The 144,179-nt window shown below is 35.1% G+C and overlaps 5 protein-coding genes and 1 pseudogene across 6 annotated transcripts in view; 3 read left to right on the top strand and 3 right to left on the bottom strand.

Moving 5' to 3' along the window:
* Positions 1-2,923: 2,923 nt before the first annotated feature.
* Positions 2,924-44,735, bottom strand: LOC148953884 (transcription factor YY2-like). Its single transcript, XM_089085678.1, has 6 exons — positions 44,233-44,735; positions 36,439-36,586; positions 34,420-34,477; positions 26,633-26,791; positions 17,226-17,395; positions 2,924-3,187 (listed from the first exon to the last, which is right to left on the bottom strand). The coding sequence occupies exons 1-6, from the start codon at positions 44,720-44,722 to the stop codon at positions 3,016-3,018; spliced, it is 1,197 nt and encodes a 398-aa protein (XP_088941804.1). The 5' UTR covers positions 44,723-44,735; the 3' UTR covers positions 2,924-3,015.
* Dcps (Decapping enzyme, scavenger) lies at positions 43,574-67,010 on the top strand. 2 transcript variants are annotated; one of them, XM_089085680.1, is made up of 7 exons: positions 43,574-43,712; positions 53,607-53,896; positions 55,437-55,582; positions 57,227-57,451; positions 60,490-60,607; positions 63,580-63,717; positions 66,872-67,010. In XM_089085680.1, exons 2-7 carry the CDS (start codon positions 53,635-53,637, stop codon positions 66,922-66,924), a joined length of 942 nt encoding a protein of 313 aa, XP_088941806.1. In that variant the 5' UTR covers positions 43,574-43,712; positions 53,607-53,634; the 3' UTR covers positions 66,925-67,010. The 2 variants fall into 2 exon arrangements, with proteins under 2 accessions (XP_088941806.1, XP_088941807.1); XM_089085681.1 differs by lacking the exon at positions 43,574-43,712 and adding an exon at positions 44,891-45,051.
* Positions 61,166-81,259, bottom strand: LOC148953886 (bifunctional glutamate/proline--tRNA ligase-like). The gene is made up of 4 exons (XM_089085682.1): positions 80,953-81,259; positions 78,432-78,750; positions 73,422-73,684; positions 61,166-62,291 (listed from the first exon to the last, which is right to left on the bottom strand). Exons 3-4 carry the CDS (start codon positions 73,574-73,576, stop codon positions 62,237-62,239), a joined length of 210 nt encoding a protein of 69 aa, XP_088941808.1. The 5' UTR covers positions 73,577-73,684; positions 78,432-78,750; positions 80,953-81,259; the 3' UTR covers positions 61,166-62,236.
* On the top strand, positions 66,893-67,986 carry LOC148953887 (E3 ubiquitin-protein ligase E3D-like). The gene has a single exon (XM_089085679.1). The coding sequence runs from the start codon at positions 66,893-66,895 to the stop codon at positions 67,970-67,972; it is 1,080 nt and encodes a 359-aa protein (XP_088941805.1). The 3' UTR covers positions 67,973-67,986.
* A 1,786-nt stretch (positions 81,260-83,045) lies between the features above and the next one.
* Positions 83,046-83,828, bottom strand: LOC148953888 (uncharacterized; annotated as a pseudogene).
* A 31,550-nt stretch (positions 83,829-115,378) lies between these two features.
* Cul3 (cullin 3) overlaps positions 115,379-144,179 on the top strand; it is a 200,815-nt gene continuing 172,014 nt past the window's right edge. Inside the window, exon 1 of the mRNA XM_089086847.1 lies at positions 115,379-115,523. The gene's annotated coding sequence lies outside the window, so the exon portion shown is untranslated. The remainder of the gene's footprint in view (positions 115,524-144,179) is intronic.

Below are 144,179 nucleotides of genomic sequence, written 5' to 3' on the forward strand. Positions count from 1 at the left end.
TATATATATATATATATATATATATATATATATATATATATATATATATATATATATATATATATATATATATATATATATAAAATTACTGCTCCGTGATCCAACACAGCCTAGATGCACAATTCGATTAACTCTCATGAACTCACAAAAGCAGATGAAGGCACAAGTACTATCGCCATTTATAGTAGTAATAATAGTAATTTATTAACACACACAAGGACAATACATTTTACTCACTACCGACCCAAGAACCTGGGGTCAGGTTGTCCTAAGGGTAGGCATATATCAAAATTTCATATTCACAACAGAAATATACAACCTAGGCCTAAAAAAATAAAATAAAAGAAAAATCATTCCCCTTCGCACGCAGTTCCTACCACCAATCACAAAATCACCATACTTGTCCTCCAGGTACATAAAAAATAAAATTAAAAAAAAAATTAAAAAAAAAAAAAAAAAAAAAAAAAAAAAAAAAAAAAAAAAAAAAAATTAAAAATCATATGGATATATGGATTATTTTGTCAGACTTTGTCCCAAAGAGCACTGCAAAGGCTATGGGAGGGCCTGGAATCAATTGGGAAGGTAATAATTCTTCAAGATTTTGATCATTAAGATGGTCTGAGTGTCCTAGCTAAAAATGTTAAGAAAATGAATGCATTTTTGTAGGTTTTGAGAGTTTAGGGTGCAAGGATTGGTCTGAAAATCAATGTTTAGAAGATTAAGTCGTTTTAGAGTAGGAATATATGAAAGTTGAGATTTGTTTTAAGGTAACGAGAAGATATATCAACTGGATAGCTTCACTTACCTGGGTAGTATTATTAGTAAAGATGGTAGATGCAGTGAAGATGTTACAAGCAAAATAGCCAAGAGCCCTGGGTGTTTTTTTTACTGTTGATAAAAGTTTGGAAGGATAGGATGATAATTGTGTGAACAAAGACTAGAATATTGAAAGCTATAATGACAACAGTGGTCAAGGTTGGTCCTGAATCTTGGGCGTTTCGGAAGACGGATGAGGGTTTGTTAGATCTTTTCTAAAGGAACTGTCTACCGGTAGATGTTGGTGCCTTTTTGACTGAATATATATCAAACAAGTTGTGCGAAAAATGTGGTTCTATCCCACTTTCCAGTGTTATAATAAAAGGTTGACATGGCTGGGACACGTTTTGCAAACGGAGGATGCCAGATCATTCTTTTCGGCCATTCATCTAGGATCCAATGAAAAGCAGTTCCTGCTCGAATGATTGGCAAGAGGTCGTAAAAAAAAATTGAAGGAAAGTGGAACTTTTGTTGGAGGGGTAAAGAGTAATGCTTTAAATAGATAGGGGGGGGGGAGAGAGGGCGCAGCTGTGTTGCCTTTATATGGCTTTGTGCTACAGTGAGCTGTTAGTAATAGTAGTTGTACATAACCAGAATATACAAATTTCGGATAAAAATCCACTTTGTAATTGACCTCGCTCATGATCCTGTCTTTAAAAGAATTAGATTAAACTCTGGATTTACTCATGATACCTAACACCATCTACTTTTTTTCTGGATGTAAATTGTAGTACTGACCAAAGACGGACTGAAAAGTTCGTAAACTATGGCCAAAAGTACGTATATTTTGCTTTATCTTTCTCACGAAACTGTTACAAGGAGAACTGAATAAGGCTCGAGATTTACTCATATATCAGTGTTAAATTTTGTATCTAGAGATGCTCTCTTAAGAAGTAAAGCTCTCTCTCTTTATTTCTGAGCCAGCGTAAAATAAGCTGGCTTTGTCCAATGTAGTTGAGTAGATTACAAAGCAAGCAAAACAGCGGTTGCGCTGCAACTCTTGTTGGCAGATACGAGGATTCAATTCTGGTAGGCGTTGACCATTTTGTGCAAGACCTGAAATGGCTTCATATTTCACACCTATTTTGTCGTAAAAGAAGTTTAGTCAGCGCAGTGTTAAACTTCAGAATCACTTGCTTTACGTTCTATTTTTCGATGTCAGTTTTGCTGAACCTTATTATAGTCCCATCTCCTATTGCTACTTTCAGTAATGTTCCAGCCTTGGCGCGTTCATCTGCCAGTTCATTACCCGTGACCCTAAAAACCCATGGAGTCTAGATTCGATTTGCACTGGATCCCAGTCAATTTATTGCTACATAGTATCCTGACTCACTGTCCTGCCATCTCTTTATATTCTCAAGAGTCTTGAAGCATGCTTGGTCATGAGTTAGGATGAATGTATTGCCATTTGTTTCATTTTAGTAGTTGACCTTTTTTGTATGTATTTCTTGTATATACTTTAGTTGTTTTGTTTTACGAAAGTAATCTTTCTATCGCGTAATTTTTAAATTAGATGATGATTTACTTTTAAATTTTTGATAATGGGAGGAGATTTCGTCCAAACATGTCTACAACTAGGGCTGATCTCGTCTAGGGTACTGCAGCTAATCTGCACAACCTCCTCATTTATCAAAAGAAGATCTTCATGATAACAAAGGATTTTTTTATTACTAAAAGCCATGAAAACGAAGGTGACTGCCAAATTATTAAAAATACTATTATATCTTTAACTGTCAAAAAGCTCAAAGGAATTTGCTTTTTTTTTCGTCTTCCGTAAAATTTCCATTATATACCTTAAGATGTTTCGAATTACCGCAGACGATTTTACAAGTCGATAAACAACCTCCTCATTTACCCGAAGAAAAGCTTTTGTGATAACCAAGGATTTTATTTTTATGAATAAAAAACCATTAAAATGAAGCTAACTAGTTTTTTTTTACAAATTTTAATCACATCTTAAAATTGCGACATTTGAAAAGCTCGAAAGCATTATTCTCCTTTCATCTTCTGTAAACCTTCCACCATATATATTAAGATCTTTTGAAAAACTGCAGTCGATATCTATTCTTGTTGTCTAAATACCTAAATGAAAACCTCAAAATAACTAAGGATTTGAATTTTATGAATAAAAAGACATAAAAATGAAGTTAATGGGGCAATATTATTACAAAATACGAATTTTCAATTTAGAACCCTTTTCTATGTAAGGTTCATTGAATTAATATCACTATAGACAATATACTGTTGTTCTTCAGGCGAAACCTCCACTTGAACAAAATTACTATCTTCTATCTCCTCACCAAGAGGATCAAAATCAACCAGTTCTTCAACCAAAGATGGTGTTATTCGAGTGACTGAGGCTGCAGGGGTCCTAAATAAAATGTGAATACGTTAGATCAAATTTAAAGGTATTTAATGAGTTAGGTCAAATATCGTATCTAAATAACAAAATTTTGCTTCTGCGCAGCCTTCTGCCCTTCTACAGAATTGCCAACTGGACGCATTCTTATGTACCGGGACACAATGACATAAAAAGGCAAAATAGTGACATGTTTTAGAAATTTTGGTCACATAGGGGCAAAAGAGGTACATATTTTATAAATTTATGAGAAAAAATTTCCCGATTGGATATTTATTTTGATAAAAAAAATGTCAGTGTTTTTTCTCTGTAAAATTTTTAGGCTCCCGGTTTTTCCAGAGATGTTGTAAAGTAGAGGATTTTCTCCAAAGTAAGGGATCTAAATGCTTAATGAGTTTCGTACTTTCACACTAAGTCATTTTGTATAAATGTTTTATGCGGATTCTTTTCGGTTTCATTATAAATGATGTTGACTGGCCACTTTGAAAGTGATTGACAAAGCGCCTAACTGGTAAAAAAAGCCTCGTTTTTGATATTTCAAGATGGACACATTTTAGCTAAAAAATTTCGGATGCTCAGGGGTTCACATATAATTGGTAGTAATCAATATATAACTGACAGAGCTTTTACTGTCTCCAAAGTTTTAAGAAACAGTAAATTTTTCCTATCTAAGGCGTCTCCTATTGACCATTAATGGAAATACAAGGCAGGTTTTGTGACAAATTATTTTGCATTCAAAATTAATTTCTGTAAATTATAGCTTCCTGGAACTCACATATAATTGGTAATAACCAATATATAACTGACAGAGCTTTTACTGTCTCCAAAGTTTTAAGAAACAGTAAATTTTGCCTATCTAATGCGTCTCCTATTGACCATTACTGGAAATACAAGGCAGGTTTTGTGACAAATTATTTTGCATTCAAAATTAATTTCTGTAAATTATAGCTTCCTGGAACTCACATATAATTGGTAATAACCAATATATAACTGACAGAGCTTTTACTGTCTCCAAAGTTTTAAGAAACAGTAAATTTTGCCTATCTAAGGCGTCTCCTATTGACCATTACTGGAAATACAAGGCAGGTTTTGTGACAAATTATTTTGCATTCAAAATTAATTTCTGTAAATTATAGCTTCCTGGAACTCACATATAATTGGTAGTAATCAATATATAACTGACAGAGCTTTTACTGTCTCCAAAGTTTTAAGAAACAGTAAATTTTTCCTATCTAAGGCGTCTCCTATTGACCATTACTGGAAATACAAGGCAGGTTTTGTGACAAATTATTTTGCATTCAAAATTAATTTCTGTAAATTATAGCTTCCTGGAACTCACATATAATTGGTAATAACCAATATATAACTGACAGAGCTTTTACTGTCTCCAAAGTTTTAAGAAACAGTAAATTTTGCCTATCTAAGGCGTCTCCTATTGACCATTACTGGAAATACAAGGCAGGTTTTGTGACAAATTATTTTGCATTCAAAATTAATTTCTGTAAATTATAGCTTCCTGGAACTCACATATAATTGGTAATAACCAATATATAACTGACAGAGCTTTTACTGTCTCCAAAGTTTTAAGAAACAGTAAATTTTGCCTATCTAAGGCGTCTCCTATTGACCATTACTGGAAATACAAGGCAGGTTTTGTGACAAATTATTTTGCATTCAAAATTAATTTCTGTAAATTATTGCTTCCTGAAACTCACATATAATTGGTAATAACCAATATATAACTGACAGAGCTTTTACTGTCTCCAAAGTTTTAAGAAACAGTAAATTTTTCCTATTTAAGGCGTTCCTTATTGACCATTAATGGAAATGCAAGGCAGGTTTTGTGACAAAGTAATTTTGCATTCAAAATTAATTTCTGTAAATTATTGCTTCCTGAAACTCACATATAATTGGTAATAACCAATATATAACTGACAGAGCTTTTACTGTCTCCAAAGTTTTAAGAAACAGTAAATTTTGCCTATCTAAGGCGTCTCCTATTGACCATTACTGGAAATACAAGGCAGGTTTTGTGACAAATTATTTTGCATTCAAAATTAATTTCTGTAAATTATAGCTTCCTGGAACTCACATATAATTGGTAATAACCAATATATAACTGACAGAGCTTTTACTGTCTCCAAAGTTTTAAGAAACAGTAAATTTTGCCTATCTAAAGCGTCTCCTATTGACCATTACTGGAAATACAAGGCAGGTTTTGTGACAAATTATTTTGCATTCAAAATTAATTTCTGTAAATTATAGCTTCCTGGAACTCACATATAATTGGTAATAACCAATATATAACTGACAGAGCTTTTACTGTCTCCAAAGTTTTAAGAAACAGTAAATTTTGCCTATCTAAGGCGTCTCCTATTGACCATTACTGGAAATACAAGGCAGGTTTTGTGACAAATTATTTTGAATTCAAAATTAATTTCTGTAAATTATAGCTTCCTTGAACTCACATATAATTGGTAATAACCAATATATAACTGACAGAGCTTTTACTGTCTCCAAAGTTTTAAGAAACAGTAAATTTTGCCTATCTAAGGCGTCTCCTATTGACCATTACTGGAAATACAAGGCAGGTTTTGTGACAAATTATTTTGCATTCAAAATTAATTTCTGTAAATTATAGCTTCCTGGAACTCACATATAATTGGTAATAACCAATATATAACTGACAGAGCTTTTACTGTCTCCAAAGTTTTAAGAAACAGTAAATTTTGCCTATCTAAGGCGTCTCCTATTGACCATTACTGGAAATACAAGGCAGGTTTTGTGACAAATTATTTTGCATTCAAAATTAATTTCTGTAAATTATTGCTTCCTGAAACTCACATATAATTGGTAATAACCAATATATAACTGACAGAGCTTTTACTGTCTCCAAAGTTTTAAGAAACAGTAAATTTTGCCTATCTAAGGCGTCTCCTATTGACCATTACTGGAAATACAAGGCAGGTTTTGTGACAAATTATTTTGCATTCAAAATTAATTTCTGTAAATTATAGCTTCCTGGAACTCACATATAATTGGTAATAACCAATATATAACTGACAGAGCTTTTACTGTCTCCAAAGTTTTAAGAAACAGTAAATTTTGCCTATCTAAGGCGTCTCCTATTGACCATTACTTGAAATACAAGGCAGGTTTTGTGACAAATTATTTTGCATTCAAAATTAATTTCTGTAAATTATAGCTTCCTGGAACTCACATATAATTGGTAATAACCAATATATAACTGACAGAGCTTTTACTGTCTCCAAAGTTTTAAGAAACAGTAAATTTTGCCTATCTAAGGCGTCTCCTATTGACCATTACTGGAAATACAAGGCAGGTTTTGTGACAAATTATTTTGCATTCAAAATTAATTTCTGTAAATTATTGCTTCCTGAAACTCACATATAATTGGTAATAACCAATATATAACTGACAGAGCTTTTACTGTCTCCAAAGTTTTAAGAAACAGTAAATTTTGCCTATCTAAGGCGTCTCCTATTGACCATTACTGGAAATACAAGGCAGGTTTTGTGACAAATTATTTTGCATTCAAAATTAATTTCTGTAAATTATATCTTCCTGCAACTCACATATAATTGGTAATAACCAATATATAACTGACAGAGCTTTTACTGTCTCCAAAGTTTTAAGAAACAGTAAATTTTGCCTATCTAAGGCGTCTCCTATTGACCATTACTGGAAATACAAGGCAGGTTTTGTGACAAATTATTTTGCATTCAATATTAATTTCTGTAAATTATTGCTTCCTGAAACTCACATATAATTGGTAATAACCAATATATAACTGACAGAGCTTTTACTGTCTCCAAAGTTTTAAGAAACAGTAAATTTTGCCTATCTAAGGCGTCTCCTATTGACCATTACTGGAAATACAAGGCAGGTTTTGTGACAAATTATTTTGCATTCAAAATTAATTTCTGTAAATTATTGCTTCCTGAAACTCACATATAATTGGTAATAACCAATATATAACTGACAGAGCTTTTACTGTCTCCAAAGTTTTAAGAAACAGTAAATTTTGCCTATCTAAGGCGTCTCCTATTGACCATTACTGGAAATACAAGGCAGGTTTTGTGACAAATTATTTTGCATTCAAAATTAATTTCTGTAAATTATAGCTTCCTGAAACTCACATATAATTGGTAATAACCAATATATAACTGACAGAGCTTTTACTGTCTCCAAAGTTTTAAGAAACAGTAAATTTTGCCTATCTAAGGCGTCTCCTATTGACCATTACTGGAAATACAAGGCAGGTTTTGTGACAAATTATTTTGCATTCAAAATTAATTTCTGTAAATTATTGCTTCCTGAAACTCACATATAATTGGTAATAACCAATATATAACTGACAGAGCTTTTACTGTCTCCAAAGTTTTAAGAAACAGTAAATTTTGCCTATCTAAGGCGTCTCCTATTGACCATTACTGGAAATACAAGGCAGGTTTTGTGACAAATTATTTTGCATTCAAAATTAATTTCTGTAAATTATTGCTTCCTGGAACTCACATATAATTGGTAATAACCAATATATAACTGACAGAGCTTTTACTGTCTCCAAAGTTTTAAGAAACAGTAAATTTTGCCTATCTAAGGCGTCTCCTATTGACCATTACTGGAAATACAAGGCAGGTTTTGTGACAAATTATTTTGCATTCAAAATTAATTTCTGTAAATTATAGCTTCCTGGAACTCACATATAATTGGTAATAACCAATATATAACTGACAGAGCTTTTACTGTCTCCAAAGTTTTAAGAAACAGTAAATTTTGCCTATCTAAGGCGTCTCCTATTGACCATTACTGGAAATACAAGGCAGGTTTTGTGACAAATTATTTTGCATTCAAAATTAATTTCTGTAAATTATTGCTTCCTGAAACTCACATATAATTGGTAATAACCAATATATAACTGACAGAGCTTTTACTGTCTCCAAAGTTTTAAGAAACAGTAAATTTTGCCTATCTAAGGCGTCTCCTATTGACCATTACTGGAAATACAAGGCAGGTTTTGTGACAAATTATTTTGCATTCAAAATTAATTTCTGTAAATTATTGCTTCCTGAAACTCACATATAATTGGTAATAACCAATATATAACTGACAGAGCTTTTACTGTCTCCAAAGTTTTAAGAAACAGTAAATTTTGCCTATCTAAGGCGTCTCCTATTGACCATTACTGGAAATACAAGGCAGGTTTTGTGACAAATTATTTTGCATTCAAAATTAATTTCTGTAAATTATTGCTTCCTGTAACTCACATATAATTGGTAATAACCAATATATAACTGACAGAGCTTTTACTGTCTCCAAAGTTTTAAGAAACAGTAAATTTTGCCTATCTAAGGCGTCTCCTATTTACCATTACTGGAAATACAAGGCAGGTTTTGTGACAAATTATTTTGCATTCAAAATTAATTTGTGTAAATTATAGCTTCCTGGAACTCACATATAATTGGTAATAACCAATATATAACTGACAGAGCTTTTACTGTCTCCAAAGTTTTAAGAAACAGTAAATTTTGCCTATCTAAGGCGTCTCCTATTGACCATTACTGGAAATACAAGGCAGGTTTTGTGACAAATTATTTTGCATTCAAAATTAATTTCTGTAAATTATAGCTTCCTGGAACTCACATATAATTGGTAATAACCAATATATAACTGACAGAGCTTTTACTGTCTCCAAAGTTTTAAGAAACAGTAAATTTTGCCTATCTAAGGCGTCTCCTATTGACCATTACTGGAAATACAAGGCAGGTTTTGTGACAAATTATTTTGCATTCAAAATTAATTTCTGTAAATTATAGATTCCTGGAACTCACATATAATTGGTAATAAACAATATATAACTGACAGAGCTTTTACTGTCTCCAAAGTTTTAAGAAACAGTAAATTTTGCCTATCTAAGGCGTCTCCTATTGACCATTACTGGAAATACAAGGCAGGTTTTGTGACAAATTATTTTGCATTCAAAATTAATTTCTGTAAATTATATCTTCCTGGAACTCACATATAATTGGTAATAACCAATATATAACTGACAGAGCTTTTACTGTCTCCAAAGTTTTAAGAAACAGTAAATTTTGCCTATCTAAGGCGTCTCCTATTGACCATTACTGGAAATACAAGGCAGGTTTTGTGACAAATTATTTTGCATTCAAAATTAATTTCTGTAAATTATAGCTTCCTGGAACTCACATATAATTGGTAATAACCAATATATAACTGACAGAGCTTTTACTGTCTCCAAAGTTTTAAGAAACAGTAAATTTTGCCTATCTAAGGCGTCTCCTATTGACCATTACTGGAAATACAAGGCAGGTTTTGTGACAAATTATTTTGCATTCAAAATTAATTTCTGTAAATTATTGCTTCCTGAAACTCACATATAATTGGTAATAACCAATATATAACTGACAGAGCTTTTACTGTCTCCAAAGTTTTAAGAAACAGTAAATTTTGCCTATCTTAGGCGTCTCCTATTGACCATTACTGGAAATACAAGGCAGGGTTTGTGACAAATTATTTTGCATTCAAAATTAATTTCTGTAAATTATAGCTTCCTGGAACTCACATATAATTGGTAATAACCAATATATAACTGACAGAGCTTTTACTGTCTCCAAAGTTTTAAGAAACAGTAAATTTTGCCTATCTAAGGCGTCTCCTATTGACCATTACTGGAAATACAAGGCAGGTTTTGTGACAAATTATTTTGCATTCAAAATTAATTTCTGTAAATTATAGCTTCCTGGAACTCACATATAATTGGTAATAACACATATATAACTGACAGAGCTTTTACTGTCTCCAAAGTTTTAAGAAACAGTAAATTTTGCCTATCTAAGGCGTCTCCTATTGACCATTACTGGAAATACAAGGCAGGTTTTGTGACAAATTATTTTGCATTCAAAATTAATTTCTGTAAATTATAGCTTCCTGGAACTCACATATAATTGGTAATAACCAATATATAACTGACAGAGCTTTTACTGTCTCCAAAGTTTTAAGAAACAGTAAATTTTGCCTATCTAAGGCGTCTCCAATTGACCATTACTGGAAATACAAGGCAGGTTTTGTGACAAATTATTTTGCATTCAAAATTAATTTCTGTAAATTATAGCTTCCTGGAACTCACATATAATTGGTAATAAACAATATATAACTGACAGAGCTTTTACTGTCTCCAAAGTTTTAAGAAACAGTAAATTTTGCCTATCTAAGGCGTCTCCTATTGACCATTACTGGAAATACAAGGCAGGTTTTGTGACAAATTATTTTGCATTCAAAATTAATTTCTGTAAATTATTGCTTCCTGAAACTCACATATAATTGGTAATAACCAATATATAACTGACAGAGCTTTTACTGTCTCCAAAGTTTTAAGAAACAGTAAATTTTGCCTATCTAAGGCGTCTCCTATTGACCATTACTGGAAATACAAGGCAGGTTTTGTGACAAATTATTTTGCATTCAAAATTAATTTCTGTAAATTATTGCTTCCTGAAACTCACATATAATTGGTAATAACCAATATATAACTGACAGAGCTTTTACTGTCTCCAAAGTTTTAAGAAACAGTAAATTTTGCCTATCTAAGGCGTCTCCTATTGACCATTACTGGAAATACAAGGCAGGTTTTGTGACAAATTATTTTGCATTCAAAATTAATTTCTGTAAATTATAGCTTCCTGGAACTCACATATAATTGGTAATAACCAATATATAACTGACAGAGCTTTTACTGTCTCCAAAGTTTTAAGAAACAGTAAATTTTGCCTATCTAAGGCGTCTCCTATTGACAATTACTGGAAATACAAGGCAGGTTTTGTGACAAATTATTTTGCATTCAAAATTAATTTCTGTAAATTATAGCTTCCTGGAACTCACATATAATTGGTAATAACCAATATATAACTGACAGAGCTTTTACTGTCTCCAAAGTTTTAAGAAACAGTAAATTTTGCCTATCTAAGGCGTCTCCTATTGACCATTACTGGACATACAAGGCAGGTTTTGTGACAAATTATTTTGCATTCAAAATTAATTTCTGTAAATTATTGCTTCCTGAAACTCACATATAATTGGTAATAACCAATATATAACTGACAGAGCTTTTACTGTCTCCAAAGTTTTAAGAAACAGTAAATTTTGCCTATCTAAGGCGTCTCCTATTGACCATTACTGGAAATACAAGGCAGGTTTTGTGACAAATTATTTTGCATTCAAAATTAATTTCTGTAAATTATAGCTTCCTGGAACTCACATATAATTGGTAATAACCAATATATAACTGACAGAGCTTTTACTGTCTCCAAAGTTTTAAGAAACAGTAAATTTTGCCTATCTAAGGCGTCTCCTATTGACCATTACTGGAAATACAAGGCAGGTTTTGTGACAAATTATTTTGCATTCAAAATTAATTTCTTTAAATTATAGCTTCCTGTAACTCACATATAATTGGTAATAACCAATATATAACTGACAGAGATTTTACTGTCTCCAAAGTTTTAAGAAACAGTAAATTTTGCCTATCTAAGGCGTCTCCTATTGACCATTACTGGAAATACAAGTCAGGTTTTGTGACAAATTATTTTGCATTCAAAATTAATTTCTGTAAATTATTGCTTCCTGAAACTCACATATAATTGGTAATAACCAATATATAACTGACAGAGCTTTTACTGTCTCCAAAGTTTTAAGAAACAGTAAATTTTGCCTATCTAAGGCGTCTCCTATTGACCATTACTGGAAATACAAGGCAGGTTTTGTGACAAATTATTTTGCATTCAAAATTAATTTCTGTAAATTATAGCTTCCTGGAACTCACATATAATTGGTAATAACCAATATATAACTGACAGAGCTTTTACTGTCTCCAAAGTTTTAAGAAACAGTAAATTTTTCCTATCTAAGGCGTCTCCTATTGACCATTACTGGAAATACAAGGCAGGTTTTGTGACAAATTATTTTGCATTCAAAATTAATTTCTGTAAATTATTGCTTCCTGAAACTCACATATAATTGGTAATAACCAATATATAACTGACAGAGCTTTTACTGTCTCCAAAGTTTTAAGAAACAGTAAATTTTGCCTATCTAAGGCGTCTCCTATTGACCATTACTGGAAATACAAGGCAGGTTTTGTGACAAATTATTTTGCATTCAAAATTAATTTCTGTAAATTATTGCTTCCTGAAACTCACATATAATTGGTAATAACCAATATATAACTGACAGAGCTTTTACTGTCTCCAAAGTTTTAAGAAACAGTAAATTTTGCCTATCTAAGGCGTCTCCTATTGACCATTACTGGAAATACAAGGCAGGTTTTGTGACAAATTATTTTGCATTCAAAATTAATTTCTGTAAATTATTGCTTCCTTAAACTCACATATAATTGTTAATAACCAATATATAACTGACAGAGCTTTTACTGTCTCCAAAGTTTTAAGAAACAGTAAATTTTGCCTATCTAAGGCGTCTCCTATTGACCATTACTGGAAATACAAGGCAGGTTTTGTGACAAATTATTTTGCATTCAAAATTAATTTCTGTAAATTATTGCTTCCTGAAACTCACATATAATTGGTAATAACCAATATATAACTGACAGAGCTTTTACTGTCTCCAAAGTTTTAAGAAACAGTAAATTTTGACTATCTAAGGCGTCTCCTATTGACCATTACTGGAAATACAAGGCAGGTTTTGTGACAAATTATTTTGCATTCAAAATTAATTTCTGTAAATTATTGCTTCCTGAAACTCACATATAATTGGTAATAACCAATATATAACTGACAGAGCTTTTACTGTCTCCAAAGTTTTAAGAAACAGTAAATTTTGCCTATCTAAGGCGTCTCCTATTGACCATTACTGGAAATACAAGGCAGGTTTTGTGACAAATTATTTTGCATTCAAAATTAATTTCTGTAAATTATAGCTTCCTGGAACTCACATATAATTGGTAATAACCAATATATAACTGACAGAGCTTTTACTGTCTCCAAAGTTTTAAGAAACAGTAAATTTTTCCTATTTAAGGCGTCTCTTATTGACCATTAATGGAAATACAAGGCAGGTTTTGTGACAAATTATTTTGCATTCAAAATTAATTTCTGTAAATTATAGCTTCCTGGAACTCACATATAATTGGTAATAACCAATATATAACTGACAGAGCTTTTACTGTCTCCAAAGTTTTAAGAAACAGTAAATTTTTCCTATCTAAGGCGTCTCCTATTGACCATTACTGGAAATACAAGGCAGGGTTTGTGACAAATTATTTTGCATTCAAAATTAATTTCTGTAAATTATTGCTTCCTGAAACTCACATATAATTGGTAATAACCAATATATAACTGACAGAGCTTTTACTGTCTCCAAAGTTTTAAGAAACAGTAAATTTTGCCTATCTAAGGCGTCTCCTATTGACCATTACTGGAAATACAAGGCAGGTTTTGTGACAAATTATTTTGCATTCAAAATTAATTTCTGTAAATTATAGCTTACTGTAACTCACATATAATTGGTAATAACCAATATATAACTGACAGAGCTTTTACTGTCTCCAAAGTTTTAAGAAACAGTAAATTTTTCCTATCTAAGGCGTCTCCTATTGACCATTACTGGAAATACAAGGCAGGTTTTGTGACAAATTATTTTGCATTCAAAATTAATTTCTGTAAATTATAGCTTCCTGGAACTCACATATAATTGGTAATAACTAATATATTACTGAAAATAATTAGTAATAAAATATAATAGGTCAGTAACATCCTGGGTTAAATATAAAAGTTAGTTTACCATAAATCACTTCCAGAAAGTGGTATACTTATAACTGAGCAATTTAAGATTTATCAAAACCTATTGCTAAGAATCTACTTTTAATACCTGGATCAAACATATATTACCTGTAACATATAGATAGACAAGATAAAATCTATTAAAAGCCCATGTACACCAAAACGTTGTACACGACAAGGGCTAAGGCTATTAAGCTGAAACTTTATTGCAATGTTTAGGGGAATGTTAAACTAACTTAAAAGACACAACCTGCATTCAGGTTGTTAAAAAGGGATAATTTCCTACCTTTGTGTACCGCAAAAAAGATATTAGCCCTAAGGCTGCCAAAAATACAGCGAGTAAAAATTCCGTGAGCTGATGGATTAAGCAGCGCAGGCAGAAGAGGCGGTGGAGAGAGGTGATTCAAGAGCCGTCTATAAAATCACTAATGAGATTATTGGGAAGAAATCCTCTATTCAACATGGACCAGTAACAGAACCCTCGGGCATCCTGATAACACAGCAGTCTGAGGTAAACGAAGCTTGGCCCAGTCACTTCGAGAAGCTGTTGAATAGACCTCTACCAGAGGATCCCCCAGAGATCCTAGCAACAACACTGTTTTCCTTAGATATCAGCACGAATCTGCCGTCATCCACTGAAATTATAGCAGCAGCAAAGAAGCTGACAAATGGGAAGTCGCCTGGCGAAGACAGGATATCCGCGGAAATGATCAAAGCGACTGTTATGACGTTCCTCAAGTTCTGGACAGCGTTGTTCGCAGCAATCTGGACGACCGCCAAAATACCTTCGGATTGGAAACGCAGCAGCCTTGTGAGGATCTTTAAGAAAGGCGATGCGTCCTTCCAGGCAACTGGGGAGGAATCTGAATGCTTTCCATCCCTAGCAAATTGCTGACGCACATTTTACTGCAGAGAATCAGCTCGCAGCTCGACAGACACCTTCGCGACGAGCAACATGAATTCAGACCGAACTGTTCATCTGCAGACTTGATATTTACCCTACGGCTACAGACGGAAGAAAGCAGAGAATGGCGCTCCAAAATCTATATGATATTCATCGATTTTGAGAAGGCATTTGACTCAGTAGACTGCCAAAGTCTGTGGAAGATCCTACTACATTACGGAATCCCTGAAAAGACAGTTTCACTGATTGTTGCGTTTTATGAAGATAGCGAGTGCTGTGTAAAGACACCAGATGGCCATACTCGTTTCTTCCGCATTCTGTCAGGAGTTAGCAAGGTTGCGTATTGTCACCGCTACTTTTCGTAATCGTCATTGATTGCATACTGCGAAGTACAAGCACAGACGGAATCCAGCTGAATCCAGAAACACGCCTCAGTGATGTAGACTTCGCTGACGACATCACCGTCCTAGAATCATGCAAGCAAAGACTCCAAGAACTCCTTGACAAAGTGAGGGAGAGAGGTGGCCATGTCGACCTAAAAATAAATGATGAGAAAACAAAATGCATGGCTATCACAGATTCACCCCTGAGCAGCACTTGCGGAGACCAACACATAGAGCAAGTCGTCCATTTCAAATACTTGGGAAGCATAATAGAAAGTACCGGATCGACCTCAAAAGAAGTGCTCACAAGAATCAGCCAAGCCAATGGGGCCTTCAATAGATTATGGAAAGTATGGCAGTCCCAAAGCTTCTCTATACTGCTAAAGCTACAACTCTTCAATAGCAATGTTTTGCCAGTGCTGCTTTATACAGCCGAAAATTGACACCAGAACCCGGAAAAGAAAGAAAAATACTTGCTTTTAAAGACACACGTCTTACAAAAACTCTCAACATCCTTTGGCAGCAGAGAATAGCAAACCAATTCATCCGTAACAAGACCGGTGAGCATCTAGTGAAATAGATCATAAGAATTCACCGATGGATATATCTCGGCCACGTGACACGGATAGAAAATGTCTAAAAACCCAACGAAGTACTCCATTGCTATCTAACGAGTCCATGTCACAGTGGCAGATCCAGAAACGCCCTACGTTTGACGTATCAGACAGATCTCCGTAATCTGCACGCATCAATCCAACCTCAGTGGGAGGACATACTTGCAGCAGCAAACCTGCGGGAAGATTGGCAGCTCCTTCTTGATGTCCTGGGTGCCTCTGGAGGGACAGGCGGATCTAAGGTAAGGATGGATTAAAATTTATCAAAAAACTATACATTGAACTTTCCAATTTCAAAGACAGTAATACCTCACCCTGGTGCGTGTGTTTTTTTTCTTCGCCTTTTTTTTATGAGGTCGTCCTATGCATATAATAATGCATTAGGGCATGTTAGTGCCATTTTTTCTTAAATTTCGTCGCTAGTATTTTATGCGAAAATAATAGCTTTACATTAAGGAAAAAAAAATTCCTGCGGAAACTCACTATTTTTTTTCAAGGAACACACCCTTTCTTTTCGGACAGGGTAATATAGTCTATTCAGGACCGTAGGCGAGTAGTGCATGTGACGAACTTAGGCTATTCACTGAGGAAAGGGGGAGGGGTCTTTTCTGTTCCAAAATTATCTGAAATAACCATTTCCAAAGTTAGAAGCGAGCTGTTTTTAAGCATATTATAAAACGTCTTTGAAACATTTCATATTACTTCAAGCAGCTTAAGATGATTTCACAACCACTTGCAATATTTTTTGGCAAAAATTTTCCATCAGTAAGACCCGAATTCAAATTTCTGACATCCAGAAACCTGGCATAATGTCTTGATCCCTGGATCCAACGATGCATAGAACTTCTATACCTGCTAATAGGCTAGGACTATAAAAATTAAAAAACAAGGATTTCAAGATAGAGTTACATAAATGTGCGTAATTTAAGCTAATGACAGTGACAGGAACTTTTTCAAATGTTTTTTAGCCAAAAGACGCGCCTTATTTTTCCAGTAGCCTACCAATTAGAATGCCACTCTGAAAATTATAACAGGAAAAGGCTTCACAACACTTCAATGAACTTGCATTGTTTTAGCATGGGTTAAAATATTGGATTTAAGCTAGTTGATTGTTCGAATTTTTTACTCCACCCATGAAAAGAACTAACATAAGGACGACTGACTACAAGGTTCATTCTTTACTAGTTTCTCTTGCTAAGAAAGCATTACTACACTAGGGTCAAGTAAATTAGCCAGAAATGATGCTTACCTCAGACAGTTTTAGTCATTTTACTCTCAAAATTTAAACGAAAAACAAAAATTCAATGAACTTACTTTGTTTTAGCATGAGTTAAGATATGGGATTTCAAGTTGGTTGATTGTGCAAATTTTTTGCTACATCCATCAAAAGGACAAACATAAGGGCGATCACCAGTGTGAATCCTAACATGAGTTCTAAGGTTGAAGTCCAATGAAAATCTTTTTCCACATCCTTCAAATCGACACTAAAACAAACAAAAATGTCACATATCAGATAGTCATAAGCCAAATGTCAATAATAAAATGTCATAAGTCAAAACAAATAAATTGTCAGATATAAGATTATCATTATATTAGCTAGTCACAAGTCAAACTCATTAGCTCTGCTTTGAAAATACATTCTTTTTATTTCAAATTTTAATGTAAAGTCCATTGCGCGTGCACAACGAAACCCCTTTTAACAAGGATTAAAACCTAAAAATTACCAAAAAATGTAATATTAGTTTTTTACCATCAGATTTGACTAAACTCGTGAAAATATACATTTAATCACGCTATAGGTATTGACACATGAAGACAATTCTAAAAAAAGAAACAAACAATTCATAAAACTGAAAACTTCGGACAGGTCTAAGGTCAATCAACAAAAATATAAAAGGAAGAACCACCTATTTGAGGTACTATGTTATAATAATAATAATAAAAAAACGAATAGGAATTGTTCATCGTTACAATTAAAAAGATAGGACAGCCATGGGCGTAATTTCAGCATTCCGACTGTGGGACAGCAAGAGGAGTTCCAAACTCAGGGGGTATGGAATACCCTTTAGGAGAAAGGGATATTTTTGGGACCCTCACCCTGAAAATTTGTGAAAAATAAAAGCCTAGGCGGGTTTTTAAGCTGCTTTAAAACTTACTTGGGGAAATTCTTTTATGATGGATACTGAACACTAAACGGTAAAAAAAAGTAAAGTAGGCACAGGCCTGCCCTAAGTCTTCAATAGGACACTGTTCTTCAAGCGGTATACTATTTAGCAAAGACGCTACATGATTAATTTCAAAAACATTACACAGCACATAATAAACAACGCGCATACATCAAACAAAGATAACATTAAGTCGGAAGTCCTTCTTCCGCGACCAATGGTTGCTCACCAGCGGATTCTCAGGACCGACGCGAACGGCCCGTATCTATTTTTGCACACTTACTTTACCCTATCCAACTTGAAACAAAACTAGCGGTATCATAATTCTTGATATGCCGGCGCTAATTCCATGTAAAATTTATTAAAACTATATCTCTTAACCTAGTCTAATTTTATTTTATGAAAAAAATTAACCTGGCAACATATAAACCAGTTTAATTTTTAAGTTTACTTAATAAATTATAATATTTTCCAAATTATTGGGGGGCCAACTGAGTCAATTCGTCTAAAACAAGTATGTCGGACGATAGGCAAAAAAAAAACCAAGCGTGTGCTGATTTGTCAGAACGAAAAAAAAAATATATTGCTCACTTGCCACAAAATTCCTCCCCCCCCCCCCGTCGTAGGTTCCCCTTACACCTGCCCAACTAAAAAAAAAACTTATCCTGAAAGTTCCAATTCTATCAATGAATCGTGAGATAAAAAAAATAAGCTACCCAAACTATACCAAAAAGTTTTCAAATTTTAAGGAAATTTTTGATTAAAAGCAATATCATGAGATATAGTTGTCTTTAGGCAAAAAAACCGAAGTAAGCACACTCTCTTGTGAGGATCCAAAAACCAACTAACTCATCTGATCTCCGCTCTCAGGAGAAACTGTTACAGCCCACTCTAAAACATCTATAGTGTCACATAATTTTCACATAAGAATTAGCCGGAAACTTTTCACCATATCCCAATTCTATATAATAGACATCAATCGACCCAATTACAATATGACAAGCTATTACCATTGAGGTCTCTAAACATGGTATAAATAGGAGGGAGGTTTTATATTTCAAAGCTATTAAAAAAAGTAGAGATACTTGAGCCCAAGTAAAATTAAAGCCACTCCATACTTTTATCCAATATAGGATAGGGAAGGCGGAGGTCAAAGGTGAATATACTTTCGTTTTGTAGGTATTACAAATAAAGTAAATGATTTGATGGTGAGGGGTTTGTCTTGGGACAGTGAATGATCGATAAAATAGAAAGTAAAAACTTCATCATAGTTGAAGAAGAAGAAGATTGTATAAACTTAGTCACTATTTGCGCTTATATTTTCTTTTTTTAATACCACAGGAAAACAGAGAGACGACCAGTCAAAAATCTTGCGACTAAAACAATTTGTGTTTGTCTTACTGGCATAAATTTCACACAGGGGCAGGAAGAACCAATCAGGTTTTAAAACGAAGGGGTTGATTGCCTTTCCTTTCTGACATATTCTTAAAAAGTAATGCTTACACGTAAGCCAATGAAATTAAAGTACGCTTTTTACACAGAAAAATAAGAAAGTAGTCTCTCTTTTTTAATGCTCTACTTATTTTGGAAGTTGGTATTAAATAAACTGTTATTTCTATGGCGAAGATTTAAGCTTTGTCTTCCTATTTATTTTTCAATAAGACTAGGTGCATACAAAAATGCTAGATACAGCGTTAGTTCTTTACCTTAAGTCATCTCGAAACTTTAAGAATGACTGAACCTTCCTCTGACTGAATTATTACAGTAATAATACGGAAAAAAAAGCCCGAACCAGGAACAAATTGATAAAGTAATGCTTTCTTCACCATCCAGATCAGAAAAAAAGCGCTGAACAGCGTATCCAAAATCTCCATCTCTAACCCGTTGCAAAATTTGTTTTTTTTTTTCGCTATTTTTGTTATATTAATTTTTATTTTTCATTAACAAAAAATTAAACAAGAAAAACAGGTTTTTATTTTCTATAAAGCAGTTCATACAAACACTTAATTAAACAAAAATACTCCGAATGTTTTGGCCCCACATCCAGGAGCCTTTCTCAACGAAAAAAAAAATGAAACAAAAAAAGTTCTTTTTTAAAAAACCTTAACTTACATCAACATAAAAACATACTAAACAAACAAAATAAAAATTAAAAATAAATAGGAAAACAAAGCTGACATAATAAATAAATACTTCCATTTACTGGCGTATAAGCAAAATCAAATGTTTATATTGTTTTAAACATGCCTTCTTACAGTATATAAATGGGAATCTATAAAAAAATGGAAATATATTTATACTTAAGCTAAAACAGAAAATGTCAGCTAACACCTGACCCATAACCCCTAAATATATCTCACAAGTTCATCACCCAATGTTTGAATTATAAATTGAACGGATTCGTTTGCTTGCAAGCTTAGCTGCAGTTCGTTTACCTTTCCCAGCATTTAGCCCAGTCTGACCTTTGTCCGCAAGGTCATCTTTCGTATCAGAACTATTATTAAAATCAGTACTGGATGAAAATTTTACCTGCTTTTTAATTAAACTATTATAAATCGAATTGATCCTAAAATCCCCTTCATCTCTATTGATACTAATACCCCCATTTATTATCTTTTTTATTTCTATAATTTCCCCGAAACTTTGTAAAGGTCCTACAGACGTATCTACTATTTTTGTTTGATTCAATAAAATACTGTGATGAGGAAAATTATAAACATGTTCTGCAACAGCTGACTCAAACGTTTCGGTGTTTTATTTTGTTTTAAAGAGCAATCTATGGCGTTTCTGTGTTGCTGTAGCCTATTTTCTAAAATCTGTTGTGTTCATCCCACATTAAATTTACCACAAGAGCATGGAATTTTTTATACTCCCTTTTGCAAATTTCTCGGTACCTTGTCTTTCCCTTTATTTAACAAAGAGCTTATGGTTCGTCCTCATTTAAATGCTGCATTTATTTTATGTTTTTTTAATTCTCTTCCTAATTTTTGTGACAATATTGGGACAAAAGGTAAAGTTATGTAATTTGTTTCTTGATTTGACCCATCTTCTTCTAATATTTTTGGTTCCGTCAACTTTTTTCAATTATTTGAGAAATCATATTTTCCGGATAGCCATTACCTACTAGAATATCCTTAATAAAAATTAGTTCATTGCTTATGTATTCTGGTGATGCTAATTTTAATACCCTATCAACTAAAGAAATAACCACACCCCTTATTACCTGGATCGGATGATTTGGTGCAAAAGACCAGTAACTGTTGTTATTAGTCGGTTACTGCTAAATTGAAAACGCTAGTTCGTTATTATTTCTATGGATCAAAATATCTAGGAACGGTAACTTACTCTCGCTTTCCTTTTCAATTGTAAAAATTATTTCTCCTCCCAGAATCTAATCTGGGAGGAGAATTCTGATTTCTGTTTCCGTTTCTGACATTAGTTTTTCTTATAAACGTCAAATAAAATGAAAAAATCCATTTTTAGTAAAAAAAATAGCAAAATTTCACTATTTTTGGCAAGAAAACTAAGTGATAATAACCATGATATCTTTTTTTTGTGCTTTTTTGTCCGTTAATGCAGATCACGATATGTGCACGATTGACGGAAAGGGCAGTTTCCACGGTATGGCAATTCTAGCATCTGTCACTCCCCCTCTGAAAAACAGAGTGGCACCAATCCCAAGAGGGAGTGTTTCTCTAGAAGCCGTGACGCTCAAAGGTCGAGTCTCTATTTACTCTTTTCGGATAAGTGAAGCGGTGCTTCCTCAGATTCGGTACGAGAAAATATCACAGACCATTGTGGACGATCCAGTCGCATTCCTTGACCAGCTCTGGGTGTCATCGTGGTTTTTCCAGAGCCCAAGACCTAACTGGAATGGTTTTATGCAATCGGCTTTCTCGCACTCGCTGGACGAAGATGCACAAACCCCTGGCGATAAGGCAAGCATTATTTTTTTGCCCATTATCGATCTGCCTTCTAGCAATGAGTCATGCCTATACTTAACCCTATGCTTCATTGCTTGTCAGGGGAGGAAATACGGATTTACGCCAGTCGTCACATTCGATCAGCCACTTTGGTGGAAGGCAATGAAGATTATCAAGTCCGATGTGTCAAATGAGCTGGACAACGTTATCATCAAACTCGGAGGTTTTCACTTGATGATGAGCTTCGTTGGATGCATAGGGCACCTAATGCAAGACAGGGGACTCAAAGAAATCTTGGAAATAGTATACACACCGGTAACAGTACCACATATACTCTCTGGGAAAGTGATTTCTAGAGCTATTAGAGCTCACATTCTCGTGAGCTCGGCTCTCTATGCTCATCTCTTAGGACAAGATGCGGGAACTTTGGATACTTTCGGCCTTGAGAAACTCTTCAACGACACCCTTGAGGGAAAAACGTCTCCCAGAGACCTTGACAAAGTACCAAAGCTGGGACTACTGGAAAGTATTATCAAACAGAAGATTGAAGACCTACGAGATCACCGAACAGCAAAGTTCTGGCTGCAGTACCTTGGCATGGTTGCAAAGCTTCTCAAGTTTATACGTGCCGAGAGACTGGGCCTATGGGCCCTGCATTTGCAGGTTGCAGCAGAAATGCTTCCCTACCTAGCCACATCTGGGCACAACCTTTACGTGAAATCTGTCTGGTTGTACATCCAAGAGATGACTAATCTTCCCACTCGTTACTCAAAAATGTTTTAGATGTTCTGTGAGCAAGGACACACGATTAGAAGGTCAGATCGGCACTGGGCCGGCCTCTCAGCAGACTTACTTATTGAACAAGAGTACATGCGAAGCCTAAAGACATCGGGAGGACTTACTGGTGGTGGTGACATAACTGAAGAACAGAGAGCGATTTGGGTCCTATCGAGGCCGGCGTGTCTTGAGGTTAACCTGTTGATGCAGAACCTGACGAATATCGGCTACTCTACAAGCGAGCAGCATCGTGACTTGAGCCTGAACAGACAAAACCATGACTGTGAAGATATCGCGAAGTTGGTCATCCCCATTCAAAGGCAATGTACAACTGAGAAACGTTGTAAATGGAGTAACTTCATCTCCAGGCGTGAATGTTGACGAATTCGAATCAGCTGGGAAGAAAATCTTAGACAAGATGTCAGAAAAGACCATGAAGGAACACGTCTTTAAAAAGAAAGACCAAGTGACTCTGATGACCACAAAAAAGTCGGGCTCTTCTAAGGTGGCGCACATCGACCCGGCGCTACTTTTTTAGAGGTTCATTATCGTTGCCCAGAGGTCTAGTCTCAAGGAAGATTATTTCAAGTTTGAGCTCTGTACCATTCGTCCTGCTCTTTTCAAAAGAAGCGGATTCATGCGGAAGGCCAACAAGCCCGAGCTAGCAAAAGCAGTCTATCGTTCATGTGGGTTTGATGCTCAGTCCCCAAGACCAGTGGGAATTACCAGCTTCGTCTTAGACGGGGGTACCCTTCTTCTTCGGATCCCGTGGAAGGTCGCTTCCACATACAAGGCTATCATGTCTTCGTACATTCATTACGTCAAAAAAAGTATCCCCGTGCAGTTGTAGTCTTCGACGGATAAGACGGCGGTCCGTCAATCAAAGATGCAACCTATTTGTGTCGAGCTAAATCTGTCGACCACGAAGTTCTATTTACCGAATATATGAATCATTACATAAAGAAAGAATATTTTCTTTCTTGCAAGGAGAACAAATCGCGTTTTCTGAAGATTCTTGGAAACGCTCTGGTAGCCATTGGTTGCGATGTATACCACTCTGAAGGAGATCATTGTGGAGGAGATCACTCTGAAGGAGATCATTCGACACCATTGTGGTTGCTGATGACACGGATGTTCTTGTCCTCCTCATCTGTCATGTAGACACGGGTTCAAATCGAGTTTACTTCTCGCCGGAAACGAAATTCGGAAGTGAATGCTCAGCTTGGGATATTTGTCAGATAAAAGACAAGATAGGATCAGAAATTTGCCAGCTGATGCTGTTCTGTCACGCCTTACTGGGTTGCGACACAACATCGCAACTTTATGGCATCGGAAAAGGAAAAGCTCTGAAGCTATTGTTATCCAGCTTCAGTTTCAGAGACGCCGGTACCCTGTTAACCAAAAAATCGGCATTTCATGAAGAGATAGCTACAACTGGAGAGTAAGCTTTGTTGATACTCTACAACTGCCAGGATCTGCCAAGTCTTGATACTGCCAGGAACCAAGTCTTCCAGAGGAAAGTCAATACTGCCACCTCATTCGTATACCCAAAAGAGCTGCCTCTGACTATGATGGGAGCGAAGTATCATTCGTTCCGAGTCTACAGCCAGGTTCCGATTTGGCTAGGGAACACGGTTGACCCCCAAAGATTGGGAAAGAATCGTCAATGCAAACAAATCTTTGAGCTAAAAATGACAAACATCCTCGCTGCTCCTCTACATCTTCTAAAGAAAGTGAAATGTTCATGCCGAGCTGATGGTTGTGACGGTGAATTATGGTCCTTCAAGAAAAATGGCTAGGAATGCACCATAGCTTGTCAAGTATATAGAAGAGTTTCGTGCAACAACGCAAAGTGTCATGAATTTTTTGAGGATTAGCTTTAAGCCTGTGATTTAATTTTCCCTGTGATTTTTGTTCCTTTGATCAATCAGATGTGCAATTTTCTTACGTTTTATTACAAATAATTTTTACCACGTCGTTTTTTATTTTGTTGAAGGTGAATGGATTTTTATCTCAAATGCCTGTGAAGAGCAAGGTTTTCAGGGAAGGATGTAGAGGATGGGTATTAAAAATATCTTGAAGTATCCCAGAAAACCTAGTTTGTCAACGCAAAACTGATCTAGAAACTTCTATCGAACGCTTGTTTTTTTACCTAAAACGTTCAAATTTATTAATTTTTGTTCAAAAACAGAGCATTTCTGATTTAGTTTTTGAAATTTCAGAGAAACTAACATCAGATATCGTTTCAGCTTTTAAATCTGATAGAGAAAGACATATCAAACACCAGTTTCGTGATATTTCATTTTTTTTCATAAAAAATAAAAATTAATAAACAAAAACGGCGAAAAAAAGAAATTTCGCAACAAGTTTGAGATAGGGATTTTGGATATGTTGCTCAGCGATTTTTTCTGGTCTGGATAGTGAAGAAAGCATTACTTTATCAATTTGTTCCTGGTCAAACCTTATTATTCCTGTACTAAATGAGCATATTCTTGACTTGACTTACTTGACTTAACGCTCTTGCTCAGCAGGGTCGCCACCGTAGAGGGAACTGGTTGACAGTACTGTCAATCTTCTTCAAGCAGCCCTATCCAGGGCTAAGGATGGGGCCTCATTTGGGTCGATATTGCGGTTGAAGAGGCGTTGATTTATAACATCAGCCCATCTGGTGCGTGGCCTCCCTCGAGGACGTTTAAAGACAATCGAAGTTGGCAGGAGGCGGAGTAAGTTGCCGTACCATTTTAGAGAACGAGCTTCTACTTGGGTGGAGAGGTTCGCTAACTGAAGGTCTTCAGGATCTCAGTATTGCGGATAATGAGCATATTCAGTAACAATGAATGTGTTCATTCACTCTTACTTAATCCCTTAATGGTTAAAATTCAAATAGCTGTTATTACAAATAAAGTAAAACTGCTTTTCAAGGCGCCGTTCCTATGCGTTTCCTCCTTCAGGCAATGAGAGCGAGCTGTATGTCTACGTATGTCTTGTCACATTGACAAAAGGTCGCTAAAACGGAGATGGCTCCTCAGAAGGAGGTGAGAGAACGTACTTGGCAGAAGATAGCAATTGAACCCATGGGCTACGTATGGCCCACCAAAGGATATTAAGCGGCCCGCAAACAAATATCCCTTACAAGTTGTGACTTTAAGTCAATCTTATTTTTCCAGTTGGATTATATTGCTTGCTATATTTCTGGTAATTTTTCCTATCATTTCCTTTGGTCATAATCAGTCATTTTTTTTTTTACATTTATCAATATAATTGACAATAATTATGCATTCAGAAATGTTATTACTAGGAAACTGCTTTATTTTGAATCTTAAAATATATTTTGATTTTGTAATGCAATATGTATGTTAAACAAATAAAACATTTTATATAACGTCAGTAATTCATGTCCTGTTGTAAATTGTAACTAAAGCAGTGAATTAGAAATAAACGAAAACAGAAAAGAGTTTTTGTACGTTCCGGTAAGATATATTAAAAGAAAAAAATCGAGGAAAAAAATATCTTGTGTACGATATTTAGGAAACCACTTGCAAAAAATAAAACAAAAAAGAAGATTATAAGAACATAAAAAGGCTAAGTAAACTCTTGTAATCGTGCAATATGATCTTTTTTCTTGTATTAGTTTTTACTGTGGCACAAATATTTTTATTATGGCCTTTAAAACTTTCATTGTTGTGAAAGATTATAAAATTATAGTGATAACACTAAAATAAGTTACGATTTTTGACACAAGATGCAATTTTTGGTAGCACAACCATTATAGACAACGAAGTTCATTCTTTACTACGTTCTTGTCAAGGAAAGTTGCTGGACTAGGGTGAAGGGAGTTAGCGAAAATGAGGTTTACCTGAAAGGGTTTTTCTCCAGTATGCACAAGCTGGTGCCTCTTTAATTTTGAGCTTTCAACAAAAGCCTTTCCACACTCCGCACAGACGTGGACCCGCGGGCCATGGGTGTGTAAGTGCTTTCTCATGGCTGATGTATCACGAAACATCTTTGTACACCCCTAAAAATTATAAGTCTCGTTCATTCAGTTCTCTTGCTAGGGAAGTAGGAACAATAACAGTAAAAAGAAAATAAAAACAATAAACATAAAAGTAACAGGAAACAGAAGGAGTAAACAGTAACAGAAGATACAACTTTCGCGAAAAAATAAACGCACAAAGAACACAATTTATTTCTTCCAAGCGTTTTTCATTTTGTTTAATATTATAGGGTTAGCCTACTGCATTTATTTAGAGCCGACATTTGTTTTTTCTAACAAACAAACTATGGGATTCGATTCTGTCTTTCCGAATAATTCTCATCAATCGATGATTAACATTCATTAAAAAAGACTATTATCAACTGATTCAATCTTTTGTGGTTAGGAAAGACGAAATAAGTAATAATAAAACCTTGTCCAGCTGGCCTTTTATCGCTTATTACTTTCATGCTTGCATAAACGAACAACATAAAAATGACTTTTGCTTTTTACCAATGGCAGCAGCGGAACAGTCAATATATCATAGGATCCAATTATGTGGTCACTTACCTCAAGCTCTATTGGACCCACAATACAAAAGTGCATAGCCACAGCCGCTTCTCTGGGGAGTCGGGCTCTAAGAGGGACAAAGGGAGGCGGGAGGAAGTTCTTGTAGATGGAGAAGATAATAGCCAAATTTCAGGCGCAGTTACTCACGACGGACAAAAAGGGGGTCAAGTTCAGATGCTTTTTAGATTTCTTGGGGAAGAGTCATCAACGTAGCGCTAGAGGGATTTCATTATATTCCTTTTCTGTATATGCATGTATTCTTAAATATTTGAATGCAAAAAAAAAAAAAAAAAAAAGATCTAACCAGCCTCGTATATTAGACTAATCTATAAAGAGCTGTAATCATGGTTATTAACACATGAACAGTATTTAATTGTTATCATTATAAAAACAAGAAAAAAATCATATAGATCATGCATTCTTTAAAGTTCAGATACCTCTAATCCGAATAAGGTACTAGGTTACCAGCATCTTCTAATTTTCAGAACAACACGCACTTGAATTGTTTGAATTTTTTTTCAGAGTTAAAAAAGGCTTTTTCGGAAGTACAATAGATTTTTTCTTGAATTTTCTACGAAAGTTTTGAGCAATCATAACTCAGAATCCTTGCCCATGTGCTCGGGGGATTGTATCCACCTTAAAGACATTGTTATATGATTTTTGGACTATTGGTAACAAAATGGCTATTTTACAATTCCCATTGAATGCGTTTTGGGAAAACAGGATGTCAGGGAGTTGGGCTAGTTGCTCCATCATGTTTGACTCTTAGAATGGAACTAGAACTATACATTTCAAATCAAATGAGCCTCTTCTAAAGTTCACACGACCACCCCTTCAATGAAAACCTTATCATGTCCCTGCGGCATAACTTACAACCCTCAGACTCTGGGGGATTCTGTCGACCCCAAAGACCTTATTTTATGATCTTTGGACTATTTTTGAACAAATGGCCATCTCAAAATTTTTATCGGATGTATTTGTGTACAACATGACGCAGGGGAGGGGGGAGGGTTGTGGCTGCCCCCAATCACTTTGACTCTTAAAAAGGGAACTAGGGCATCTGATTTTCAATCCAATGAGCCTCCTCTGGAGTTTATACAACCACCCTTTCCACAAAAACCTTATATGCCCTCGGGGCGTAACTTACAATCCTTACGCTGAGGACTGTGTGGGGAGGGGGGGGGTTGTCATCCTTAAAGACGTAATTTCCAGACCTTTCAACTACGCTGAACAGAATGGCTATATTAAAATTTTGATCATATTTGTTTTGAGAATTGATGGGCGTGGGGGGAGGGGGCTTGTTGCCCTCCAATCACTTTCGACTATTAGAAAAGGCCCTTTGAATTTCCAATCGAATGAGCCTTTTTTGAAGTTTCTACGACGACAATTCTATCAGATGCATTTCGGGAAAATATGAGGTGTGGGGGGGGATATCTGCCCTCCAATCACTTTGAACCTTAAAAAGGTTACTAGAGCTTCTGATTACCAATCCAATGAGCCCCTTCAAAAATTTATACGACCACCCTTTCTATAAAAACCTTATATGTCCCCATGGTATAACTTACAACCCTTGCCCTGAGGGCTGTGGGGGGAGGGGGGGGGGTCGTCATCCTCAAAGACATAGTTACCGGACCTTTTAACTACGCTGAACACAATGGCTATCTCAAAATTTTGATTAGATGCGTTTGGGGAAATGGTGAGCGTGGGAGGCGGGTTAGATTCCCTCTAACCACTTTTTACTATTAAAAAGGACACTGACTCTTTCAATTTCCAATCGAATGAGTCCTTTTCTAAGTTTCTACGACAACTCCTTCGATATGAAGTGCCCTGGTCTAAAAAAACATTGCGCCCACATCGTTCTTTACTTAGGCAGCGCTGTTGCGCTGCCAATGATACGTAACCACCCATTTTAAAAAAAGAAGATAAATAAAGAAACAACAAATCGAGGTTATAAAAAACAAGTAAAAAGTTGTCAGATTTGTAAAAAGGCACACATAAATAATTATTTATAAACTCAAAATAGTTTGAACTAACTACTAAAATTTTTGCTTGAGAAAAATTCCGCTTACTCTGTTCAATACCGGCCATTTTAGAGATTTGAACCATTTACCTACAATTCAGCCTCTAGATTTTACAATTCTTGATTTACTGCTTTACTAAGATTACTAACAGTCATTTTTTTAGTTGCTTTTCAATTGGCGTTCATCCTAAGAGAATCTCAGCTTCTTTGTTAATTGTGTATATCAAGAGTTATAACAAGAGTTATATCAAGAGTAAGAATTTGAGAGAAACTTTCCAGGAACAGTTGAATACTAAGCTTGAGAGCTTAAAATTTGATAATGTGGAAGATGGTTGGAATAATGTTAGAAAAATAATTTGTGAAGTTGCTGAAGGTGTATTAGGGAAGAAAGCTAGAAATGCAGCTAAGAATATTAGTGAGAAAGCTTTATGTTTAATAGAAAGGAGAAAGGACTTGTACAAGAATTATATATTAGCTTGAGAGTTTAAAATTTGATAATGTGGAAGATGGTTGGAATAATTTTAGAAAAATAATTTGTGAAGTTGCTGAAGGTGTATTAGGGAAGAAAGCTATAACTGCAGCTAAGAATATTAGTGAAAAAGCTTTATGTTTAATAGAAAGGAGAAAGGACTAGTACAAGAATTATCTGAGTGATAGATCGTATGAAAACAAAAGAAATGTAAAGAAAGTGAAGAAAGCATTAAAATATGAACTAAAGAGGTGTGAAATGGAGGCCATGGATAAAATTGCCGAGGATCTGGAAGATGCAGCTAGACGGCATAATAGTGAAATATTGTACTGGCACGTTAACAAATTGAGAGGGAGTAGTCAATCCGGACTTGTCCCAGTTAAAGATAGAAATAGGGTCGCAATTAGCGATAAGGAAAACACTAAAGCGAGATGGGCCGAACATTTTGAGAACTTGCTTAACCGAGATAGAGTTGCAGGAAAAAATATAGAGGAAAATGAAAAAGTTTGTGATACCTTGGATGTGCAGGAAGATTTGTTTTGTAACGAGGAATTAGCGACAGTACTAAAAGGATTGAAAAATAATAAGGCTCCAGATGCTGATAGGGTGGTAAATGAGTTTCTTAAATATGGTTGCTCTGAGGTTAAAAACAAGTTATTGAAGATTATGAAAATGAGATTTGAAAAAAGAGAAGCACCTATCAATTTTAAGAGAACCTTAATTACACCGCTTTATAAGAACGAGGAAAAAAGTGGATGTGGTAATTATCGTGTGATTAGTCTGGTCTCTGTATGTAGCAAATTACTTAGTAATTTGATACTTTTTAGACTGAGAGATGCCGTAGACAAAGTTTTAAAAGAAGAGCAGTGCGGTTTTAGAAAAGGTAGAGGATGTGTTGACCAAATTTTCACTCTTAGGCTAATAATTGAGAAATGCCTGAGTTTTCAAACACCTTTGGTCCTCAAGTTTTATAGATTATGAGCAAGCGTTCAATTCTGTTGATAGAAGAGCTTTAGTAAAGGTTTTATCCTTTTATGGTATACCAGAGAAATACATTAAAGTGATTAGTGCTATGTGCGAGTATAACACTGCTGCGGGTAAGGTAGGAAATGAGGTTAGTAGCTGGTTTCGTATTAAATCGGGAGTTAAGCAGGGTTGTGTTCTATCCCCATTTATATGGATCATTTTCATGGACTTTGTCTTAAGGATCGCAAGAAAGGCAATGGGAGAACACGGAATCGAATGGGGAGGAAAAAGTCTCCTGGACTTGGATTATGCCGATGATTTAAGCATCCTAGATGGAAGTGTGAGCAAAATAAATGAAGTTTTAGAGGTTTTGCGAGTTCAGGGTACTAGAATTGGTTTGAAAATTAATGTTAGGAAGACTAAGTCACTAAGGCTAGGAATAAGTGAAGATGAAAAGGTGAAGTTGGGTAATGAAAAGATTGATCAGGTGGGAAGCTTCACTTAACTTGGTAGTATTATTAGTAAATATGGTGGGATCAGGGAAGATGTTATATAACGGATAGCGAAGGCTTATGGTGTTTTTTCATAGTTAAAAAAAGTATGGAAGAATAGGAAGATAAGTCAACAAACCATGATAAGAATCTTAGAAGCTACAGTGATGACAATGATCAAATATGGCTCTGAATCATGGATGTTCCGAAAAGCGGATTAAAATTTGCTAGATGTTTTCCAGAGAAATTGCTTAAGGATTGTTCTGGGTACCCGGTTGACTGACCGTATTTCAAACAAAAGGCTATACGGAAAATGTGGTTCAATACCGCTCTCTAGGGCTATAATGAAAGAAAGGTTGAGGTGGGTAGGGCACGTTGTGCGGATGAAGGATGACAGATTACCGAAGATTGTTCTTTTCGACCAACCATCTAGGGCTAAACGGAAAGCAGGTCGTCCCTGTCTGGGGTGGGAGGACGTCATAAGGAAAGATTTAAAGGAAATGGGAACCAACCTCGTGGGAGGGTGTAAAAAGGGAGGCTTTGAATAGATTGGGGTGGAGGAGGAGCGTGCGTAGCTGTGTTGGCCTCATGCGGCTTGGTTCTGCAGTGAGTTGTTAGTAATAGTAGTAGTATATCAAGAGCAGTATCACTCAAGAGCAGTATATCAAGAGCAGTGTCACTCCTTGGGGATACGGAGACATTTTTGAATTTCCTGACTGGATAAGTTTTATTTTGAGACACATAGGCATAGACATTACTTTCTTTTTCTTTGGGACAAGAGCAAGGAATTTTATAGAGGTCCGAAACTACTGAAAAGTATGTTTTTTTACACCATTTGAAAGAGACTTATCCATTTAAGAAACGTTTATAACTATTTCAGTTTTAGGTATTAAGGGTTTGCCCCAAAATTCTCCTCCAGTACATTAAGAAGGGTTAGCCTCCTCCTATACTAACAAACGAACGACACTACTCCAATCACTAACAAACAAATAAATAAAATGATATTTATCCCAAGAGAGAACGTTATTACTCAGCAACTGTTTTGGCTCTCACCAGTTCTCCGTCTTCTTGGGAAGGACCAATTAAATTTTTTGGCGAGAATTTAAAAAAATGTCTTGTTGCTGAAGGGTCGACAATTCACTTATATTGATTTGAGGTTTATGCCCCCCCCCCTGTGGAACTTTTGGCATGATATTTTTCCACTCCCCTTGGACTTTAATATAACAACAAAAGACGAAAATTTTACTATCACTCCATAGCTGAGATTCAGTTCTATCCATCTCCGGGATTATATTTTCAAATTGAGTGTACAGGGTTTCTTTTAGACTAAAAATACGTCAAAAATTGGTTGAAGATCGTTGTAAAAAGAACGATTTTCCTACTTTTAACTTGCAACCATATAAATACTGTGTCCTTTTAGTGCAAGTTAAGACTGAAGACTTGTCGCAAAATCGCTTGTTTTAGAGGGAATATGTACCTTAAGACCAAAGTTTTTCTTCGGTATTCATCAATATAATTCACCTTTCCATACAAGTTGGAGATTGTGTGGTTTTTCGGAAGCTACTTTCCGGGCCGTGTTCAAGATTTTTGCTTGGGGGGGGGGGGGAGGTACAAAAAAAAAATTTATATTTATTTTGGTTACATTTTTAAGAGCCAGACAAATAATTCAAGGGGGCTCAAACCCACTACCCCCCCCCACTGGATACGGCCTTGCCTACCCCACTACTTGAAACAAGATCCTGAGTACATGCTAGAATTCCTTGTTATATAGTTTTTAGTCCTTTGTTGGAAATGTCAAATGACTGCCGGGTGGTCATTTAGTCAAGCAGCGAGGACACATCATCTCAGAACATTCATCTGTCAAATGGGACTATTAGTAGAGATAAAGATCGGCACGTTCGATTTTTGTGTATTGTTGTTGATGAAGACGGTCTTTCAAACGTCACATTGATACGATTAAAACGAAGATATGCAGGACTCTCGGTCTTTTTCACAGCTTGATCCAGTCTTATGTTTCATACTATCCAACACTATGGATGTTAACTTTTTCTTCTCTTTTAAAAGCGCTTTCTAATGTTTACAATGAAGCTAAAAACATCCCTCAGGAAACTAATCTCAGGAGTTATTCCTTTACTTAATCTTGGATGATTATATCTTCTTTCGTGAGCACGTTTTACTTTTTCTTAGCTTCATGGTGACTTCTCCCAGCCACTTAATGTCCGGTCGTCTTTTCTTCTGATTGAATTAAAAATCAGCTCCGTAATAAAAATCATAATCAAATTCCTTGTATTAAATCCGTAAGATCAGACTTCAGTCCAGTAACAGCGAGCCACATTGCACGGAAGCTCGAAGTTCCAGCTTTTTTAGCTTGTCCAAAAATAAAAATAAATTTTTTAAATTCTTAAATGTTTGTTTTCCTCATTTTTTTTCGTTTAGGAATGATAAGGGTCTCTTTAATCTTCTTTTTCATCTATTCAATATTTTTTTTATTCTCTGAATTATTGATTAAATGACCCGTAGGCCTTCCCCAGGGGCGAATCTTCCGCATTTTTATTGGGGGAGGGCAAGAGGGGTTCATATTTGGATAGTCAAGGGACATGGGCTGTATAATATTTTTGCCTTGCCACCAATTGACGCCCCAGGCCTTCCCCCTCCTTTACACACCAAAGAAGTCTTTGTGGGATTAGCATCGCGTATTCATTATATGTTGATTTTATTATGAGTAAATCTTATCTTATTTTAACAAATTTTGGAACAGCGGAAAAAAGGTTACTTTTTCATAAAAGGACACTTTTACATTTTTTTTTTCAAATTAAAATCTCATTCATTTTTATTTTGTTTTTATATCACGAAAAGCTGTGCTGGTGCTTTTTAATGGTCATTTCCTTATGACCAAGAATTTGTTTTGTTTCGATGGCGTGCTTGTCTTCTTAGCTTTATGTGAAAGTGCAACTCCGTCCAAAAATTTTTGCTTGAACAAACACTTTTTTACATTCCGGTCACAAAAAGGTTTGGTAGCCTTTTCAATACTGCGTACAATAAAGGTTAGCATAACAGTGAAATTTTCTTTTTAAAAAGTGTTGAGCGATTCGTAAATTAAAAAGCTTACAATTTTACAAAAGTACAAATTGTTAAACTGGCAAACTTGGCTTACCTTATGAGGGCAGGCTATTGTTCGTAAAACCTCTTCAGATTTTACTGGCTTTTTGATCCTAGAAAAAAAAATTACAAATTAGAAATCACGAAAGAAGAAGTAACTAAAATCTACTTTCTGAATACAACTCAAAGTTGAAATGTCTCAGGAATGGTGCTTGGACAACTGCAAGGAAAGCGGGAGAGCGGAATATAACTTCTCTTGGAAAAACAACTTTTCATAACTTTAACTTCTTCCATAATAAAGACTCTTTTTAATTTGTCCCCCCTTCCCAGAAATATTTTTGAGGGCTCGCATGTTACAGGATAATTTAATAATTTAAATGACATATGGTGTACTTTGGGAAGGAGATGGAGGTACATTTAATTGTAAAAGAATTTTATTTCTCACGTGAAACCGAGTGTATCTTATATATTGTCAATCTTTCCACCAGCCCCGTGGAAAATGTTTCAAAAGGTGTCTAGCATCAATTTCCATCCTCAGCGAACATTTGACAGCTTTAAAGTACGAACTGGTTTAAACTTTGCTGGTATGACATTCGAACAAGTTTGAGAACGATCCACTAGACCTTGCTTTGGTAGTATATTTACCCTTTTACATATTATGATATGTTGCAAAACTTTGGATTAGAAAACGGTTGGATTACATAACTTTGGATTACAAAACCGTTGGATTACAAAACTTTAGTTTACATACAATAATACTTTTTATAGCACTAATATGAACTAGTCTACCCGTATAGTTGCTAGATATTTTAGATTATTTTCTATATGCCTCACCAAGCCATTCGAGGACAACCTGTTTTATTTGCCCAAGCTGGAATGCGAGAACAAAGGATTTTTGGCAACCTACCATCCTCCATCTGTAAAAGTTAGTCTACCTATTTTAACATTTCTTTCACATCACAGCTCAAGACTAATTCTACTACGTACTCAACAATGGTTATTCCCAAAAATCCAATACATACTGATCAGATTGGCTTTTATACATAAAAATTAATAAAATAATTAAATTAATATACTTAAATCTATTCGATTGTCCCCATTACTACTTCAATTTAAAATAAGAAAAAAGGGCCCTCTCCATCACTGAAAAAACTAATAAAACACCCAAATAGTTTCCCTCGTCTTGTTATCCATACCAGTTCCCTCAACCCCCTCCCTGTTTCTGGTCTGGTTCTATCTCTTTTTAATCTTTCTTTTACTACCTATTTATTATTATTATTATAATAATTTCGTTTTTATTAATTATTACGTATATGAAGGGGGTCCCTCCCCTCCTCAACACCTCACTCTTTGCGCTAAAGTTTGAATTTTCTCCTAATTCTTTAAGAATGACAGCTGAAACACAAGGGTCGTTCAATTAGAACCATAAAAAGCTTTTTTAAAAGTACTAAAAAACTTAAGCGTAAGGAGGGAGGTATTGAGGAGGGGACAACCCCCTTCATATACGTAATAATTTCTGTTAGTTTTAAGTTTTAATGTTGCTCCCTACTTTCAGTTGAAAATACTTGTTTTTTCACGGGGCGACAGCCCCCTGATATTTAAGATATTCCTGAAATACTAAACATGAACAGGGATCAAATTATCGTTTATTTTTTCAAAAGTAAGTAAAGAGCGACGTTAAAGCTAAAATAAGCATCAATTATCTTATAAACAGGGCTGCTAACATTTTGAAACTTTAAGGTAAAGAGTGTGGTACTTAAAAGCGTGAAGAGCGAGGCGTTTATGTACATATGGACTTCAAAAATCCTGTTGGCGGTCCTGGACGGAAGTGTCTGTATCGTCGCAAAATTGTCAAATGATACATCCATTCTTTCATATTATTCCCCCCTCCCCATCTTCCTAAAAAATATTTCAAGTCAGTAATACGTGTCTGTGTTCAATACTATGCGATTTGTCATATTGACGGATGAGAGTTATTCATAGCCTTTTTGGGAGATATATTTTTTCCTCGGTCCCTCCTCCTGTAAGCAGCAAATATGAAACATAGAAACGTCGCAATGAAAATATGTCTTACCGACCGAGCTCAGACAACTGTTTCGGGTCAGTTAAGTTAATAGCCACATTAGAAGATGTAGTGGTTTTTCCAGACATGTATTCATTATAATCAGCATCTAATTCTGGATTGCTGCTGATTTCTTCAGCAGGCAGTAAGTCTGAATGCTCTGAAAAAAAGAAAGAAAAAAGATTAATGATCAAATATAAAATTCTTACAAGACATCACAAACAAAAATAGAAAATTAATTAAATTTAGAAATAAAATTGGAGCAGTGTTACAGCAAAAGTGCAATATTTTCTTTCAATGTCGATACATATGGGAGAGCAAATAGAACATGTTGAATCACTGCATTAAGTATGCAAATAGAAACGAGAGGGGTTGTAGTATGTAAAAATAACCTATTTTACCCATAGTTTTTTATATTTTATTATAATTCGGCTTAAATTTTCGTTCGATTACGGTTAATAAGTCAGTTAGAACCTTCTTATATATATATATATATACCTTTCGTTTAATACTATTCTTTTTAATATTGTTAATTAGGCTGAAAGCTCATGTGTGTATATACACTTTACTTTTGAAGGGCCGATCAGGTCACACGATTTGTACAGCAAAACATCACAGCACACGGAATACATCTAGTAAGACAAGTATAAATACAAGACAACTTTCCGGAAGACAGGTAAAAAAAGTATAAGCATTGAGCAAAATCTTTTACAAGGACCATACCAACTCTAAATCCGAATGTCCCCCCCCCCTAAATAAGTATAGTAAGACAAGTATAAATACAAGACAACTTTCCGGAAGACAGGTAAAAAAAGTATAAGCATTGAGCAAAATCTTTTACAAGGACCATACCAACTCTAAATCCGAATGCCCCCCCCCCTAAAAAAGTATAGTGAGAAATATTTACTTGACTTCAGGTACCCTAGATTATAACGCAGGCGTGTATAGTCTAGACCGACAGCAGTCTGTCAGAGTGGTTCCAAGTCGAGTCCGGTGTTCGTCTATTAGGATGTTTACTATCTCCCACAGTGTTAACAATTCTTATAGACTTTGTGATTCGAGTCTGCCACTTGGGAAAAGGCATTCAACTAACCCATGAGATTATTAAAATATCTTGGTAGTAAAGAGAAGTTACGCCGTTCGGTTTTTTTTAGAGCTGAAGATTACTGATTGGCTGGGAGTTACCGACATAAGCAATTAGATTCACAATATGTCGTACCACGTTCAATGAGAAAATAACAATCAGAGTCTTTTAGAACTGGAACTCGGGCAACATTTTTTCTCTACAATTTCCTTAAAGGGGCCTCATATTTTCGGTTAGAGTTCAAAAGAGGAGGTCAAAAAGGTGGAGTCAAGACAGGTGCGAAGATCGAATGAAATTTCCTTAACCAAGAATTCCTCTATTGAAAAAATTAGAGAGAGAGGGAGAGAAAGAGGGAGAAAGAGAGGGAGAGAGAGAGAGAGAGAGAGAGAGAGAGAGAGGGAGCGAGAGAGAGAGGGAGGGAGAGATAGAGAAAGAGAGGGAGGGAGAGAGAGAGAGAGAGAGATCACGCGAGGGGGGGGGCAGAATAGAGGAATATATTATAGTGAGAAATAGAAAGAGAGAGAGGGGGGAGAGACGGATGTTTGATAGTATTTAAATAATTTTAATTATTTCGGAAATTCAGGGACACTATTTGGGGATATACCATGGTCCTAACTTTGAATTAAAAATGAAAAAGAAGGCCAGTAGAGCGAGCTTTAATATTTTTTTTTTTCATCATCTTGCCTCTTTTGACACCATAGGGATAGGGCAATCTATACTGTCCGTTGTTTGAAATAATCACTCCAATTAGGTTTAAAACGAAGTTGTTGTGTAATTTATTTTATCTAAAATATATTATTTATTTAATTAGACATTTATTTTATTTAAAACCATCATGGATGACAGTGACAGTCCACCGAAAATTCCTTCTGCCAAATTACTATTTGATATTATTTGATGAACTAAGGGCCAAATATAAGGCAAAATCCCTTACTTCATGGTACATATAAAAATTTCGGACTCCCCTCAACGTGTTTTTGAACTTACGTGTCTACTACGGACTTTTGATTATCTGTCCCCTGTTTATGTGCTCTTCACTACAGTCATTAGTTTTTCAAACACTGAATATTCACTAATATTTAAAAGTAGCTATTTCTCAGCCATTCACAGCATCAAATATTGGCCAATAAACCTTGTAGAATTTCCAATGAATTTGTCAAGAGAAAGTGTGTGTCTAGACTCTCGTCTTAATTTGCGTTTCACCTTGTAGATCCAGTGCACCATCAGAGAGGGTGCCATAATACGAAAAACAAGACAAAAAAATAACTTGGCTATAACAATTGATTTGCATTCAAAATAAGAATTAAAACCTTAAGTAGAGTCTTAGGATTGAAGTAGTCACTTGCTACGAAACTGTTGATATAAAAATTTTCAAGCATGTAATTAAGGACATTTTTGCAGCTCAGACTACTGAAATCAAAATTCAAATGCCTTAAGAATTTTATGCTGGTTGAGAATAACAGGTAAAGGTGCAGAGGTCCTGTCCAATAAAATCAACATACAAAGAAAGAAACATTATTTTTTCCTGCTTCTACTGGACAGCACCTCTGCATCTTCTTTATGGTCCACAGACGAGAAGGGTTTATCGTCAAAATGGTCAAGATGCTAGTGTTAGAGACTGATTTAAGGCCCTTTATCACGCCGCCTATGAACCAAATTTGTCGAGTCAACGCTCCAGGTCCCTCCGCTTTAACTTTAGACAAACAAGCTAATTTTGAAGGAATTCTTTCGTACGAAGAGTAAAGGGCTCATGAAGACGATGAAGAGAAGGCAAAATCTCTGGTGCTGTCAGCGGATCAGCTACCGAAACTAGTCGTGCTAATATGGATAGTGCGTTTTCTTACAAGAGCAGCAACTCTAAAGCTCCTCGTGATCACGCATTGAAGGAAAGGAAGCTGCTTGACCAGGCGATATATCAAGGCATTGATGATGCAGAACGGTATGAGAATGATGATGTGATTTGGCGTCAATTAGCTTTATGTCTGAGTTTTGGCAGCCCGTGCGATGAGACCAAAAGATCTCGTCCTGGTTGATATAATCAATCCAGTCATTGACTTCTGAAAAGGGCATTCGAATCAGCTACCATGAGATACAATTTTGGCAAGGAAAGTTCTGTCGCTGTCAGCAACAAATAAGGCAGCAAAAAGAGTTTTCCATGGCGCAAGACTAATAGTTCTAGGTAAGCGTCCAATGCTGGCTCCACAACGGTGTAAATTAACTTATTTTTACACACGACGACTACAAACCAGTCAAAGCTTGTAAGGAAATTGTTCTATTTAAGTGTGTTGAAATTTTAATCCTGGCTAAATAAAACAGCAATAACAGTAAATAAGAAAAGAGCCACTATGAAAGGTCTCAAAAGTTAAAGGAGAGAGGTTTTAGGTCAAATTGTAAAATATGACAACTAGTTTTCATTACGATACCATTGAAGGAAAACAAAAGTAAAGCGTACATAAATATGGTTTTTCTTAATATTGGAATGAAGGAAAGAGACCTGAGGACCCTGTCATATAGGTAAAGAGTAGTCGAAGAAGTGGAATGCAGGTTAGAAGAACAGGAAATCTAGACAAGGAATAAAATACAGTTAGCGAATTCAGGTATCGAAGATACAGTCATTGAGATACGGTGCACGGAAATATATTTTAACTCCCTTTTTTGTCAGATCGATCAATTCCATTCTCAGACACTTTAGGATCTCAATGTCGATCATTTGGAGTAAAAAAATGATTGGGAGATCTAGTCTCTCTCCAACAAAAAAAAACCTGAACTTCCTCTTTATCTCCCCTATACAACCTCAAAGTTTCAACACGGCCCGTAAGCCATTCCCAAAATATTGCATATATGGTGTGCTGATTGTCTGGATCCACGTAGTGTATTTTGGTTTCGCTCCACCCCTTTTCCGCCAAATCTTCGTTCAAATTCCACTTATCTCGCCCTACCTTAAATACTTCCCCCAGATGTGTAAACACGATAACCCAAACCGTTCGCGAGATATTACAGATACGTATTTTGGACCAATTTTCAATAGGCCTAAATGGTGTTTTTTCTTCTTTCTTTTTTTAACTCGCTACTTCACTATGCATTGATCATAAGTCTCCTCAAAGCTTATAGTGCAAAAGAGCTTCAGTGGATCACGGATTGTCTGGCCAAACTCTCCTCTTCCTCACAAAAAATTGAAGCCTCCTTGTCCTACAATTTCTCAGGCGTACCTGACATTTTTAACTTTATCCCCCAAGACATTACAGATACTATTTTGATGAACTTTGCACATATAGAGTCTTTCTATTTAACTATCGATTTTTCCCCCGACTTTTCAATTTATACCAAGTTAAACTTGAGGTCAAGGAACACCCCCCCCCCTACACACGCATACACTTCATGTATGGACTCGATACAACAGGCCATCCCCAGCATATTGTAGATATTTTGAAAACTCAGGTAAATATAACGTCTTTTGATTTGCTTAGGTACGTTTGTCATTTCCGGAGTATACCCTTGCAAGACTTATGGAATCTTGGCCAAGCGAACGACCGCTAAGAACTCTTAGCTGATTGCAGAACAAAGACCCAGGACGGCCACCTTTTATCCTAAAAACTATCTGGGAACCAAGGGTAACTTATATAATTGAAAATCTCTGCCCTGGAGCTGTGCGGGCAATGTTAACCCCCTGAGGCATACTAACTAGACTTTTTGACACTTCTGAAAAAAAAATGACAATATCAAAATTTCAAACCGACACCACGGCTGTTGTGGGGTTCGTAGCATTCGTAGTCACAATATATTTCAAGCCCATCAGGAAAAGTTTCTATCCCATATTTTGTGGAGTAGGGGGACTGTGTCCCAGAATAATTTTTGTGTACAATAGGCTCTTCTTGACCCAAGTACTTACGGGAGTAAGTTTCTAACCAATCCAGGACAAACATTTATTCGGCGTATTTCTGGGCCACTTACCTCGCCCCCCTCCCAAAACAAAATTGTTGATCCTTTTGACCCAAAGAAGAATCAATGAAATTTTGTGGGAGCCAACTGTACACCCAACATCAAACAATTGGCGATTTGCATTATTCATGATCCTTGTCCCAGGGGCTATGGACGTTTCGTCATCCCCAGGTGCGTATTTATCAGATCTTCCGAGTATTTTTGACAAAATGCCTCCTTTATTTGATCAGAACTCTTAGAAGGTCCCAGGGACTGGGTAGCAAAAAATGACACGGGTGGTGGGCTGGCTCTCTTCTAGTTACTTTTGACTCATTAGAGGGGCACTAGAACTCTGAATTTTTAATCCAATAATTCCCTTCGGAAGTCGATAAGCAGTACCAATTCCATATAAAATAGACGAGATGAAAAAAAAAACATTGTAGGTTTCATTTCTTCAGTCCTAGTAAATTTTATTCGTTTTGAGTTTAATGCGATCCTTTTAAATTTGCTCTGTACTTTTCCTAGAAAACTGACTTTCAAGATTTATCCCACGGAAAATCTTAGTGATGGCGAATACAGAGAAATGAATTGAAATGGAATTAATAAAACAGGCCCTAAGTCTTAACAGCCTCAGAACTAAAGTCTTAAATTAGTTTTATCGACTGCCGAAATCAAGGAGAGACGAAAGTCAGAAACCTATCCCCCTTTCCAGACCCCACTCAATTGTTTCTACAGTCTTGGTCCCAAGTCCGCCGAAGTGGCCGAAGCAATAGAAAGCCTCACTCAAGCTCCACTAAAAACAACAGATCTTACAATGGGCACCCTTTCGTGAGCTAAAATTGCTGATAAGGGGAGAGCAGCCCAATGCATGAGGAGTTTAAAATCCTGGGGCGAATACTATGTACCTTCTAATTCTACCCAGTTTGCCAAATATAGGCCCACATGACGAAATTCGTCTCTAAAGAGGGGGGGGGGGCAAGTCCGCCGAAACTACAGAAAAATAGACAAATTACGGAGAAATAGGGATGTTATGAGGGTGGACTCTCAAAGGACACTTTACCCCTGTGTGCATGCCAAGTTAAGGACAGTTAAAAATTTCACTTCATACCAAGGGTAATCATAGGGCCTTACAGGGAAAAGGGACAAATATTTAAAAACTATTCTATTCCAGAAAAAACCTAATATTCTGGTGAATATTACTAAACTTAGCGTTTTTTTGTAATATTTTGGTCTTCTGGAGTACCTGGAGGGAGAGCTGTTCCTAGGGGTAATGGTGCACAGGGCAAAAAAGACCCCCTCCCCTCCCGGCTCAAATGTAATCAAAAAAGCCAAATCAAAGTGAAAAATTCGACCGAAGTGGATAATTGGCACTGGTGCATTATATGGGCCTTTACAAGGAAACCAGTGACGAATTACCCGCTACAGACGGGTTAATTCCAGAGACCGCTATAGAATAATGCAATGCAAGGCGTGGTTTTCATTGTGTTTATGATATTTAAACTGTTGTTTTTTGGGGTTTAAGGGGGGGGGAGGTACTTAGGTTAGGTTACATATTTAATATATGCTATGTTTTACCCCCATCCCCCCTAATCTGCAGATATATAGCCCAAATTTATTTCTAAGCTATTATATATTCATCCTATTTTATTTTATTTAATTAGCATTAACCAGACTTGACTTTTTAGAAAGGCCCATATAATGCACCAGTACCGGATAATTCTCCTAGCTGCGGCCCCCTAGCCATGGCACCCGTGGCAACTTCCCCAGGTGGCCCCCCCCCCCCCAGGAACGGCTCTGCCTGGAGGTGTCCTTGCTTTTTACTCTTATTCCTCAAGAGATACCAGCATGGGCACCTGTGATGTGTTTCTCCCCTCAAGGAAGATTTGGCTAACATAAACTATATTTCTAAACTAATAAAAAGTGAATAAATTCGAAATAGCGATCCAATTAACAACAAGCGTTGTAGTTAACGGCATGACCTTGACTAATCTTATTACAAATTCAATATATGAATAATAAGACTATTTATTGTACAAGTCTCTTTTTTTCTTATACAATATATCTATTATAACAAATAACGAAATTATCAAACATTAGAAATAAAAACAGTTCCGATGTGAATTATGCGAAGATAACTAAACACGTCATCCAGTAATGGTGGATGGCGGCCATATAAAAATGGCAGCGAAAACAAATGGCTGCCATTCTAGAAAATGTGAACCACACAAGCAAGTGAAATCTGGATACAATATATAGAAAAAAGGATACAATAGTCATAAAAAGTGTAAGTACTATATAATTAATACATCTCTTCGCTAATTATGCGGTAATTAGGCTATCATCACCAGCATCACTAATTTTTTTTTTATTAATTAGGTCTATCCCTTTTAATTCTTCATTCAAACATAAAAACTTGTGAAATTAAAAGAATTGGTATTTTTAGAACTTTTTAAATGGACCTAGATGAAAAATTAGCCTACACAAGCCATATTCCACTAAAAGAACAGTAGCCTAGCTCATGGGCTTCTATGAACAAATTGTTTAGAAGGCTGTACAAATGCCTTAGAAATTAATATAAATCAAAATAAGAGCTGTTGATGTATTAACTAAACTTAGGCTACTTAAGCTGGACCATATTGAGACTAGCCTAGATTGTCAAATAGGCTAAAGGCTAGCCTATACCTATTCTCAGTGATAGCCAAGGATAATTGAGATTGTTTGGTTTAGGAATCAACTATGGAATCTTTGTAAATTAGGCTGTAAGCTTAAATTGAGTTAGCTAATCCTAAGATAGCCTAGCGTACCTTCTTCATCTGTTCCAGCAGCCCACATTGTAACTGAAAATTCTCCTTCTAAAGTCTTGATTTGAACTTGCTTTTGTTCCCATTTTTTTCTAGACTTGTTATTCATCTGAAGGTGACATGCAGTGCTACCCACTCCACCAACTTCATAAGGTGAAAGTGCCAAAAACCTTGTTGCTTTTGGGAGAACTTTTCCACAGGTTTTTTGTGAAGAGGTAGGCTCTGTATATATTTCATCAACTGTAGATAATGGGATTTGTTCACCACCATAGAGGTATCTATCCTCTTGGCCTACAACTACCTCATGGTGAGCTTGCAAAGCAATTTCTTCACCCTCATCAAGACCAGCATAACCAAGAATTGCTGGGTTATCTTTGACAATGTTTTGATCATCTAGACTTTCATCTTTAATTTCCTCTGAATAAGAGTCTACTTGAACTTCTTCTACATCAGTTTTAATCTCAACTTCTGAAAATAATTCTGAGGAAGCCATTTTTTCTCACATGTATTTGTTTACTATTTTAAAATTCTAGAGCTCTGATTGGGCAAATTTGACGTCAAGCTTCATTACTATTGGCTATAATTGAAAAGCCTTTTTCAGTAGTCTGGTATATTTTGCTAAAATTATTTGTAAAGGCATCTGTTTTATTTGCATTTAGAGCAGGCTGTAACATATCAAAGATTACCTTGGACACTGTTGATCTTGTATTATTTGATATTCCACTGGTCTTATTTTTAACCTAGGCTAGGCTTTCACTGATTCTAGCCTAGGCTATAGCCTAACAGGCTCAAGTGATTTTAAGGCTACAAATTTTGATAAAGGTGAGGGCCTTTTGGCTATCTTGGAATATATTCAAGTTAAGAGAATAAAACTTGGGAATAAATTCCTGGTTTATGATTCCTAGTTTTGGGAATGAGTCCCTAAATTATGCTCAGGGAATGTGTTTTCAAACTCCTAGCCTTGGCCCTGTGTCTACTCCTTTACTGTAGACCTTCTTATCAAATGAACTACAAGAAAACTGGGTAAAATTATACTTTAGCTACTTTTGGCTATCTTGGAAAGGAGTTTGGCTAGGAAACTGAAACTTTCAGGGATAGATCTACAGGCTAAAGTATGTCCTGGGAAGGTATTTTGAAGTACCTACCATCACACTTCTCTTTAGAGGGTCCTGACCTTTGATGACCTTTAAAAATCTGTGTGTTATAAAAGTGAAACCTTGTAAAATAGATCTTCTGCTTAAAATGAAGTACAAAACCTCATTTATAAGGTTTTAAAGACATGCAAATACATTTCCTTAATTTTGAAAAAAACAGCAACATTGATATGGCTTAAAATTCTACTCAAATATCAAGAATTGCAATTTCAGAACTAAAGCCATAGAAAAAGAAACTGATTACTGAAAATTAAGGTAAAATGTTGTTTTTTCAAAATTTTAATAGGTATAGACCTGTCGTGTAGGCAAATATCAGGACCCTCAAGAAGAAGTGGATGTAGGTACTTCAAAATACCTCCCTGGGATGTATTTTAGCCTGTAGACCCATCCCTGAAATTTTCATTTTCCAAACCTCACCCCTTTCCAAGATAGCCAAAAGTAGCTAAAGTAGAATTTTATGTATGGCTTAAAATTCTACTCAAACAACAGGGATTATATTTTCAGAACTAACACCAGAAAAAAGAAAACTGATAACTGAAAATTAAGGTAAAATATTGTTTTGTTGTAATTTCAATAGGAAGAAGTAGGCAAATTTCTAAGATTTAGAAGGGTGGTTAACATGGAAGCTTTGCAGTACCTTCCTAGAGTATTTTTTTTTTTGCCCTAGATTCATTACTGAAAGTCTCATTTTCCTAATTTATCCCCTTTCTAATATAGGAAAAAGTTGCTAAACTAGAATGTTTACCATTTCTTAGGCTTAGTAAATTGCTGAAAAGGCTTATATCTGTCTTAACTTTGGAAAAAAATTCCTTAATTTGGTTTTGGTCAACTTTCTTTTGATTCTAGACCAAGCCTAGCTTTTGAGAACTCAATTCAACCAAGATTGTGTGCTGATTGGGTTTAAAAAAAGAAATATGCTATCCATCCATCAATATATTCTTCCCAACTATTGTTGTTGACAACCAATGTAAATTCCACTCAAACTTCAAGAAAATTATGTCTCATGAATACTCTGTCCTTGGCCTCTTGAATAGAAGTATTTCTAGTAGATCACCCTATGTTTATGCGTGGTTCTACAAGGTTCTTTTTAGGACCATGCTTGACTGTAATGTGTATAGAATCACCAAAAAAAGACCTGATGTTCTTATGACCTATAAGCTAACTTCACAGGCCCCTCTCCCCCAATTCACTGGTCAACTACCCAAACGATTGGCACTGATAAGAGACTAAGTCTATATTTAAAGAAGGCATTTAAGCCTCTGGAAGGGGTTGTTTCCTAGAAGTAGGCTACTAGTAGGTTGCATCTGATGTGTGATCAACCCTGTCATTAACTGTAGAGCAATTCACAGATCCAAAAAGATCTTAATTTGCTATGAAGAGTGCAAATTAAGGTAGTAATGATCACTGCTGTTGCAATGGGCTTCAAGCCCTCCTCTCTTGAATCCTAGGCTACCCCAGGCTATATACAGAAGTTTGCTGATTATCCTTTTTTTAATAAATGGCAATATTTTACCTTATTATCTTAAATTTCCAGTGATGGGATGGTCTCATCAATGTTATCAATCCTGATTTTAAGAAATAAACAAAAGGACAAGTAAAACACTTTTGCATACAGCGTAGGGCCATGTCTGGGTCATTGGGAGGCAAAGCTGTAACACAGTTATGATTTCAGTAATTATTCTGTGAAACTACATTTCCCAGTGACTAAGTTAGATCCTGTAATGGCACTAGTGAGCAATGACAATTACTCAAATTGGCTGAATCCCAATCTTGTCTTCTATAAATTAATGATGCTTAAGGTTTCTTAATCTTGCAGAATTTTAAAGAATTGCAACCCTTTATGCATGCTGTGGCCTTTCTCTGAATGGATTAAAGGGCAGCTACATCATGCTTATTAATAGGAGTGGTAACAGCCATCCCATACTAGTTTGACTGGCCAAACTAGGGCTCTTTGCAGCTTTAGCAAAGTCCATCAAACTCTTATTATATTTAAAAAGAGGATTGGACACATAATTAAATATAATAGGCTATAATGGACAATCAAATTGTACATGTTTTTTTTTTCAATCTTGTTTCTGTCATATTTGTAACCTTAACCCATGATTCCAATGATAGGCCTATGACTAGGATTTTATATATTTTCAGTATTAATCAAGATATCCTGAAATCTAACCAAAATTTTGCCATTTTGTTAGTTTGCATATTCTTTGCACTTCTTTTTCATCAAAAGTTGGTTCATAATACCAATTTGAAAAGAAAAATGGTGATCTTTGCTAAGTTTCTTTTCCTGGAGAGAAAACTTTACAAAAGAGCAATACTACTCAATTCCTCATTCCATACTCTCTACAAATGTAATGGGACACAATATAGGCCTTGGCTGTATACAAAATTTTACCTTTTTTCAAATAAGTATTATTTTACATTTTAAGTACAACAAAAAAATAATACAAACCAACAGAATCCCCAAACTCTTGTATATAACCTAAGGTTGTATTAACTTTGTTAGTGGGAGGGGGTGGCATTTAGTTGTCACACTAGCTACCATTACGCCTAGAAAGAGTGTAGAAATGGGATCAGAATAGTATTCACCTTAATACATTTGAGAGCTTTAAGGTCCTCTGGACCTGTAGTGCTCTTGAGTCAACAATTCCCAATTGAATCTCCACTGCCTCTTTTCCCATTCCTTGTCAAGGTATAGTGAATCCATGATTATAAAAGTACCAAGGATAGTGAAATGAAACCTGATGTTTATTAGAAGCTTGTGTGTCTTTAAAAATTAAGAAAAATCAGGGATTCAACATATGAAAAAGACAACTGTATGCAGTTGTGCAGTTTTTGGTACAAGTGGGTGCCAAGGAAAAAAAAAAAATATGGATTAAAAATAAGCTAAAAAACATATGGCACCAAACAGGTTAAGAAGGTGTAACTGACTTTGAGATTAAACATATTACTAATGTATTTTTTTTTAGATGAAAAGCATTGTTGAATTTAAGTAATTAGTTTGGCTTATTTATTTCTATAATTCAATGTGGCAACACTGTCATTAATGTGATCCTGCCCCTTAAGACCTTGGTGTCAATTGAGGGAGAGGCATTTGTGCCCCTGTTTTTTTCCTTTCTCATATTTTGTAAATATCTTTTTGAGGCATATCCATTGAAAAATGTCTTGGCTTTTTAATATAAAAAAATTGCCCCCTAACTAGATATCAGAAAATGCATTTTCCCCCTCCCCTTCTAAATTTCTGTGAATTGACATCACAGAATAACCAAAAGATAATCAGGAATTGTAGCTCTAAGCTCTAAATTGTCCAAAAAAAAAATCCAGAAGAATCAGCTAAATATTTTATATAGCTTGAGACTATATCTAGACATTGGGGAGGGGATTGACCTGGGACTCAGTTGTCACGGTAGTAAATATCATATTTGCCAAGATGGTTAAAAGGGGAGTGAAATGGCATTACCTACTAAACTTGAAGCATTTGTACTGCTATTCCTAGCTGTATTTCTAACTTTCTGAAAAAAAATGACTACTGCTAATGTATATTAATGGTCATCTGCAATGCTTGCATGGGATTACTGTTCCCACAATTCTATTTGTAGAATTGCCATGTCTTTTAAAGCATAAGACTAACCTGCATTGGCCATGATAGTAGGAATCATTTAAAAATATTGATGATCTAGAACATGGGTTGGCAACCTTTTGTTGTAAAAGGGCCAAAAGTTTACATTGGGATCTTATGCAGGTTGCACTCAGGTCACTGGTCATTACACTGTAGTCTAGTATTGTATGTATACTATAATAAGTAGAGTACAACTACAATATTTATATACAAATATTTTAGGCTTAAAAATAAAATGTTTAATATATATTTTTACTACATTTATTGTAGTTAATACTATCAATGAGATTTTAGTTGTTGCTTTTGACTTGCAAGTTTTTTTTACATTAGCTTGTATTTTTGTAGTTGACACCTGAAATATTGCACCTAAATGTATGTCTGATAACCCAGAACAGTGTGTGTGTGTTTTTTTTTTTTTTTTTTTTTTTTTTTAATAATTCAGAATTGAAACAGTTTGCTCACAAATATATGTACTACCAAACATAATAATTAATTGCTCAGCAAACCTTGTTAATTCCTTGTAGTTTTCAGAAGGCAGACTTCCATAGGAATCCACCAAATTGTTTTTTTTTTTTTTTTTTTATTAAAACCAATTTTAAGTGTGGTATCACTTTGCAAATATGTCACCTTGATTTGCAAATCACTTGGTACATTACTTATATCCATAGCATAAGGGGTTTTCAAAATATCCATCTTACGTGAGATCTTTGTGAACTCAGGAACATGGTTTTCAAACTCAGCTTGAACTTGTATTAATGTACTTTTCATTTTAGTGTTTTGCCAAACAAAATTTATACCAGCTTCTTCTACTGCTTTCTTGTAATTTGGAAAATGATCAATGTGAATATATCCTTGAGGTGATGAATATATTTCAAAGAGAGAACTTGACTGTGGTCACAGAATTTTCACCACAGTTGTATATGTCAATTGCATTAAAAGGAAGCTTTTCTAGAACTGACTTTGGGTTTGAGAAGAAATGTACAGTGCTGACTCTGTTAAAGCTTGTTGGATGACCCAAGCTTGTGGATTCAGGCTTGAGTAGCAACAGTTGGGGATTTTAAGCTTGGAAACCTGCCAACCAGTCTATCCCTGTCTTTTTGGGATAGCTCCAGTTTTGAGGGATTGTCTAGTTGTTTGCTATAGCAAAGCAGTTCATGCAGTTAAGTCATCTGCACTGGCAATTGTAGTTACAATTAGTTGGGGGTTGCAGTGACAATCAGTCACATTCACAAATATTTACAGTTGCAAGTAGCCACAAATTCAAACAGTTAAAAGCAGTCACAGTTTGAAAAAGTCACAATAGCAGTAGTACTAATTGCATAATTAGTAGTTGTAGCAGCCCTCAAAGGTTCAATTTAATGCTTTCAGCTGTTTTTCAGATAATTGTTCATATGCCCTTTTGACAACCTGCATTTATAGAGTACATATTGATTTTGTTCAATATTCTTGGCAATATCTCTTTATAGTTTCGTCTTTATGTCCTTAGCCGTCCCATATATATTACAGATAGACCATTTCAACATCCATATTTAGTTATGAATCCCCCTCAAGAGGTCCCTAAGTTTCAACTCAATACCTTTATTCATTCCTTAGATGCTGTAATATGCCCTTATGACAAACATGGATGGACATAGTCTTTTGATTTGGTTCAGCATCCCCAATAATATCCTCTGAAAGTTCCAATGTACCCCTTTTTTTCCTGTGATATTGCACATACAGGCTTTTGATAATCTGGATGGTTCTAGGCAAATACCCCCCCCCCCCCCGGCGAATACCCCCCGCGGAAAATACCCCCCCCCCTGGAAAATAAGGCTTTTCAAGTTTGAGAATTTTATTTGAGACTTATTTTTTTAATTTCCGTAGGGGGAAGGAATTTTGGTACTTGTGGATTATGTGCCACTCACTCAAGTTTACACTGTGTAAAATTCGAGAACACACCAGTTTTTTTGTTAGTTTCTTCGTTACTTTAAAAATAAATTTCTGCTATAGAGTTTTATACGGACATGTAAAATAACATGAATGAAAGGCATAAACTTTGATCAGCAATTAAACAATTTGTGGTAAACTGTAAGTAAGGAGCGACCCGGCTCAATAGTAACCGAAACTCTAAAAAACGGAATTTTGATACCAGTAGATACATCAAAAGAATCTGATCTTTATGCTGATTTCAAATATATAAGTTTCATCAAGTTTAGTCTTACCCATCAAAAGTTACGAGCCTGAAAAATTTGCCTTATTTTCAAAAAAAGGGGGGAAACACCCCTTAAAAGTGATATAATCTTAATGAAAATCAAACCACAAGATTAAGCACGACAGAAAACCCTACTGTAGATGTTTCAAGCTCCTATCTGCAAAAATGTGGAATTTTGTATTTTTTGCCAGAAGAAAGATCACGGATGCATGTTTATTTTTTTTTTTTTTTTTTTTTGCTCCAACCAAATCATACAGAAATTTTTTTTTGGAAAACTTGTTAGGGGTCACTCAGTCACAAATTAGAAATTAAATTTTTACTTATTATGGGTCAAAATCTATTGGCAGGCAGCCAACAATGGGGCAACAAACATTTTTTCCATGGTTTCCCCCTCTTCTACTTTTTTCCTTTGGTTTCTTTATAATTACTATATAGTCCCAAATTTCCAGGTGGGGCTCATGGCCCCCCTCCTACCCCCTTTCAAAGGATAGCCAAACCTTCTTAAACTTTTTGGTGCCATTTGTTTTAGCTTAATTTTGATGATTGTTTGCCTAAATTTTGTTTGCCAAAAATTGCAGAAGTTCATAGGGAAGCCTTTTCAACACTAATTTATTTGTGTTGTTTTCCAATTTTTTAAGACACTTCTGGTGAGTAAATTCCTCTTTTTCCCATTCCTTAGCTTTTCAACAAAACTAAAAAAAACTCAAATAAAACTTTCAAATTTAGAAATCTTATTTTCCACAGGGGGGAGGGTATTTTCCAAGGAGGGGTTATTTTCCGTGGGGGCTACTCTCCGTGGGGGGGATTAAACACTCCACTCCCATTCACTATATTCATTTATGTTATTTTACTGTGTTTATGGCTGTATATTTGGCTTTAAAATATACTTACTTATCTATCTATGTAATATGCAGAGTAATTGTACCAAACACATTTTGCATGCAGACCCGCTATGCTTACCCCCCCCCCCCCCCTCCCTAATGTACAAATCTATAGCGCAATTTCTTTCTAAAGTAAGGAAGAAACTAACAAAAAAAAAACTGGTGTGTTCTCGATTTTTACAAAGTGTAAACTTGAGTTAGTGGCGCATAATTTACAAGTACCAAAATTCGTTTCCCCTACAGAAATTAAAAAAATAAATCTCAAAGAGAGTTCTCCAACATGGAAAGCCTTATTTTCCATGAGGAGGGGGGGGTAAACGCCGGCCACCAATCTGGTTATGTATTGTACCTTTTGATTTAGTTTTACTCCCCCTCTAGTTTCCCTGAAAGTGGAAACTTAATACCTATTCTGTTCCTGAGGTATTGTATTTATGCTCCTTTGACAACCTTGATGTACTTAAACCCTTTTGAAAAAATTACCCTTGATTTTGTAGATGGGCTTTATCTGATACATGCTGGGAAATGTCCCAGTGTTTACCATGTTTTCCCATCCCACTATATACCAGATGACACCCATCTGCAAAATCAAGCATTGTTTTTTCTTCTGAAACTTTTGCCACAAGATGACCACCTAACATGACCAGATAATTTGGCTTTCATTTGTTGCCCCAAGCGCTAGATTTTACTGAACTAAAAAGAATAAAAAGAGAAAATCCAAAGACAAAGTATTTTTTTGGGGAGTATTTCCCAAACTTTGAGAAGGTTTTGCTGAAAAACAAGAAAGTGTAACATACCAAAACAATTGGTCGGGATTGAATAGTTGAAAATCAAACTAACTGAGCTAGATGAGGCTTACAGATTTTTTCGAGAATGCTAGATGGCAGTGCCATCTAGAAGTGAAAGGGGGTGCCATCATGGCACCCCCTTTCACTTCATTTTGTATCATTATGGTGATTAATATGGTCTGTCTGGTGCGTTGCAGCAAGTGTCTTGCAGGCTGCACCAGTACGCCTTGTGGGCTGCATGCAGGCTGCAAGTTGATGACCCATGATCTAGAAAACAGAACAGTGGCTGAGAGTGGTTTCAAAATAGCTTTGTGATTACTATCTCCTGTAAAATCTAATTCTTTGGATATTTTGTGTGAAATTAAGCAGATTTTTTTCTTTTGTTGGAATATGCTCTAGTTAAAACCTACAAGATCACAGTCATTCAAGTCATTCATTTTTTGCAATAGTTTACTGGATTAAACATAGAACATTTTCCAATTAAAATCCAAATAGTGAGTGTTTTAATGGATCACAGGTTAAAATTTGAAGCTACTGCAGTCTCCCTTTGGGCCATAACTAATGCAAAGCTTTTAATTGTTTAGAAGTCCAAATTTTAAAATTGTTGTCAATGTTTCTATTTTTCATTGTTTTTTATCCATTTCTCAAGAGCAAATGGATGCCTATGTCAGTCATGGTTCACAAATACTCTTTAAAACTTGTGAATTTAGAGTGGAAATCTTTGCTAAAGATAAGTTTTGTTTTTAGGTGGTTCTGCATCATCAAAGCTGTTCAAATGAACATAGACAACATCAGCAGCCTAAAAGGGTTTAGAATTGTTGAAGTTCTCAATGAACAACCCGAAAACAAAACAATATTCTTGCATGGAAAGTTTGACAACAGTGATGAAAGCTTGGTTCTAATAATTGAAAGACTACATTTTCCTAATGATATTAAACATCTTGAAGATGGTATATGTAGTTTGACTTCCATTGTTAAAAAAGAAGCAAATGATATATATGGATTTTATGAGGCTACATTACCAGAAAGCTTAAATGGTATGCATATATTCCCAAGTTTGAAAAATAGTGCTTTTTGTTGGTTTCCAGAATTTTATGTTTCCAGGCATTCTAGTAAGATTTATGGAATTTTTCCTGAGGAAGTGGAAGGGCTCAAGATTGGGAATCTTCCTCTAATGTCCCTTGTGCTCAAATATTTTCTGCATAATTATAAGTGTACAAAGTAAAAAGGCAGACAAATCCTGGGGATAAGAAAAATGAACAGTCCTAGGTTTGAATTGGGATTCCCTTGTAGAAGTAAAAAGTGTCAAAAAAGCTTTTGGTATTTAATGTGTCAACTTAATGTGTGTTTGGTATTTGGCTTTGCAAAACAGGTTTATAATTCACATGTCAGAATCCTTAGACATTTTTTAAGATATACCATATTCATGCTTCAAAGAATGCTCTTGTATCCCATTTTTAAGCTGTGTACATATATGGGAACTGTGTATTCCTTCAAATTACAATTTTATTTAAGTTGCATATCATGGACATCTTTGTGAGTTGAAGTTTTTGTGTGATCTATTGTTATTCATTCAAATCTTATCGTTAATTGCTTAGTAGCTCATGTTTAAAGAAGAGTTATTTTTGCTTAAAATTTCTATCTTTAATTGTCAATCAACACAAACTAAATTTGAAACCTTCATAAGACATATAAGCTGTCTTCCATATTTTTTAAATGGCCTGTTGAAAATTCAAGTCATTTTCATAATTTATTTTTGTTAATATTGAAGCTTTTAAAATATTTGGATGAATATCTTTTGCAAACCTTTTCAAAGTTTCATGGATTGGAATTAGAAAATGGCTTATGGAATGGCTTTTCTCATGGTAAAAGAGTTTGGCTACTATTCCCTTTTCTTTAAGTACAGTCTCATTGACGGCCATAAACCCATTTGAGTCCGAACAGACAAAAGTAAGCCCCAAACGTCATTACTGAGAAAAAGTCAGTGTTGAGGCAGTATGTAAGTTTGATATCTATGATAAGCAAGTGCTTGGGAATTATTGTCCTTTTTTCTCAGCCAACATCTTTTTACCAGGTTAGATAAGATTTTAAACCAAAATGGTAAAGTCCAACTTTCAGTATCAAATTCTTTAACCCTACTAAGCAATCTAGCTAGTTAAAGACAAGTTAGAAACAATACTAGTTAGTTATTAATTGAAAAGAATTACCTGTAAGTAGGGGCAAAATGCTAATGTTCATTTTTTAGTGTAATTTTTTGTCATTTTTAACCCCAATTTTGGTTGCTTTACATTCTTTTGTCCAAATATGTTGTGATGAAAATGAGCAGCAAAGTGATTTATCAGATAATTATTTCCTTGAGATTCTGATGACCAGCAAATTACTGCCATGGTTTTGGTTTCATGACATGTGTATACTAAATTGGTCAGTAATTCATGTTTTTGTCTGTAACTAATTTGTTTTTTTTTCCTTTTGTGCATTCAATTTTGAATTTTAGTTTAAAATTTTGAAAATATTACTGTCTTTATGAAAAATGGAAAAGAAAAAAATAATTATGATCTGATCCTCTTTTATTTTCAGGTCTCAAAGTTACTTTTATTTACCCAGCCACTGAAAAGCATCTCCAAAAATATAGAAAGAAAAAGTACCATCTGATATTAGAATCACCAGAGTACTATCACAAAGTGACCTTGCCGCATATCGAGGAGAGCAATTTTAGTATTCAGGTATATAAATTAAAAAGTAGTTTATTTTCCCCTAATTGATAAGAAAAGAAAGAAACCATTGATGGACCAACCCAATCCACTGGTCAAATCAATATAAACTAGACTTTTAAGTACCAATGCCCTGGAAATTCCCTCTGCAAGATATCCTAAGAGCTGAGAATTCAGAGGCACCCCTCCCTCCTGCCCCAAAGCTCGGATCCCCTAAAGGATAAACAAGATATTCGTCCTGGAGAGCTTGTATTTGTTGTTTTTTATGTTTTTGGGAGAGCAAGTCAACAAAAAGCAATATATAGTTAAAGTATCTTTTTAATAATTTGAATCTCACTAGAGTTGCATTTTTTAGCGTTGTGCATACTGTATTCTCTTTTGTCGATGCACAATTTGATTTACCTTAATAACAGTGAATTAAAAACAGATCCCAGCAAAAGGCTTATGTTTGCTTGCGTCTGGTTCCTTTTTTGGTTTTCATTGCTCCTCTAATTTGTTACTACTGATTTTAGGATCATTTTATTAAATAACTTGCTAGAGGAGAGGAGAAAAGTAAGATAACCTTGGACTGATAAGGATAAGGTTATAAAATGGATCCGAAATCTTGCCTAAACCAAATACTTGCTTGTTATGCATGTCTGTATCTACAAGAGTTCTTTTTTGATTACCTATGTGACATTCTTGGACAATTTCCTGCAGGTATTGACTGTTAATGGCTGATTTGCAGTTATGGAAAGACACATTTTCTTGACGTGTAATTAAAACTTGACTGCTCATACAATATTGGTCCTAGTAGGAAGTATTTTATACAAGGACATGCCAGAAGATTATCTCAATGGAAACAAATCTGCAAAGTTTTTGCTCTCGGAGAAAGAAGGGCTCAGGTTTGAACAGAAGTTTCCTTTGTTAGAAAAAACATTCTATTTTTCTAACATGTAATTGAAACTTAGTGCTTACACAGTTTTGATCCTAATATAAATATTCTATACAAAGACATCCCAGAAGGCTTTCCAAATAGATAGAAAATCTCGAAAGTTTTCTTTTTTGGGGAAAGGAGGGTTCGGGTTTGAAAGTTTTTTTGTTTTTTGTTAAACAAAACTGTATTTTTCTAACATGTTATCAAAACCTAAGCACTTTTAGGATTTTGGTCCTAGTAGAAAGTATTTTATACAAGGACATCCCAGAAGGTTTTCACAATGGGAAACAAATCTAATTTTTTTAGGGGGGGGGGGGAGAGAAGGGTGTTGGTTTGGATGAAAGTTTTTTTTGCAAAAAAAAACGTTCAATTTTTCTAACGTGTATTCAAAACTTAAATGCTTACACAGTTTTTGTCCTATTGGGAAGCGTTCTCTACAAGGACCTACAAGAAATTTTTCTCAATGACAGCACATCTCCAAACCTTCTTTCAGGGAAAGGAGGGCTCGGGTTTGAGCGAAAGTTTTTTTGGAGGAAGAAGGGCCAAGGTTTGAAAGAAAATTTTTTGTTAGAAAAATCTTCTGTTTTTTTTCTAAGATTGGTTAAGTTCTTCCAAAAGGGCCCAGACTAGTAAAACCAAGGTGGAGCAAAAGTAAACCAGACCTGCAAAGCCAGAAGGAGTGGGACTTTGAAGTTTTTTTACTCTTTATTCTTAAAATTCTATTGAATATTGTTTTTCAGTGGGTGTATAATATCCTTAACCACACAAAGGAAGCAGATAGAATAATATTCGAGGATCCAAATCCAGACACAGGATTTGTTTTACTACCTGATGCTAAGTGGGACGGAAAAACTGTCAGCAGTCTATACCTAATTGCCATTGTTCATAGAAAAGGATTGAAGTCAATCAGAAGATTGAATCCAGATCATCTGCCTCTTTTAGAGAATATTCGAGGCAAATCTAAGGTATGGTCTTACTTTGTAGTCTACAATCAATAAAAAAGCTTCATAATTTTGGCTTATTTTTCACAAAGGCCTATAAAAAAAGAGGCCTTTTGTTGGACAAAAAAGGTTCCGTGTTGAAGATGGAAATGGCTGAAAATGGTACAAGTGAAACTAAAATATCTCGTTATTCAGTTTTACCCATGTCTGAAGGAGGCAGGGCTTCGAAGATAGGAAAAAGCACTGTTGAATTTCGGAATTTTAATTTTTCTTAATCCTTGTCCTCCTTTGTATGGGATTATTCACTGCCAAGTTTTTCCAGTTCTATACATCTTGCCTAATTTTTAGCAGAAATCTCATAATAAAATTAGAAATTTACCTAGCACATACTGTGGCGGAATTTGAGTTGGTATCTTGGTCATGGTAGTTGGCCTGGAAGGGATATGAAAATGACGAGAGGGAAAACCAAATTGCCATTATGAAAACAAAGAGTAAAATACAATTGAAAATTGGAGGAAGAGCAGCCTTGAAAGCGAAGAATTATTGTTTCAATCTTTGCTTTTAAATTATTGTATTTAACCGTCCAAATCTTTTATTGTTATTTTAGATAAACTGTGAAATAAAGAGATCAAAAGAAAAATGAAGCAAACTAGGGATTATCTTATAAGGAACTTGAGTGGTAAATGACCGAACTTACTCTAAGCTCCAGAATGCAGATGTACGATTTTGTGCTCCATCAAAATTATCTGACAACTAAGCCCTCTCAATACAAATCTCTATCCTTTTCTCTTTTTGAAAAAGGGAAAATGCTGTCATCAATGTAGGGTGTCTATAAATAGTTAGATTGATGATCACATATTCCATATCAAATACTCCAATAGGCTTCAGTACACAACCTCTTATTCTTCTGTTCCAGTTATGGCCTCTAGTCACTATTTATTGCTCTTCTTTTGGCCCCAAAACTACCATATTAGAATCTATGATTGTTATTTAAGTGCACTTGGCTCAGTAAGAATCCATGCACATTGCTCCGGATTGTTTCCAATAAAGATGATGCTAGTAATATCTAGAATTTTTTTCATCAGACTATGAATTGTGGTTTTAAAATCATGTGAAAGGAAATAGTTGACGAGAACATCAAATGATATAGGGATTTGTAATCGATGGCAGAAATTTCTTAGTAATTTAGAATCCTGATCCATTGGATTGTATTTAAAGTTTTCGAAGGTAGTGCTATCAAAGAATTATAGTTGAAATCATGCAATGTGAATTTACAAACAGAGGTTTTTTCCAACTTCTGTGATGTGAGAAATAATACTTTTGCGATCGAACAGCTTTGATAAGCCAATGATTAACCTTCTAAAATGGTGTATAATTATACACTGCTAAACCAGAAGAGTAAGGGACAAATAGCTCAAACTATTTCTTGCAAAGTTCAGACTTACTAGGATGTAATGCTTTCTAATTATAAAATTGAAGTTTCTATACATTAATGCGTACAATAATAAAATATTTTCTTAATCTCTTACAATAGGCTTTTCTGTAATTTTATTTTTTCGTCTGTTATAAAATCTGGCTCTTTCGTCTTGTGTTTCCATCTATTCGTCTTAAGCGTTCATCCTGTTGCCTTCCTAGGGTCAACTAGAGCCGTTCCTAGGGTTGGTACTGCTTGGAGAAGAATTATTTCCATCCCCCTCCTCCCTCCTGAGTCAAATATAAGCAAAAATGCCGAATCAAAGCGAACAATTCGATCAAAGTGGGCATCCGCCTTCCAACCACGGCACCCGAGGCACCCTCCCCTCCCTCCTTCCCTCTTTTTGAACGGCTCTGTTTTCTTTTGTATTTCTTGCTGAACAGAGAACTCAGAAGAACATGAGTCAATGCACTTGCTTGAGACAGTCATTAATGCCATAAGCCTATAAAGCAGTTAGGTTTTAGTTATGCTATAGTTTAGTTTTAGTTTGGTCATTAGGTTTTACAATTATGTCGTACTGTACCTACCTTGGATCCTCTGAAATATTGTCAAGGGAGATTTGAGAGCCTTGGCATAAAGCGAGTTTCCCTATTCTGCAACAGATCTCATACAAGACGAGTATAAAGGGCTGATAAAATTAGATTAAGGAACACTTTTAAAGTCAAGGGTTAGAGGCCCAAAAAAATAAATCAGGAGCGTCCTGAGAAAGGATGCTCCAAAAGATATCAGCTGAGAAATGAATCACCAGGATACGAAGTTCATCATTTCATTTAAAGGCTTTTTTTTAAGATGACGTTGTGGGCCCTTCCACCGGAAGATAAAAAACTCTTCCAGGTATGAAACTGTTGCTAATCTTTTGTGTATGCAAGGAAAAGGTGGGACTGAGGATGCGTCGTTTTAACATCGGACAAAGGCTTTACTTAGACCTGTGTTAAAGGCTTTACTTAGAACAAAGAGGATGCATGATAGTATTGCAACAACGTAATGCATTGTATAAAAAGCGTTTTATACAGACAGTAATTTTCATTGACATAAAAAATGCCTAAAGGACAACCTGCAAAAACAAACAAGCTGATGGTTTTTTAAGCTTTCTTCAAGCGAATACACGTAAAAGTTTCAACAATGATATTCAAATATCGTGATAAGGGAGGGGGGGGGGGTGCATCAGAATGTTTGAAATGCCTTGGTGAGGCATGACCCGAAAACTGTTGGAAACCACTGACCTAGACCCTCAACATTTATCTTTAAAACATATTTCCATTAACTTGGCAGTAATCTTTATGTATCTCTTATTTCTTCTTGTGGATGAATTGGTGCGATTTTACTGGGGGGGGGGGAGGCAAAACTTGTATTCTTTCTTCTTTCGTGGTTAGTAGGATATGATTCTTCAGATACACACATTTCTTAGAGCCAATTATATTATCAGATCCTTGTGTATTTTGTGTTTTGAAGTTAATTTGGACAGCTTTCTTGAGAGAGGGTAGTATAGTTTGGTTCGGGGAGGAAGCCTATTCAGCTTGCAGCTTCATAATAGTGAATAATCATCGTTTGACGAATTATACCCATTTGTTGTTGTTTTTTTTTTAAGGAAATATTAAAGAAGAAATTCAACATATCTCCAAGCCAAATAAGAATATATTTTCATTATCAGCCATCATATTATCATCTGCATGCTCACGTTACCTTTCTGCAGTACAGCCCCCCAGGTAATATATAAGCAACATTTAATATGAGTCTATTTATAGTCAGTGTTTCAAAGTCGTTTTGTTGGCGGAAAAGAAAGGAGCTCTTATTTATTGAACCTCTTTCTCAGTAAACATCTCTAGGGTAAGGATGGAGAATCTCACCAAATTTTATCTTGCTAATGAAGTTGCACACAATATAATTCAAGAGGGACTGTGCTACCCAGTGTAAGTCTTATAGCGCCACGCTTCTATAAGGTCTTCAACAATTGTAGAGAGGGTTCAATTGACCGCAGTTCTTGAGACATTAGTGAGTTCCGTCGTTCCTGACTGCAAGAACTGTAGTCAAGACCACAGTTCTTGAGATATTTCCAAGCGACAAAATGGGCCAGAAAGGACTATATCATTCCTTTTGCTTTGAACACAAGTAAGAAATTATAAATGCATCAAATAATTTTTTTTTTAGGGGGGGGGGGTTGCCTGACGAGTGTAGCTCCAGTGGCATGGGAACAAAATTTTGCAAAGGTCGCTAATCCTATTTGGATCAGAACCAAAGAATAATTTATAGTTTGAACAGTTGAAGTAGTCATGTTACGGCCTTGTCTTATGCACATCCATGATTATGCAGGAAACATTTCTGGGATTGGTCCCTAGTAATTTAAGCAAAAATCATATAAGTTTTTCCCAATTAATCCGTGATACAATTTGAAATTCGAGGAATTGAAGCCATATAGTACATAAAAACTGAAATTTCTAATTAAAGGGGTTTTGTTTTAAATTACATCTGGATTATGAAATGTACCTATTAAGGAGTTTTGGCGTTGAAGAAGGCGCTCGAGCCACGAAAATAATGAGATAAAAGGCAGTAATCAAAATTCCGTTCTGCGAGGTGGGTATGCTACCATTGCTGAAATGAGAAGGATGGAACGGTTATATATATATAAAATGGTAGGGGATAGGACCTTGTGGATCCTTACTCCCTACAGCCTCAGTAGATGTATACTAGTTGCATTATTTTGACGCAGTACTATTTAGGGAATGGTCTAAAATGATTAAATTTTAATCATTAAATAAGGTCATTTATAGCCCAGGGATTCTGCTCGGAATTGGACCTAAATTACCAGTACATTAAGAACATAAAATCGAGCTTGTATTAACGTTTCATAATTAATTTATTTTTAATTATACAAGTTACTTGGGGAATTTAGAGTGAGTTAACCTTTGATGGTCCAAGCTGTAATGATGCATGTTCCATGTGCAAGTTTTCTGCTTGTGGTTTTCGGAAATCCTACGATTTTATTGATTCTACGTGGGGCAACAGTTTATTGTTTTATTGACGACATTTATAATGTATTGCCGACAATTACTTACGATAGTGTTGTTGTATTGACGACAGTGACAATATCATCGTTCGAGACCTGAGATGCAGCTCAAGGCATCCGACAAGTTAAATTGTTTAAATGTGCTTTGCATTTTTTTTTCTCTGAATTGAAAAATGATTGGAAATTTCAGAAAAAGCAAAATTTCCCTATTTTTAAGCAAGTTTGGATCATTTTCCTAGAACAAGTTGACATAAAATCCTAATTTGTGCTTGGTGAATGGATAGATGACGTATATAATGGAACAATGACATATGTATCTTGCCCCTTTGCTTCAAGCTACTGCTGTAGACCATCGCAAAATCGTTCGTTTCAGAGGAAGCATGAACCTTAAAGATAAAAATACAAACTATAGCAATATTCTTATAATTAATAATTTTAGGGATCAAGAAATTGAAGCTTATCTTAGGATGTATTGTAATAACGCTTATATTCGCTATTTAGAAAAAATGCCAAATATTATCCATCGTAATATTCCAGTTACAACTGTCATTAACCAGTGTTTAGTGTAACGGTGTAACGCTACAGATAGATATGAACGAACTAGCAAATGTCATTGCTCAAAGAATCAATAAAGGATGGTTTTCTTGGGACTTTTTGGAATCCACCTTCTTTGGCTCCATTCCTTGCAAGTGATATGTAGAGCTGGGCAAATATCCCATGGGGTCTTAATAACCTTCAAAGTAGTTGCTATTCACCCTTGCATTGTTTGGAAATTGCTTTGGAACAGAAGCAGCTAACAAAGTAAGTAACCTGACCCAAAGAGTAAGGATATCTTACAAGTGTGGAAACTAGTGCTAGTGTCGACAGAATAAACTATTAACGTCATCTAATATGTGTCGGGGCTTCTAATGGGACCTCTAATATGTGGTACTACCCTAATTTTACCAAGTTTACTAATTAAACTAACTATTCTTATTAATAAACCTGAAAAAATAACAAGTGTCGTCAGATGCTAGATGACGTTCATAGGTTTTTTTGTTGTTGACACTAGCTCCAGTTTCCACTCTTATAAGTTATCAATGCTCTTTGGCCCGACCTACAGTGGTATGCAGCAGTGTGTCAATACAGTTCATAGAAACTATTTCAGTACACAATAAAGTTTCTATATTGTTGTGGGGTGGCAGTGCGGTTCATTTAAAATCTTATTTGAACGAAAAACACTTCATACTAACCTCAGGAAGAAGTGTTTTCAAAACTATTAGATACTATTGCCTGCATCCAATGCCTGACACAATCTCTGATTCTCCGTATGGTATTGCTTATGTGCAACGTGTTTGTCCAAAATCAAAGCAAGTTAGAGCTATAATTGATGTGAAAACTAGATGATGGACACCATATTATGTTTTACATTTATATTTGAAACGCTTGAAGCTCTAAAAGAGTTAATCCTTTCTATTGAAAAACTATAACTAGACGTAGATTTACTGAAGCGAACTTGAAAAATAACATTTTCCTCAAATTCTTACTCGTCGAAATGAAAAGTTAGACCAGAATTGAGGGCTTTCTGATTTTGGGAAGAAGCTCTGGGGTGTTTCCTGTGTATAGGTGTGCATGATTCTCGCTAAAATGGTTGGTTGAAGCCCTTATGTATTCCCTTATGTTCTTTCGTTTCAGGTATAAATACAGAGAAGTCACACATGATTGACACAGCAATTAATAATATAAAGTTGATTCCCGATTATTATAGCAAAGCAACTCTTCCTTTTGTTGTTGCCGAAGAAGATCAGCTGTTCCAAAAATACAAAGATTCCGGTATATATTGTTTCCTGTTAATTTTTTTTTATAATTTAATATATAGTAATTTCCTAGGCATTGGGTAAAAATAAAAACGCTGCACAAAGAATATGTTTCTGAAAAAAAAAGGATAGAAAAAAGTATTGAAATGATAGCAGAAAGGATGTGGAATAACATTTTCTGTTTTTTTCTAAATATTTTCTTCAATAGCTTTAAATAATGATAGTGATGCAAATTAATGTGCAAACTTAATGTTTGGGGTGTTCCGAAACCACGAATCATACTTAAGAAATTGTTTTAATCAAGTACTTACTTTTATGATTTTCGTTGCTGCTGTTGCCCTATTTCAGAAATGAACTAGACTTCAGATACTTTTTGAAATTTCATTTTTATCACGCTATTACAAGGTCATGCTAATAACACTCCCAGCCTGCGCTGTTTAACAAACTATTTTATTATTATAGCTATTTGGCAAGATGTAAGCAACGTTTAGAAAAGGCAGATAATCTTGCTCTCTTGGTTTTTTCTCACTATCTTTATCTATTCTCCCTCCTTTCTGTCTCTCTTCGTTTTTCCTTCTTTTCTCTTCGTTTTTTCCTTCATTTTTTCTTTTCCCTTCTTTTTAAAAAATTTCCTATAGTTAGATTGGTTGAAAGGAATAAGCCCTATTTAGACTATATGCAAATTTTATCATGGGACAGCTGACTGATTGTAATTATTTGTCAATAATATTCCTTATTTAGAAAATAATGGCTAATGGCTGAAAAAAGTTTGTTTTCTCTAATTATTTCCTAAGGGTCTCTCTAAGGAGAGTATTCCCTCTATTTCTGAAAATTTTTCCTCTTTGTGCAGATCATGCCTTAGTTTTTGGTCTCTAGAGAGAGTTTTCCCTCTAAATCTGAAAAATTGTCCTCTTTATGGAGACCATGCTTAAGTTTTTGGTCTCTAAGGAGAGTTTTCTCTAAATCTGAAAAATTTTCCTCTTTATGCAGACCATGCTTTAGTTCTTGGTGTTTAAGGAGAGTGTTCTCTCTAATTTTGAAAATTTTTTGTCTCTACGTAGACCGTCCGCTTTATTTTGTTTTTTAGTTAGTCTAATGATTCTTTGCCTTGGCTAAATTTTTATAAACAAAAAGGTGGCTTATCTTTCTTAGTGGTTACAGATGTGCCGTAGTAGGGCAGGGAGGGGGTATCACTAGGAAAATGAGTTATTTCAGAGTTTTTTAATATTGCTGAGACAAAATATCAATGGAGACTTATCTCTGTCATTTGCACAAAGCCAGATTGTCCTTAAGGAAAAGAATTGTCACTAAAATACACCAAATATTTAATGTTCAGATCTAAGAACAGATCAGTGTTAATACTTCCGCGACTGATAAAGACGAACATAGTTTCATATAAAAACATTTCACTTGCATTATTCCATGAATAGTTTAATTTGTCGTCCTCGTACGACGTCCGTGCGCAGAAGCTGTGGCATTGGCATTATGCTAGGATTTTATTGGGATGTACTCGATGTTTTTCCTTGTTTTCGTGCTACTGATAATATTCTCGTGCAAAACACTAAATTGGCATTTTAATCACAAGATTTAGTTTCTTTAAAGATGAAACAATATTTTTTAGATAAAAAGACCTAAGCGCCTTTTCAGAATCGTTTTTGAATTAATTTTGAAAGAATTTAATATGAACAAAACCAAATTTTCAAAAATGAATTTTAGTAATTACGTCTCAGTCTCAAGGAATTTGAATGACCTGACCGTTTCCTGACCTCTCGAAGACGATAAATATTGTTTAAAGAAAAAAAAAAAAGTGAGAGGTTCTAGCCTGGAAGGTATAGTTAGAAATTAGGGCAGGGCCACATTTCATGGTTTTAAGGAGTGGGGGGGGGTGAATATGTGGCATTAGTAAAGTAGGTGAATTATTTAGTGATTATTTGAAGGCTGAATTTTCTATCTGTAAGTCATAAATTTTGGTTTGCTAGGTCTAGACTCTCCTGTTTTGGGTTATATGCGTGGTAAATTTTTACAAAATATTACCAAGATATGTTTGTGCTATAGTTTATCTTTCGTGCGAAAAAACTGATTTTGAATAGTAGAGCTCCAATAACAATAAACTATTTAACTGCCCAACAAAGTTCAGATAGGATCAGCTTTGGTGTCTTCTAGAAGCTATTAAAGCTTTGAATAATGCGGAAACTTTGAAGCTGTCTGGAATTTCCTCCAAAATGCCTAAATATAGGCTTGTCTTTTGCATTGATTAAAAAGTTCTTTTTTTTTAGAGAGAATGCAGATTGGAAGACCAATAATTAGTTGTATCGCTACATTGGCTTAAAATGTACAGTTTTATCAGAAATTTTGCTCAATTCATTGCTAGTAATGGAGGCAGAAATAGATTTCGTAATTTCAGTGGGTTCTTTTTTTACAGAGTGAATTAATTAAAATGAAATTCTAATTTCATATTGCCATGGATCTAGGGCTTTTATAGCAATAAGAATTACTTTTATGCGTTTTAATGTCAAAATCGTTGATGGACGCACTCATTTTGCCAAAAAAGCTGCGCCACAAATTACTGCTAACTTTTATGTAGCCGATTCTGCCACAAACATTCCTGCAGCAGGAATTACTGCCAACACATATGCATCAAAATTTGCTGCGCACATGTGCTGTCAATGTTCTATTGACGAGTTCTGACTGTGATTTTAGCAGGACTACACCACTAGATTGGTGCAGAGGTCGAATCGGAACGCCGCTGATAAGTAGCCTTTTGGAACCAGCAGTCCAGGAAGTAATCATTATATCCTGTGATAAAGTATTGCTTTTTTATGTGATAACTTAGTTTGTTTATTTTCCTTTGTTTTAGGTTATCAAGATTTTAGCTAAAATGTCAACTAGTACTTTAGAAATATTCGTTGAATCCCAAGATCGCTTGAGGACCTCGAATATCCCATGATGAAGTATTGTTTTCTTATTTGATAACTAAATTTATTTATTTTTATTAAAATATTTTATTTTAGGCTATTAAGATCTTAACGAAAATGTCAACTAGTCCTTCAGAAATATTTTTTGAATCACAAGATCACTTGAGGACCTCGAATATCCCATGATGAAGCATTGTTTTCTTATCTGATAACTAAATTTATTTATTTTCATTAAACATTTTTATTTTATTTTAGGCTATCAAGATCTTAGCGAAAATGTCAACGAGTCCGTTAGAAATGTTTGTTGAATCACAAGATCGCTTAAGGACCTTGAATATATATGTCACATTAAATTCTGAGCTTGACCAAATTCCAGTTATAAAGAATTCTGAAAACGTCATCAAATTACAGTTTGGACACAATAATTTCGATTGTCGTTTTGAAGGGTTAAAGCTGGTCGAGGACACGGTTATGATTAAAGATATTACTAAGACATCTTTATATTGTCAATGTTTTACCAAACCCGAGTCTTTACTTGTTGGCTCATATGGAATGGAATTTCTATCATTGAAAGATGATGAGCATCAGCCTTCATTATTACCACCATTGAAAGCGGGAATTGATTACACTTTTAGATGCATAAGTTGTACTTTAGATGTCTCTGATTGTCTAAATTTCAAACGCGTGCTTCCTCTGCCCTCTACTAATTGGGAGCTGTCGACTACTGAATGGTTTTGCCATAATCATGGTGAATGTACTACCAAAAAAGCAAAATTAACAATTAATGTAAACGATTTGGATTGTTTATATGGTGTGTGTTGTTATGTAATGCATCCAAATACCCTCAAGTTGAAAGAAGTAAATAAATCATTATTATGCTCAAACTGTGGATTTAACGTTGGCTTCAGGTCTGAAATAGGTTGTGTTTTGTGGAATCATGCTTTATTGTTCAATAACTCCATGCCAACATCAGAATTTAGCGATAGCTTAAAACTCATTGAAAGTATAATTGGTGACCTGCCTCCTCTAGCCAAAATAGTGATGACTGCAACTGATGCAAGTGGTGATAAAATTTGTTTAGTGCTTTGGATTGTTGAGAGAAACGCACGAGTGTTTATTCAAAATTTGGACCAGATATTTCGCCAAAAAAGTGCTTTTAAAGTCCTTTATGACTGTGAGCTGAATGGTTCAGATCTTGTGAGGAAAATGAAAAGGGATTTCAACTCAAAGTTTATAGCAGTGACTTTCGGAATGGTGAAGTGTTTGGTTGAAAAGCTAAGACTTTATCCATACAAATGTTCATCACATTTATATAAATGTGGTAATTATTCTGTTAGCTATCTTATGAAAGAATAAATTCCTATTTTTATACGAAACGTAGAACAAATGGGAGTTTCACTAGGAGTTTGTATATTTTAAGGGGAAAACTATCTCATATTTTCTTTTAATTTACAGGGTTAGTACTTGCCCTGGATTGACCTCTGGAGCCCATTGCTTTCCCATGCGTCATAATAATTTCAATGAATCAAACAGTTCGTGGTAACGAACTGTAAGTAAGGAGCGACCCGGCTCAATAGTAACCGAAACTCGGAATTTTGATACCAATAGATACATCACAAGAATCAGATTTTAATGCTGATTTCGAATATATAAGTTTCATCAAGTTTAGTCTTACCCATCTAAAGTTACGCGCCTGAATAAATTGGCCTGATTTTCCAAAAAAGGAAGAAACACCCCCTAAAAGTTACAGAACCTTAATGAAAATCACACCATCAGATTCAGCGTATCAGAGAACCCTACTGTAGAAGTTTCAATCTCCTATGCAAAAATGTGGAATTTTGTATTTTTGCCAGAAGAAAGATCATGGATGCGTGTTTATTTCTTCTTCTTTTTTTTCAGGGGTGATCGTATCGACCCAGTGGTCCGATAATATCGTGGAAGGGCTCATTCGAGCGGAAATTAAAAGTTCTGTTGCTCTTTTTCAGTGACCAAAAAAATGGAGGGCAACTAGGCCCCCTCCCACGCTCATTTTTTTCCCAAAGTTACCCGATCCAAATTTTGAGATAGCCATTTTGTTCAACATGGTCGAAGATATAATAAATATGTCTTTTAGGGTGACTTAATCCCCCAAAGCCCCGGGGGAGGGCTGAAAATTATGAACTTTACCCAATGTTTACATATAGTATTGGTTATTGGGACGTTTTCAGGAGTATACAAACGTTTTCAGGGGGGATTTTTCTGGTAGGGGGGGGGGGTCGTGGGTTATGCTGGAGGATCTTTCCAAGGAGGAAGGAACATTTCTATGAAGGGGGCGCCGGATTTACCAGCATTATTTAAAAAACGATCAGAAATTAAATAAAAAAAAATAAGTTTTTCAACTGAAAGTAAGGAGCAACATCAATACTTAAAACGAACAGAAATTATTATGTATATGATTGGGTTCGCCCCCTAGTCAATACCTCGCTCTTTGAGCCAAAGATTTTTTCGTACTTTCATAAGAGCTATTTATTCTAATTAACGACCTTTGTGATTAAGGGGTAATTTTTTAAAGAAGTGGAACAAAATTCGAACTTTAGCGTAAAGAGCAAGGTATTGACTTGGGGGCGAACCCCCTAATATACGTATTAAAGATATATGAATATAGAAATATGTTACGTAAGTTAATTCGTAAGTTACGTATATTTATTACTAATAAAAAAGTTCGTAAATAAAATTTAACAACTTTCGAGAAAGCCATTTAACCAAATAAAAGTAAAATTAATATGCTAATTTTGTTTTAATTATTCATGTACGGTGAGCCAAAATCAAAACCTGCATTAATTCGAAAACGTTCAAAAATTAAATATAAAAAAACACTTTTTTTAACTGAAAGTAAGGAGCAACATTAAAACTTGAAACGAACAGAAATTATTCCGTATATGAAAAAGGCTGTCCTCTCCTCAACGCCTCGCCCTTTACGCTAAAGTTAGACCCTTTCTCACAACGCTATTTTTTAAAACAATAGAAACTAGCGTAAAGAGCCAGGCGTTGAGGAGAGGACAGCCCCTTTCATATACGGAATAATTTCTGTTCGTTTCAAGTTTTAATGTTGCTCCTTACTTTCAGTTAAAAAAAAATTGTTTTTTTATTTAATTAAATAATATGACAATTGTGACTTGGAACGTTACAACGTTAAAAAACAGCTCTGATATTGATATTTTGACTGACGAGTTCAGACGATTTGAACTTGACATGCTAGCAGCTTCAGAAACTCATCTCTCAGGGGTATGAAACATGAAATTGGGTGATGTACTTTTATTTAATCAGGTTGGAAGAATGGGTGTATAAGCAGGGAGTAGGGCTCTTGATAAATAAGGAAACTTCAAAGTCTTGCTTATATTGGAAATAATTTAATAGTAGAATTCAAGTTGCTCATTTTACGATTAAAAAAGTGCAAGGTATCAGTCATTGTAGCATATGCCTCTGTAGAACCAACTAATGGAGATAGTAGTGACTCGGACGAATTTTACTTACAGATGCAGTAACAAATAGAAAGGATCCCAGGTAAAAACAGATTATTGTCCCAGGGGAATTTAATGCACAGATTGATAGGGACAGGGATAGATGTGACCCTAACCTATGTAAATTTGGCGTTGGAAAAGAAAAAAGCAACAGTTATAGAAAACTGCAATTTTGCTGGTATACAAACCTTGTTACAAGAGTTACATTATTTAGTCATAAAATCTCCCGCCATCAAATTAATTGGTTATTATAATCTAAGTCAAAGATTGTCAGGATCGATACAAGATAGTAGGGTATATAGGAATACTGTTATCTATGTTAAAAGAAAAGATTACCATCTTGTAGTGTCTAGAGTAATTTAGATGAAACTGTAGAGTCTTAAATTTGACAAAGTATAAGCTGGATGGAGTAATTTTAGGAAAATAGTTTTTCGAGTACCAGATAATGTTCTAGGGGGGAAAATTGAAATACAACTAGAAATGTTAAATAAATACTTTAAGCTTGGTAGAAAAGACAAGGGATACATGCTAGAAGTATTAGAGTTAAACATCATACGAGAATAAGTGAAAACTAATGGAAGTAGTGAACGCATTTAACCATGAATTGTTTTTTTTTCTTGGGGTAACCCATATCATAGATTTGTGAAAAAAATTTGCTAAAGCATATGTGAAATCACTCCCTGAGTGCCTCTGCCACTAGCAGGAACAAACGCTTGAATCGGTGTAATCAGCGCCATCAAGCTTTTCTTTTTTAAATGTTCTTCCTATTTTTACAGGTAGTACTAATAGCTGATCGTAAATTGTGCCATAAAGGTTACTCGTTACGGACACTTCCGATGTCGCTTCTTCTTCAGTTGCAAAGTTACTGTGACCTTTTTGCCACATAAACTCTCCTATCCTCAGAAAAGGTAGAGGTTGCTTCATCTCCCATCTTTTAGTATTACACCACTGATTTCTCAATAACTTCTGCCAACTAGTTTCTCAGTAACATCTGCCAAAGAGTGTAATTTTTTCCGGGGTTCTAATGTAATTTTGTCCAATTCACTTCACATTTTCGGTTATGGCACGTAGTTGTTCATTTGGGGAGCATAGATTTCTAGCACCCATTGCTGGAGCTCCAGGTTCTGCCTTTGACTTTTTCCTCGCACTCCTTGTCCCCAAAGAATGGAGCAAAGATCATATTTCTTTTTATCTAATTCTTTGACAATATCACTGAGACTGGAACACTCCTTGATGCGGCTATCCCTCTCTTCGATGAACTTTTTTATCATCAAACAATGAATTGTATCAAACAGATTCTTTTTCTGTAGATCACTGAAGCAGATTCAAGCAGATCACTTTTTCCAAAGCATTTGTTCTAGATAAGGCTTTCTTAAGACTTGTGTCTCTTCGAACACAGGCGATTTTTTTTCTGTGTCATCGGGACCAAGTTCAACTCTCAAAGCCACACCCATGAGTTCCCAATGGGAATACTTGCAATCTGGTCTGTGGGTGTATAATCTTCGTAAATACGATTACCACTGTTTGCCAATTCTATTTCTAAGTCCTTGCAGCAGTAATATAGGAATTTTGATCCTCTGCTCTACCATAAGGAATTATAACAACATATACAGGAACCACTCTAGTGGGCAGAACTAGGCCCTTGTTATCACCGTAGACCAAGACTAGGACACCAATCGTTCTTGTGGCTACATCCCATGAACTCTGCCATGAGGGGCCTCTTTTTTTTCTTGGAGTAACCCATGTCATAGATTTTTGAAAAATTTTGCCCTCCAGCTCTAGTTCTAAAATATGAAGCGTTGATTTTTGTTTGTTGTATTTTATTAGTTACTACAGGCTTTTTATTATATTTTTGTAGTATGTCCGAAAAGCGGCCCTAGCCCCTCATTTCAAATATAGGATAGTCCTGCCCCACCTAATACAGCTTCTATTTAATACGGCCACAATCTCTTTTGTTTCTACCGTAGCATCCCCAAAAAAGCTGCATTTGCTAACTGGTTTTCCAGCAGATTAACTACTTTAAGGCAGTACTGTGTCATTTGCGTCTGCCAACTTACTATGAACTTTGCACTAGTCAAGAGCCCATTGTCCAGTTGTCATATTTACCAGTATGAATATTAGGACCCCAGCTTTAGTTCTGAAATATGAAGTGTCGATTTTTGTTTTGTTGTAGTAGTATTTGGTTTTATTAGTGGCAGGTGTCTTATATCTTTGTATAATCGGTGACAAGCGAAAGCTTTCTGCGTTGTGTTAATAATGGGTAAGCGACTCATCCTTTTCTGGCGGTCCTGGCAGCTCTCTCTAAATATATGATAGTCCTGCTCCACCTAACACAGTTTTTTTTGTTTTTGTTTTTTTTTAATGCAGCCACGATCTTTTCCGACCGTAGCATCCACAAATAGGCTGCATTTGCTAACCAGTCTTCCAGCAGGCTTATAACTTTAAGCCAGTACTACATCGTTTCCGTCAGTGTACTTAATCTAGGCGAAAATAATTCTATATCATCATTTATGGTGAGATTATGTATCGATAAATAGAAGCTTGTTAATTTTTAAAGTGCTACAGCTATATTGATTCCAACTGTACTGTCAAGATATGCACCCTGAGCTCCATAATGTATTGTAGGTTGCAGTATATCAGTCTACAAGGTCGTGGTAGAAAATCAGGTTAAGCGAAAGGAGAAAAAGAAAACAGGGGAAAATCAGTCTAAAAACGGGATGATATATACTGGGTAAAAAAATATATTAGAATATTGAAAAAATATTGTAAAGAAATAAAAATAAATGGAAAATAACCATTGGTCGACTTATCCTTTGCTAACGTATACAAGCTTTTTCTTAGACAAAAGTATGTTTGTCAAAGACTTGCAAATAGACATATACTATATTTATCACAAAATGAAAGGAGAAAATCTAACTAAGTGACAGAATGAAGAATGAAAAGATAGAAAATAAGTCATAGGACAGCAAAATACGTGGTTAATAAAGTGTATCAGAATATTAAATAAAATTTATTCTTTTTAAAGAAATGCAATTTGAAAAGAAGGAACTAACCATCCATCAACATGTCTTGTTAACGCATACAAGCTTACACAAAAGTATGTTTGCCAAAGACTGACAAATAAATACAAAATTTAGTAAATATTACGCCGATCAAAAACATAAGAGGAAAAATCAGAGTATGCGAGATAATGAAAAACGAGAATATAAGTCATAAAACAGCACACTACATTCTTAATAAACTAAATTATAAAATTAAAAGAAATATTATGTTGAATGAAATATGATTCAAAGGAAGAAACTAACCATTCATCACCATATCCTTCCTTCACGAACCATGTAAGTTTTCTCTTTGATAGAACTGTGTTATTCATACACAACTGATCGTAGTCATGAATATAAGGCCTTCTTATGCCCAAATCATGCATATTCCATGACTGGTCTGATGCACGACACGACATGAGGCAAGATAAACCCGTCAGGAAGGAGAGTTTTGTGTCTTAGAATAACTTCTAGCTTTCTGGAGCAGGAGAATCTCACTTTGCAAAGGTGTTCAGCCCGCTTGATATCTAAAGAAGAATGAACTCCAAAAAGGGGTAAGGTATCTAAATTAAGATATTGCTAAATTATCAATGGCGCTATTATTTAGTAAGACGGGTGATAAAAGACCAATATTCCTATCTTATTACCTTTTCATGATCTACTAGATAAAGTTTTGTGCCTGCATTCTTATTCTGCTTTTTAGGAGTCATCAAGGAGGAAGTGACTGCAGTGTTTGCAAAGCCATGCTTCCAACCACACTGATGCCCATATTACTAGGAGGGCAAATACTATCAATAATTTCAAATTGATGCGACAGTTTTTCGTTTTTTTTTTTGTTATTCCATCTTCCACACTAGATTAAGGGGAATGTGTTCGGTCAGAGTGGGTAACGATTTGCCACCACTGCACATATGCGAGAGGGGGGTCATGCAAAAAAGAAGGGTTCATTTTTGTCGTACAAAACATTATATGCAATGTATCAAAGGAAAAGTTAAATATTACTGAGCTTAAATGGCTGTTCAGACTCCCAACCTCTCAGTACTTGGAGACTCCTTGCTGATGCCCTAGGCACCTCATGAGAGCAAAACAGGAGATCTACAAATTGAGTAACGTAGACCAGATTTGGATGTTTAATCCTTGCAACACGAAACTTCGTTTACGATTTTATTTTTAACAGTTAAAATCCTTCCTTGTACTGTCACCCGCTTTGACACGGGGTTCGTTTTTAGATCTATGAATTACTGATTCACGCATACATCCATTATCAGAGCTCATATCAATTTCGACTCTTATGCAATACCTCAGCCCAAGCTCATTTCCTTTTTTCATTTCTTCCCAGATTTTAATATTTCCAGCTGGCCCTAAAATAAAGAGCCAAACTGTTTATTAGTCAGCAGTTTCCAATCCCTCTTTTCAGTGACACTTTAAACTTATGTATGAGTGTATGAGTAGTACCAAATGAATCAGCAGACACATAAATAAGCGATTGCAACGTAGTTCTCCATTGGGGCAAAATCGTATATTTGGTGCAATAAAATGGCAAAAAACACAACTTCCCCGTGGCACAATATTTTGGTACTTCTCTACTTCTATAACTTTTCTCTTATCCTCATAGTATCTACCCAAAACCAATTGTAAACCTTGCTCTTTCATACATGAGAATTTTTGCCTGATTAAACTGCAGTTCCAGTCAAGACCGTATCCAGGGGGTAGGGTTAATCGGTTTGAACCCCCACCACTACCACGTTTGAAATTTGGTCCGACTCGCAAAAAAGTGACAAAAATGAGTACAAGCGAATATTTGATGCATTTTGTAAAGATTTTTTGTTGATTCAAAACGGACGAATATAAAGCAAAAAAAAACTAGTAAAAAAAAGTAAAATATAAAGTAAAAAAGTAAAGGCAAAAAAGTGAAGCCAATATGAAAAACAGGTAAAAATAAAAAAACTTTCATGCCTACTTAAAATATTATTCCTAAAATGATAGTTTTTATGTTATATGACGTCATATTCTAGCAATACGCAAGGGTTAGGATTTGCTGTATCTGAAAAAAATCCTCTACCGTGCTTGAAGCTTAAAACCATGTTATATAGAAACAAATGAATGTGCATTGTCAGTTTAATATACATGTGCTCATATTTATTCTTCAAAATCTTAATAATTTTTGATTTATTGAAGTTATAAAAGTGAAAACATTTAGAAAAAAAAATCAGTAAAGTGCAAATTATATGCTGGTCTTGAGAAGGCATAGGGGTTGTGAGCCCTAATCAAGTTAATTTCTGCTCGTTTTGAGTTTGACTTGCTTATTTATTGTAATTTCTGTTTGTTTTGTGTTTCATTTATTTATATATGCGGATTTGTGGTAGTTTTACACTTGGTAGACTATTTGATTCTATTTTTGCTCATTTTTGGTTTAATGGAGTTCTTTACTTATTTACTAAACTTACTAAAACTTATTTTGTGGAAAAAGTTTTTTAATTAATTTCAGTTTGTTTTATAGTGACATAGTCTTTTTCAGGGAAACTATATTGGGAAGCTGATTGCCCTCCAATCACTCTGGCACTAGAATTTTAATTTCCAATCAAAATAGCTCCTTTAGAATATCAATGATATTACTAGTTATGATAGAGCAGCACTGCCTATGATGTTATTGATGTGCCTTTTTAATACAGGCATGCACATAGTTTTTAGTTTAATTAAAACTCACCCTAAACGTTTCAACTTATTGGCCTTAGTGTCATTAGTTACAGTAACCGTAGAAGTAGTATTAAAAGCATACATAGTGTCTTCTGGCTAGTTCAAAACCTGCCACAACTTATCCTGAAGGTCTAACTTAATAACGTAAACCGTTATTGTGCTATTGCTTTGTCACCTTTTTGACAATCTACATGATCATAATTCGTTTTGATTTAGTTCAACATATGCCTTAATATTCGTTGAAACCTTCCACTCAATACCCTTAGCTTGCGTAGTAGCAATAATTGTGGTGGCAGAAGTAGCATTAGTAGGCAGAAGTATCTTTGTTTTTTTCCAAAACCCCTTCTACACCCGATGTTCCAAATTAATACGCAAATCAATTCAAGATACGCTCTTTTGACAGTCTAAATGAACATAGTGTCTTTTGTTATGTAAGATTGCCCTACTTATTTAGGACTAAAAGTGATATAGAGAAATCTCCTGAACAACGGAAAGACACGCAATATATGATTAGCCAACTCTGGAGAGATCTATTGGAAGAGTTTATAGTAATAAGAATTGTAACATTTTCTCCTTTTATTTTATTTAATAATAAATATTAGTTGTCACTGGATTTTGAGTGCCGATTCTTACCAAACGCCTCATTTTTTACACGCTATCACTTTTAGTCCTAAATAAGTAGGGCAATCTTACATAACAAAAGTTATGTTATGGCATGGCAATCTCACTATGTCAGTTATGGCAATCTCACTTTTATAACTTCAATAAATCAAAAATTATTAAGATTTTGAAGAATAAATATGAGCACATGTATATTAAACTGACAATGCACATTCATTTGTTTCTATATAACATGGTTTTAAGCTTCAAGCACGGTAGAGGATTTTTTTCAGATACAGCAAATCCTAACCCTTGCGTATTGCTAGAATATGACATCATATAACATAAAAACTATCATTTTAGGAATAATATTTTAAGTAGGCATGAAAGTTTTTCTATTTTTACCTGTTTTTCATATTGGTTTCACTTTTTTACCTTTACTTTTTTACTTTATATTTTACTTTTTTTCCTAGTTTTTTTTTGCTTTATATTTGTCCGTTTTGAATCAACAAAAAATCTTTACAAAATGCATCAAATATTTGCTTGTACACATTTTTGTCACTTTTTTGCAAGTCGGACCAAATTTCAAATGTGGTAGTGGTGGGGGTTCAAACCGATTAACCCTACCCCCTGGATACGGTCTTGACTGGAACTGCAGTTTAATCAGGCAAAAATTATCATGTATGAAAGAGCAAGGTTTACAATTGGTTTTGGGTCGAAATTATATATTTATTTTTTATATTATTACCATGTATAAAATATTATGCAAAAAAAATATAGTTCCATAAAGGAGTAATCACTACATATTTTTTTTTCCTTTCTTTTTTTGTGACTTTCAAAAACATAGCAGAAAGTAAAGAACAGGTTCCTTATTGACAGAGCAGCGAAAAGTAATTCAGAAGCTTAGGGAAAGTGTCATTGTCAATCATTTTTTTACAAAAGGCACTAAACTTTAAAATCAGTGGCCAGTATTATTACCCTGTATAAAATATTATGCAAAAAAACAAAAATTTAGTTCCATAAAGGAGTAATCACTACATATTTTTTTTTTTTTTCTTTTTTAGGTGACTTTCAAAACATAGCAGAAAGCAAAGAAGAGGTTCCACTATTGACAGAACAGCAAAAACTAATCCAGGAGCTTAGGGAAAGTGAGATTGCAGAGGAGGAAGAGAGGAAACAACTCTTTTCTTCATTCTTTGAAACACAAAAATCACTATTGGATGCTGTTACAAAAAATAATGAAATTCTAGAGGAAATTTCAAAAGAAAGACAATCCAAAAGAAGTGTGAATAGCATGCATAGCTGCCATCATCCCAAAATGAGCAATGTGAAGGTTCTTCAAACTAATTCTTGCAATTTGATGGATGATATGCATATCATTTCCTCTGCTCCCACAAATGCAAAGAGGGCAAATAGTGTTAATACAGTAAAACCAAAATTTATGATTATTAAAAAAGAGTAGAAATAACTGCTGCTTGTTTTTTTAATTGGTAAGCATATAATTGAATAGTTTTAGATGTTATAAAAATTAAGGTGAATAAAATATAATTTGTGATGGAAAATTTTGCATGTTCTCCTGGAATTAGGATCTCTTGCTTAAAGGCAATTTGAATTTATATATTTATTTTTGTATTACTTAAAGCCAAGACAGTTTCATTTTAATTGGCATCTTAGGAGACACTTTTCTACACATAAAATGATGTTAAATTTCATGGGGTAGAAAACTATTAATTTGACTGTTCCAAGGCAATAAATATTTTATCCCCATAGGTAAAACAACTTTTTAATTACCAAAATAACAGCTACGCTAAACAAAAATTAGTGACAGACTCTTGACAACTGAACTCACAAATTTATTGCCTTCTCTGGTTGAATTTCATGGGGTAGAAAACTAGTAATTTGACAGTAATTAGTGACAGACTCTTAACAACTGAACTCACAAATTTATTGCCTTCTCTGAGCCCAAAAATGACTCACCAAGGCTTGTTGGACATCAGATCCACTTGTAGAGACCCCCTGGTGACTTTCATGCAGGAATATTCTAGGCTGTGCTCCAATGACCTGGACACGGTTTACCCTGCGATTCTGTAAATGCCTTTCAAGGCCAGATCATTAATTTTTCCACTCCTGCAACACTTCGAAGTTCCTCACTGAGCAAAAATTATTAAGTGCTAAAGCTACTACACACACTTTATTTTCTGTCCCAAACTTAAAGTTTAAGCTATAAGCAAGCCTTGGAAATCTGGTTTTGACCTGGCCAAATAGATTTTCAATGATCCTTCTTGCTCTGGACAACCTAAAAAAAGAATCTATTGCTTAAAAGAAAAGAAAAAATAGCCCTGAAGTCTCAATAGTTTTTTAAAAGAGCAAAAGAAACAGCTGAAACTTGAGTAAAAGGTTCTTAATTTTAAACCTTGACTATATGGTAAGTTAGAACATAATATGAACAGTAAAAAAACAATTGAGATATAGTGAGGAAAAAGATTGGATAAGAGACACCAAGTTAGAATGAAGTTAAAACAAAAAGAAAATGAACAAAATTAAAAAGATATGTTCTTACAATCTAGAGCTTTGGATAAAATGTTTTGCTCTATTTTTGTAGTACATGAATCTTTAGAATGACCGGGTATTAAAGGGAGATACCATCTTTGGCAAAATCATCTATAATACCTTAGGGCATGACAAATCTAGGCACTGAAATAAAATTAACTTTCTTAAACATATTACACACAAGAGAGCTGGGTGGTTGGACACAAGCATCAGAGCATAAGACCTACAAGAGGGAGTTTCATAACCTACAAGAGAAAGTGACACAGTCCTATGGTCCTAAGGTAAGGTCTGCACATATCACTGGGGTCCTTTATCTCAGATCAATTCATTGACTGCAAGAATCATGATTTTACTTTCTTTTAAAGAAGGATATAAACTGCTCAAGAAAATACAAAAATTGTCTTGTTTTCAATAACTTTCAACCAATTTGCATTTTCTTTTTAACATTAAAAACAGGGTACACCAAAATTTAATTCAGATTATGGATAGAATAGAATTGCAGCTAAGAAATAGTAGCAAAGTGATTGGTTTTATTCACATGTTAAAACTGTGAGACCAAAACATATGCAGGGAATATAAACCTTAAATATCATGCATAAAATTAATAATTTGTCTTTAATCAACAATATTCAACCAATTTACATTTGATTTTTCATTTGTAAAACAGTTTACGCAAAATTTTCAAGATTTAATTCAGTAGATGGATAGAACAAAATCTCAACTATGAGAAAATATTAAAATTTTTGTTTTTATTGACAAACTATAGGAGAGCAGAAAGATAGCATATTAAAACTTGCACAGGAAACATAAACCTTAGATCTATCATTTTTTACATGACAATATAAACTGAAAAATTTAATTATAATGAAATCCTGTTATGGGGAAGCCATATCCATAACTGGATTTCATTATAATTAAATTTTTCAGTTTGTATTGTCATTGTCCTAGGGCTTTTAGAACAATAAACATTATTGTTATCATTATTGATTTTTCTTCTAATTTTTATGGAACCAATTATCTTCTGAGCTTGGAATTCTGTTATTCATTTAGGTTTAATAACATAGTTAAGTGTTTAAGCTGAGTAGCTATACTAAGCTGAGAAATATTTGATTGATTCTGAACATACTATTCTGAGAAATTTACTTAAAAAAAAACAAGCAAAATTACTTGCTTTAGAGAAAACATGGACCTTAAATCCTCTACATTTTTGCCCTACTCTGTTCACAGTGACAAGAAAAAGGAAGCCATTTGCTGGTTATGCTTAACAACAAGTTTAACAGCTTTATTTTTTGTTGTAGTATGTATTGCTAATTAAATAAACAGTCAAATATAGCAATTTTATTCCAAGACATATAGTTTTTAATTATACTGGAAAATTAATTATATCTTTTTTCTAATTTAACCTATGAAGTTTCTAACAACCAAAAATACTTTAAAGAAAGCAGATATGAATTGGTCTGCTAATGAAAGCTCAAGAAGTAGACTATGATCTTTGGATGAAAGCTTTGGAGCCTAGAGAAAATGCAAAAAGAATACTTTTTATTGAAAAGAATTTCTTCTGGCTCAGTTGATTGCTTTCTAAAAGGCTTCATCATCCAAGCCTCTAGTCTAAAAGCCCCATCCCAAAGAAGATGAAATGAAATCTTTCACCATTCAAATACCTTGAATAGCTTGGAAAGAGAGTGCTATTCATAGGTTTTTGGTAAATACTGGTGGACATAAATGTACCAGCATCACTACATCTACCTTGTATGCCTGCTTTAGCATACAAACATTGGTACTTGGCATCTGATATCACAAGCATATTCATACTAGGCCTATACCAGCCCTTAAAATTATAATAGTCACTTTGATATCTTTTGGGAGGGAGGAAAGGGACATGGCAACAGTCTATAGCCCCAATAGTCATAGGAAATCCCCAAAGTTTGTCAAATTCCTTTTCTTTTACCATTAATTGTTCCAAGCTGGTAGGCCATTTGATTAATTCTGGCACAATAACTCTCAGTGCAGCATCTATAAAATCATGAAAGCACTTCCCAACAGTACTCCTTCCCAAGCCAAATAGTGAGCCTACTGTTTTATAATCACTGTTTGTTGCTAAAATATAAATGGCAACAGCAACTTTTTTGTCCACTCTAATTGCTGGCCTGAATTTTGTGTCATTTTGTATAGCCTAGCATTTTCTACTTAATTCACAATCCAATAAAAGCTGTCCTAGTTCATTCTGAAATAATTGTAGAACTCAGCATTGGTGTATCTTTCACGAATATTATCCCACTCGTGAGTTTGGGGCATAACCCAAACCCTTTTAGACTAAAGCCCCCTCCTTAGCCTTTGCAGCTCCATAAGCTGTAAATTTACATTGACTCTCCTCCTTCTAGACCTTGATAAATTAGTGAAGATTGAGTTTGTTATCATAGATAGACTCTGCAGCAAGATCATTAATTCTAAATTTGATTGAACAAGACGCATCTGAAGCATATCCATTGTGTTTTTTCTATACCCACGTATCGTATCTGTTGTTTAAATATTTGGCCGAATGACCGCAAATGGAGATCACAATAGCTGCGTTCGTTTTCACCGTTCGTCGTTCTTAGTACTAAGAACTTAGCGTTTTATTTCGCCGTTCTAAGAACGTTGTTTTAACTGAAAAAACGGCTTATAAAAGCTTTCCTTAGCCAGATAAAATTTCCAACAACAGATAGAATTTCAATCAACCAGCACAACAAAAATGGAAAGCAGTTTATGCCAAAAATGCTTCCGGAACTTGCTGAAGATTTAAAAACTGTGCCATATATACGAAAAACAAATCACTACCATTTTTTAGATGAAAGACCCCATCACAAAAATCTACAAAATTAAATAAATCAATAAACTTGTTTTCTGTCATGTTTTTTTTTCTATTTTAAAACTTGGCGCCCAAAAGTAAAACTAAAGTTGATGAACGGAGTATGAGGCTCAGTTCGTCGTTCTAAAAACGACGGTACTAAGAACGAAGAGCGGCATTTCAAAGAACGGCTTATAAGCGAAAAATTTCATAGAACGGCGAGAACGAAGGGCTTAATTGTAAAATCGAGGATTTGATTTTGATAGAACGACGAAAACGAACGCAGCTAATGATTGTGGATTCGGCATTCTGGCAGATTTGCAGAATCTGCCAAATGGAGACGCGCTTTTACGGTTGTCATTTCTAGTCAATCAAAAGAACTTATACGGGCAAAAATTTCAAAATTGTTATCCCTATTTTTACTGTCACAAGATAATGGATGAGATAAGCCAAACAATTGCCTTAGTGTGCTTCACTATATTATGTCTGGTTTTGCATATTTACCTGAAATAAAAAAAACAACAATTAATGAGAAAACATAAATTAAATGTTTGTGCATGTCTGTATGTGTATATATGTGTATCAGTGCATGCGTGCGTATGGGCTTGCTTGTTTGCGTGTGTGTGTGTGGGTATATGTGTGGGTGTGTGCGTGCGTGTTAACTTGCATGTGTGTGCGCGTTCTTGCTTGTATGCGTGTGTTTGTATGTTTGTTTGTATGCCTGTGTGTGTATTTGTTTGTCTGTGTGTCTGTGCGTGTTCTTGTCTGTGGACTTTGTCTGTGTGTGTTTGTGAATAGTTGCTTGTGTGTGTTTTGCGTGTGTGTTGTGTGTATGTCAGAAACTTCTACCAAAAATGGTATAATTTTTAGGTCTTCTTGTGCAGTTTGTGTTTATACACTTACTGCAATTTTTCATAGGACGTGGTTGTTCAATGGGGGTGCAAGGACTTTTTGCACCCATTGCTGAAGTTCCTGGTTCTGCTTTGGCTGTCATTGCAGTATACTTTTTAATTTTTTTTTTGCACTCCTTATCCCCGCAAAAAGGAGCAAGGACAAAATTTTTGTTTTCCAATTCTTTGGGAATATCAGTGAGATCGGAGCACTTCCTTATGTGCCTGTCCCTTTCTTGTTTGGCTTTTTGAAGCATTGCAGCTTGAATTTCTTCAAGCAATTTTTTGACATATTCAGAAGCATTTGTCAGAGGCATTGTTTTCTTAAGACTTGTGTCCCTTTGAACATAGGTATATTGTTTTTTCGTTTTTTTCATTTTCACCTATTTCAACTCTCAAAGGCACGCCCTTGCGTTCCCAATAGATATTCTTCCAACCTCTTGTTTTGGTGTTTCTGTAATCAACTTGTGTTCTAATACCATTTTTGGTAAAATTAAGGAACAATTCGTTAATATAATTATAAAGGATATTTTGATCCTTTGCTTCCCCTGTTGGTAATATTATTACTTGTACAGGAGCCACTCTAGGGGGAAAACTAGGCCCTTATTATCTCCGTGGACTAACACTAGAACACCAATGGTTCTAGTGGTCAAGCCCCATGAGGTCTGCCATGCATAGTTTTTTTTTATTTTCATTATCCTTGTATTGGATATCATAGATTTTTAAAAAGTTTTGCCCAAGCATATGTGAGGTCGCTCCCTGTATGCCTCTGCCGTTGCATGTAAAAAATGCTTCACAGGTGTATGTGCAATCTGCACCAGCAAACTTCTCTTTTTCGGACTTTTTTCCAATTATTACAGGAACAGCTAATAGCTCTTCGTAAATTTTTTTATAAACTGAAATAGTTTTTTCACAAAAGATTTTTGAATCTTTTTCTGTGGCAAAGGTACTGTGACCTTCTTGCCACAAGAACTCTCTTGTCCTAAGAAAAGGAAGAGGGTCTTTTATCTCCCATCTAACAGCATTACACCACTGGTTTCGGTGTAAAGGTAGATTTCTAAATGAATTTATCATTTCTGCAAAAAGCGGGTACATTATGCTTTCTGACGTTTATTGGTCTTTCTCGAACTTTTCCCTCGTCGAAGTACCTCAGAAGAATGGCGAGCTGTTCTTTCTTCGAATTATCTTTTGGCTAGTCGATAAGAACAGCAAAGTATTTGGCACGCTTAGCTTCTTGCACTATTATAAACTGAAACCTAGATCCGATAACTGAAATTTTATCGTTCTGGTGTTTGTGGGACGTATAGTGGCTGCATCGTCTTTGTAGCTTGTTGAAAAGCATTGAAGAATACTCGGCGAGAAGATTGCAAGTTTCGACGAAATGTCCTTTGTTTGCCGAAGGTTCAGTCTCATCGTGGCGACGAAAGGCTGTACCCAGTCGCCCCAGTAGGGTCGTTAATTTCAGTAAAGCCTTTACATGTTCCCCGTTTTCATTCATCTCCTTGTTCCTGTCCGTTGACAAAACAGATGCGATGGGTTGCATCTCCTTGGCTTGTATAGCTTTGAACTTCGTCCACGAAACTGCACTGTCCCTGTGGCGGCCACTTTTCACATGCTCTTCTAGAACGCTTGAGATGTCCTTCCATCTTCTAACGCCGATCCCGATGAAAGGCCTCGCCCCGTATCTCTGTCCGCGAAGGGTTGACGTGCCACCAAAGTGTTTGCAGCAGAAACAGAAAACCGAATTTTCCTTAACTGAGTACTCAAGCCAAGCATGTTTTCCATAATACGAAATATTAAATGACCGTCTTAGCTTGCCGTTTGCTGAAACCTGTGCAGGGTACCGTAGCAGCTATGGTTGACATGGATGGTCGTGGGAAGATGAAGAAATATCAGTAGGACCACTTGAACGATGGTGCTCTTCATCTCGAGTCGTATCTCGTCAAGATTGTGCCTCTTGAGCAGTGACAGGCGCAGTGTCTCTTTGAGTCGTCTCTTTTTCTACTAGCTCGGTCTGACCGACCACCACGTCCTTTGAAGGACCCAAAGCGACGGCAATGGATCGTTCGGGTGCTGGGTCAGGCACCTGAAAGATATACTCAAAGGTCAAAAGCTACTATTGTGCTTTGAAGCACTATTGAACTCATTTTCAACATTTAAACCGTTGCTTTTTTAGTATGCTAAGTCTAAACTGTGTTGCAGCTTCCGCTTTCGGTAAAGTAGTTCAGTAAAAATAATGCTAGAACTCCTCCATGGTGTGACAGTTTGCTAAAGTATATCGAACTTCGGAAAAAAAAAAAATTCAGCAAAGCCAAAGAGGGTGTTTTTCCGATGATTGTACATGCATTGATCTTTATCTACCCGTAAAGACAATAATAGAAACATTGGGCTTAATGCAATAGCAAACCAAATCGCAAAAAGCCTTTGCAGTAGTCCTTGAATGAATGATTCGGGTGTCATGACAGATCGCAAATAAGCTAATGGCACGTTCAATTTGCTGTAGTTTCAGTTAGGTCCTTCTCCGTTGTGGGCTTATTTGCATTTTTTCTGCGACGTTCTCCCATTTAGCCTGAAGAACTACTGATAATGTGACCGCCCAACAGGTTCATAATTTTGGACCAAATGGCAAAACGTGAAGTGTGACTACAGCAAATCGAATGCGGCTTCATATCACCAGTCGGAATTGTAGAATATCGAATGCTATAAGCAATGCCAAACTGTGTGGTTCCATCAATAAAAAAAAGAAAGAAAAGAAAAAAAACGACAATCTTTGGCTTATGCCCCTAAACCCATGTAGCATTGTTATCCATAAAATTAACAGCACTGCCAAACTGTGTGGTTCAATCAATAAAAAAAAAGAAAGAAAAGAAAAAAAAAACGACAATCTTTGGCTTATGCCCCTCAACCCATGAAGCATTGTTATCAATAAAATTAACAGTGCTTTGCAGAAGAAAAAAGAACAAAACGAAACAACATAGAGGTAAGCTTAATCAAACAGTTCGTGGTAACGAACTGTAAGTAAGGAGCGACCCGGCTCAATGGTAACCGAAACTTTAGAAAACAGAAACGAAACTCTATGCCAATAGATACATCAAAAGAATCAGATTTCAATGCTTATTTCAAATATATAACTTTCATGAAGTTTAGAGCTACCCATAAAAAGTTACGCGCCTGAGAAAATTTGGCTGATTTTCAAAAAAAGGGGGAAAACCCCCTAAAAGTTATAGAACCTCAATGAAAATCACACCATCATATTCAGCGTCTCAGAGAACCCTACTGTAGAGGTTTCAAGCTCCTATCTACAAAAATGTGGAATTTTGCATTTTTTGCCAGAAGAATGATCACGGATGCGTGTTTATTTGTTTTTTTTGTTCTTTTCCCCAGGGGTGATCGTATTGACCCAGTGATCCTAGAATATCGGGAGAGGGCTCATTGGAACGAAAATTAAAAGTTTTAGTGCCCTTTTTAAGTGACCAAAAAAATGGAGGGCAACTAGGCCCCCTCTCACGCCAATTTTTTCCCCAAAGTCACCCGATCAAAATTTTGAGAGAACCACTTTGCTCAATAGGGTCAAAAATATGATAGATATGTCTTTTAGGATAGATTAAGTACCCAACATCCCATAGTGGGGGTCTGACATTTTTAAACTTCACCCAAAGTTAACGTGTCGTATTGTTGGTTTGAAAGTATACATACGTTTTAAGGAGGGTTTTTTTTCTTGTAGTGGGGGGGGGGGTAGGGGGTTATTTTGGAGGATCTGTCCATGAAGGAAGTTTTCATGGGGGAAGGGAAATTGCCATGAAGGGGGCGCCGGACTTGCCAGCATTATTTATTGGTTATTGGGAAGTATACAGACATTTTCAGGAAGGATTTTTTTCTGGAGGGGGGGGGGGTTGGATGAAGAGGTTACTCGGGAGAATCTTTCCGTGGAGGTTGTTTCTTTGGGGTAAGGGACACTTCTATCAAGGGGGCGTCGGATTTCCAAGCATTATTTAAAAAAACGATCAGAAATTAGATTTAAAAAAACAAGTTTTTTCAACTGAAAGTAAGAAGCAACATTAGAACTTATAACGAACAGAAATTATATCGTTTATGAGGGGGTTCTCCCCCAAGTCAATACCTCGCTCTTTACGCTACAGGTTTTTTTAGTGCTTTCAGAAGAGGTATCTATTCTAATTAAACGGCCTTTGTGATTCAGGGGTTTGTGAATAAAAATTTTTTTTAACTTTTAACGTAAAGAGCGTGGTATTGACTAAGGGGAGAACCCCCTCATATATCTAATAACATATACGTAATAAAAAAATACAATAAAAAAAACAAGCGATACGGCTCAATAGTAATCGAAACTTTTAAAAACGGAATTTTGATGTCAGTAAATGTATCAAAAGAATGGGTTTATAATGCTGATTCTAAACATATAAATTTTATAATGTTTAGTATTACCATCATAGGCTAAGAGCCTGAAAAAATTTACCCGATTTTTTAAAGAGGGGGGAAACATCCCCTATAAGTGAAAGAATTTTAATGAAAATCACACCGTCAGATACAGCGTATCAGAAAACCCTATTACATTGGTTTCAAGCTCATATCTGCAAAAATCTGCAACTTTGTATTTTTTGCCAGAAGAAAAATATACGAATATAGAAGTTAGTTACGTAAGTTAATTTGTAAATTACATCATAACCAAATTTAGAGACACCCATTTAGCAAAAGAAAAGTAAAATTTTTATGCAAATTTTGTTTACTTATTCAATGACGGTGAGCCACAATAAAAGCTGCATTAACTAAAAAACGATCAGAAATTGAATAAAAAAAACAAGTTTTTTAAACTGAAAGTAAGGAGCGACATTAAAACTTAAAACGAACAGAAATTATTCCGTATATGCAAGGGCTGTCCCCTCCTCAACGCCTCGCTCTTTACGCTTAAGTTTGACTCTGTCTCACAACTTTATTTTTTTAAACAATAAAATATTTTAGTGTAAAGAGCGAAGCGTTGAGGAGGGGACAGCCCTTTCATATACGGAATAATTTCTGTTCGGTTTAAGTTTTAATGTCGCTCCTTACTTTCAGTTTAAAAAACTTGTTTTTTTTTACTTAATTTATTGGAACCAGGTCTACTGCATATCCAGTATTATTTTGTATTTATTATTTTTCAGTAAAAGGCTAGTTAATTTTAAAGATAAATATACTGCATTGGTTGAGGGGCTGTAATTTTTCTTTTATTAAAGAAGAATTAAATGACAGAAAAAAGGAAAGATCTAAGGAGAAAACTAGAAAGTAAAAGAGGCTACCTAACTTCTGAATTAGCTTTTTTACAACAGTAAAAAAGAATTAGCTTGTTTTAGCGCCATAGGGAGTTCGCAAAGGGATCAAGCTGGTCAACTGATAATTCCTTTTTTTTTTTTTCTTTTTTTTTCTTTTTTTTTTTAACCCACCTCCTCTCCTCTCAGTGGTACTAACTTCTTTATTTCCAAAACTGATAACTACATTTATGTACCACCTACACAAAAAAAAAAAAAAAAAAAACCCTACAAATTTTTTTAACTTTACATTATCATAACAATTAAAATATAAGTTTGAGCAGTTAATACTTTACAGATTTCATTTGGGGGCATTCTACAACCAATTAACCAAAATTAATACAACATCTGCCTAGCCGCTTTGCAGGGTGCCCTTCCGGTATAGGGAACCTCTTCCACGGTGGCACCAACTATCAAACTCCAAGAAAATACTTTAATTTGCCTCACAAATCCCTCTGTTTACCTTATAATCCTATCCTCCCAAATTACTCTCTCTTACCTCAAAAACGCCCAAATAAAAAACTTTGTCTGAACATCATCTTACACAAACATACCCTCAACACTTAGACAAAGTTTTTCATTTTTATTTTTTTCCTTTATTTCCTCATTTTCTAAAAACCCTTTTCAACTGCTCAAATTCCAAAAAAAAAAAAATTAAAATATATAAAACATAATTTAATAAATATTCATTTCAAAATATTTCTCAAATCTATTACTTATTCTCAAAAATCTACTTCTTTATCCAAAATCTTTTTAAAAATATCGATATTTATTTTTTCCTTCCTTTTGTTGTGAAGCTTTATTTGTGGTATTTGGGGGTTGTAGTCGTAGATGCCTTTATTCTCCCTTTATAGGGGAGATAAACTCTGGCCCTAAGGTAATTGAACTTTGGTAGCGTTCCTAAGGCTATGACCAAACTAATGAGGCGTACCGACTGAGTATGTTCGAGAGGCTAAAAATAGATCGTAGAGAGTTCGTCTAAAATACAATACTTTTATTCATTTACCATATAATAAAATCGGATATATTCTGGCTACGGGGACTGGCTGTCCAAGTAGCCCACAAGTCTCAATAAAACAACAATAAAATATAAATAAGATACTTAGACACTTACGATTATAAGACAAAGTCCAAGGTATTTCTAATGAGAAAACAAACGGGCAGAGGTTCACCCGGCAAGTCAAAAAGTCTGCCTTCAGTCTCAAAAATCGGGGTATATATATGAAAAACCTAACCACGTTCTTCCGGTAAATTGACACATTTAGCCAGGAAATTGGTTATTGAGCGAGTTCCCTCCAAGCCCACACATTCCACGATTTGTATCCTTATCTTAAAAAGTGGTATTTTGAAAACTTTATATTTGCGTCATATATATTTTTACTAATTTAATAATTAACCAAATTAGAAAGCTTTACCACACTTTTTCTTCTACTCCATACATACCGGCATAAATTTCCTACTATAAAACACACCTTATTTTTCTTTTTATCCTCCATTTGTTCCCTTATATCTAACTTTATAATCCTTTTTTTATCCTCCTCACTTTCTATACTCACACCTAAATTTCTTACTATCTCAAAAACAAAATTATAAATATTTTCATTTTTCTCAAACTCGATAAATTCATCAGATTGTCCATCTAGTAACACCTCTGAACAGAGGTGAAACCTTGTGTTTTCACTTCTAATAAAACGCGCAATTCTATCTCTATACGGCATAATCCTATGTATTATCATAAACATAACTTCTCTCACCCTTGTTTCCATGGGGAAGCCGTGGAGGTTACTAAATGCTGTTTCAAAATTTATAAAAGGTTCTTTTTCCTTTACATGATAAATTGGTTCATTTTCTGTCAATTTCAGCAAATTTCCAATTTCACGTTTTTTAATTTTTTCCTCTACTTCTAACAGGCCAGTTTCTTTTGCCTGTTGTATAACTTTAAAAATATTTCGTGCATACATTGGGATCTTTGTTTCTGGAAAATATTCTTCATTCAGTGCTTTTATTAGCCACTCTCTTGTTAAAATAGAATGATTTCCTCCATTTAGGGAGTCAATGGTATTTCTTATTAGGAAGTTCTTGCAGGCTGACCAAAAATCCAAAACTCCATTTCCACCTTTATCTTTAGGTTGATAGAGCATTCCCTTGTTTAGTTTTTCAACCTTACCATGCCATACAAACCTCCAAATATGTTTCTCAATTTCTGTCGCCAGGGAATCCGGGAGGGGGTTATGGGTGCAAGATAGAGGAGTCGGGGGATGCAATACATGTTGATGTATGTTGCTCTTTGGAATACTGTCAAAGACCGATTTTTTTCATTGCCATATAGCATATGCTGAATTTCTGCTACTTTCTTAGACCATGCCTTCTGCCACATGTTTCCTACTGTGCTAATATTAACTCCAAGTATTTTCGTCGACGTCATGACTGGTAACCAAGAAAAATTTTCCAAGCTCTTTTTCCATTTTTCATTATCACTTAGAGGTAGCATGTTGCTCTTTTTCTTGTGGATCTTTAACTTATAATGTTGTTCATACCATCTCAGGGCTCGAGTTACTTCCAGTACATCTTGAGATCCATTCGCTAAGAAAGTTGTGTCGTCTACATAAGCTGCTGACTTGAGTACCTTTGCCTCGTGAATGGGTATACCTGTAATATGTGTTTCAATATATTTTATTAAAGGATCAAGGTAAATCTCAAAAAGATACGACGACCTCAGGTCTCCTTGTCTTAAACCGATTTCAAAGGGGCATGGTCTCGTCTTTTCTCCATTCAAAACAACTGGCCAGTAGCATTTATGTATAAGTTCTTAAAAAAATTTATAAACTCTTTACAAAAAGAAAATTTCTCTTTCATCAAAATCCATAACATTTCTCTCTCTACCGAGTCATATGCTTTAATTAATTCTATGCAGAATCATGCACACGAAAGCTCACGTTTTAAAAGCTCTTCTTCTTTTTCCAGGAATAGATCTCTCAGCATTCTAAGTATATGCTGTATTTTCCGGCCTTTTATCCCACCGTATTGAGTCTCTCCTAATATCTTCCCAATAATCTCCTTTAGACGATTAGTCAATATTTTTTAAACTAATCGAGTATCGCAGGGCAGTAGCGAAATCGGTCTCTAATTTTCCAGTTTCCCTGGGTCTCCTTTTTTTGGGACCAAAGTAATCACTGCTAGTGTTTGGGTTTTGTCTGCTCCTTTTTTTATCATTTCATTCATCGCCCCTAAAAGCGTTTCAGATATTTCACTATAAAAGAGTTTGTAAAACTGATATCCGAGGCCATCCTTTCCTGGGGCTTTCCCGCTCTTTGTTTCTTTCAGAGCTTGTTTTAGTTCCTGTTCAATGATATTCTCACATAAAAGTTCATTTTCATGGTCGGCTACTTCATTAGTGACGCAGAAACCTTGTAAAAAAAACCTCCAATGTCCAGATTCTCTTTTCTTTTATATATCTTTCGCTAGCAGTCCCGGAATTGCACACGGATTTGTGTCTCTTCTTCGATTATTTTTCCATCATCTTGTTTCAAACGTTTCATTATATTTTCTTCTCTTTTTATTTTTGTTTTCTGGATCATTGCTAGACTACTTTGTTCTCCTTCATATATTTCGCTTAGTCGATTGGTTTTTTTCCAATGTTCAAAACGCTCATTTTCCAGTTTTTGTAGTTCGTTTTTAATTTCCTGATACTCGATAATTGTGCTGTTTTCATTCCCATCTATTTCCGCTTTAAGTTGTGTGAGAACTCTTTTCAAGTGACGCTCATGTGTCGTTTTTTCTGATTTTATTTTTATTTCTAATTTTTTTATTAAATTTGCTATCTCCCTTTTCATCTTAAAACACTTCTACAGTTTAATTTTTTATTTTTTTTCTTTTTCCATAAAATCCAGGATTTTTCCTTTGATTTGATTACTTACCCACTTATCTTTAAGCGAGTCTGGGTGCAGCTTCCAAAAAACAGGCTTTATTATTTGATCTTTTGTTTGTTTTCCAACAATCATTCGTACAGCATAGCGATCAGAAAAAGTTACATTTTTGTGTATCACTTGACTAATTAATTTTTCCATTCCGGATGTTACATAAATTCTGTCAATACGGCTTGCGCTGCGAGTTCCCACTCTTGTAAAAGATATGCTATTATTTTTTTCTATCCATACATCTAGTAAACTGTAAGTCTGAATAAATTTTTTAAGCGTTTCATTTATACGTCTACATACAATTTTCTTATTTTTTTTACCGAAATGTCGTCTTCTCTTAATACGCAGTTAAAATCTCCCAGTAAGATTATTTTTCCATTTGGTGGTGTGTACTTTGGTAGTATTGTTTCAGTTACAAAAACTCTCTCCTTTGCATTATTGGTGCCTGATGGCATGTGTACACTTACAAGGGTCATTCCACTAAGTTTCATAGAACATATTTTACCATCTTCCTCGTATGCAAAATCCTCTGGATTCACTTCTAATTCCTCTTTTATAATGAGGCCTCTGTCATGTGTTGCGCCTGCGGTGAAAAGCATGTATCGTAACTTTTGTAAGTTTTTTTATTTTCGGAGTGTCTAGTTCTTATAGGGCTAGGACGTCCCAGCTTGATCTCTTTAGGTAATCTAAAAACATTTCTTGCCGCTTCAACTGCTTTAAACCATTTAAGTTCAATGTTCCTATGTTCAAGTTCATTTCCTTGTAGGTATATTTGCCCCTTTTTTCTTTTCAGGCCTCTCACTTTCTTCTATTAGTGAAGAATTGCTTAGTTGTCTTTTGGGAGTTTCCTTTTTCTTTTCTGGGGCAGGAAGGACTGATGCCCCGCATTCAGTCTTTTCTGTGCCTTTTCTTTTCGCTATCGGTCTTTGGATTTCTCTTTTTGGTTTCTCTTTAGTTACTTCCCCTTTAGGCTCCGCTATCCTGTTTTCTGTACTTTCCGGGGTTTTTTCTGTTTGGTTTGTGGTCTGTTCGTTGGTTAAGTTTCCTACAGCTTGTAGGACCATATCTACTGCCTGTGACGGGGTAAGCTTTTGGATCTCTGGAGTTCGAAAGTCAGGCGTTTTTGAAACTACTGGAGTGATTCCTCGCAAGTTTTGCTGCTTTTGGTGATTCGTTGGGTTTGGTGGTAGTGGGGGTAAATCGGGGTGATCTGTTAATGATCTATTGTTCTCTTGGTTCGAAACCACTGATCCAGTTCGATTTTTTCTTTTTTTTCGGTCAGTACTCAGCTTCGTGGCTAGCCTCATGGCAGATAAAGCAAAATTTGGGTTGCGTTTCGTAACGAACGAATATTTTCTCATTGTTCCACATGATTGATGGAGGAATATCTTTTGTTATATTCATCAAAGCTGTGGCTCGGCCAGTGAAAACTTCAAATGAGTCCTACTCCTTCGTATTTTTTCCTCCGGATATTTAAAACGTCTCCATAGCCTGCAAGGACCGCTGCGATATCCTGCTCTGTTGCCTCGCCTGGTACGCGCCTCAGAGTAACCACAACTGGTCTTTTCCCTACTCTGTCGCACGTAACAAGATATATTTCGTTATTGAAATTAAATTTTAGGTCTTCTTCTTTTCATTGTTCGCACATTGTATCTGCAATAATGGGGAACGCCAGCGCGACACGGACTATTCTAAGCTTTCTAAAATCATCAGAATCTATCGCTCGCATATTTCCACCATTTCGGCTTAGAGGTTTTAGCCACTGATGTATTTTTAGCTCTAAAATCTCGTTGGCTTTATTTTTTGGCACTGATCAAAAACTGAAAAACACTGTTGCCTTCCCCATATTACATATCCCTTACACAAAAAAAAAAAAAAAAAAAAAAAATTCACTTTTTTCCCTTTTTTCCCTTCTCTTCCTTTCCTTCCTTCCCCTTTTTTTTCTTCCTCTTTTTCTCTTTCCTTCTTTCACTTTTTACCCCTTTCTTTTTTCCTCACTAATACAATTCCCTACTTAACAAAACACAAGAAGAACAACTTATCACTTATTGACAGTCTCTTTCGCTGCAATTACGGTATGGGTTAAATATATCTAAATTGGAATGAATCGCACTGCATTGAACAGACACCAAAACGATACTGATAATTCCTTTGGGGTGATTTTCGGCGTTTTCCTAGCAGGTATGCTGGAACATTTTGAGGGACTGTCCTTTCCTGAACTTTAAGAAGAAAATTTACTCCGATTAATAGAAAAATAAAAAATAGGCTTTACGATGATATATGTTTCATTAAAACTGAACACCTCTATCTCCGGGACAAACCGCGAGAAGTTATATGGTTTTTCAAAGATTTCCGGGAAAGTAGGTGTCGGCTTTTAGTTTTGTGTCAATTATTCAAATCTCTTATCCAAGCTCTACCAGCTAGGGCAAGACTGCCCAATCAATTCTAAATAGTTTGGCCAGACAAACTAAAAAAGTCTATAATGGGCAAGATGGGGTGAACATTTAAGGTACCGCATCCCCTTAACACCATATAAACTACCCAGCACGGTTAAGAATAGTAACTTTGGTCCACCAGATCGCGAAAATAAAGAAACGACTTAATAAAACACATATAATGTAGGTTACTTACTTGCCGAGACGGTTCACTTGGCTTTTGCTTCTTAATCAATCTGTTGAGAGAAACTTGCTTTTCTACTTCTTTCTCCTTCTTCAATGCTGCCAATTTACGTTTTTGAGCTCCAGACAAACTCATGAATTCTCAATGGCTCTTCAGCTGCTGGTATTAGATACTAAACTGGCGAACTGGGTAAATAATACATGGGTTATATATGGATGGTCTTACGGTTTTAAACAAATTCATTCATTTAAACTGATCTTTATAATTTCCCGCATTTCCTTTTTGCCGCTCCCGACAAAGATTCCGCTCCCGACAAAGATTCCTCTCCCGACAAAGATGCCGCTTCTAAAAACAATTGCACCCTTCCATTCTATAAGACATTATAGGATTATAATTCAACGGAATCAAAACCAAAATACTTGGCCGTCACAAAAAATTAAGCCTCCAAAAATAAGTAGAAAGTAAGTAGATAAGTAGATTTAATATTTGGATGTAGAATAGTCCAAAAATAAGTATTCTACTACCAAAATAAGTAGAAGCGGACACACTGCTCATGATAGCACATAAGAAAGATGTTGAATCAATAAAATCAGAAACTGATCTGTCACTTCAACCCTTGAACGGCCCAGTTGCACTATTAATCTCACTATTATCTAAGTTAATCTACATATAAATGTAGCAGTTTCAAAATTTTGACCAATTGCTAATTGTAATTTTGTTCCTGTATATTTTGTAAAAGAAAGAAAGGCCTTTTTGGGAGGAAGCTTGGGCCTCCCAGGAAAATTAGGGTGGGCAATGGCCCACCCCTGCCCCCCCCAAATGGCGCCCCTGTATATGATCATGATGTACACACTGAGACTATAGTGGTCTACCCGCCTTTAGAAAATTACAAAACAGTTTTCATGCATCTGGTAGACAATATTATTATGCCTCTCGAAAATTATAATGAGAATGGTAGTCGGCCTATGGTTCTTTCTGTTTAAAATTTAAGCGTTAATATTTGTAAATTTTAAAAAGATTTAATTTTAAGAGGGGGGGATGGGGGAGGGAGGGAAATTGAATTGAAATATAATCCAGATTTAGAGGGTTGCAAGGGCGTTCAACGAATTTGTTTTGGAACAGGTCAAAAATGTTTCATGTATACTTTCCTCATATCAGCTTTTCAACCTTTGAATGATGACGCTTCAAAGAAAAATTTAGAATACTGGGCTGTACATGGGAAGGTGGGTTCCAATTTTCCCACTGTAGATTTCACTTGTTTAGAGGGAAAATACCCAGTAACGCTAAGATCCATTGATATTTTTGAAAGGGCCAATGCCCATTTAAATATCGGCGTTACTGTGGTCCAGTATGAAACTGAATTTCAGGATGGGGCTCGTTCTAATGAAAAAGGGGTGTTGTTCTCAGTAAGGGGCCCGTCAATAGAATTGGTGAAGCACTGGGTTTGGTTGTTATACTCACCACCTAGTGAAGCCGATACAATTGGCTATTTTAACCCAATTACAGACATCATTCGAGTTTTGGGGGAGGGTAAGAATAAAGGAACACGTTTCTACTGTCCAACATGTCTGTCTTGATCTCATAGTGATTTAAAACAACGGAATCATATGAAGCATTGTAGACGGCATGGCTATCATTCAGTGGAAACGGTTTCGGGTGATAGGGCCATTTTAAGATTAAAAAATTTCCAAAATACCCACCTCCAAAGCAATAAAATCTCTTTGGATGGTGAAGCTAGGTTAGTGAAAATGAACGATCCCCAATTTCCGAATCAAATCAAAGAACATCTGGCCATAGCGGTTTCCAATGCCCACGCGCAAAGAGACAACTCTAACACAATGCAGTTGTTAGAAATAGTCGAGACGTTGGATGAGGACGAGTTCTTGATCAAGGCACTGACCAAATTAATTGACACTGCAAATGGAGCTATTTCTCGTTTTAGAAATACCCATTACCCAATGTTGTTGTCTGCAGAGGATCATCTTGCGATTAAAAATAAAAAAAATGTGCTGGGTTTGTAAGGAGGAGTTTGAAGAGGGGGCTAAGGGGAAAGGGACTAGGGGGAAAAGAGGGGGAAGGGGATATTGATCGACCATGATCACTTGTGGCAGGAAATATCATCAGGGGTAGTAATTTTAGAGGGGTTGCATATCAATCATGCAATGTGAATGTAAGCCAGCAGTTTTTTATACCGGTTTTCATTCACAACATAAATTATGATTTAAAATTCATTTTACTGCCTTTGGCACGTATGCACAGGGAGAGAGGGGAAGTAGATAGTCCATGGGTAAACAATTCATTTACCTTCAATAGTATCTCAAAATCAGTCGAGAAGCTGGTGCTTCTCGAGCTGAAATGGCAAGTAGTGAAAAACGGACACACGTGTTCGAAATAAATCATGTTTTTAGATTCTTCCCCAAGGCATCGAGTCAATTGATTCAAGTGCAGAAAAGTGACAATTTTGATAGTTTTTCTTTGCTTAAAAATCACTTTCCAGACAGTGAAAAGTATTATCTATTGATCTGTAAGTGTGTATATGCATACGACTATTACTGTTCTGGCTTTCGCTTAAGCGAGAAAAAACTACATCCAATTGAAGCTTTTTATAATTCACTCACCAACAGTGAATGCACTGCCGAGGAATACGAATTTGCCAAGAGGGTCTGGGCAAAGGGTAATTGTAAAAATGGGCCTGATTATTGTAGACTGTATTTGGCCAGTGACGTTTTAACTCTGTTAGATATTGTCTGTAAAAACACAGACCAAATCTATTAAGAGTTTGGGCTAGATATAGGTTATTATTTTTCCACGCCACATTTGGTGATGGACTTGATTTTAAAAATTAGTAGGGAAGAAATAGGGTTGATCACTGATGTGGATCAACACATTTTTGTAGAAAGATCAATGAGGGGGGGGGGGTATATTTTTCATGGAGATCACGTTTTGACAACAGATCCAAGCAGGCAAGACACTGGTGTAAAGTCAAATGCAGTTTTTCTTGACGAACTCGTTATACCCCTCGGCAATGTCTCACTACTCTTTGCCGTGTGGAAACTATAAATGGTTTGAGAATCCTTGGGAGATCTCTGACATTCACACCGTTGAGGACAATGGGCCACAAGGATGGTTCTTTGAAATTGATGGGCACATTCCATTGGCGCTTCATGATTCTGTCAAAGATTTTGTTTTCCCCTGTATCAATCAACCAGTTACAAAGGAATCACTAAGCCCATACAATCAATCGCTGTTTGATGATATGGGGATGCACTGGTCCCCCTCTAGGCAGAAACTGATTGCAAATTTCGACCCTAAACAAAATATCGTTGTTCTCCATGTGATTTTGCGCTGGATGATGAACAATGGTTTCAAGATCACAAAAATACATAGGGTCCTGCAATTCAGTCAAAAAACTTATTTGAAGACGTTTATTAATACCTTTATCGATAAACGCTCTCGGGCAAAAAGTAAAGTAGAAAAGGAAATGTACAAGCTTATTTTAAATTCAGCGTTTGGCAAAATGTGTGAAAGCGTATGGAACAGATCTCGTTGTGACGTCGTGACTGACCCCCAAGAATGTGCACGAATTATAGCAGACCCCAATTTTACATCGTTCGTGAACATAGAGGCAAACATGATTCTTCTACACAGAAAGAAAAGAAATGTGGTACTGAACAAGAATATAGCGGGAGGTAGTTCAGTACTTAAAATATACAAAAAGCTCATGTTGTCGTTTTTTTACAATGGTTGGAATGTACAATTGCCCAGGGAGAGAGTGGTTCAATTTTATTAATGGAATAAAGATTATCTGCTGTTAAATGTAAAAAACCGGGCTTTATTAAATTATTTAGAAAATGAAGAACACATCAGCTCGCGGATGGATTTCACTAACTTGAATGCATCCCTCTACCCCGAGTTGTTGAAACGTCAGGCCCCCAATCAGCTACTAATGTTCAAATCAGAGATGGGGAGTGATTTAATTTCCAGTGGGGTGTTCCCCGGTGCTAAATTGTATTGCGTAAAAACCCACAACAAAGATGTAAAACAGGCGTTTAAAAGGGTGCCTACACGTTTTGTAAACAACAACTTCAACATGAGTGTCTACGGAACCTGTGTAGAAAGTTGCCTAGTGCCAAGAGCACAAGTGCAAGCAATTTGCTCTCTGTGGTATAAAATTATACTCTTAGAGTTGAAAAGAATGCCATGTCATGTATATCTGACAAGGTCTTTGGGCTCGAGAATGGTGTAAATGTACTCCTCCGCGGCCACTATCGAATTTGAGACCGGGTTGAATGTGTAGACTATCGCAACCAACTCGGTCTGGATAAATTGAATTAACCTAACCTCACCCTTAAGGCAAATTGTGGTCCATATTTTTTTTCTATGGAAACAGCAATTTCATAAATTAATTTAAATACTCAAACCTAACCTAACCTGCAGCAGTGGCGGTGACTATTGTATACAGTTTTTCCAGAGTGACCCCGGGGGGTGGGGGGCCCCGCCCGTGGACGTCTTTCTGTCCGCGGCTCCTGGGGGTGGGGGATCTGCCCGCAGCTGGCCTTCGGCTCGCGATCCCCCGGGGGGGGGGGTTAGAGGGTATTCTCATCTTTTAAATTCATAGTGTTCAACTGTACTATTGTTCGTGTTTTTTTATGTCAATATGTATTGTTGTTGTACAAATAGTGCTGTTGTACAAAATGTGTGTGTACAAATATTATTAGTGTTCTTGATGTAAAAAAAGTGTTTTTTATGAGAATAAATATTAACCCTAGTTGTACAAATATTTTGTGTTGTTCTTGTTGAACAAAAAAAAATGTTTTTAATAATAAATATTGTTGTTGTTGTTTTTGTTGATTAATATTGTTGTTGTTCTTGTTGAAGAAAATAAGTGAAAAAAGGTTGTTGCACAAATAGAGTTGTTGTTCTTGTTGTACAAAAAAGTGTTTATGATAATAAATGTTCTTCTTGAACAAATAGTGTGTGCTATTCATGCTGTACAAGTTTTTTTATGTTAATAAATGAATGAGATATTGTTTTTGTTATTCTTGTTAACGTAGAAAGATCTATGGGAAAATTATTATGATTTATTCAATGGACATATATGGTTTACAATTAGTTATAGTCCGACTGTTGTCAGCAGCTCTGTGTTTCAATTTAAAACACCATTCAGAACGTTTCTGTGTGGTCCATCAATGTCTGGGAAAACGACACTTTTAGCTTAAATAATTCAGAGTCATAATAAAATGTTTTTGGATAAACCAAAGAAAATTTATTATTGCTATAGTATTTGGCAGGAATCCTACGATCAAATAAAAGCTATTGCCACATCCATGCCAATACAATTCATACGGGGACTTGATGTTTTCAATAGTATTGAACCAAACTCAAGGTTGATTATTGATGATTTGGCTGAATCAATTGAACAGTTCTCACAGGAAATGCTACAGCTGTTCACCGTTCACTCTCACCATGAACACATTTCCCTAACCCTAGTTCTATACAATCTGTTTCATCAGAGTAAATGTGTGAGAACCCTTGCTTTGAATTGCACCATCTATATTATCTACCGAGTTGTTCATGACTCTAGCTCGCTAATAACTCTTAATAAGCAGATATATCCAGGCGCTCCCAAATTTATGCTGTCAGCGTATACTCAGGCGACAAATAAGCCCTACGGGTACATTTTGCTAGATATTAATCAGAATACACCCAAGGATCTACGTGTAGTCACAGATATTTTTGTCAAAGAAATAACAGTATTGCTTCCAGAGAACAGTAGAAAAAGCTATTAGTTGCCATCATGACACTGAAGAAACTAGACAAACAACGGCATTTATTTTCCATTTTAGGCACTTCAAAACCTCCACTCAGGAAGGCTATACTGAAACATGGTGTTGACAATGATTTCATTAATCTAATATCTGAACTTTGTTTAAATTTAACCGAAGGTAGTGTACACTTGCCAGAAGGTGTTAGACAACAGACAAAGAAACATCGTTCCACTGTAGGTGCCTTGGCTTGAAAAAACAAGGGAAAATTTTTTTAAAGAAAACGTCTCCTTCAAGCGGGCGGTAGCTTTTTTACACTTTTACTGCCAATAACTGCAGGACTTGTAAACGGTTTTTTCTAGATGGCTAAACCCTATAAATTGACGCCATTTGAACTTGTCCTCTCGCCGGTTGAATTGTCTTCAAAACATTTTGAAGACAATCTAAGAAAATTCATTAATGATGAAAATATTGCCGATGATAAAAAGCTAGTTTTACATCAAGATGCATTGCGACGCGTGGAAAAAAATAGACCTTATCGTGAGCGACCCGCCATTACCGTCACAGATCCCTCTAAACAGGAAATATCTCAAGATTCTGCACAATAAAGGGAGAAGGAATTGAATTCCATAGTGACAACAATTGGAAACCTATTGCCAGTGACCTATCGAGAACAGAGTAAAAGAGTATTAACATATATCATGTTGGAAACTGGTGATCAAGTCCAGGTCGATAGCGCAGGGAAACGAATTATAATTCAGGGAAAAAGTTATAATCTAGTTTATTTAAATTGCGATATGGTGACAAATCGCATAGAACTTTTATCATTTGAAAATAATCTATATGCCTTTCTAAATGCATCAAACTTCCACAAAATTCTTATTGGCAATAAGCAAATTCTAAAGAAAATAAAAGAGTTTAGTCCTCCAATAACGCCAACACCACCATTTAAAAAAGAAGAAGATTCAATCTTGGAAAATACTAGCGGCAGCAGCAGCAGCAGCAATTGATTCACCCTCCAGTGTGCAAAAGGGGAGTGTACATTACACTACGTATTTGCATTCAAAATGGATGAAGTTCTGAAACATGTCTATGAAAATATTGGTGAAGCGGGAAGTCTAATTTCTCCCACAACGCTTTCTAAAGTTGCCTCTAACATAGATGGCAGAACATTAAAAAGCAAAAGAGTATCTAGAAAATGAGCCGAGTTACACACTGCATCGGAATCGCAGGCTTCGTGGCAAACAATATCGGCAAACTTAAGCCTTTTTCCGACTGCATATAATGCAAACTGATCTTTTAACTTTGTACAATTCAATGACGTCACAATGCACCCTACAAATATATTCTAGTGGCAATTAGTGTCTTTAGTCGCTATGGCTATGCTATTTTATTGCAATTAAAGAGAGGTGTTGAAGTTGGTCATACTTTAGAAATTATTCTTGAACAGAATTGCTATAAAAAAAATTCAATCGGATCGTAGTAGCGAATTTGTTAATCCTCATGTGCAAAAGGTTCTATTGAAACATAATACAACACTCTGTCAAGTCACATCCCGATAAAGGTTGTATTGGCTGAACGATTGATAAGAACGATTCGTCTATTAATTTCAAGATATTGTACCCTGAAAAATACTGCTGCTTTTATTCATGATTTAGATAAAATCATGCAAATATACAACCAACGCCCACATCGATCCCTTTCCAATGTTAGCCCTCGGGACATTCATTGCAGTGAAAATAGATTTGATGCTTTTCTTAAACAATATTCCAATTGTAGTGTCAATGAGAAGAAAAAGAAGAAATTCAATGTTGGTGATACTGTTCGAATTAATCGAACCACCAATATTTTTGAAAAGGGGAATTATTTATAGAGCACTGAACTTTTTAAAGTGTCCAAAATCCTAGACACTACACCCATGACATATCGACTGCGAGACACCAAAGATAATGAGATTCTTGGCGGTTTTTATGAATATGAACTGCAAAAAGTTAGAAACAGTATTGAAATTTATCAAATTGAAAAGATATTAAAGAGTCGTACTAGCAGGGGCATTAGACAGTTGCTTGTTTGCTTGCTAGGATACAACTCTGATTTTGATTCTTGGGCCAGTGTTGAAGATATTCACAATGCCCAATGATTTCTATGTGACTTTCATGTCCAATGTTTCCGACCCTCTCTACAATGATTTGAATAGAACAAGTGATTTTTGGACGAAACTCTCTCCCACCATCAAATTCGACGGCGCGTATGAAGCGGCTCTTGTCGACTGTATTCTCAAAAATACATATGAATTCCTGAGAAAAGATCGCAAATATGAAATAAAAATTAGACCCTATGATTGGCCGCCACCCTCAGGTGGTCAAGAACAAATTCAAAAGATCAATTGGATGAATTATCCATATATTGAATTACCCAACGAAGAACTCACCTGCTTGAATGATTTATGTAGTTCTATCAATAGAAAAATTTCCGCTTGTAAAAAAGGAGCCTTTCATTTCAACTATTCAAAGGAGGAGGGCAAGATCTACATTAGTTCGCCCATTGCCAATGAAAAGGTTATTCTCAATGATAATCTAAAGGATGTTCTTCGTTTTAAGCTCAATATAATCAATGGTAAAAGTGTTGGAAACACTAATTTTATTTTTGCTGACTACCCGCCTGCCTTCTCCACGGAGACTTCTATATTTCTCTACGCTTCATTTGTGGAAACATCCCCGGTTGGCAATAGCAATCTTCCCCTCCTACGAGTTTTTGAACAAAAAACCAATCAAGAACATATTCACCACTACATTATAAAGCATCTTCAGTATATCCCCATAAACACTTCCTATTTGGAACTCTGTCAGTTAACACTAAGAAGTGAGTTAGGTGATCCCCTAGCAATATCAAAAGGTTTGGCTGTGATTACATGCCATTTTCGACCCATCGTTCAACAACAAGATGTCTAATAGAAAAGTGGTATTCATTTGTCCTGATATTGACTGCTATGTTAATACTCTTGGCCCAAGACTACATGGTAATGGAATGGACTATTACAAAGGTCGCTCGTCAATGTCTGGCTATGGTCTTGGCAGTTGTTTTGCTAAGGTGTTTCACTCTGCACTACCTCTGGCTAAAAATATATTGTACTTGCTGTGACAGATTTTGCATCCTCTAAACTATACGATTGGAGCTCTGGCAAGGATTTAAAAAAAAGTACTTCGGAAAATCTTAGGTCCAGTGCGCGAACCCTTTGTGAGAGATTAAAACAGAATGGAAAGGTTTAAAAAGGTCGAGAAACAGTGCACCACTCATCAGTCTCTACTCAGGTCAGAAACAAAAGACATCACCCCTGTCAAAGAAAAGAAGGAAAAAGCCGACACGTAGTGTAAACAGAAGAAGAAGCCCCGGGAAGAGAACTGTTAGATCGGAAGTAGATTTCTTTTCCTAAGATGTCATATCTACCGCATAAGGATTCCCAACCTTCAATCCCCTCTTCATTTAATCTATTCAATGCAGGAAATGTTGATTTGAGTGTAAAACATAAATACTATGAACAATTTATCTAAAACAACCCCTCTCCGATAATATCCACTTTCAAATTTATTCCAATGAAGACTACTTTATGGACATGTCTTCGACATTTATAGATTTACGACTGAAAGTCTGAAAATCCGATAATACATTGCCAATTCTTTCGAACAGAATATCCTATGAAAATTGCATATTACATAATTTATTTCGTCAAATCAGTGTCTACATAAATGGCACGTTGGTGAGCACAAGAAACAATCTCTCAAATTATACAAGCTGTATGCAGCTCATGTTGATGACACCCACGTCATACAAGGAATTGAGAGGCACCTCTAATGGATATGAATATATTACTAATACTGATAGTACAAATGCACTTAAAAATGCTATAGCTTGTGAATTATATCTAGTTTGAATAATATACTCTAAAATACTTAATATATCCCATTGGTTACCACCCAATAGTAAATTAGACTTAAAATTAACGCTTGCTCCAACCAATTTCATTTTACGAAAATAAATGGCTGTCAGTTCTGATGTAACTCTCTCCCTCACCTCGGCAATACTACATGTACACAAACAACAGGTTATGAGTTCTTTGCCTTGGCAGTGGAAAAACTGAGAGCCAGTGGAAATAATATTAAATTACTTGTTCTTCATACAATCACAAATCAGCGTCATATTGCCACAGGCTCACGCACCTTCACCGACTCATCCTTTATCAATTGCGAAATTCCGTCTAAACTGGCCTTGGCATTTATAAAAAGAAGCTAGTGCAATAGGATCGTGGACTCGATGCCCACATAAATTTGAAATGTTTGGGCTTTCATCCCTTGTCTGCAAAGTAAATGGAATCCAACTCTACAATCTATCTTTTGATAAATCCTATAGAACATTGTATGAGTTGAACATTCAAACCCTAGATCATGATTCAGAACTATTTGAAAATGGTATAACCGAAGAAATGTTTGCTAAAACACATGGTATCATTGTATTGGATTTGTCTTGCACCCAGGATATGAGTATAGTACGTACGGGGAGTGTGCGTTTATAATGTACATTTGCCGACCCATTAGCTGAGAGTCTTGCACTAATTTCGCTAAATCAATTTGAAACCTATTGGGAAATCACTTCCGAAGGCAGTTTTCTACTAGACTTGGTGCCATGAACACCAGTCAAATAATCAATGTATTTAATATGGACCCCTACATGTCCAAATACAAATCCTATTGTCTTTCTTTGGACTTTCTATGAAAAATTCAAAGTGCAAACAATACTCTAATTATTGTTAATAGCAGTCCATTGACGGTGCAGACAGGTCATTGGTTGTGCATATTTCAAACAGCAAAGAATATAGAATTTTTTGATCCTTTTGGCCTACCCTATACATTCTACGCTCCACCCATCAGTAACCATATTGAGAGCAGTGGGAAAACTATTATTCAAAATTGGAAGAGAGTGCAGGATCTGACGACTAAAAGCTGCGGCTTCCATGTACTGCTATATTTTGTGTTCCGATGTCGCGGCTATACTTACAAGCAGTTTCTCAACATTTATGTAGACAATCCACGTCTGAACGACTTTATGGTGGAAAATATCCTCTCTGACCTGTATAATATTGATTTTAGTGCCCTACGAGTAAAGTGCTTAAAAAGAGTATGTAAAATTGTTCATCAATACATGATAAAATGTATATACATCAATGTCTTTCTTTTTCACTTCAAATTTCTTCTTCGTCTATGTAAAGGCAACTGTCGTGAGACACTGTTGCTGGTAAATCATTTGAATTCACTGTTTAATGATGTTTATTGGCTGCAAAGTCAGGGTCACATTTTCTACAGTATAACGTAACTTTACTCTTGTCATATCTCTTTGTATAGTCAATGATACTAATTGCATTCATGTTCTGAAATTCACGTGTTTCAATCTGTCTATTTTAAGCAATATCACATACAGTGTTTTCCAATGGGGAATCACATTCGGTACCTGCCAAATAAAAATCACTAGGTTTATAGTCATAATAGGCAGTGTCGTCACAACGATGACGTAGAAACCAAATTGTCTTGTTACCCCAACAGTTGAATCGTAGACAAGATTCTTCCTCCCAAAATAATTTAAATCCACGACGATACCAATCTCGCAGAAATAAACTAAAATCACGTTTGGGGTTCTTTCCAATCATACCGGGGTAAGTTTTCTCCCAGTGATCACACTTGTCATAGTGACAATTGGAGCATAGATGTCCACTAGGATGAGAGTCACAAATCTCTTCAAGACATGAATTGCATCCTTTAATTTGTGTTGCACATCCTCTATGTAATTTAAAGCATTGCATAATTTGCACTTTTCATTATAGTCATCAATAATTATACAATTCTCGCATGAAGACCAACTACCAAGAGTGTACATGCATAGTGGACATGTATAGAACATTTTTTGGTTTCCAATGTTAAGTCTCTCACAGCTAAAAAGAAACAGATCTTCGTTTGATAAATTCAAAGGGAAGGAATGGTGAGAGGTGTATCTCTTTGATACCATCTCTTTCAAATGGGGGAGCTATCTACATTGAATCTATGGCAATGTTTTCAAAAGTATATCCATAATATTATTCTGCTTTGTTTCAATTAATATATCAATAAATTGAGTATAAGCATTTGAGTCACATCGTGAAAGTTTCATACAATAGTCCAATGGGGGAGAATCAGTTTTCATTATATTGTGAAGTGTTCCCTGTGAGAATATCTTTCGTTGAAGGGATAACTCTAGAAAATTATCATCCAAAATCATATTTTCTTCCATAATCACCAGATTCGATCTAATTCTCTCTTTCTCGAATTTATTCATTTTTTAATCCTATCACTCTCACTGCTGACTCTAGACTGACCATGATTCGTTAGCCTAACATTCTAACAAAAAGAGAGGGAACATTTTCGATTTCGAAACAATTTTATTGTATAATTATAACAATAATACTACACATGTACAATTAGCGATATAGCCTATTGTCTTCGATATACTTCACTAATGCACTTAAAGCACTTTGAAGTCCATTCACATGTGTTATATCAACTTTTGCAGCGAACCATAATTGATCCTTCATTTTAAATTTTCTCAAGGATATCACATATTTTGCATATACTTCATCCCATTCCAGACAAAGCCGTGATCCTCTCGTGATTTCCACTGCAATGTTTGGCGCTCTTGTATCATTGCTACCAACTCCACTATCAACTTCTAATAGTGTAAACTATTCCACTCATTATTACAAATATATCCTAATGAGTAAAGTCCTTATATTCTTAAGTCCTTATAGTAAAGACCTTATATCCTTATATTCTCTGCAATCCTGTCTTGTTAATATTTTCGACTCCCTGATTGGCTTAAAAAGAGTCACGTGATCTTGTCCCGTTAGAGTCGATCAATACGCTTAGAAATAACAAACAAATTGACCTTGAATGAGGTGTCATTGACCCTGTCCCGTTAGACTCAATCAATAATCCAGCAATTGTTGATGTGAACTTATGTTGAAATCCAAGAAACATCCAGCCATTGTTGTTGACTTCCAAGAAACATCCAACAACAGTGAGAAAAACCATGAAAAAACATCCACAGTGAAAAAAACCATGAAAAAACCTCCTCAGTGAGAAAAACCATAAAAACATGCATAAATTATGTAGGCCCAGTAGTCGATAGGGCCTCCCTACTCGAGTGTAGTGAGTAGTATATTTGGAAAGAACGTTAAAAGGTCCATTGTTAAATATATAGGTCTACGAGAAAAATATAACTGACGTAGGGACAAGGTGAATGCATTACTTGATTCCTTTTTTATCCTCTTTCCAAATAGGTAATGCTAATCAATTCACTCGAAAATGCACTTTCCCCTCCTGATGGTCCCATATATAGTCCTAATAAGGAATTTCTCCATTATGAAAATCTAGTCATACGTCGTAGCCAAGGGCGTATCCAGAATTTCTGTTCGGAGGGGGGGGGGGTATTTTTTTCGGGGTGTGTCACACACCTAAAAATTTAAATAAACATCAAAATGTGCTTATATGCATTTTGTTACGTTTTTACGAGTCGTTATTTTTTTTTTGGGGGGGGGGGGCTGTTCAAACCTGGTACCTCACCCGCTGGATACGGCCTTGGCCATAGCTCCTATATTAAATCAATTTTGTTCTCAATCTGCAATTTATCTCCGAGCGTGTTTGATTGCGTAACCTAACAAAATATTTTTTGAAATAATATGGAAAAGTTTGTAATGATGGAAGGAAACATGATTATCTGATTAATAAAAACATCGTGCATTTTATAAAGTAAGAATTTCATTGTTTTATTTTTTAGACAGCCCTTGGGCAATACATGGAACCATCAAGGGGGCGGGTGCATTTCTGACGGAATTGATTAGGCGATTAGGCTAATATATTTCGAAAGAACATTAAAAAAAGGAATCGAGAGTAGTGTGGCATATTGCTACACAGGATGAGATTAGGGACGAGATCGTATAATGCCACCAAACACACTATATTTGAACCTATAATGCGACCAGACATGTTTCTGAGTCAACACCCATTTTCTGGACCAATCAGCGACAATGGATACGGAGGGTACTCTATATACGATGACTTGATAAATAATGTTTCTACTAACGATACAGCCAAGCCGGGCATGTTTCTGAGTCAAAACTTGTCAAACAGACTAATAACCTCTAGCTTAATGGTATCTTGCATCTTGTCAGGTTTGGTTAGGAATGCGTCGCGGGTATTTACAGAATGAGGAATGGAATGCTACAGTAAGAATTGTTTTAACTTGAAGTTAAATCATTAGTGTAAAGCTAACTCAATTTCCGAGAAGATGTAACATTTGCATAACTCTGCTCTGAATGATCTTAATTGATGATTGAATAATAGGGATGAAACAGAGCTCGATAATATTCTTTATTTTTAATTGGATTGTATGAAAGTGCTAAAAGGGTTAAACTGCTTATCAGTTAAGGTAAGTCCGAGGGGATGGTAACTCTTATGCAATTTAATATAAATTTGAAATAACATCATTAGTATCAATCTATGGAAACGGTTAGCGGTGACAAAAAGATTTTGTGACTTAACTTGGCTTTACTTCTTGGCTGTGTTCTGTATAATACACAAATACCAGTAGAGCCGTGTTGCCCATATGAAATATGCCGTAGCAATGGGGCATGCTAAAAGTTGAAAGTAATAGAGTCATAGGATCCAAAATGATCTAGTGACTTAGCCTAGCTTTACTTCTCGAGTCTGTTCTGTAACATACACAAGTACAAATTGAGCTGTTTTGGCAATATAAAATATGCTTTAAAATTGTAGTATAGTAAAAAGTTGAAACTAATAGAGCCGTAGACGCCAAGAAAAGATCACGTGACTTGACTTAGCTTTACTTCTTGGCTGTGGCCGCTATAACAAACAAGTACATAATGTGGGATATGGGTGAAAATATGCTTTAGAATCAAAGTATGCTAAAAAGTCAAAGCTAATAGTTATTGATACTAAGAAAAGAATTTTAAGATAGAAATTCAGAACAATCCTTAGAAATCGTTAGAAATCAACTAGTGAGATTGTTATGGATTTGAACCATCAACGACCGCAACCAACAATGACCATAACCACCAAGGATCTCAACCGCCAAGGGCCCCCTCTCCCCAACCTCCAAGGGGCCCCCTCCCTCCAAATTTTTTAGGCACTCCCCCATTTCTTATACTTTTTTTAAGTTTTTTTAACTTTTTTTTATTTTTGTAACATGGTAATTTTTCAAATTTTTTTTTGCATGTCTTAGAATGACATAAAACATACTTAAAACATAAGAAATTCACATTTAATATTTTCCCGATTCAAAATGAGAATGATATAGAAATGTTAGTCTTGACTTTTACGATTAGAAAAATAATGTTTGTAGTAGCACTTTTTTTGGACTGAATTTTTTTGACAGAAAATTATTCAATTTTTTTTATTTTTTACATATCTTAAAATGACATGAAATATGCTTGCGGCTGCACCAATCGTACTCTATGCTTGCTCATTGACAGGACGTGGCTTTCCCAGTGGTACTCTATGGCAGGTTATCGACACTACCTAGTTTACTGTATGTATTAAATAAGTAATTTTCTCCAATTGGAGGGATAAACACCTGCATCATATGAAAAAAAAGTGAAAATGAATTATTCGAGGAAAGTGTGTACACATGATAAAGTTATTGCTGTGATGAATGCTGACAAAGGGATATATTTGAACTATGAAACAAGTAGTTGTGGCGATCTTATTGGAAATGTATGCGTACGTTGTCATGACAGCGTGGAGTTAAATTCCTTTGGAGTACCCAAGAATTTCAATCGTGTGAATGGTGGATATGCGAGAGTATCATTACCAGAGAAGTAAGTGCTCAGAGAGAATGCAAACATAAAAATAATCGTCAATGATATAGGACAACTCCTTGCTACAGTTGCTGGTAACACATTACCTGTTGATACATCCTATCGTCATCTTTCAGGTAGTAGCAATTTAAAGAAGACAAGAAGAAGAAGACAGGTATACTCCTGCACTAATGTCATAAATCATATCTTATCTACGTGCCAGAACTGTTATCTGTGTAAAAATAAAGTGATAATAGACAGCAAAATAATATGCAGAATAAAAAGGACATTTGTAGACAATATCACTAATGAATATAAAGATGAGTTGATGGAAAATGAACATTATTACTGCAATTGACAATACAGTCAATGAACCTATTAATACCATAGATTAAATGCATATTGAACATGTGGATGACCCCCCAGTAAAAATTGTCTATGACTCAAAATGGATTAATGATTATTCTACTGATTACGAACTATGAGAAGAGAGTAACTATAGTATCAGGAGAAAATATGATGATTTATTTTATGGAACAGATTCAAAATGTCCAAAGCTGTTCAATGATCTTAATAATTACAATAATGAATGAAACATATTTTTATATTAATATTCAGCATGTCATTATTTCATTAAAAATATATTATACATTACTTTGTTACCCGATCATTATTTTTAGGGTATGCTAGAGCGTCAGACGTTTGGAATATCTATCAAAAAGTTGGAGATGTAAGAAAAGGAATTTTCAGTAATATAGATACTACTACTAGCAGGCTCATAGGGGATATATTAGAAAATGAGATAGGTTAAAAGTACTTTTACCAAAGTCTGAGAGATATGATCTGAATTTTTTTCTAAAAAATCTCCACAGACAAGGAAACACCCGTCCAGACACACAAGCAGAGAGTTTTTAGATTTCAGAAACAGGAACATCCACGTTTAAAACACATCTGATTTTATTAATAATATTTGATTTTTAATAAAGTCGTGACAAACTCTTTATTGAATTCACCTCTTGGATACACAATGCAGGAATTTCATTCAAGAAATTAGGAAAAATTGTTAGTAAGTAACAAAATTTCTTGAATTTACCTCTTGGATACACAATACAGAAATTTCATTAAAGAAATTATGAAAAAATTTTAAGTAACAAACTCTCTTGAATTCACCTCTTGGATAAACAATACAGAAATTTCATTCAAGAAATTATGAAAAAACTGTAAATAAGTAAGAAACTCTTTCTTGAATTTACCTCTTGGATACGCAATACAGAAATTTCATTCACGAAATTATTAGAAAATTGTAAGTAAGTAACAAACTCTTTCTTGAATTCGCCTCTTGGATACACAATACAGACATTTCATTCAAAAAATTATGAAAAATTTTTAAGTAAGTAACAAACTCTTTCTTGAATACACCTCTTGGTGAATTCACCTCCTGGCACCGACTAAAGCAATGTATTAAATAATCCTTTTTAACTCTGCAAAGCGGGCAAGTATATCTGTCTTCCTTGAGACATCTTTCTTTAAAATACCTCCTAAATCTTGACTTAATTGGCAGGCAGTTAGCCCTGAGTTCCATCCACAATGTCAAATATCAAACAGTTCGTTACCACGATTTGTATAGTAACAGCGACTCGTCTCAATAGTAACCAAAACTCTAAAAAACTAAATTTTAATGTCAATAGATACTTAAAAAGAATTATATTTTTGTGCTAAATTCAAATATATAAGTTTCATCGAGTTTAGTCTTACTTATCAAAAGTTACTAGCCTGAGAAAATGTTCCTCTTATTTTCGAAAAAAAGGAGGAAACACCCCCTAAAAGTCATAGAATATTAATGAAAATCACACCATCAGTTTTAGCCTTTTAGAGAACCTGACTGTAGAGGTTTCAAGCTCCTATCAGCAAAAATGTGGAATCTGGTATTTTTCTTCCCAAAAGAAAGATCGCGGATGCGTATTTATTTGTTTGTTTTTTCTCTTCCCCAGGAGTAATCGTATTGACCCAGTGGTCCTAGAATGTCACGAGAGGGCTCATTCAAACGGAAATTAAAAGTTTTAGTTTCTTTTTTAATCAAAAAACAAAAAACAAATAAAAATAGAATCACTTTTTACAAAAATAATTGCATTTTCGATATCTTTTCATACTGCAGTCTTTTCAAAGATATTTGATTTTTAAAACAATCAAACAGTTCACTTGTGAACGGTCGTTGCCTAGACATTTAAGTTTGTCTAAACATAGGATTCGAGCAAAATTTGACACGCATGTGAACGCCACCTAACGTTTCAAGTTTTTCGAATGCCGTCGACGAAAATAGCACTGAATTTCGCGATTCGAAACTTTGCCGTCGAGAATCCATGGTATATACCACTCCAGGTTATATATTTCCATATTAGGAGGATGGGGTGGGTAAATTTAAATTTGCGAAAGCGGCGAATATTATATTCGTAAAGAGCAAAAACAAAGGCATCAAGTGGTATGTTCACGTTATTTGTAAGTCAATAATGTGAACTGCAAAAAGCTTGCCGGTAATTCCAGTGGTTTGAAGGACTATCTACCTGGTATTGCCTAATAAGTTTGTTTAGGCCTATGCTCAGCAGATAATACACCCCTCCTGATGGTTCCAGAATAATATAGGCAAGTCTTCGGTAAATTTCTAGGTGGCCCTATAATTTAGCAAGAATGAAAGTGAAAACATCATTTGATGCCTTTTTCATGCTCTTTCATAATTCAATAATTGATTCTTTCGCAAATTTTATCTTTAGCCCTCAAATCAGCCCCAAAGGTATTTCATTTTTGTAACCACACAAAGAAGTTATAACCTAACCTAACCTGCAAAATACTTGATTTGCAATTCAAACCGTTTTTATACCGTTTCCAGTTTTCAAATACCGTCGACAAAAATAGCGCTGAATTTTGCGGTCCGAAACTTTGCTGTCGACAATTCAGGGTATATATTTGCACGTTAGGGGGTGGGGTGGGGATAAAGTTCATGATAAACTTGCAGGCCATATAATTTAGCTAGGATGAAAGTGAAAACTTCATTTGATGCTTTTTTTATGCTCTTCTCTAATTCATATAAAATACCTTCGGGCCCATTTAAGGGCTCAAGATGCAATTTGCAACAGAAGCAATTATTGAATTATGAAAGAGCATAAAAAAAGGCATCAAATGATGTTTTCACTTTCATCCTAGCGAAATTATAAGGCCACCTAGAAATTTACCATTTTTTTTGTTCCTTTGCTAGCACAGGTTTGCTGTATAAATATTATTTAAAATGTAGATAAACATGAAGAAAACTATGGTAATGTAATCAATGGTAATGTATTGCACTTTATAAAGGAAGAATGTTATGGTCTTAGTGTTTTCTTTTTGTATTGCATATATCCTAGGACTATATCTAGACTATCAAAATTGGAGGGGTATTGTAAGGGTGACAATTATCATGCTGAAAGATTATGAATTCAGGAATCAGGAATCAACGAAATCAGGCTTCTCAAATTCTGGTAACTGAAAATTCCAGAATTTTCTAAATTATACGTAATGATTATTTTATTCAGATAGAGGATTAAATTATGAATCACATGGCCTGTTTATTTCATATCTATCTAATTATGGCCTGACTGGATGCAATTCATGCAGTGCATAGAAAAATCCTTTTCACTGAGATTCACGAGCAACTTTGTGTCAGTTCTGATGCCTGGCAAGCAAGGGCCAAAAATACAGCTATTGGTTTGCCAATCAAAATGGTTTGGACATGGATTAAGAAAGCAAAAGCAAACCAACAGGATTTGGGCCTTAAACATAGAGAACTGTAATATCAGCTTCAGAGGAATACCCTTTCACTCAGGTCCTTTTGGTTAATGAAGAAATTACCCAATGAGGCCAAGTGATGACATACAAAAAAGGTCTTACTCACAATTAACATCACATGCTACTTAACCTCCACTGAATTTATCAAAACTATCACCACGAACTTCTTTCTCCACTTCTGTTGTCTTGATACTAAAATAACAGCATTCAAAGCAACACCAATCTCGCTTTTTTCTTCCAAAGGACACCGGAAAATGACGTCTGAACCCGGCGTTTGCGGCTTTTGCTCATTAGCAACGAAGTGCCTAACTTACAGCCCTTGCCAAGGCACACGAAGCATTTTTCGAGTTAGAAGCGGGCAGAATTATCCTATCCGTTTGATGTAAGGTACCTTTTGATATAGTATATATTATTTCTTGCCAAAGAGCAGACTGAAAGACAAACATTAGATATACAATGTTCTAAGGAAATTTAAAATCTTTTCATTACTTGTTCATAGATACAAGCACCAGTGTCCCGGTAATGAGGATGAAGTAAGCAATAAGATCGGCTAGTATGGGAATTTGAGAAGGAATAATAAGCAGCTGTTTTTTGTCGGTTGCAAATCTTGTTCATCGAGCTAAAACCTTTTGAGTTTGTTAAAGGGGAAAGGTAATTGAAATCCGTTGTATAAATCTCTACATATATGTAATAATTTATGCTCGTTTTAAGTTCTAAAGTTGCTCCACACTTTTAGCTGAAAATATTTATTTCCTTATATAACTCCTGATGAAGTTTTTGTCCTCCTGCCAACAAATATTCATTAGTATGGAGAAATCAATGCGGATGCTGTTTCCTATCCATGAATCTCATTGCCTATCTATGCTTTATTTTTGTTATCCTTTTGAATATAATCGATAAAATTCTCGTTTTTGGGACAAAAGAACTAAGTAGCAAGGTTAGTGTAACACAAAAGCTAAAACAACACATTGACAGAGTATATATCAGCCATTTTTACTTTGAAAACAATTTTGTAGTTTTTGCCGCAATATCAGCAATAAGCGTTTTCAGCCAGAAGTTGCAATCCCACTTTTTTACTCTAGAACCTACCTTAAACCGTATGATTTCCTACGTGGATCCGAGCCCTTCTGGAGCCTGAAAACTAAGCTAAAACCAATTATATTTTTGCAACGAAATTCCATTTCGTGCTTTTCCCCCTAAAATTTGTGTGCCTCCGAATTTTAATTTTGTGTCGCCGAACTTAAAGATTCGAGAAAGGAAGCGAAAATTTTAATTTTGTGGCTCCGAATTATAGGATTCGAGAACGGAATTTCTGAATATCTCTTTCCCAAGCAAACATTTTGAAAGTCGTTCTCCATGCTTAGTATGATAAAAACATTTTACTTGTAGCTGTACTTGCACAACTTTTGAACATTCTACCACTTTTGAGTACAATTTATTGCTGCTACACAATCAAGTTTTTTAATCCACAGTTTCTAACAAGCGCTTTGGTAAGCTTTCCAAACATTTACCTAGTCCTCAAGCCTATCTAGGTTAGGCAAGCCTAGCTCACTTACTGGCTATGTTACCAACCAATTCTTTCAAAACAATCGAAATGAAAACTAGGTTTGGATGCAAACTTGGCAATATTGATGAGGAAGCACTATAAAATTTTGAAAACAACTTAACAAAACTTGTAATTAGCCTAGGTTTACTTTTGCTAGCCTAGGCCTATGTTATTTCTTAAAGCAATTCAATATAATCCACTGGTAAATTTTTGGTTAATATATACCTAATCATATTATTGAGTTTCAAATAAAGTGAATACACCATTCGATGCCTTTTTTTTTGCTGATTACGAATATAATAAGCATTTCTATCGGAAATGAATTAAAGCCTCCCCCTATCTCGGATCTAACTAACCGACCCCTGAATTGGCATATATAGGGGGGGGGGATGAAATTTATTTACAATAGAAATGCTTATTATATTAATAATAAGCATATAAAAAGTTCACTTTAATCCTAACTCAATAATATGATTTGGTATATATTGACCAAACTTTTTGTCGTTCATATTATTGACTTATGAATAAAGTAAACATACCACTTGATGCCTTTTTTATGCTCTTTCCAAATATAATAGCCATCAGTGTATATATTTGTACATTATGGGGGGTAGGAGAAAGTCTAAACTTACCTCTCATTTACATCAGAAATAAAATTCACCAAGCCCACCCCCCCCCCTAATGTTCAAATATATACCCTGAATTGGTACATACAGGGGTGGGGTAAAATTTATCTCTGGCAAAAATGATTATTATATTTGGAAAGAGCATTAAATAAGGCACTGAGTGGCAGTAGCATATCCAGGGGGGCCAAAGCAGCATGCCCCCCCCCCTCAAATTTCTTTTCATCTTTTTTTTAAGTACCACTATAGTAAGTTCCAAAATATTCATGCTTTTAAGTTATTTGCAACACCTGTTCTTTTTTTCATTTCTTGTTAAATAGCTATCCATTTCTCCAGCAAGCTTATATCATTATTTTATCATCAAATGTGCAATCACCTCCTGTAATCAAACAAGATGTCAAGGAATTTTTTGCACTATTTAACCCCTGCAGCTATAAGCACTAGCTTCTCTGCAATGAATAAATTGCAATAAGGAATCAGACCAAGAGGTGATAGTTCATTCAAAGTTTCAAACGCTGCTATAATTCCAGTGTAAGCTAAGCATTAAAATGGAAAGGTCACATGAGAGGAAAGAAAGAAAATTACCTTAAATCGCATTTCCAGTAAGATAAGGTGGTGTTGAGCCTCCTGTAGAAATCTTGCTGGGGGTGTTTCAAGGTTATGATTTGAAATCCCAGTTCAGCCTCCATTCAGCGTTGGCCCAATCTTGATCAACTCCTTTCTTGAAGGTATCTAGAGTTTTAGATTGGACGGTGGCTTTGGATAGGCTGTTCCAGAGTGGGACAGAATGGACTGAGAAGAACTGTTGGCAGTCTTGCTTGATGTAACGGGGGCCTGCAGCTTCTTGGTGTGTCCTCTTGTGGTATTTGAGAAGGACAGGGAAATGACATGACTTAATAGGTCATTTTCTAGCAACTTACAAGTTGCTATAATGTCTCCTCTTTTCCTATGGTATACTAAGGTAGGGAGTTTGAGTAAGGTGAGACGTTCCTTGTAAGATTTGTCTTGGAATGCAGAGATAAGCTTAGTTGCTCTTCTTTGGACACTCTCAAGTACTTTCACATCCATCTTAAAGTAAAAAGAGGCTAGGGTCATGCCAAATTCCAGGTGAGGACGGACCATGGCTTTGTACAGTTTTGTAATCACTCCCAACTTCCTGGTGGTAAATATTTGCTTTATGAGGCCATGGGCTTGGTTTGCTTTTGCAACTTGAGCTCGTGTGTGGCAGTGAAACTTCAGCTCATTGTCAACAATAACCCCCAGGTCCTTCTCCTCACTGACTGCCTTAAGCTGGGCATCTCCGATGTGATATGCAAGTTTTGGATTATTGCGTCCAAGATGTAGAACTTTACATTTTAAGGCATTGAACTGTAGACACCAATCCAATGACCATCTAGATAGTCTGTCCAGATCTTCTTGCATAGTTGACAGATTTAGGTCATTCTGGGCTAGTCCTAAGAGCTTGCAGTCATCAGCATATAGCATCAAAGGATTCTTCAGGTTCATTGTACAGTTATTGATGTACATGCTGACAAGCCTAATTAGTTCTAGTTAGTTCATGTAGTCAGATACTAATATGAAACTCATGCTTTACTTGAAGAGTGGTTTCTTGGATTTTCTGTTTGTGGAAATCTCACCGGCTCTGCAGTAGCAGAACAAATCATCAGCCAATGCATTGCATTTGCCTTAAAAATAATAAAATTTGTGCGGGTTGGTTTTGATGGGGCCAGCAACATGTCAGGCTGCTATTCTGGTGCACAGGCAGAAATCAGGAAAAAATATTCACATGTGATCTATGCCCACTGTGCATTGCACAGCTTAAATTTGGCTTTATGTAAAATTAGTAGGGTAGGACTTGTTAGGTGAACCTTTGCTACTATACAGCAGATTATATCATTGTTATCATCCTCACCAAAAAAGAACAAATATGTTTGTAGAAGCGGTTGCTGTTGTTTGTCCCAATAGTCCTGTGAGGAAGCTTGTGAAGTTGTGCAAAACGAGATGGATGGAGCATTGCAATTGCATTTTAGTTTTTATGTCTTAGTATTGTGCAATTATTTCTGTACTTGAGGAAATAGTTGGTAGCATACGGTGCAATACGGAAGTTAATTCAAAAGCAAATGCATTGGTTTCAGCAGCAACCAAATTTAGTTTTATGTTCACAATGGCTATGCTAGAGTTTGTAAGTGCCATAATGCTCTCTGTCTCTAAGGTGCTGTAAGCTGAAGATTTAGACTTAGTTGAGTGCTGTTGGCATGTTAAGCTATGTTCTGATACTTTACTGCAGTCTAAGCAAAATAATTTTGAAACAATTTTTCAGAAAGCCTACAAGCTTGCACAAGAATTAAATGTGACTCTGGCTGTTCCAAGGTCTATCTGTATAAAGTCCATCAACAATAATGAGTCCATCAAGGTTTTTTATTGCAAGTCATTGTTCAAACCTTACTTTGCTTCACTTATTGAAGAACTTGATCAAAGATTTTTGTGCCATCAGGAGGCATCTCAAAATCAGAAGGCTTTTGCCAGCTAACAGCAAGTCATTAAATATTAATGAATTTGTGAACGCTGTTGCTGTTTACAAGGGATTTCATGGGGGTAGACATGTGCTCAAATGTGAGTTAGTTCTTTCGAAACAGAAGTGGCTTGGAATGTCTGAGAAACCATCAACTGTTGCTTCGACTCTTGTGTCATGCAATGCAAAATTTTTCCCATGCATTCAAAGGCTTTTGACAATTTTTCAGACATTACCAGTGACTACTGCTTCTGCTGAGAGGAGCTTTAGCTGTCTTAAGCAATTAAAAACCTATCTGCAGAGCTCAACTGGCGTCTGAACGGACTAGCTCATATGACCGTGAACCACAATATCCAGGTCAATGTTGACCAAGTTTCTAATCAATTTGCAGCCAAAAAAGACTGGTAGCTGTTACTGCGAGAGGTTAGGTCGTCTTTCGTTGCTTGTTTCTCTAAGTGCAGTTGATTCTGTTTTTTAAACTTTAATTGTGCTTCATCCTCTGTAAACAATGTTAATATCAATACATTTCTTGCTTTCATGGCTGCTATATTAGATAGACTGAGGCCCCCACCCCTCCAAAACCAAATTCTGGGCAATTGTCTTTGATATAATATTATTTTTTGTTTATTTGGTTCTCTATAACAAGGGTTTCATAGGCAAATATAAGGAATAATGCACTTTTTTTCTAAATTCTGCAACTTTGTGGCAGTTCCAAAACATCTACTTGCCCCAAAATAGAAACTCTCACTGCTTCTAACTTTTTTTTTAATTCTGACTTTGTTGGCAAAATTTTGTCATCCATTCTCAAAAAAAAAAGTCTACAACTAGAAATACTCATGACAAGTGTGTACTTTTTGTTTCTTTACCTAGATACCTCCCCCCATACCCCCGCCTGAAATCTTGCACTATGATAGATAATTTTCTTGCTCACATGACTGCTATAAAAAGGTAGACTGACGCCCCCCCCCCCCAAAAAAAAATAAAATCCTGGATACGCTACTGCTGAGTGGTATGTTTACTTTATTCATAAATCAATAATTTGAACAACAAAAAATTTACCACTCCACCCCTAACCTTATTTAAAATTCAAATGTACAGCTCAAGTTATATTAATCCAGTGTATTTTTCTATCTGTTCATTATTTTAATGTTGGTTCATTTTATAGGTAGGCTATTATGTTGAAGTACAAGTGTTACATTGACAAAAGGCATAGGAAATATAAAATTTTGTCCTTATTTTTGTATATTAGGGGTAAAGTAAAGGTAAAATTCTACTTTAGCTACTTTTGGCTATCTTGGAAAGGGGTTAGGCTAAGGTTTGGTCTACAGGCTAAAGTATGTCCTGGGAAGGTTTTTTGAATAACCTACCTCCACTCCTTCTCCCTCTAGAGGGTACTGACCTTTGATGACCTTTAAAAATCTGCGTGTTATGAAAGTGAAACCTTGCAAAATACAGGGATACTACCAGATGGCTAATTTGACAGTGTATATATATATATATATATATATATATATATATATATATATATATATATATATATATATATATATATATATATATATATATATATATATATATATATATATATATATATATATATATATATATATATATATATATATATATATATATATATATATATATATATATATATATATATATATATATATATATATATATATATATATATATATATATATATATATATATATATATATATATATATATATATATATATATATATATATATATATATATATATATATATATACTAATCTTTAAATTAGCCAACTGGCCAACCAGTATTTTAAGCCTAGGAGTCCAGCTGGACATAAGGAAACATATTAAGAAAGCAATTCTTACTCCATAATATGCAGAATAATCCTATTTAACACATTTTGCAGGGGGAGAGCCTTTATCTTCACTTCTTTCCTTGTTTTTCTAAGAAATTCATGAATTTCTTAGGACCTATATATTCATAAAATATATACCCCCACCCCCCTAATGTGCAAATATATACCTAGAATTGGATCCTCAATCTAAACATAACATCCATTTGTATCACAAATGAACTTTACATCATTTATTTATTTATTGTTATTATTTATCATTTATTCATTTGTCACAAATGAATTAGCCATATGGTGGATGTCCCAAATTACATCTTCTGCTTAACTGAAGTACAACAAAATTGTTTTCAGCTTCACAACCTTGCTCAATCCCAATTATAAGATTTTAAAGGTATGCATATACATTTCCTAAATTAAAAAAAAAAAAAAAACATTGATATGGTTTAAAATTCTACTCCAATAACAGGAATTACATTCTCAGAACTAAAGCCAGAGAAAAAAAAAACATAACTGAAATTTAAGGTAAAATGTTGTTTTTTTTCAAAATTTCAATAGGTATACCTGTCATCTAGGCAAATTTTAGGACCCTCTAGAGAGAGAAGGAGTAGAGGTAGGTACTTCAAAATACCTTCCTGGGACATACTTTAGCCTATAGGCCCATCCCTGAAAGTCATTTTCCTAACCTAACCCCTTTCCAAGATAGCCAAAAGCAGCTAAAGCAGAATTTTACCAAAGTTAAGTGAAGCACTCTCAGGAATGATTAAGTGATTATTGAAGGATATTTTGAACCAATTTCCTTCTCAATAGCCTCAATTATATATTGGTACCTAAAATCAAAAGGGGGTTTTGCACTGACCAATCAGAAAACTATTAGTTAGTAATGTTCCCAGCAATAGTATTTCCACCATCCAGCTAAAAACTGTTAGCTTACATTGTTAAGGAAAACCTTTAACAAGTCAAATACTTGTTTGAAAGAATTGTTAGAGTGCTTAGAACAAAAAAATTCTGTTAGCTAGTAGTTCTATTTCTGCTGTCCAACAAATACCTGGTAGCTAACATTATTTGCAAACAGTTGGACAGCAGAAAAACCTCTATAGTCTGTTAGCTCAAAAGGTAAAGTTCTAGTTGAGTGTCTTTTTTCTATCTTGCAAAGATTTTAAGCTAAGGATAAAATTCTGGAAAAGCTACTTTTTGCTATCTTGGAAATCAATTTGGTTAGGAAAATAAAACTCTCAGTTGTAAATCCAGGGCCAAAAACATACTCTAGCAAGGTATTACCTTAAATTGCAGCTTAGAGTGAAATTAAGGATTTTCATTCTTGTAATGCTCTGTTATGACTTCTATGGGTTGTTTGCTAAATTTGGGTTGAGGACTCAGCAGTTTCCCAGTTGTACAGCAACTCTTGATTTAGCCATTCTTTGTCTAGATTTTTCTTGAATGCACCTGTGTAATCAGCTGCCACTGTATCTTCAGAGAGTAGATTCCACAAGTTTGTTACTCATTGGCTGAAAAATAGCTTCTTTCTTGGACTAAGGAGCATTTCTTGAAGATCTTTTTGGAATGACCTCTAGTCACAGAATGCTCTGGGGGGGAGGGGGTAAGGAGACAAGGGAGAACCTTTTGGGAAATAATTTTGTGGGTAATTATCATGTCACCATGTTTCCTCCGGTTTGCAAGAGTAGGAAGCTTCAAGTGACATAAATGCTCTCTGTATGGCATTTATTTGATGCCTTTGACCATTTTGGCTGCTCTTTGTTGAACTCTTTCTAGAATTTCTTTGTCCTTCTTGAAATAGATTGATGCCAGGGACATTCCAACCTCTAGGCACAGGCAAACTAGTGCCTTGTAGAGCTTCATAAACACCCTTGGTTGTATGCTAGAGATAGTTCTTTTGATCATTCCAAGAGACTGGAGGGCAGACAACAATACAGATTTTGCATGGGTGCTGAACTTTAGTTGACAATCTTCCAATTTCTATTTCTGATCAATTTCTCTCCTTGACAGGTATGTACCTATTGGAATTTTAACAAAATAGCAGTATACCATAATTTTCTGTTCATTTTTCTCTGGTTTTAATTTTAGAAATGCAATTCCTGTTGTTTGAGTAGAATTTTAAGCCATGTCAGTCGATTTTTTTTTTTTTGTAAATTTAAGAAATGTAGCCTATTTGCAGATCTTTGAAACCTCATAAATTGAGAGCAAGGCTATGAAACTGAAAATACTTTTCTTGCATTCATTAAGGCAGAAGATCTATTTTGCAAGATATCACTTGTATAAAACAAAGATTTTTAAAGGTCATCAAAGGTCAGTGCCCTCTAGAGAAAGAAGGAGCAGAGGTGGGTACTTCAAAATACCTTCCCAGGACATACTTTAGTCTATTGATCCATCCTTTAAAGTTTCCCTAACCTAACCATTTTCTGAGATTCATTAAAAAAACTTTTCAAAAAAGAAGTTTTAAAAAGAAAAGTTAAGGCCATTTTAAACTTAAGATCAGCAGATACAAATACTTGTTAAAATTCAAACTCAAAATGACCAGAAATTACTATTAAAGAATAAATGAAAAGAAATTAAATAAACAATCATGGCAAAAAAAAACATACAACAAGTAATAAAATAAATGAATAAATAGAACTTAAAGCAAGTAATGCTTAAATTGAATATGCAAATAAAGCTTAAAAAAAAAAAAAAAAAAAAATTTCTATTGAAGTTTAAATGAAACTCAAAACAAATAGAAATTAAATAAACAATCAATGCAAACAAAAATAAAAAAGATGTTAGTGTAAATGAATTAATAAATCCTAAAACGAGTAAAACTTAAATTGAATATGCAAATCAAGTTTGAAATGAACAAAAATCACTACAAACAAGAGTTAGGGCATTGCCTCCTTCTCTCACTATAAAAGTCCAAAACCTACTGCATCATTGATGCTTTACTGAAAACGAATTTTATTAAAAATATTTTCTTTTGTACTTAATATTGAAAATGAACAATAAAATGTTGAACTGATAAGCTTTCAGCAATTAATATCATTGCACATCAAATATTCAGTTTAATTTATTAGTTCATTCTAAAATTGTTCAAGACAAATATAGTTTCAATAAAAACAAGAGTTTTGATACTGCTCCCTTCCTTAACTGTAAAAACCAAAAGCCTACAGCATCATTGGCGCTTCACTGAAAACGAATTATGTTGCAAATATTGTATTTTCCAGTTATTACAGGATTTAAAATGAAAATAAAATTACAGTGAAATAAAATTTTGAACTGATGGATCTTTAAACAGTTAAAATCATCATATATCAAATATTCAATTTGATTTTGTTTATACTTTCCAAGACTGTTCAAGACACGTATAGTTTTCAGTAAAGCGCCAATGATGCAGTAGGTTTTAGACTGTTACAGTGAAAGAAGGAGGTCATACCCAAACTCTTGTTTGTAGTGATTATTGTATAATTCAAGCTTGATTTGCATATTCAATTTGGATTTCACTCGTTTTAAGATTTATTTATTCATTTACATTAATATCTATTGTATGTTTGTTTGCATTGATTGTTTATTTAATTATTCTTTGTTTTGAGTTTCATTTATACTTCAATAGCAATTTTTTTGTTTTGTTTTAGCTTGATTTAGTTTTCAATTTAAGCATTACTTGCTTTAAGATCTATTTATTCATTTATATTATTACTTGTTGTATGTTTTTTTGCTATGATTGTTTATTTAGTTTCTGTTCATTTTGGGTTTCATTTATTCTTCAATAGTAATTTCTGATTGTTTTGAGTTTAAATTTTAACAAGTATTTGTATCAGCTGATCTTAACTTTAAAATGACCTTTACTTTTCTTTGAAAAACTTCTTTTTTGGAAAGTTTTTTTCAAATTAATTTTTGTTCATTTTTGATTGCATAAAGTTTCAAGTTTTTTTAAATTTCTTAGTTCAAAAACAAACTTTTTTTTCAAAATCAAATGTTGATCAAAGTATCAAAACTGGTACAATATCAAAGTAAAAAAGATGGGTTTGTGTCAACCTTGGAGTTTTTATTATCTGATGTTTGAGTGATTTTTAACAAAATGACTATCTCAAAATTTTTATCAAATAAATTTGCAGAAAAAGGGCATGGGGGGAGGGGGCTAATTGCCCTTTGATCTCTTTTGACTCTTTAAAAGTGAATTAGAAATTTCCATGTTCAATCAAATGAGCCCTCTCTGAAGTTTACATGACCATTCCGTCTATAAGAACCATAAATGCCCCCAGGGCATAACTTACAATGCCTGTTGCCAGGCCATGGGGGGTTGTGTCAACCACTGAGTTTTAATATTGGGTGTTACTATTTTTAACAAAATAGTTGCCTCATAAGTTTTTATCAGATGGGTTTGGGGATGATAAAGGCATGGAGGGGGTAGGGGCTAGTTGCCCTCTGATCTCTTTTGACTCTGAGAATGAGAACTAGAATTTTTAATTTCCAATCAAATGAGCCCTCTCTGAAGTTTCTACAAGTATCCCTTTATAAGAACCATATACGACCCCAGGACAAAACTTGCAATGCCTATCCCCTGGGCCCTGAGGGGTTGTGCTGACACCAGAATTTTTATTATTTGACCTTTGAACTATTTTTAGAAAATGGCTATCTTAAAAAATTTTCATCAGATGGGTTTGGAAAGAAAGGGCATGGGGGGGGGAGGCTAGGGGACCTCTAATCCCTTTTGACTTTGAGAAAGTGAAATAGAACTTCTAATTTCCAATCAAATGAGCCCTCTCTGAAGTTTATACAAGCATCCCTTCCATAAGACCATATATTCTGTATGTGTGAACTATTGTAAGTTATAAGTATATTATAAGGTATTGTAAGTTATGTCCTTGGGGCATATATGGTTCTTATGGAAGGGATGCTTGTATAAACTTCAAAGAGGGCTCATTTGATTGGAAATTGAAAGTTCCAGTTCACGTTTTAAAAGTCAAAAGAGTTTGGATGGCAACTAGCCCCCCCCCCCATGCTCTTTTTTCCTCAAACCCATCTGATAAGAACTTTGAGATAACCATTTTTTAAAAATAGTTCAAAGATCATATAACAGAAATCCCGGGTCAATACAACCCCCCAGGGCCCAAGGACACACATTGTAAGTTATGCCCTGGGGGAATATATGGTTCTTATGGAAGGGATGCTTGTAAAAACTTCAGAGAGGACTAATTTGATTGGAAATTGAAAGTTATAGTTCAGTTTTTGAGAGTCAAAACAGATTGGAGGGCAACTAGCCCCCCCCCCCATGTCCCTTTTTCCCCAAATGCATCCGATAAAGATTTTGAGATAGCCATTAAGTGAAAAATGGTTCAAAAGCTGGATAACAAAAACTCAGGTGTTGACAGTTGACACAACCCTCCAGGGCCCAGGGGCAGGCGTTGTAAGTTATGCCCTGGGGGCATATGTGGTTCTTGTGAAAAGGGATGCTTGTATAAACTTCAGAGAGGGCTCATTTGATTGGACATTAAAAGTTCGAGTTCACTTTTTAAGAGTCAAAAGAGATACAAGAGCAACTAGCCCCCTCCCCATGCCTTTTTTCAATCCCCCAGGGCCCAGGCATATATGGTTCTTATGGAAGGGATGCTTGTATAAACTTTGGAGAGGGCTCATTTGATTGGAAATTGAAGGTTTTCATTCACTTTTTAAGAGTCAAAAGAGATTGGAGGGCAACTTGCCCCCCTCTCCACATCCTGTTTTAGTGAAACCCATCCAATAATAACTTTGAGTGAGCCGTTTTTTCCGAAATGGTTCAAAGATCATAGAACAAAAACTCCAGGGTTGGCACAATCCTTCAGGGCCTGGGGTAGGCATTGTTAGTTATGCCTGGGGGGCATATATAACTGTTATGTAAGGGATGCTCCTATAAACTTCAGAGAGGGCCCATTTGATTAGAAATTGAAAGTTCTAGTTCAGTTTTTAAGAGTCAAAAGAGATCAGAGGGCAACCCTTGCCCCTTCCCCTCCCCTCCCCCCCTAATGCATCTGATAAAAATTTGAAATAGCCATTTTGTTAAAAATAGTTCAAAGGTCAGATAAAAAAACTGTTGTATTAGCACAACCCCCAAGCCCCAGGGGCAGGCATTGCAAGTTATATGGGGAAATATATGGTTCTTATGGAATGAATGCTTGTATAAACTTCAGAGAGGACTCATTTGATTGGAAATTTGAAGTTCTAGTTCACTTTCTCAAAGTCAAAAGCGATTAGAGGTCCCCTAGTCCCCCCCCCCCCTTGCCCTTTTTTTCCAAACCCCTCTGATGAAAATTTTCGAGATAGCCATTTTCTAGAAATAGTTCAAAGGTCAAATAGTAAAAACTCTGGTGTCAGCACAACCCCCCCAGGGCCCAGGGGATAGGCATTGTAAGTTTTGTCCTGGGGTCGTATATGGTTCTTATAAAGAGATACTTGTAGAAACTTCAGAGAGGGCTCATTTGATTGGAAATTAAAAGTTCTAGTTCACATTCTCAGAGTCAAAAGAGATCAGAGGGCAACTAGCCCCTACCCCCTCCATGCCTTTATCATCCCCAAACCCATCTGATAAAAACTTGAGGTGACTATTTTGTTAAAAATAGTAACACCCAATATTAAAATCAGTGGTTGACACAACCCCCCATGGCCTGGCGACAGGCGTTGTAAGTTATGCCCTGGGGGCATTTACGGTTCTTATAGAAGGAATGGTCATGTAAACTTCAGAGAGGGTTCATTTGATTGAAAATGGGAAGTTCTGATTTACTTTTAAAGGGTCAAAAGAGATCAAAGGGCAATTAGCTCCCCCCATGCCCTTTTCCTGCAAATCCATCTGATAAAAATTTTGAGATAGTCATTTCGTTAAAAATCACTCAAACATCAGATAATAAAAACTCCAAGGTTGACACAAACTCATTTTTTTACTTAGATATTGTTACTTTGATACCAGTTTTGATACTTTGATGAACATTTGATTTTGAAAAAAAAAGTTTGATTTTGAACAAAAACTTGAAACTTTATGCAATCAAAAATGAACAAAAATTAATTTAAAAAAAAACTTTCTAAAAAAGAAGTTTTTCAAAGAAAAGTAAAAGCAATTTTCAAGTTAAGATCAGCAGATACAAATACTTGTTAAAATTTAAACTCAGAACAATCAGAAATTACTATTAAAGAATAAATGAAACCCAAAATGAACAGAAACTAAATAAACAATCATAGCAAAAAAAATACAACAAGTAATAATATAAATGAATAAATAGATCTTAAAGCAAGTAATGCTTAAACTGAACATGCAAATCAAGCTAAAACAAAAACAAAAAAAAATTGCTATTGAAGTATGAATGAAACTCAAAACAAAGAGTAATTAAATAAACAATCAATGCAAACAAACATAAAATACATATTAATGTAAATGAATAAATAAATCTTAAACCGAGTGAAATCTAAATTGAATATGCAAATCAAGCTTGAAATAAACAATAATCACTACAAACAAGAAATTGGGTATGGCCTCCTTTTCTCACTTTAAAAGTCTAAAACTTACTGCATCATTGGCGCTTTACTGAAAACTATACGTGTCTTGCACAGTCTTGGAAAGTATGAACAAAATCAAATTGAACATTTAATATATGATTATATTACTTGTTGAAAGATCCGTCAGTTCAAGATTTTACTTCATTTGTAATTATATTTTCATTTTCAATGCTGTAAGAACTGGAAAAGAAAATTTTGTAATATAATTAGTTTTCAGTGAAGTGCCAATGATGCAGTAGGCTTTTGGTTTTTACAGATAAGGAAGGGAGCAGTATCCAAACTCTTATTTGTATTGAAACTATATTTTTCTTGAACAATTTTAGAATGAACTAATAAATTAAACTGAATATTTGACGTGCAATGATATTAATTGCTGAAAGCTTATCAGTTCAACATTTTATTGTTTATTTTCAATATCAACTACAAAATAAAATATTTGTAATAAAATTCGTTTGTAGTAAAGCGCCAATGACGCAGTAGGGTTTAGACTTTTACAGTGAGAGAAGGTGGCAATACCCAAATTCTTGTTTGTAAAGATTTTGGTTCGTTTCAAGCTTTATTTGCATATGAATTTAAGTTTTACTCGTTTTAGGATCTATTAATTCATTTACACTAACATCTGTTGTATTTTTGTTTGCATTGATTGTTTATTTAATTTCTGTTTGTTTTGAGTTTCATTTATACTTCAATAGCAATTTTTTTTTTTTTGTTGTAAGCTTGATTTGCATATTCAATTTAAGCATTACTTGCTTTAAGTTCTATTTATTCATTTATTTTATTACTTGTTGTATGTTTTTTTTTGCCATGATTGTTTATTTAATTTCTTTTCATTTATTCTTTAATAGTAATTTCTGGTCATTTTGAGTTAAGGATGAAAATCCTTAATTTTACTCTAAGCTGCAATTTAAGGTAATACCTTCCTAGAGTATGTTTTTGGCCCTGGATTTACAACTGAGAGTTTTATTTTCCTAACCTAATTGATTTCCAAGATAGCAAAAAGTAGCTTTTCCAGAATTTTATCCTTAAGGCTGGACGATATGAAAACCGAAAATTAACTATGCAGAAGAGATTTTACTGTGCAAAAACGGGGTGGTTATCTTTTGATGAATACAAACAGGTTTAGAAGGCGGTCCTTAACTTGACTCTGCAAAATTTGAATAGCAGGGTTTCAAGCTCTCACCTGATTTTAAAAGATAAAATCGCGAAAAAAGGCAAAAAGCGGACAGATATGTAGAATTTTTTTTCTCTCTCAGTATTACCCTTTAGTCAAATTGAGAAAAAACTAGAAATTTGAAAAAAAAGAAGGGTCAATTAAAGAAAAACGTAAGGACGTTTGATAAAACGTTCACAGGAAAGAATACACTTATTTAGCAAGGGCACAGGCAGAAAATCTTCCAGGGGGGCAGACGCTAAAATATCAAGGGTGGTTGGAGGACAGGGGTTATATTTCAGGATATTCATTTTTGTAGGAATAAGTTTATTTTTAAATACTTTTAGTGAAAAACTCTCAAAAAAAGGAGTAATTAAATTGCATACAAAATGAAACAAAATACAGCAAATCTTAAACAAAAGTTCTTGGCAAAGGATTGCTTTATTTAATCAATAATGTATTTAATTATTATGCATATAATCTTAAAAGAAAATCTGATTCAAACCAAAATTACAGAAAGATTTATTGCTTCCATAGATTATAACAGATGTAGACTTGTCTTTATGCAATTTCCTATCCTTAGAATAGTTTACAGAAAGACTAGAGATGCTCAAAAATCATCCTGCCTGGATAGATACCACGTACCTTTCACCCAATTAAATTGCATTGGGTGATACTCCCAGCCTTTCAGATTACGATGAAATCATTTGGGTAAGTGTAAGACCCAAAGTTTTACCACGCCCCTTTAATTTGATTGTGTTTTGCTGCTTCTATTATTCCCCAAATCAAAACGCTGCACAAAGACAGCGATTCTACCGACAACTGCATAGTAGTGCCGACTTTGTCCTATGTAAATTCCCAAACGCCAGTATTTTCTTAGTAGGTGATGCTAATGATCTAAAGTTAAATCACCTTTGTAGTTCCCTAAACTTAAAACAAATAGTAAAAATACCAACAACAAAAGGAAATTCAACCCTTGATTTGATTTGCACCAATATGCAGGCTTTCTATGCCCCTCCTGTACCCTTGCCCCCATTAGGAGGAATTTACCATTTTTGTTTATTAACGAAGCCTCTCAATAGCTTTAATCATACTTTTTCTGTTACTGTTTTCTCTTATCGCCACATTTCCAATGATGGCCTTTACACATTTGGATCTTGGAGTACCAATGAAAATTGGCTGTCCCTCAAAGGAAAAAATGACATTAATTTTAAAGTCTATAAATTCCAAAATCTGTTCAAAAAAAATACATAAATTCCTTCCCTGTGAAAAAAGTAAAAACATGTTCTAATGACAAACCATACATTACTAGCCAACTGAAAAAACTATTTAGAATTAAATTGAATCTACTAAAGAGTGGTAAAACATCCGAAGCGAACTCACTGCGTAAACATATAAAAAAAAGAAATAGGTAAATCTGCTTCTTCATATTACAAATGCAAAGTCCAGGATTTATTTTCTACAAAGCCAAAACAATGGTATAATAGAATAAAGAAAATTTGTTGGAAAAAAAAATAATATTATAGATTTCCATTTCCAAGAAGACCCTTCAGTTGCAGCCAATGATCTGAACAGGTTTCTTTCTTCCATAGTTAAGAACATCCCTCCCCTTTCTTTTGACACTCCTTATGATTTGTGCTCTCTCAATTTTCCCATTATTTCGCCCTCGGATGTGGATGCAAAAATTAAGAACATTAAAAGTGTAGTACATGTCCATTAGACATTCCGATTGTACTAATTAAAGCCTTTGCCGACAATCTCTCAGAGCCTTTGTCCTTACTTTTTAATGAAATTACCTCTACTGGTAAATTTCTAAATTGTTTCAAATTAGGTTTTATTACTCCCGTAAAAAAGAAAGGTAATAATCAAGATTTTGATGGTGTCCGTCCCATTACTCTTACTCCAGTTTTTTCGAAGTTATATGAAAGCTTTTTAGCTGAGTGGTCGAAAGTAAAAATAATCCCAAATGTTGACCAAAGACAATTCGGGAACCTACGCTCTACATCTACTACCCACTATCTTGTTCACCTTATGGACACAATATGCAACACACTCGAAAAACCCCAATACCTGGCTTAATGTTATCGCTGTTGACTTGCAAAAAGCTTTTGATTTAATCAACCACAATATAGAAATGCTATCTAATGACTTTCAAGTTGACCCTTATTTAATTAGAATAATTGCGTCTTTCCTCTCTAACAGAACGAAAGTCGTGAAATACCTAAATGTATATACTGAGCCCCTCTCAATTTGTAATGTTGTGCTCCAAGGAAACTTCTTAGGTCCAATTTTATGTCTTACAATGATAAACAACCTTGGTGTTTATTTCCCGGATAGATGGAAATTCGTTGATGATCTAACTGTCTTAGAGACATGTTCCAAAAATTCCAAAAGCAACCCAATGTACATCTCGGAATCGATATCAGCCGAAGCTCTTACTGATGATATGAAAGTCAACCCATTTAAAGTCAACTGTTCTTACTATTAATTTCCTTAAAGCTCTTCCTTCTTTCTCCTGTCCAATCCCCCCTGAAATGTCAGTTACCCCTATGACATTACTGAGTGTTACCATCTCTAGCAACTTAAAATGGGATTGTTATATTAATGACATCTTAAAACGTGCAAATGCCATATTTTCCCTCCTTAAACTCCTTAAAAAATTTAAATGCCCTAATTCGTACTGTTTGAGGATTTTCCTGTCATTTTTACGCACAAACCTTGAGTGCGCATGTCTTGTCTGGCATCCTGGCATCTCCCTTGAATTGTCGGATAGAATAGAGGCAGTACAAAAAAGGTGTCTAAGAATTATATTCAATGAGGGTAAAGTACCTTATATTTCCCTTCTTAGGAGAGCTAATCTTGTCACCCTTAAGGAAAGGAGAGCAAAAATTACCTTGCGTTTTGCTAACAATGCCCTTCATAACCCTCGAACAACTCCCCTTTTCCCCGGTCCATATTTACCCCTTCGACCCCGCCTCCCTTGTTCTGTTTCAACAAAAATCCCCCTTCTCGCCCCAATAATAGTTTGCACTGAAATATATTGAATAACTTTTATCCCTTCCATTGTTGACATTTTAAACCAGTGAATGTCAGCTGCCCCCCCCCCCCCCCGCACTCACTCTTTACCACATAGTTATTAATTTTAATGCCCCTTTTTCAAATTTGGAGGTTTTTTATTTATTTTTGTTAGTTACCAACTAACTTATGTTTTTTTTTTAATTGTAATTTTTACCCATTTTATTTTTACGTGTTTTTTTTTTTGGGGGGGGGGATTTTTGCTGACTTGACATTGGCCTTATAATTTTATGAGTTTACTTTGTACTTTGTTTTTGTTTTTAACGTTTTTTCGTATTTGACATTGACCGTTTTATAATTTTCTGTTGTTGTTTAATTGTTTGTTTTTGTTGTTCTTTTTTCGCTGTATTTGACGCTAAAGTGCGAATTCGGCCCTTTTGGGCTTGTGATAGCCATTTTTCAGCAATAAATCTTATCTTATCTTACGTCTTGATTTTATACCGGCCATGTAAAATGTACCTCATTCATAACAGGACGATTCTCCACCTCGAACTTAAATCCCTTTTATATTCACCTTTTTAAAAACTTACCGAAAAGTGAAAGAAAAAACTCAATTATAGCTTACTATCCAGGTGTCAAATGTATCCTCTTTCTTTTTATTGACCTATACAACTAAATAAAATGAATAGGTTTAAACAATTTTTGTCACAGGAGAATCTTATCAAATAGTGTGTGATAAAAAAAAAAACTGGAAGTAGAAAGTGACTTGGGCAAATATTCACCAAAACTAAAGATGGAATTCCCTTGAAAATTGCTAGGCTGAAAGTATTGGCTTTTTGTGCCGATTCTAAATGTATAAAATTATTTCAGTTTATTGTTACCCACCCATAACTAAAATTTGAGAAAATTTGACTTGTTTTTGAAAAAAAAGGGGAACAGCCCCAGAAATATGAGCTATCTTATTGAAAATCCCTTAATAAAAAAATCATTTCATATAACACTTGCAATAGAGGTTTCAAGTTCCAGTCTTCAAAATGTTTTGTTTCGCATTTTTTTTTTTTTTCAGAAGAGACAACTGCGATGCAGGTTTTTTACTTTTGTTTTCAAAGGAGTGTTAGTATACAAGTGAAGGTACAAGACAGATGGTAGAAAGCTAATTTAAAAGTAAATTGAAAGCTCTTTTTTAAATGACCATACACGTAGGGCCAGAGGAAAGTCTAGCTTTCTGCCAATTTATGGCACCAAACTACCACTTTACCCCAAAGAGGACAAATTTGCAATCAATTTAAAATTGTGAGAAGTTAATTGATTTAAAAGTACCAATAACTATATTTTATGCTTCTCAGTTGCAAAAGAAGTAATGCCAAACGGTGACAGTACTGGATTCAACAAAGTTGATTCACTTTATTTGTAATGAAATTAGGCTACCTTTGGTTATCTGTAATTGTGTACCCGCGTCACTGAGGGGGGGGAGGAGGGGTGAGTCAGTCTTTAGTTGGGGATAGGGTAGATTCCTAAAAAAGTAGATATTAATGGACACATTGCTTACTCTTCATGAGGCTTCAGATAAATGTTAAAAGAGGTAGAGAGGAGTCGGAATTAATTAAAATGTTTCTCTATACAGCTAAAATATTAAATTCCCATATCTACCAGCACAGAGGGGGGAAAAGCAAGGCAGGCCACTTTCAACCCCGCCATTAAAATTCTTTGGGGTGACAAATACTGCTAGGAACCTAGTTTTCAACAATTTTGAATTGTAATGTTTTCCTTTTTCTATTTATATCAAGTACTTCATTGTATTTAAATAAATGAATGCAATGCATTTATCGATAAAAAATGCTATTGCAAAGCTTGTGATGGCTTCAATTATGTAAAAGATCATAAGTCTGTCTCATCGTTAACTCCTTACTCTTTATTGTGAAGTTTGACTTTTGTCAAAATTCTAAAGAAAATTTGCAATTGAAAAAAAAAGATTTTTCAAAGCACTAAAAAACTTTCGTTTAATGAGCAGGGTGTTGAAAAGGGGCAGTCCCCCTTATATACAAAGTAACTTCAATCTGTTTTGAGTTTTAAACTTGTTCCATACTTTAGTTGAAAAATCTTTTCTATTTGTTTAATTACATTTCATGAGACTGTAAAGAATTATGAATGCAATACTTTTGGTAACGCAGAAAAAAGATCAACATTTCAATGATCTCTGTTTGGATTTTGATGTTGATCAAATAGTTCATGATAACTGACGGTAAGTAAGGAGAAATTATAACGTATATGAGGGGATTTGCCCCCTCCTCAACACCTTGCTCTTTAAATTGTGTCCCAATTCTTTAAAAACCACTTCTGGAAGACAAAGGTCGTTTAATTAGAGCAATACATAATTTTTTTTTTTAAATGTCGAAAAACTTTAGCGTGAAGGTCGAGGTGTTGTAGAGGGGGCAACTCGACTCATATACATAATAATTTCTGTTCGTTATAACTTTTAATGTTGCTCTTTACTTTCAGTTGAAAAATCTTGTTTTTTTTATTTAATGGTGCTTAGAGACAAATTAAAGTAAAAGTACATAAAAATAAAAAAAGTAAGTAATTACAAACAATAGACGAAAAAATAGCCTACTTATAAAAACTAAGATATAAACTCCCAGATGTCTGTTCTGTTGAGCAATGTCGAAGCGTTGGACGGATATTTTTTTAACAATATTGACAGTTTTAAATTTGGTTATCAAACATCAAAATATATAATGCCTTTAGACTGCTAAGGGTTTATAAAAAGTAACGCATTATCAAAGTAGTTTGGTTAAAGAAAAACGTTAAAACTAATATTAAGAAAATCAAATAAAAATGCTTGTCAATTAGTTTTACTTTAGTTTTAAATACCAAAAACCAATATATTTGACACCTTTATACTTCATAACCGTAGAAAATTATATCTTGTTCTAAGTGGCAACTAGGTAAATACAATCACTGCTGGAAAGGACAAAAACTTATCCGTTCAGGGGGAAAAAATTCCCAGCATTCCGTTTAGGGGAAACATTTCTGATTATGGTGGCTTCATATATCAGCTCAAGGGTGCTCTTAAGTTGCAAGCAAAAGTTGACGGCATATTTTTACCGAAATTACCCCAAATTAAGTTGTTTACTATAATCATATAAACTTTCTTGTGTACTAATAACTGCACCAATTACTAACAAATACATATTTAGGATCACCATAAGAAGCTGATTCTTTGATTTAATGTCATGAATAGGTAAGCTTTTATGCTTTCGTTATTAACAAGGACGTAATTTACTTGCCGTTTGTTACCATGAAGAATGTGATTGTTTTTTTTTGTTGTTGTTGCTAGAAACAAATCATCTAGAAAAAATGTTTCTTGAAAAATTGAGAAGGGTCAGTCAATCATAAATTAGAACTTGTGTTTTCCTTCTAAAGGATCAAAATCTATTGGCAGGCAGCCGATAATGGAGCAGCACACGTTTTTTCACCGGTTTTTCTCTACTCTGCTCTATTTTCTTTGGATTCCTAATAACTACTTTATAGTAACAAATATCCAGGGGGGGGGCATGGTCTCCCTACCCGCGCCCATGTTATTTAGGGAAAAATATTTGACAATTTATAGAATGAACAACTTTTTGATTGTTTACACAGGATTTGTCATTGGAAAAGGGAATTATGTTCGTATCTGGTTGTGTAACAAAATAGTAAGGGTATAAATGTAAAACTTCTGTGGGTCATGTGAGGTATCTTGAACTAAATAAATATCCACTGTGTGCATTATGGTTATATGGAAGGAGGAATAAAATTTGAAAAATAATTATTTAGAGAAAAAACGTAAGGATGATTGATAAAATATTACGGTTATTTTGGGGCAAATTATTTGGCAATATAAAATTATGCAGTTTTTTGACTGTTTAAACACATGATTTATCACTAAGAAAGGAGGGAATGTTTCAAACCACATGTGTTCCAAAAGACTAAGGGTGTCAATGCGAAACGCTAGTGAATGTTGAGGGGTATTTCTTAACTAAATCAAAGGGCACTATGGACAAATGGCTTATAAAAAAGGCGTATATGTAATATCTTAGGAACAGCTAAGGGTTTTAACTTGAAACTTTCAGGCCCCCTATTGCTGCTTCTTTAGCAACGGCTGCGACCATTCATTAATTTGACTGCAACTACTTGCGACTGTGACCACTTCCAATTGCGACTGCTTTCAGGCAATTTTAAAAAGGTTTTTTATCAACACCAGAGCATATTATTTGCATGTGGGTTGTTAAAAATTTCTATCAGCAATAGCCTTAGAAGAGCCAAGGGTATTAAGGTGAAACCCTCTGGGCTTGTTGAAAGGGATGTCGAAAAGTAATTGAGGGGAAGGGGGCTAAATACCAGACAACTAAAATTCATATATCAGTTATGCCTCGCCCCCAACAGACCCTGGGGCAAGAATGAAATTATGCAACTTATCGATTGTTTCCATGTAGTATTTATGATTTAGAAGGGGGTGAGGAGGGCTATATCCTGGGTTAACAAAAAAAAGGATGAAGACATTACGGTGAAACTTCATGACGTTTTGACCATTATGAACAAAATGGCTAATTTTGATCAAATATCTTTGGAAGAAGAGTAGTGAAAACGGGCTCGGGAGGGAAATGGATTGGTATCAATCCCTTTAATTCTTATAAAAAGCACTAAAACTTTCAATTTTCAGCTGAATGAGCACCTTCCAAAGTTTCTACGACAACTTCTTCCATGTCAAAAAGATTACTAAATTGAAACTTTATTGCTCTTTACTTATATTGCGTTTCAAAATTTTTATTGAAAACCGCCAACAATATCTTCATTTCAACACAAAATCTAAAGAGGGCTAATTAAATTGTGATAAAATAATTTTTTCTTGTACACAAAAACTGATCACAGTGAGTGGAGAGAAATAACACACCCTATAGCCGCACAGTATCTGAACCCCAGCCGCACAGTCACAGGTACAGAGACAACCCTCTCCACAATACAAATTTTTGTTTGGTTTTCTTATTCTTAGGTTTATTGTTTTACATTGAACAAACTGCTTTAATAACGTGTTATTTTTTATAAGCAATTGATTCTAAATTCAATAAACATTTTAATGTTTGATAACAAAGTTCAAAACTATCAATATTCTTAAGAAATATCCGTAAAAATATCATAAAAAAAAGTTTTAATCTAGCTCGTTACTTTCAGTTGAAAAAAACTTGTTTTTAAATTGAATTTCTGATTGTTTTTTTTAATAACGCCAGGATACCTGGCCCCCTCCACGGAAAAATCCCCCTTCCCACAAAAATATCCTCAGGGAAATTCAGTCGTGGCAAAAACTTACCCCGAGCAATTAATCATAGCACCTCAACACCTAAAATTGAATCAGTAAAGAAGAAGCAAGACATAAAGGAATTTTGTGTAGGAATTATGACAAATTCACCAAGTGTAAAATTTCCCCAGAAAAGTTCACCCCCCTGGAAACTTCCCTCTCCATGGACATTTCTCCCCGTGTAACATCCTCCCAGCAGAAAATTTCTTCCCTCCCAACCCGAAGAATGTATCCATATTCCCAATAATAAATAAAGCAATGGGTAAATTTTATAACTTAAAAACCTTTCCCCAGGGGCTGTAGGGGGTCATTTTATCTCTTAAGACATAGTTATTGGGCCTTTCAACTATGCTGAAGAAAAAATCCTTCACGAAATTTTGATCGGACGATTTTGGGAAAAACTTGACGTGGGAGGGGGCCTAGTTCCCTCCAATTTTTTGGTCACTTAAAAAGGGCACTATAATCATTTATTTTCATTATAATGAACCCTCTCTCGACGGTCTGTGCCAACTGGATCAATACGATCACCCATGAAAAAAAAAACAAGTAAACACGCATCCGGGATCTTTCTTCTAGCAAACTTACGAAATTTAACATTTTTGCAGATATGAGCTTGAAACCTCTACAGTCAGGTTCTTTGATACGCTGAATCTGATGGTGTCTGATTTTCATTAGAATTCTATGACTTCGAGGGGGCTTTCCACCTTTTTTTGAAAATCAGACAAATTTTCCCAGGCTCGTAGCTTTTGATGGGTCAAACTAAACTTAATGAAACATTTTTGTTTGAAATCAGCATTATCGTCAAAGTCTTTTGATGGATCTGTTGGTATCAAAATTCAGTTTTTTAGAGTATTAAGTAGTACTTAGTATGATCGTTCCGTAAATATTGTTCACTACAGTGAACTATTCGATTACTAACAAAATTCAAATAAAGATGATTGAATTATTCATTGTTTTTTCTGCGTTACCAATAGCACTGCATTCATAAAGTTTTACAGTATCATGACATGCAATTGAAGAACTAGAAAGCGGTTTTTAACTAAAGCAAGGAGTAAGTTTAAAACTTGAAACAAATATAAATACTTTCTATATAAGCGGGACTGCCGCCTTCTCAACACTTTGCTTATTAAACATAGGTATTTTTAGTGCTTTGAAAAATCTTATCTTTCCAATTGCAAATTTTCTTGAAAATTTGGAAAAAAGGCCAAACTTCACAGTAAAGAGTAAGGAGTTAAGGAGGAGACAGATCGTCTTTTCAAATAGGTTTCAAATCTGTTTCTTGCTTTCAGTTGAAACGCTCTTTTCTTATCTAACTTCTGATTGTTTTCCAAATCATACCCAGGCCTAACCAAGATATAATTTGAGGCACCTGTTCCTTAAATCCCTGGTTAATTGTTTTTAAAATGTGTAAATCCATAATTGTACGTGTATTAGTACCATCCTACGTTTAAATTTTCAATTTCAATTTTGGATAAAATTTGAATATAGGCTACTTAAAGAATTAGCGATGAATAGTAATTTTGGTAAAAAGTCCTCGTTAATGTTACTACAAAATAATTTCGGTTGGAAGAACAAAAGTATCATTATTTGTGTGGATGGAAATTCTATGAGAATTTTGATCTTCTACATAACTGAAGCCATTACAACCTCTAAAATAGGATTTTCTTACCAGTAAATACGTTACCTAAATTTTTTTAAATACATTCAAGTGCTTCATAGAACTAGAAAAGAAAATACCTCCAACTAAAATTTCCGAATACTGCAGTGTTTGCAACACTAAAAAGATTTCCTGGCGGGGCTGATGATAAACCGCCTTTCTATCTACCCCTGTGCTGGTAGAAATAGGAATGTAACATTTTAGCTGTATAGTGAAACAATTTGATTAATTCCTCCTCCTCCTACCTCTTTCAACATTTATCCGAAGCCTCGTGTACAGTAAGCGGTTTGTCCATTAAAATGTACTTTTTTAGAAATCTATCCCACCCCCACCTAAACACAGACTCACCCCCCTCATTATAGCTGATCCGCAATTACGGATCGCCAAACGCGTAGCCTAACTGTATTACAAATAAAGCGAATCGGCTTGGTTGAATCCTGTACTGCCACCGTGTGGCATTGCTTCTTTTACAACTGGAAAGCCTAAAACATAGTTATTCATACTTTTAAATCAATTAGCTTCTCAGAATTTTAAATTGATCGAAAATTCATCCTCTTTGGGGTAAGATTGTAGTTTTGTGCCCTAAAACAGCAAGAAAACAAAACTTTCCCCTGGTCCAATCTGTATGGTCACTTAAAAAAGAGCTTTAAGTTTACGCTTGAAAGAGCTCCCTTCCAATTATTTTGGACCTTTGGTTTGATACAATCTCCCCTGGGAAAAAAAAAACAAATAAATATGCATCGACGATGTTCCTTTTGGAAATAAAATGCGAAATTACACATTTTGAAGATTGGAGCTTGAAACCTCTACGATAGGGTTCTCTGATATGATGTACCTAATAAAGAGCTTTTCAATAAGATCGCTTGCTTTTTTTAGGGGGGGGAGGGGTTCCTTTTTTCAAAAATCATGCCAATTTTCTCAGATTTTTTGTTTTGGATGGGTAACAATAAACTGAGCAATTGTGTAGCAATTGTCACGAGAATTAAATTTCTAGTTTTGGTGAATATTGGTCCAAGTCACTCTTTATATCCATTTTTTTTTCACAAACTGTTTGATAAGATTCTCTTATGACGAATTTTTTTTTTTTGAACTTGTTCATTTTTTTTAGTTGAATAGGACAATAAAAAGAAAGAGGGTCAATTTGACAGCTGAATAGTAAGTTTAAATTTTGTTTTTCTTTCGATATTCTATTTTCTTTTTCTTAATGTATAACGGATTTAAGTTCGAGGGGAAGAATTGTCCTGTTATGAAAGATGGCCGTTATAAAATAAAAAAGTGGTATCTTTGCAGGCAGGATGATTTTTTAGTATCTCTACTCCTTGTGTAAAGTATTGTAAGGCGTAGGAAATTGCATATAGGCAAGTCTAGAACTGTTATAATCTACAAAAGCAATCTTTCTGTAATTTTGGTTTGAGTTTGATTTTCTTTTAAAATTAAATACATAATAATTAAATATATTATTGATGAAACACATTGATCCTTTTGCTAGGAATCCTTGTGGTATAAAATTCACTGTATTTCATTTCATTTTGCATGCAATTTAGTTGCTCTTTTTATTTGAGAGTTCTTTTCTAAAAGTATTTAAAAATAAGCTTAATCCTGCCAAAATAAAATCCTGAAATATATTCTATGTCACCCAACCACCACTGATATTTTGGCGTTTGCCTCCCCCCCCCCAATGCACATTCACAAATGAATGTGCATTGTCAGTTTAATATACATATACTGATATTTAGTAATCAAAATGTTAATATTATTTGATTTATTAAAGGTATAAAAGTAAAAACATTTCTATTTTTTCAGTAAAGTACAAATTTTGTTCTGGCCTTGGGAAGGCATTGGGGTTTTGCGCCCAACTTATGTTAATTTCTGCTCGTTTTGAGTTTGACTTGGTTAATTATTATAATTTATGATCGTTTTGGGTTTCATGTATTTAACGATGCTGATTCGTGGCAGTTTCAAGCTTGATAGATTATTTGATTTGATTTTTGCTCATTTTTGTTTAATGGAGTTCTTTACTTTTCTTTGAAATACTTATTTTGTGGAAAAAGTTTTTTTAATTAATATTATGAAGAAAGAATTGTTTTCTGACTTCAGACTGTCCAAATACTTTACCCCCCCCCCCCTTATGTGCAAATATATAGCCCAAATTATATATTTCTCATATATTCCGTCATTTGTCTTGCGCTTAGCTGAAAAAAAAAAAAAACAACAACGAAGAAACCGGTTTTACACAGTGTAACTTGAGTGAGTGGCGTATAATACACAAGTACCAAAACTCCTTCCCCCTACAGAAATAAAAAAAAACTCAAATAAAATTCTCAAATTAGGAAAGCCTTATTTTCCTCGGGGGGGGGGGGGTGGATATTTTCTAAATTCAATTCAAACAGTGTCAAAAGAAAAGCACAATGATAAATTGCATAAATGAGAGTGAAAACTGGAATGAAAACTGGAAGGGGCAAGTGGATATTGAGTGGATGGGGTCTGTTGTAAGATTTGATTGGAATGTGAGTTTTCAGGATGGAGGGAATGGCGTATAAGAGCGTGTAAATAAGCAGAACAACGTTGTCAGTTTAGTTTTTGTTCGTGAAGTTTTTTTTTTTTTTTTAAGTAGCAACTGAAGTAGAGTTTATAGAGAATGGTTGAATGGTGAGCGTTATCATAATAACTTTATTTAATGTTTTGTATTTTTGCATATATCGCGTATATTATTTGTGGAAAATAAAGTTATGATAATGGAATAGTTTTTTGTACTGTTTTTTTTTTAGATAATGATGATTAGTTTTTCTTAAATGATTATTGTTTTTTATTATTCCTCTTTTTGAGAGCGAAGGGATTTTTTCTTCTTGTTTGGGAGCCATGACAGACCACCATTTAGAAAAGATTTGAAATAGTAAGAAAGGCCACCGTGAGAAGGACTTCCTGTGGTGGGAGGAAGTCTTTTATTACAGAAAAGGCAATTTTTTTTATGGATTGTTTCTTTTTTGTAGTATATGGTTGTTTGAAGTGTGTCCGGCTCGGCCACTATTTAGTCTTTTTTTAAAGGAGCTTAGGTGACGTCTACAGTTTAAAGTACCGTAAACATTGCATATACATATGCTATTCGAAGTAATAAAATGGTTTTTACACTTTTCCTAGTTTTTAGTCTGTAACTTTTGAATGGGCTGAGCTTTTGTCTCGATTTAAATTGCGTTAGTGTATAACACCATCTTGCTGTTGATTACCTTGCTTAAAAAAAATATCAGTCATAGGGAACATTTTTTTTTTTTTGTTGGGCCAAAGACACCTCAGGGCCAGGGGTGACTTCAGCCCGAACCTTTGTAACCCCTTTTGAAGGTGTTTTCCAACTATATGGGTAATTTAAGTGTTTCTGAGGTGTGGCTTTGGCCCACAAAACAGTCTCTTAAAAAAAATGTCTTCATTGGACATTTTATTCTTCAAATATATAAAAACTAAGTTAGTGATTTGGCACTTTTGAGAAATCACGGATCTGATGTGCTAGGCTGGGCGTAGTTCGGTTAAATATTCAAGAAACTCACTATTGGAAAGCCTTTAAAATCAACTTCAAGACTGAAAAGAACTCAACTTCAAGAACATAAATCCCTCACAATCCCACATAAATCAAATCCCACATAAATCCCTCAGAAATCTGAGAATTCAAACACTAGTGATCTAGATGACGAAAAAATGTTAGAAACAGCAGGTGGGTTTTGTAACTTGAGAAGGTATCAAGGTGTCCATACCAGATCTAATCCACTTCTTCTGGTCTCTTCCACTTCTTCACTCCAGCCATAGCCATTGTTTTTATCTTTAGTCTTTTTTTCTTGGGATCAAGCTGAGTAACTTCTACTGGGAACCTCTCTTCTTCATATTCAAACTGAACAAAATCACCTGGTTTGAAAGGGTTGTAGATCTCAATTCCAGGCTCTGACTTTTCACGTGAAAGCTGAGTCTGTCGCTCTCCTTAATCTTCAGATGAATTTGAGCTTTCTGGTTTCTTGCTTCTATTGGGTGCAATCTTCTTTCCTTTTTGGGCAATAGCTTTGTTTCTCATAGGAATGTATGCACTGTTTCTATTTCTTTTCAGTCTTACTTGATCAGGGTGAATTCCATCCTCAAACATCCCTGTCTCAGCTTCTTCTGTTTCCAGATTATTGTTTCCTGAAGCTTCGCAACGGAAGTCTTCAACAGAGTAGCTTTTGCCAGCAGGAACATCAAGTCGTTTCTTTTTTTTGCGGTCCGTTAGGGGTCTTTGGTCGCGCGCTAGTATGTCAGAAAGCCAATAAATGTCTTATTGATGACAATTGAACCATCTGTTGATGATGCTGTAGGCAAACGACCGAGAACCTTCATTCTGTCCAAAGGTACGATTCCACTTTTAGCAAAGCCAGAGATCAGGTCTTGTGCCCCATTCGCATCCATCAGCGACTCTATCAGCTCCATTAAAAGCCTAGGAAAATGCTCTTTAGGCAACGAAACTTCTTTTCGACCTTCACCACGTGTCTTGAATCTTGTCAGGATCTGCCTCCACTTCACTTTCATAGGCCGAAAGAAAGCCACATGGAACGGCTGAGTAAAATGAGTGGAGTTTGGGATCAACGCTACAAAGCTAATGTTTTCTTGTTCACACTGTCTAAAAATGTTTACATCGAAATGTGAAGACAAATCGTTGCCGATTACCACCTTTTTCCCAGGAAGCTTCTTCAACTGGGGCAACAGGCTGAGTGTGAACCAGTCATGAAAGGAAGCAGCCTCAAACCAGCCAGATTTGGATCTGTTGAATCTACAACCTTTGGGCCCTCCTTCGACCCAAGTATTCCAAAATTTCTCGTTTCGTACACCACATAAGGAGGCAGCACTTCCCCTGCTGTGTTACCAGCAAACATTACGGAAATGGCAGATTTTATCGACTTCAGTATTCTCTCAGGGTACTTACTGCCACGTTTCGT

This window comes from Artemia sp. Qi Xiang Cuo, chromosome 3 (assembly GCF_049724085.1).
Source record: "Artemia sp. Qi Xiang Cuo chromosome 3, ASM4972408v1, whole genome shotgun sequence".
NCBI classification, from domain to species: Eukaryota; Metazoa; Arthropoda; class Branchiopoda; order Anostraca; family Artemiidae; genus Artemia; species Artemia sp. Qi Xiang Cuo.

Excerpts from the sequence above, each read along its gene's own strand:
- LOC148953884 (XM_089085678.1), bottom strand. The coding sequence starts at position 44,722 with ATGGCTTCCTCAGAATTATTTTCAGAAGTTGAGATTAAAACTGATGTA. Across the intron at positions 34,478-36,438 it reads CAGTTGTCTGAGCTCGGTCG|GATCAAAAAGCCAGTAAAAT; the intron begins GTAAGACATATT and ends TTTTTTTTCTAG. Across the intron at positions 26,792-34,419 it reads CAATAGCCTGCCCTCATAAG|GGGTGTACAAAGATGTTTCG; the intron begins GTAAGCCAAGTT and ends TATAATTTTTAG.
- Dcps (XM_089085680.1), top strand. The coding sequence starts at position 53,635 with ATGAACATAGACAACATCAGCAGCCTAAAAGGGTTTAGAATTGTTGAA. Across the intron at positions 53,897-55,436 it reads ATTACCAGAAAGCTTAAATG|GTCTCAAAGTTACTTTTATT; the intron begins GTATGCATATAT and ends TTTTATTTTCAG. Across the intron at positions 60,608-63,579 it reads TCTGCAGTACAGCCCCCCAG|GTATAAATACAGAGAAGTCA; the intron begins GTAATATATAAG and ends CTTTCGTTTCAG.
- LOC148953887 (XM_089085679.1), top strand. The coding sequence starts at position 66,893 with ATGTCAACGAGTCCGTTAGAAATGTTTGTTGAATCACAAGATCGCTTA.
- LOC148953886 (XM_089085682.1), bottom strand. The coding sequence starts at position 73,576 with ATGTCGTGTCGTGCATCAGACCAGTCATGGAATATGCATGATTTGGGC. Across the intron at positions 62,292-73,421 it reads GAAGGATATGGTGATGAATG|GTTCATGCTTCCTCTGAAAC; the intron begins GTTAGTTTCTTC and ends TTTATCTTTAAG.